At 41.3% G+C, this 125,524-nt stretch overlaps 5 protein-coding genes across 7 annotated transcripts; 3 read left to right on the top strand and 2 right to left on the bottom strand.

The window, feature by feature from the left end:
* The first annotated feature begins 20,887 nt into the window (after window positions 1-20,887).
* LOC106904514 (endothelin receptor type B) lies at window positions 20,888-32,851 on the top strand. Its single transcript, XM_014968882.2, has 8 exons — window positions 20,888-21,525; window positions 22,806-23,296; window positions 25,171-25,283; window positions 26,635-26,839; window positions 27,374-27,523; window positions 28,599-28,732; window positions 28,833-28,941; window positions 30,029-32,851. Exons 2-8 carry the CDS (start codon window positions 22,892-22,894, stop codon window positions 30,161-30,163), a joined length of 1,251 nt encoding a protein of 416 aa, XP_014824368.1. The 5' UTR covers window positions 20,888-21,525; window positions 22,806-22,891; the 3' UTR covers window positions 30,164-32,851.
* Window positions 32,852-42,259: 9,408 nt separating this feature from the next.
* LOC106924085 (ETS-related transcription factor Elf-1-like) lies at window positions 42,260-62,270 on the top strand. 2 transcript variants are annotated; one of them, XM_014997607.2, is made up of 9 exons: window positions 42,260-42,416; window positions 42,539-42,618; window positions 50,872-51,229; window positions 51,311-51,434; window positions 55,850-55,957; window positions 56,078-56,233; window positions 56,323-56,397; window positions 59,139-59,334; window positions 60,368-62,270. In XM_014997607.2, the coding sequence occupies exons 3-9, from the start codon at window positions 51,170-51,172 to the stop codon at window positions 60,984-60,986; spliced, it is 1,338 nt and encodes a 445-aa protein (XP_014853093.1). In that variant the 5' UTR covers window positions 42,260-42,416; window positions 42,539-42,618; window positions 50,872-51,169; the 3' UTR covers window positions 60,987-62,270. The 2 variants fall into 2 exon arrangements, with proteins under 2 accessions (XP_014853093.1, XP_014853096.1); XM_014997610.2 differs by lacking the exons at window positions 42,260-42,416; window positions 42,539-42,618; window positions 50,872-51,229; window positions 51,311-51,434 and adding an exon at window positions 51,532-52,539.
* Window positions 62,271-64,884: 2,614 nt separating this feature from the next.
* sugt1 (SGT1 homolog, MIS12 kinetochore complex assembly cochaperone) lies at window positions 64,885-96,501 on the top strand. 2 transcript variants are annotated; one of them, XM_014997611.2, is made up of 13 exons: window positions 64,885-65,023; window positions 65,120-65,168; window positions 66,321-66,411; window positions 67,244-67,313; window positions 68,192-68,262; window positions 72,174-72,227; window positions 73,316-73,344; window positions 73,526-73,548; window positions 76,159-76,255; window positions 78,011-78,118; window positions 89,023-89,113; window positions 91,100-91,272; window positions 95,876-96,501. In XM_014997611.2, exons 1-13 carry the CDS (start codon window positions 65,010-65,012, stop codon window positions 95,975-95,977), a joined length of 972 nt encoding a protein of 323 aa, XP_014853097.1. In that variant the 5' UTR covers window positions 64,885-65,009; the 3' UTR covers window positions 95,978-96,501. The 2 variants fall into 2 exon arrangements, with proteins under 2 accessions (XP_014853097.1, XP_014853098.1); XM_014997612.2 differs by having other exon boundaries at window positions 64,896-65,023; window positions 65,123-65,168.
* Window positions 96,502-98,219: 1,718 nt separating this feature from the next.
* LOC106924087 (chondromodulin) lies at window positions 98,220-112,216 on the bottom strand. Its single transcript, XM_014997613.2, has 7 exons — window positions 112,069-112,216; window positions 111,798-111,938; window positions 107,747-107,887; window positions 107,187-107,300; window positions 102,103-102,253; window positions 101,548-101,660; window positions 98,220-99,893 (listed from the first exon to the last, which is right to left on the bottom strand). Exons 1-7 carry the CDS (start codon window positions 112,138-112,140, stop codon window positions 99,669-99,671), a joined length of 957 nt encoding a protein of 318 aa, XP_014853099.1. The 5' UTR covers window positions 112,141-112,216; the 3' UTR covers window positions 98,220-99,668.
* A 1,879-nt stretch (window positions 112,217-114,095) lies between these two features.
* On the bottom strand, window positions 114,096-118,836 carry LOC106924084 (protocadherin-8). The gene is made up of 4 exons (XM_088014835.1): window positions 116,108-118,836; window positions 116,000-116,041; window positions 115,816-115,931; window positions 114,096-115,750 (listed from the first exon to the last, which is right to left on the bottom strand). Exons 1-4 carry the CDS (start codon window positions 118,627-118,629, stop codon window positions 115,377-115,379), a joined length of 3,054 nt encoding a protein of 1,017 aa, XP_087870961.1. The 5' UTR covers window positions 118,630-118,836; the 3' UTR covers window positions 114,096-115,376.
* Window positions 118,837-125,524: the final 6,688 nt, after the last annotated feature.

The raw sequence follows: 125,524 nt of genomic DNA, 5'->3' as shown, positions 1-125,524 counted from the left end.
CCCTAGCCTAGCGGTATTTATTTTCCGCGATGCTGATTGGCTAAACTATGAGCAGAGATAAGAACCACTATGTATGTTAGCTTCTGTAGTTGAGCCGTGATGATTTACCTTAATATAACTAGATTAAGGTAAACTGGTCTTTGAACTACTAAAACAAGCAGCTACAAACGTTTTTTAGAGGAAACCTTAAGGATTTGTGGATTTTAACTAACAATGGCTGTGGGGGTCCATTATTAATTCACATTTTTTGGTGTATCGTGGAATTGCTTAGTTTGGCAAATCAGCACTTAAAGGCTCAAGATGGACAATTCAGATGAATCTTGCTTTTGATACAGTGGCACTGTGGACAACTGAACAATTGTGGAGACCCTTGAAATTCTTGCAAAAGAAAAAAATATGACTCATAATGCTGTTCATAAAATGTTTCTAAACAGACAATTAAGAAACTGCAGCTATAGGACAATGTTCCTGTCATATTGATCGGAGACGGTACAAGCCTTGAGTTTCCACGGCCAAACAAAGTTGCAGAAACAATTGTACCTCTTGATGTTTCTATGACTGAACTCAGTCCCACATTGTTTGTTTGATGAATCCACCATAAAAGCTAGAAGCATATACCCTGAGTTGCGTCTGTTGTTGCGTCTCTTTTAACTGCACTAACTATTTGAGAAAGGTCAACTAGGTTTTTGAATCGCACAACCCTTTGACTGTTCTTGGGAGCCTAATCTCGGCCAACAACCCCCCCTCTTCCAAACAAACAGCCAGCAGCCCCCTTATTCACAGAACAGTCGACCTACATTTTGCACACCAGTGGCAGAGGACGGGGGCCCCTGGGAGACAGGATCACAAGGATGAGCCGCTGGTAATGCCTCTCCATTGTTTCATTAAGATGACAGCAGGCCAACACAGTGCATGCTGAAGAAGATAAAGTAAGGGGAGATTATTTGTTGTGCAGTCTGGCATTCTGCATTTTTCCTTTGCTCCCGTGATCAAAGAAGTTCCTGTTATGTTGTGTCAGATCCAGATAAAAGTGAAGGTGGTTGATGTTTCCCTTTCTCCCTTTCCTGAAGATGCTCTCCACCTTCAAGGACTCGTGGTAAGATGTGTTGAGAAAATGTAATTCCAGCAAATGAACACTAGGCAGAGCCCATGCGCTTTCTTCTTGCTCGGTCGGGCAAACAGAGACATAAAAACTCCCCCGACCTCCATACACCGGCTCACTGTGCGCAACCCAACCCAGTCAAAGCTTCCTCATCAATGTCCCACCCTCTGATAGGAATCAAGCATTTAAATATTCACCGGTATTAGTTTTCATGGACTCCTGATTTAAAATTCCCTTCCCTCAGGCACGGCACGCCAAGACTTCCTGCTCAAACCGCACAATAACACACACACACACACCCACACACACACACACACACACACACACACACACGCAGAGGGGCCGTGTGATGTGAGTTGGTTCTCTGCAGCTGGAGAGGTGAAAGGCTTGTTCGGGGGATACAAATGTGCTGATGGCGCGTCACGCCAGACGGAGTCAGCAGGGAGATCAGGAGAGAAAACTTTATAAGAACTCAGCCGACGTGAAAGCTGTGATGTGTGCGAAGAAAGAGAATAGTAGATGACAGGAGGAGCAGGGATTGGTGGGAAAGACGGGAGCATGCAACACATGTCCTGATTCTCTGTTATATCATCAGTACAACGCCTAGCAGACAGTAGCAGAAAACGTTGCACTAAGGACTCCATATGGGGCCATCTGATTCTGTATCACTGAATTGTGTTGTGTAAAATTTTGGTCTTCATCAATTTAATGAAACAGCGTTTCAGCTGATGCGCATTTCAAGATACGTGTGAGCTGTTCTTTTTTTCCCCCACAGAATGCTGATTGTCTGTTAAATAACTTAACCAATTGATCGTTAATAATTGTTTTTGGCCATCCAAAAGCTTCTGGCAAAAAGTTCTGGCTGGATATTTGACCACTTGTCTTGGCAGAAATGGTATAGTTACAGTTAAACCGGATGGTCTCCTGGCACCGTCTGTACAATTCCAATAGGGTTTACATGGGGGCCATTCCAGAAGCTTGATGTTAGCCTGATTTATTCATTCAGAACCTGTGTTTTGCACATGTGTTTTGGATCTTTTTGAGTAAGGACACTCAAATGTATCCAAGTATAACCCATATTTTTGGTGTAAGATGAAAGGTCAGTTGATTAGGGTGTCCAAGAAAAGCTCTGGAACCATCATGCCAATCATAAACTGGAAAATGCCAGAGCAAAAGTGTCATCCTTTGCATCGAAGAGAGCTTTACACCGTCACAGTCTATGAGGAGGCTGACCGAGAAAGAAGCTCCTGCTCCAAAAAGCTAAGGGGCAAAATTCAAATTCTTTCTGGAGAAAAGTTTCTGGTCAGACAAGAAAGAGACGGAGTTGTTTACCCTTCCCCCATCCTTCAGCACATTTGGAGCGCTTGCTTCAAATCACAGCTATGCAGATGATATTCCATTGTAGATCTATTTCACCTCGTAAGGTATTGAAACCTCATGCTACAAATTAGTGCTTAAACTGTGTAAAAAATCTGATCTAGAGTCAGCACACAGCTTCAGTTATTACAGCTGCCAACTAACAATCTGTCTCCAGATCGGAGTGTAGTGATGAACTCGTGAACCTTCAGAGTCACATAAAGACACTTACAAAGTCAGCCTTTTGTCACCTGAAGAACATTTCTGGGATTAAAGAACTAAATTTCCCGAAACTCATCCATGCGATTATCTTTAGTCGCATTAATTACTGCAACAGTGTCCTCACAGGTCTGCCTAAAAATAAAAAAAAATCCATCTTCCAGATGCATCTGATCCAGACGCTGCTGCTGGAGTTCTGACTAAAACCAGGAGGATAGAGCACATCACCCAGTTCTAAAACCCTTCCACTGTGGCTCAGAGAACAGACTTTAAATTAATATTGCTAGTTTTTAAGTCACTGAAGGGTTTAGTACCAACATACTGTAAAGATCTGCTGTTGTTGTATCAACCTTTGACCTCTCAGGTCTTCTGGTTCTGGTCTTGTTGCTGAATTGTGCCACACAAATAAACTTGTTAATTGACTAATTGATACCTGTTTAAATGGGTGCATGATGTCACTGATTGTATCATAGGGTTCTACCAAACGGAGGGTTTTCTTTTTGGCATTATATTGTTTGTTTTCTTTAGCGTAACCATTTTAGTTGCCCTGTAGTAAATGATTTATTTTGCAGACCATTTAGTTATGTGGATGAGTTTGTAAATTAGATTAATAATCTAAATATTCCAGTTTCATTGTTGTTTGGTTTCACCTGTTTTATCATGGTATGGTCTAACGAAGTGCAGGTGTGTTGCCAGTTTGGTATAAAACCAGAAAGACTCAGAACGGATGTCAGGAAACAAAGACGTTAAACGATAAAATCCACCAAAAGAACTTGGAACTTGCTGCTGATGCTGCTTCGTTTTTTAATTTCCCATTTTGATGTATCGATGTTTAATGTGTTAAGTTTTCCTCTTTGTGATCCATGTCTTGAAAGGTGCTGCCAAGAAGGAAAAATGTTTCTAGTCAAGATGAGGCTTTCAAATCAGACATCGCAATAGCAACTAAAATACAGTGAAGGAAGTTTATTGGTGAATGACGCAAAGTGAGTGGAGAAATCAAGAACTGTCTCTAAAGTCTTCTACTTAATTTCAAATAAACATGTTGACGTCTCGACGTTTGGACACAGCAGGGAGCTCCAACCAGGCAATGATCCCAAACACATCAAAACTGGGAAGAAAGCTTCTGGAATGACCCCTAACAACCTTGATGGAAATGTATTTGCTGCGCGTAAAAGCCAGATCAGTAGCAGTAAACCGACTACTTTTAATGAGCTCCACCATTTCTGATGAGTGGACTGACATGCTGGCAGAAATATGCCAAAAAATGCGTTAATGAAGACAAAAAAAGTATGTGGTTTCTCAGCAAGTTGCTGTAGATGCTAGTGGGATGTTTGTACGGTTGAGCCAAAAGGGATTCATTATTATTATTTATCTGTTTCTGGGAGAAAATGAGACAGACATCTCTTAAAAATCAAAACAGTGTAAAAGGAGTATCAGCTTTAGAATGTCAAAAAATATTGATACCCTCCTTAAAAATGAATCAATGGGGGAAAATAACCTTCATTGGCAACCCCTCATTAATAACCAAGCAGCTTTTTGCATGTTTTTGTTGTTCTAACGATCAATCTTGGGTGATGAGCTCCAGGTCTTTGAGGTTGGAACGTATCTTTGCTGTCACCCTCATTTTTACAGATTCTGTGTTATATTCATGTAAGGACTTTGACTTATCCAATTCAAATAGGGAAATATTAATACCAAAGAAAGACGTAGGTGGAAAAAAATCATGATGGTAAATCTAAATCTTGTCAGAGTATGAATAATTTTTGGTTTAACTATTGACCCCTTGCACGTGACATGATGATCTCCAGAAAGCTGTTCAATCCTCCATGATGGACGTCAAAACAACCAACGAGCACACTAACTTGTAGCCTAATGTCGCTTTTATTTTAGCGAATGATCGACTGCACAAACCATCGTCTTCTCTTTTAATGAGGACAGAAGACGACAATCACGAGAACTGGCAGGCCTTGGTGTATTTGTGAATTCAGAATGAACATTTTTTACAAGGTAGGAAGATTAATGTTCAAGAAAAACCCAATCGAATATCGCGTTATGGAGAAGCTACACGTCTAATTAGTAGCCATGGAGAAAATGCCCCACGTAATGTAGCCTAGCTTGTACGACAAAAACCGGTTAGCGTCTAGACTTTTCTCTGCTCCGGTGTACGGGAAAACACCTTTTGTGAAATATTGGTATAAACCATGTGGAGTGTAGGCGATCAATGTGATGATGGACGAGGTATGGGTCAGTTGCTAAGCTAGTTTCTTCCAACTTTTGTGAACACTATGAGCCCCAACTAGTTCAGCTACCTCCACGGACAAATTAGGTCGACTTGAACAAGTGGAAACCACAGCCATACTGGAAGCTTCCACTCAGTATTCTCATCCCTCATTTTTGACTCCGTCGTGGCGCCTCGACAATGTAAAGTCAACGTAAATGTTGTAGGATATGAATCTAACATTTATGTCTCATCTGTGTGCATGAGGGCAAAATCCACAATACGTTTAAAACACACGCAACAAAGTTTGGACTTAATATCTCAGCTTTTGCTCCTATAACCCAGGAAGTGCTGTTGCCATGGCGGCAGTCCAAGTGATGTTTTCACAGCAAAGAGATTCTTCATGCTCTTTACGCTTTGCCGCGTGTCTTCTCTAAATGCTCGTCCGACTCAACTGTGACCAACATTGAAATTTCAGTCAGGGGCTCCATGACTCAGAGAGATGCACAAAAATGTATCTCTTACGACTTTCCCATGGCAGCTGGCATGCAGGAAAATCTTTGCAATTTGTCATTTGGCTGCAGTGTGTTCTGCATTTCTATTCTCCATTATGTAAAAAGAAAAATCCAGTCGAAATGCTCATCTCTTTCCCTGCAACAAAAGAGAGAGAGAGAGAGCTATAAGCCCTTCTGTATCCGGCAGGAATCACTGCAGTTCTCCTCTTATCTTGGCGACCCAAAGAAATGAACGATCAGTCAGGAGTGTTCAGAACTCAGCTGCTCGGGGGTAAGGAAGGGGTCGACTTGGACCGTAAGGAGGGGGGGGAAAGACACGGCTTCTGTTTTAAGTCGTCTCACTGGTGTCTGTCAGCCTCCGTACAGATCTTTTAGAAGTCCCTGAAGCTTCTCTTCGCTTGAATAACAAGTTTTTCCCCCTCCGTTCCTCCAAAGGACACGGCGGAAGCTCAGAGCAAGACAGGAAGGCATGGAAAACAGTTTCTATAAACCTTTTGATAAATCCAGATTTTGGTTTATTTCAATACACTTTCGCATGTTGGCAACAGTTAAAAGTTTTATTATTATTTAACAGTGTCTCAGTGTCAGGAACCAAACACAAGCTCATGATCCAAATGGTTTTGGCGGCCTGAGGCACAGGAAAGTCCACCGATTAAATAAGCAGACCGACATGCACCATGAATATGCAACAGCTACAGGCATCCACAGACGCATTTGAAAACCAGGGAGTATAAAAACTGGGCGACTTTTACGAGGAAACAGGCGAGGTGACGGGGAATAAAAGCGCAACTTTGGTGAAACAACACAAAGAATAAATTGATCCTTGTGATGTGTTCGAGCTGTTATTAGGGCTTGGAACCCTAAAGAAAGGAGTATAAGTGGAGCTGTTCTTTGTTAACAGAATATTATTGGAGAAAACATCATGGAAGCCAGCAGAAAGGGCAGAGAGAAAGCGGTGAAGAGGTTTACGTTATAAAACACAGAGCAAAGCAGGGCAGAGAGGAGACTGAAGTGGGAACATCTGTTGGTACGACAACTATTGCATGTGCAGCCCATAAATCCATGAAAGAATGGTAAAAACTATTGTTTAAAAAGACAACCTTCATCAAGATTGAAGCAATGTAAGAGACGCATCCTTAAACATGCAGTCGGAACGACAGCGGAAAAGTTTAAGAATGTGTTCTTATAGGAAATTAAAGATTTAAAGACATAAAAAATGTCTTCTGAAGGCTCAGAGAGAAGGGGGTTGAATACTTTTGCACACTGTTCAGTTTTATTTTGTTGTAAAAAAAATTTTTTTGAATCATGTACAATTTTCTTTCTACTTCACAATTGTGAACCACTTTGTGTTGGAATTTCACACCAAATTCCAATGAAATACATTCATGTTTGTGGTTGAAATGAGATAAAATATGGAAAAAGGTCTAGAGCAGTGGTTCTTAACCTGGGTTCGATCGAACCCCAGGGGTTTGGTGAGTCGGTCTCAGGAGTTCGGCGGAGCCTCTGCCGCGGAGGTGAAGACACACTGTGTAAAGTCGTGATGACGCCCCGCTTTGCCATCACTTGCTCCAAAGGATCACGTTACATTGCTTAGCCAATCAGTGCTGCGGGAAGGAGTTCCACTCTCAGCATGGATTTGAACTTGTGTCTTTAATTACTTCAGTAAAGCTCACCGTTTTTACCAAATTCTATAGTCTAAATCTGCTCCTTAGTCACATCTTTTCGGGGTTGGTACTGCCTCTAGTGGCGTGGGGGAGGTAATACAACTAATATAATTACATTAAAAAATCAGAATACCGCAAATTATTTTCTGTGTGTGTGGTTGGGGCGGGGGGCGGGGGGGGGGGGGGGGTTAGTACCTCAAAAAAGGTTAAGGACCACTGGTTTAGAGGTATAAATACTTTTGCAAGCCACTGTAAGAAAAAAAATACATATATATGCACAAGATTTCTCTCAGTGTATTATAAGCCTGGCGGGCCACCAGGCTTTACTTGTGCCCCCAACAGGCTTAGAATTGTTAATTTATCTTAGGTTTTTTTTATTATTGCCTTTTTTAAAGACTTTATAGTTGGTGTTCAGGTATTAATCTTCCAGTCTTCCAAAATTGCCTAACTGTCAAGTGATATTTAAAAATTTTCTGTCAACTTTAAACATTTTTTAAGGCCTCGCTAAAGCCCCGAGGCCCGGGCTTTTCAAGTTTTCTGGGGGAATCCTTGTATTCATTAGAATGTATATATTTTTTATATTTGTCTAATATAAAAACAAAAAAAAAACTGTCCTAGTCAAGGTCCAGATCAAAAATGCAATGAGGAAATCCATCTTGAAATTGTGAAATGCTGTTCACAAATCCTAACCACCCAGTGTAGAAGTTTGTGGTTGTGGAAAAGATCCAGAACAATCTGCAGTGGAATCCTTCAGCACGTCTCCAACCTGCTGCTGAAAAACTGAACCGAAATGAAATTAGGAACTAATTTTAGTTGTAAGAGGACTTAGTGCAAGCCTCCTCGCACCTCCTGGAGTTCTTCCATACAGTTAGGAACCAGGAGTTCATTTGGGTGTACGAGATGAGAGCTCTGTAAGTGTGACAACAAGCTGAAATTAAAGCACAAGAGAGGCAGTATAAGTCTCATCTAAACCATTATAAGAGTCACATGTTCTCTGAAGGCATGAGGCTCCACATCACCCTGTAATCTGCTGAAGGAACAATCGCTGCACTGTTACGAGCGTCGGGCTCGTCACACCTTCTTCTCCTCTGCCTACACAACCTGGGCTCGGACCGACATCTTCCGGAGGTGACCTCCTGCGGCGACGTCGGTCCCATCCGCCTCCAGATGACCTCTTCTTCTTCCTCCCGTGGCAACTGCGCTCGGTTCGCAGGCGTCACTTTGTAAATAACCAGCAGTCATGTGAAGCTAAAAAAAAAAACAAAAAAAACAGCCGTGTCACAAGGGGAGAGGAGTTTAGAGTTGCGCTGCCTTTTAAGTGGCTTTAAAGAAAAAAAAAAAAAAAGATAAGTAAGACGACAAAAAGAAAGGGCCTCCTTTTTAGTCCGATAAACATAAACAAACCCTGACAGCGACTGGATTTATGGAAAACGGCCAATGAGGTCGCAACACCAATAAACTTTTACACTATATTGCCTCAACCGCCTGACCTCTGGGTACGCAGAGCGAAGGGTGATATTTAGGAGTTTGAGTTGCTTTTTTAAAATATATATATTTTTTTTTTTTTTTATTGTGACCAGCAAGTGGAGATCTTTTTAAAAGATACCAGATGCACCCGAACACAGACTGAGCAGTGCATAATATTTTATTAAACAATTTCCTTAAAACATTTCTTTTTGTAAAAACGAGGCTTCAGGCCTACTACTCGGTCCCTGGAACAGAAGGGAACACACAAAGGACGGACGAGTTCAATTATTCCAAAAGAAACAAAACATGCAATGCAAAAGAAATTAGTAAAAATCTAAACAAAAAGAAAATTAGTAACTTCAATAACACACAACATATACAAACTGTAAAAGGAAACACTCCAAAGAATGGAAGAAATCGTTGCCATCATCCAGTTCCAAATGCCCTTCGATGGGGCCAGAGGAGTAATGCCCCGCCCACTCAGCCTGCCCAACCAGCAACAGGTTTAGTCGAGAGCGGCCCAAATAAACAATGGCAAGACAGGACAGCAGAGCGTCCAAAGCTCTGCAGCTCCAAACACAATCAGGTGCCTGAAACAGAAAACACATTAACGGTGGATCCAGATAAAAGAAATCAAAAGCTAAATAGCAGATAGCTTACCCAGGGGAGGAAACACAGCCTAACCCGGGAGGAAGCGGGTCAGCAGGTGAGGACCAGATGGAAGCCGCACGCCACAGCAACCTCCAGCATCAGAGCAACACTGCAGAAACGCACGATAGGTGTAGCACCCAAAAACCAACCATCATCCCAGCCACGGATAGCAAAACGGGCACTTACGATCGCAGACGAGCCGATCAAACACACAAGCCAACATGTAGCCGTCGACTGTAGCAACAGTAGGAGAAACAAAGACACGCGCACCTTGCAGCGGCCTGTCCAACTATAAAGGCTGCAGCCGGTGCGCAGAGTGGGGGAGGGTGGAACACCATCCCACCACATTATGATGAACACACTCACATACACGCACTTGGGAGTATAAAGCTCAGTCTGTTCGTCTCATATCTGCTGCAACGTCGTAATGTTTCATCGGGTTTTACGGGCAAACGGAGGCGACGGAGAAGTTTGGCTTCAATGTGAAAGTTTAAAGGGGGATTCACCTTTAACCCTTGTGTCCAGAAATGGGGTCCAACTGACCCCACACACACGTCCTCTACGTTTGCCTCAGTCCTCGCACGCACAAGGGTTAAGGATTTTGTAACCATATAATTATCACATTACAACCCCACTTAATATGTCAACGTTTGCACTATTAGCTACGTGGAAGGAGCATCAGACGGTTAATTGAAGTCAGCTGTCAAATCCAACTTTATTGCTCCTTTGGGAGGGGTGAACGTCTATTAAAGTAATTGTTGCCGTAACGCAAATGCCAAAGTTACAGGAAGGATGCTAGGAGGCTTGTAAAAGGTAGAAGGTTGAATTAATCCAATGTGGACATTTTATTTAATCTGGAAGAGAACTACGGATTTGGAAAACATTTATTTTCCATCAGCACAACGACGCTGAAGCATCTAAAGATGCATTGAAGTGGTTTGAAGGCAAAAGGGTGGATGTTCTAGTCAAAGCCCAGATTTCAGTTTGATAATGAATTCGTGGAAGGACTTGAAAAGGGCCGTGAACAGCTGATCCCCTTACAACATGACACGCCAGAACAAAAACAGCAAAGTCCACACGTGTCCATGCTGCAACTGCAGCCAAAGGCGCATCAACTGAATATTGAGTTGAAGTCTGAGTATTCACTTATTTTATGTTGAATTTATTCAACTGTCATTATTTTTGTAGGAATCTGTTTTCACTGTGACTTTGCTTTATTGTTAATAAAAAAAATATAAAAAATTGTTGATCTTAATGGAGCTGTGAACGCAATAAAAAGAGTAAAACATCCAAGCGGATGAGTTAATTTTTATTGACACTCTAGAAATGTAGTCTTGTTTTGGGCAAATTGTATTTAAAAATGTTGTGTCTTGCCGTCTGTTTACTAAAATATGAAAATATGTAAATGTTTTCAGAGTTCTGCTATGTGAAATTACAGTTTGTGAGTAAAGAGAAGATGCAATGACATCAGTATGTTGTTGGACACTTTATTTTATAAAAGGTTTGATAACAGAAACTAGGCACTGAACTGTATGATATGAATTCATTCAGTTTTAACATCATGGAGTGAACTTAGAGCAAGTTCTTGAAAACTGTGTACTGGCACAAGAGACAGAAAGCTTCAAAGCTACATTAGCATCATTAGCAGCTAACAGTTAGCTATAGCCAAACGAATATATCATAAATTCAGCTACAAATAATGAACATTTTTTTATGTCAAGGATTTCTAAGTGGACAACGCAAGAACTGCTTCCTTTCTTACCTTAAAGGAATTATTACTTTGAGAAAATGCGGGGAGTCGGCTGTAACAACAGCTAACACTTAGCCTAACGTTATGCGCAAATCAGCAGCATGTTTCCAAAAATGAGGACAGTTCCTAGCTTTTATTATCACTATTACAAATGCATCGATATTGAACCAAAATATAAAGAAATATATCAGCAAATTTGTTACTGAACTTTATAAAGCGAGTTATCAGTATGTTCAAAACATTTTTCTGTACTGAATCACCAGGTGTTAAATTTCTCTGACATATGCAGTCACATTTAGGAAATTAAAATATTAAAGGCTTGATAATATCAGCATGTGTTTGGTTTGAAGGTTTTTTTCAGTCGAGAAATGAAAAGAACCCTTTGATAATATGCCGATTTATTGACTATAAATTGTATTGAAAGCTGCAGTTATAAACTACTTTTACGCTCTCCCGCTAGTATGTATCTAATTAAATCTGGGTCGGCGCTTGTACTGCACAACCTTTATTTTACTTTATCTTATTTGTAGAGTCGCACTGTTAAAGGAAAAGAAATACAATACTGTCATCTTTTATTGTTATAGTAGTTTGCATCAATTAGGAAACCCCCAGCGGTTTTCACAACTTGCAACCAGAAGCTCAACTCGTGTGTGACTTTATTTTCCACTCCAAAGCGCCGGGTGGGTTCGAGCGAACCAATTTATTTCTGTGGATTCTTTCCGCAATTGTCCACATTTTTCCGAACCGCTTCAAAGGCAAGCCCTACAAATTTAAATCAACACACCTGCTGTCTCAGGCAAACTCTGCAAACCAAACTGGATGCCCCTGATGACCGACTGTGCCGAATGTGTGAGAAACCGAGAGCCGGGGACTCCTCGGTGCTGCTCCACACCATGTGAAGGCCATTATGCGTTAAGTTTCTCTGCAAGGAGGATAATTAGTGTAATAACTTCTTTTTAAACGGTTTAGTTCCCGTGAAGGTTTCACTAAAGGACAAGAGGCCGAGATGGAGACTGAGGGAGGAATTTAATTAGCAAAAAAATCACATTTTTGCGCAGAGATTTTTCTACGCTGCAACCCCAACCCCTTCACAGGCCTTAAGGTCTGGAAAACAACTCAACAGCGGGAGAAGAATCACTCTTCTGCTGCTCTTCCCCAGCCGGATCAGAGTACTTTGTTATCTCCAGAATGACATTGGCGGTGGTCTTGACCTCGGTCAAGGTGCAGATTTGTCATACACCAGCTGATAAAAATGCTGGAGGGCCTCTTGTTTGTGTTATGACTGTCAGGGTTTTGCATCAAGTGAGTCCAGCAGCTTTTCGCCAGGGAGGAAAAAGAGAAACAGAGAAGAAAAGATCCTTAAAGTCAACTGAGGATAGATTATACACACACAGACAGGTGGATTCACTAAGCTGGTGAACAAAGAAAGACAAAGTAGCTTGACCGTAAAATTACGCAAATTGGAGTTCTGAAAATAAATTCACTAAGTGGAAACGCGTCAACTTTGAAAAAACTCACATTTTTCAATAAGAGGTTTGTTGGTTCAATAGGTTGGTTGGTTGTTCGGCTGTGTCAAAATTAGTGCACTACGCAATGGAGACACTTTTTTTTTTCGCATCACACGAGTCACATAATCAACAGCCGGACGTTACTTCTGGCAGAAATGATGATGAAGAAGAAGATGACAGGAAGTGGTTGGAGGATGATGGCGCAGCTTGATTTTTAAAGACTCGGCACGTCAACAAACTTTCTCATCTGTGATTTTAATTGCGTTTATTATTTAATTGAATGGAATTGCGAAGTGGTGGTTTTTCGACAAAGCTTTGCACACATTTGTGTCGGGAACGCAGCTTTGACTCGGGCGTGTAGGAGAAGGGATGCATCCAAAAGCGGCGTGATTGAACCAGACGTGGGCTCTGCTGGTCGAGGAGGATACGTCGAGATTTGAGGTTGTACCAGAGAAACAATGGATTCTATGTAAACAAAGGTTGATAAAGTAGACCACAATTTGGTTTTGGTCTCAGTTTCCATGTGTTTTCTTGCCTGACGGCGTACTCATGCTCAGCAGTCGTAGATTCACAAAAGTAGCACTCAGTGGTTTCCATCTCAGCACCCCATCATCGATGAGTAGCGACCACAACCTAGCAACAGAGAAATATTGTTCCGTGATCGTTGAACTTCACGTGCTCTTCATGGTGAAATCTTTATTTGCAATGCTTTTTGAGACATCAGCAGCCTTCCTCGCCGTGCGCTCTGCTGTTCCCACCTTCAGCTTCAGACAGCAGAGAAGCTCATAGGAGTACGCTGTGCTGATGTCAAGTGGGGGGATGAAGAAAGGGGGAAAAGACAACGAGGAAGATGGCTTGAGGGGGCTCAAACAAAGCAACACGCACACACCTCATGCAGCGGAAAATGGCACAATGACACAGACAAGCACATCTGCTGCAAACCAGGATTGCTGGAGGGTCGCAGTTTAGTCGTTTCATCTCAGTCCCTTGTTGAAGATATTAGTTTCAAAAGCCCACAGCCTCTGTATCTGTCACCAAGAAGGGGGAAGAATCAACCCCTGGAGAAGGTTTGAGGGAATAAAGACATGGGGTAGAGAAAAGACAGGAAGATGCTATGGAAAGATAACATGTGACAAGCAAAAGGAGGTTGAGGAGATGCACTAAGAAAGAAAACGTAGCGCCCAGTGGCAGCCAGCCTCTGTCGGCCATGTGTCCATATGTGTATGATTGCATTGTATTATAGGCACTTGATGCCACTTGATTGATATCAACTTGATACAAAACCCACTCGATACAATTGGGTAATTACCCACTCGTATCATCAGTGTGGATAATTACCCCTCTCATCAGCGTAAGCTACCTTCATCACAAGGTCTTTGGCTTTTGTTTTGGGGTTTGACGTTACGCACCAAAACATGACCTCTGATCACCGGACATCCTCATGGTGTTCAAATTTTAATTTGAACAGGTGAATGTGACGATGACTTCTCAAAGATGAAGCAGACATGTTACAACAACTCTATGATACGGCTTTCTTCTGGTAATACTGCGTTTTTATTCTGTGAATATTACGACTTTATTGTTGTTATTAATATAAGTTATTCTTGTAATTAAAAACATATATATATATATATATATATATATATATATATATATATATATATATATATATATATATATATATATATATATATATGAGTCTGGCCATAATACGTCACCATAAAGAACTGAATATTTCATAAAGATCCCAATTTCTTTGCATGACTGCATGGACGGATCTAGTTTCAGCTGTGTGTTACTTTGTGTTGGGAAATAACATCAATTGCAATGTGGTTTATTAAAGTTTATTGCTATATAACGACAACTTGTGAAATGTTTTAAGGGACAGAAAGGTGTTGAAGTTGGTGCTATTCATAGCAATATATTCATCTCATTTCAGCCAGGTTTCAGCAAGACGATAAAGTAGAAATTTAATATTCAATTGCCTTTTCCTTTAGGAAAGTGGGAAAACTATAAGTCTGTGTTTTCAAAAGCTTTAAAGGATGTAAAAGTAGATTAAGCTGAAGCTCATTAGTTACTGATCTAAAGAAGGTCAACACTGAAAACCTATTGAAGTACAAGTAAAAAACCAAAAGTTACAACAATCATTCATCTGTCGTGGAGCATCCCTTGACCATTGGTGGAAACAAAAAGCACACAGTGAACTCAAGACTATGAAGACAGAATAATAAAAAAGCGAGAATGCTTCAGGAGAAAACCAGAAGACATTTTTCTACAGCTGAACTAAAGAGGCAGTTAATTACCTCCTATTAACCTTCCACTCAATTCACAAGGCTGCGGGGCGCAGGCCGCTCAACTTTTACTGACCCACAAGAACAGAAGACGACACACAAATACATTGCATCTAAAACACTTATAGTGCGGCCGTAAATTAACATGACCTGCTTCCAACAGAGCCGAGCTCTGTGGGTCCATTGTGCCTTACTTTTTAGTCTGCAAGATGTCCTCACGTCGACACTGATGGCTGTGAATCCCTGCTTGTTCGAAACAATTCGCCTCTTTGTGCTCACATGGACTGAGGGTGATTTTCTGCCTTTGGAGCAGCAAGCTGAGAGGTGTTATAAGAGATGCGGGAAGATCTGTGAAGATTAACGGGGACAAGTCAAACGTCCCAGTTTAAAGAACAAGGCGACGACTTTGAAGTAGAAGCGTTCTTGGCTTTCTGTTGTTAACACTTTTTTTTTAAATTATGGCATTAAGGAAGCACTTGTAAGGGATTGATGATGGAAGTTAATATAAAAAGGCAGTAAAACAGGAGTGACAAAAGTACCTCAGGTAATCGAGACCATGTCTGATTTACATCTCAGCATTTCATCAAGGTTCTCAAATGCTCCTGGATTGGCTTTTGAGGTGCTCAAAAAATTTTTTTGGAATCAACCATTTATAAGGTCAATACAGAGTTAATTGACTTGGGCGTAGAGGTAATTAGTCGCAGCAAAAATCAAGAACAAGAAAGGATCTTTGCTTAAGCGGAACATCAGAAGAGCAGTCAGGAACATTTAAGTAACTCCCAGTTTAATTTAAAGTAGATAACACTGAACCAGGAACAACAGCTGCTAGCAAAGATCAAGGAACAACATCAAGCCTAGCTTAAGTGTACTCCAGTTGCAAAACATGAGACAAGAGGGAAATGCTAACTGTTGTTATGCTAACTGAGCCCAGTTGCTTTTAGCAACATAACCTTAAATGGAGAGAAAAATCTAACAAAGTACTCCGCCATCCTAAAAAGACTAGACAGTTTTGTTTGTCCATCCTCTCCCAGTTACTGAAGCTGGTATAAATCTCTTATCTTAAGACCAACTCCTTGTCATTAAGTTGACAAGGGTGTGACTGAGTCAATCCACAAAGTCACAATAATGTCCTTGTACTCTGTTTCACATTATCCTCTTTGTAAACTGTCCCAACAATTAGTAAATCATCCAAAATTTTCTGAAAGTAGAGTCTCTTTGAGTGGCATTGGAAATCAGGCGTGGGTCTGTACCTTGTGGGGCCCTGCAGACGGACGTACTGTGGTTTGTCGAAGTGAGTTGACGTACATTATCGTCTTCACTATGTCTCACAGGATCCCGCTCGATCTGAATCTCTCTCCACTTCTCCATCAGGGGTTTCTCCCATTGATCTAATGTTCTTCGGTAGATTTTCTACCAGGCCAATGAGCAAACAGAGGAAGTTGCGATCTTTGAATTGTAGTCTGTAGTTTTAGCGATGGCAACGGATGAAGTGAACAAAGCCTTTTAGTCCGTGTTGGTCACGACTCTAAATACTGAATTAACATTAACAGTCTTGACAGCGATAGCGATCGGGAAACTTCAACACTGTGCATGCCTCCAGGAGTCAATCACTGATCAATAGCTGAGGGCCCAGACTCTCTGTACGAAGCAAAGTGAAGAACAAGAGACAGTTTTTTACCCGGCTTGGTGTGTTTGTGTGTGTGTGTGTACTCCTTGGAGAATGTAAATCAGGGTATCATCCACACACCAATGTGCTGCTGGTAGGCAAACTGTACGATCCATTTATGCACTCAGCATAAGTCCGATGTGAGTAAAGATCAGTCTTTCTGGGTTCTTTATGATTCTTCGGGCAAGAAGTCACATTTCCACATGAATACCAGGAAGCAGTGGTGGCTGAAGGCTCTGACTGTAGGACAACGCAGTCTCTGATGTGCAGAGGAAAAACAGAAAGCTCACACTGAAGGAATTTCTGGAAGCTTCCTTAAATCCAGGCAGGCGGACGAGGAAACACGGCCCAGGTGTGTCAACTAGCGAGCGCTCAGCAGCGTCCTCCTTGGTGGGTCAGCAGCTAAAGAGGATAAAAACACAGCAAATCCTAAAATCATGACATTCAGAGAGATGTTCTCTAAGCTATTTTGTCCCTTTTTGCATTGTTGGCTTTTTTTTTTTTTAGTTGTGGTGTGTTTTATCATCTCAAAGTGATAAAGCTAAAGTGGATACTTTGTCCTCTCGGCTCAAACGCTGTCTCGGATGTTTCAGTGTTTTAAGCTTGTTGCCTTGGGCAGCTTGAACAGGAGCCAGAGGACTGACTCCTTTCTTACTGTCTCTGATCTCTGGCATGACATTGTGAGGACCTCAGGGTCACATGGTGGGAGCAAGAAAGGTAGAGCACATGTGTGAATGGAAATCTGCGAGCAGATTTCAATTTAAAGTTCATTAACGAATATGACATTGAAATGAAACAAAAGACAAGGCCTGGTAAAAATGTCCAAATCATGTTGAAAAAGTTCCACACGTTTCCAGTTTTGCATTTTAACTCGGCTCACAGAGATACCTTAATGCTCCTGGATCCGACTTGATCTCTCATCAAACCAAAATTCCTTCTCTGACCTTTACTGGAGGGGTGAGGAGACCCAGTTGTTTCGATTTAGTTCTTTTTAAGCCCACTCGTTTGAAGCCCAGCCTGGTTTCGATTCTGTTACAAGAGGCATTTGACTGGACTGTAACGGATCACAGTGCAGGACATGGTGCTTTCCTTAGACGAACGATGTTTTATTAACTTATGATTTCTATGACTGATGTTTTAAACTTTATGATTATATAACTACCCTGAAACGATCATGTAACACGATAATAGGTCATTTGGTTCATATTGTAGTTTTGGTCTGTTGGACTTCACCAAAGAAAGTAAACATCTCCTGCAGGACGTTTTGTTACCTAACGTAATTTTTCATAATTTACTCTAGAAACGTGAAACTAAACATTAGAATATGTTGCTGTAACTCGAATAAATAACCAAGCTATGCTATATTTCTTTTGATTTGATCCGAGTAATAATCTTATCATATTTCCTAAGAATATTTGGTCCTGACAGGAATCCAAACTAAACACAATGTAATATAAAAAAAATGTAAACAAGTAATATACAGGCAAGCTAAAATAAAAGTAAGAGTTTTTGTGTATTTATAGAATTCATTTCTGTCATATCTTAGGAACGTAAGGAGTTCCTAAAATAACTTCTACGTCATTTTTGGGGGGAGGGGGGGGTCAACAGTTATTTTGGCAAGAAAATAACAAATTTCCCAGTCAAGATGATCTATCTATCTGTCTGTCTGTCTGTCTGTCTGTCTGTCTGTCTGTCTGTCTGTCTGTCTGTCTATCTATCTATCTATCTATCTATCGGTTATTCAGTGGATTATTTTAAATAATAGAAATGAACAAATTTCCATTAGCTTTAAGTACAAAATGCAAAATGTTGTTTTTTTTAATGCTGGGTTGAAATGTGTTGGCTTAAAATGTAGGTAAGAGTTAAAGTGGTTAACTGTTTTGGGAATTTTATGATCCCCTAAAAAAATGGCGTTTCCGTGCAACAGCGGTTGTAAACATTTCCGCTTTAGACGGCGACTTAAAACGTAATTTAAAATCTGCACAGAACTCCCTGGCTTTGATAAAAATCCTCCTGCGTGTTAAGTGTCCATTATACACAGTCCAAGTCCTGAGAGCTAAATTCTGCTTCTACGTCACTACTTAGCTGACCATTATTACATCCAGTAATTTTTATTGGGCGAGTGAAAGCAGGGACACAGCTGCATAACCTCTGCTGCATCGTGACTCGCTGTCCCAGCCAAATCCTGGCAGCGACAAACCCACCCAGCGTTAGAGGGCTGAGTTATGTCGTTTTTATTCAGTCTCTTTTAAGATAAGCAAATTGGAAAGCTGCTTCATTATTTGGACAAATTTGTCGAGGTTTCTCTGGACAATGGATCTTCTTAAAATGTGTCTGTACTCATCAAATTATTTTTCAGAAAACTTTGCAATGCAGGCATAAATCCCTGCGAGGTCAGTGCTCGGATGTCACAGATACGTGTTTTAACACCTGGCAACGTTATACAGTCTGTGCTGGAGGTTTATTTCCCCCAAAAGTTATCAGGTGCTTTCTGGAACTTACCGGAATTTCCTGGTTCTTTCCAGGAACTTTAAAATCACTTCTTCCGGGTTCTTTACAAGATATTCACATGTACGTTTCTTGCAACTTTCACAAAACTTTAAAGCTACTTTCTTGTAGTTTCATAAACTTCACAAAGTAGTTTCCGGTAGACTTCCAAAAACGTACTAGACACCTTCCTAAAATTTACCAAGTACTTCCCCTTGAACTTTAATTGAACTTTTAACATGTATTCCTGAAGATTTGAAGGTTCTTTCATATAATTTACCCTCAGGGTTGCAGCTAAGTACTTCCTGAGGTATATGCAGACATATCACTGTGTGTTTTTAGAGGGCAAATAGGTGTTAAATGCAGAAAATGTCACTAGTAATAAAGTTGTCTGCCATCGTTCTGGCGCCCTCCACTAGCGTTGCACCCCTCTGCGTTGGATATAAAGCAGAACCACTTTTTGTGCCACCGTTTACGTCGTACTAAACTTGAAACTTCCATGAACGTTACAAGAAAGTAATCTCTATGATCCAGGAAAGTAAGTTCAAGGAAAGTACAAGTTGTATCTGTATTTATTCTCATCCAAATATCCAAAACTACGAAATATACGTGATGTTTCAAGAATTCACCTTGCAGAATCAATGGTTGGCCGACCTGCCCTTTACTATGACATCCGTGATCAATTATGTATCTAGCTACCATCAAAACAGCAAGTTATTATTTGCAGATTTGAAACTTTTGGTTTTTGCAATATTTTTGTCAGAGTTTACTTTTTTTTGTTTGTTTTAGAGATGGAGGTTACTGCATCCGGAAAGGAAGAAACCAAGGAAGCTGCTGAGATGTTGTGTCCCAGGGCAAAAAAAAAAGAAACTGTATTGACTTAGACTTTCATAACAGTGCTTCAGGTCAATAAAAAAAAAAAAAGAGTCACAGACATTTTTCAGACCAGCATCGAGTGACTGTATATATCCGTGTGTGTCTGTACATCTGCAACAGCTCCAGGCCCGACAGTGGATTTCTCCCACATAACTCCGCCAATTCAAGCAGTAACAGAGACCAGTTTCAGTCGATAAAACAAATCAATAAAAGTATAGAAATCTTGTTTTATTAATCTTTTACTTGCAACAAATATTTGCCCAAAATAAAAAAAAAAATAACACAAGGTTTTCCAGATAAATGCATCTCTGTCAACAGGAGAACACATCTGGGGATCGTCAACATCTGGCAGACGAATAATCCTTCACGAAGGCCGAGATCCTCCCAGGCCGGAGAGCACAGCAACGCGGAGAGACGAGAAACGTAGGCTACGTCTACATGCAGTGATTTTGCAAATGTCAACAGTCAGAAAGGTTGAAAAGGTAAAAGAGTGACTGAAAAAGAAAAAGAAGCCACGCTCCTCCTTGTCATCGAGTTCAAAAACACAAAGACAAGTGAACCTGGGGTGACGGTGAGGATAAAAAGACAGTTGACAGGAAGTGAGTGTCACGCTAAAATGTGCTTTGAGTTTTTATCTTTAAGAGACGAGCCACCGCAAACGCTTTAGGCGGGAAGTGTATTTCTGGAAAACGGAACGATCCTAAACATAATTTTACTCCATACCATCTGAGAAGACAAAAAAAACAAAAAAAAAAACGTGATGCTGGTGTCATTATGACTGCATGTGCAGGACGATGATGGGCTGACCTACTGTTCGATAAAATGATCAGACTAAAGAATTTCATTGTGACGGTGCAGCAGTGAACATTTTGTTTCACATTTTCTCCCATTACAACCTCAAGCTTTACTGCATTTTGGAGGGATTTAAGACTGAACTGTTTAACATTTACTTTTATACATATAAAATAAATATTTGTTACTTAATTTGTTAAAACTGTCCACATGTTGTGACAGTACAGCTTGAGACAGATAACCTGTGAAAAGATGGAGCTCCTCCACTTTCTCCCAGTGCCACTATTGTGATCTGTAGAAATGCACCGCTCCAGTCAAAAACAACCAATCAGAGGCAGGAGGCGGGTCTTAGCGCTGTCAGTCAACCTTGTCTACTTGCTCCTAAACGTGTTCTAGGCGGAGAAACAACTTAACGTTACAGGAAAACTGTGTGTCCGCCGTCATAGGTGGCTATGCTAACAACCCTGACGAAAAGAGGGATGAAGATGAATACGGGGTCGTGAATGTGAAACGCCTTTCAAAAGTCGGAAAGGCTTTTGTCAGGGGGGAAAACTGTGACATCCTGAACCCCAAATGCCACTGGTCAGTATTTTAAGCCACCTCTTCCATGAAAACACACCAACTAACTCATGAACATCCCTCCTGCCTCCGTGGTCCTCCGCCCACCTCCTCTGCATAAGAATGGGAGGGCAGGGATCAAGTGAGGCTCATGAGACTCCGCACTCTGAGACTCAGCGGCCAGAAGCAGAGAGGAGCGACTCAAGGAGCCGCTGGAGCTCGTTACGTTGACACGGCTCAAAAGGGAGGGCGGCTTCTGTTGGAGATGAACGGAGTGTCGCGCTGCTGGAACCGCAGCGTACCTTTGATTTGGGAATCTTTCTCGGCCCTGAGACTGGGAGCTGGGATAGTCTGATTTGAGAAGGGGAAAGCTTTCGGAGAGCTCCTGCCTCAGTCTGAGGTTAGGTAAGTACAGGCTGAAACAGCAGTGACTGGAAAACACTAGGGAATTTTGCCTTATAAAGAAAAGTGTCTGCATTTTGACTTTATCTCGTTTTGTTAAAATCAACTTCTGGGTTCTCTCCTTTTTAAACCACGTAGATTCCCTCTGGGCAATTTGCTCTGCTAAGATCAGGGTGAACTCTTTAACGAACACAAACCAACCAGAATTAGGAGCTGAAGAGATAAATCAGTGTTAAAAACTTTTCTCTCTCTAAAATAACTTTTTGTGCAACAAGGGACTCCCCACTGCAGACTGACAGGGAACTTCTATATATGTATATAAAAGAGTTTAATTTATTAGTAGTTATCAAGTATTTAAAGATTTTCAAAAACATTTTTGTTTGACAAATATATTGCCCAAAAGTTTCATCTGAACTGAGTAAGAGGTCTTTTCTCATCATCGTTGTTTCATAAGATACAAAAAAAAAAAAAAAATAGAAGTCGAAAAAAAATGACACAATGAGTTGCTCCTAATAAAACATAACTTCTTTAGAAAGAAAATAATAAAAGTTATTGTCATTAATTTTATTTTTTCAACAATCAGTCTCAGTGTACGGTACAGGTTTTTCCAATTCAGTTTTTTTCTTTTTCCTTCACTTTGTATTTTTATGTCAAAAACAATTTAGGCTGTGATAAAAACTGTTCTAATGAATCAGTGGAAAAATGTTTAATGTCACTGTTTGTCTTTGGTCATGTGCCAACTCTTTGAGGTCGGAAGGCCTCCCTGCCATCACCCTCATCTCTAAAACCCCCACATATATTCTCTAATCTTGGCAAAATTAATAGACCAGGAACATAACTAAATCTGCCAGAGGTATGAATCATTTTGAGCAAAACTGTACGCATACACGTTTGGCAACAAATATTCATGAAAACAAGTTTCACATACCGGGTAAAGTGTTACAAATGTAATCCTCATGATGCATCGGTGTTCCAGACATTTATTTTCTTATTCGTGCCCAAATTGTTTTGGGCGTCTACAGAGAGACTAAAAAGTTCAAAGAGTCTAAATAAATCAATAAACTGTTTTGTTATTCCACGGTTGGTTTGGCTTCGCTCGTTTTGGGCGAGTTTCACAATCCTCGAGAAATTCCAGCCTTGCCTCAAAATATTCCACCTCTCCCTGACATTTTACCAAACGCAGATTGGGATTCCTTCTCTGACATGCAATCGATTCCTCTGCCTTCCGGAACGTTCTGGCGAATCGCCACGCAACATTTTCTTCTTCTACTTTGTGTTTCCAGGTGGACCACAAAGGAGGACATTAACTGGGAGTGTTTCCCGGACAAAAAACCATTCCTAAAACGCCCCAAAAAATAATTTAAAAAAAATGACCACTCGCCTCTGCTTTCTCTTACTGGCCGCTCACGTGATGGTTGCGAGCGCGCAGCCGGAGCCAAAGAACCAAATCCCCCAGGCCTCGCTGTCCGTCACACAGAGACTCGGGCTGGTCCAGAGGAAAGCCCAGGACCCGGCCAGGCCCAACATCACCATGCCGCGCCGCCGCCAGCCGCCCATGTGCACGGGGCCCACGGAAATCCGGGACACGTTCAAGCACATCAACACGGTGGTGTCCTGCCTGGTGTTTGTGGTCGGCATCATCGGCAACTCGACTCTCCTGAGGATCATCTACAAGAACAAGTGCATGCGGAACGGGCCGAACATCTTGATCGGCAGCCTGGCGCTCGGAGACCTGCTGCACATCATCATCGGCATCCCCATCAACGTCTACAAGGTCAGAGACGCTGCACGTCGTTAACCAAGCAGGTTTAATGTGTCCATTATAAATGTGAAGCGAAGACTTTTCAATATTTTGAAAGCTGAAAATTTTCAATTAAAAAAAAACAAAAAACAAACAAGCAGAAAAAACAAACAATTTTTAAAAGTTACGGTAGGCTACTTCCATTAGTTAAGAAATCCGGTTGTTGATCACGTGACTCGAGAAAAGTGTTTCCAATGCAGTTTTGTGAAATACGCTCACCTCAACCACCAAAAACATTTTATACAAAAACTTGAGTGTTTTTTTTTTTTTTTAATTGTCGTGTTTCCATTAATCAAATTTATTCTTCTTATTTACGTAATTGTATGGTCAATGGAAACACAGCTATTGAGGTGACAAACTCCATATACGTGATAATGGCTACCCATGCGGCACTTTGGGGAAATTTGTCATTGACATTTTTACAGAAGAGTTGATTCCGGAGCAGTTTCTTATTCATGGGCAACCACCCAGGGCGACATATTGAGGGAGGACGGCCACCCTTGCTGCCCCGCTCTCTCAACCAGGGGACCTAATGCAAAGCACCCATCCCAGCCACTGATCAACAGCCTCGTTGAAGAGCGGGGGCGCTGGAAGGGTGGTTCGCCCAGGGCACCAAACAGGCCAGATACAACACCACTGAATGACAAACTCAACGTTTGATGTACTTTGCATGCTGTGAGAGCTCTGGCGGAGCAAATAGCTGCTTTTAAATGTGTATAAAACTTTGTCAATATCCCCCTAACATAAAAAACAAAACATAAACAATTTCGCAATTGCGTTGTTTTTATCAAATTAGCACAATTGAAATCACACGTGAATAAGTTTATTCACACAAGTCGTTAAAAAAACATGCAGCGCCATCATCCTCCTCCAACCACTTCCTGCCGTCTTCTTCTTCTTTTCCCCCAGTAGTAACATCCGATCGTTGATCACATGACTCCTGTGATTTGAAAAAAAGTGTTTCCGTTGCAGTTTTGCGAAATACCCTCATTTCGATACAGCCACAAAAAACCCCCACCTCATCCTTAAACAAAAACTTTTTATCCCCCAAAAATTAAGCACATTTATTTTTTCTAATTCCAATTTGTGCAATCATATGGTCAAAGAAACCGCAGCTGCAGATAGATTAGTATCCTTCTGCACTTTAAACCCCCCAGCCACACCTATTCCTCCTTATGTCCACATAATGAAGCGCACACCAGTGAAAGTGGAGACGTAGTGCATGTAGAAAGGTGTGTGTGTGTGTGTGTGCGTGCGTGTGTGTGTGTGCTCCTGAAATGTAATTACTTCTCTGGACTCTGAGCCTCTTCATATCCCCCCATGTCTCTCGGCATGTTATTGTGCGTCAGGCTCACTTTGCGAGAGCGAGGGCCAGAGAGAGCCGGAGTGTCCATATATTTGGGTAAGCGGGCAGGCGTGTTAAAACAACTGGTGGTCGCAGTTACATACCAGAGCGGAGACGTGGACCAGACAGGGTGGTAAGGGGAGAGAGAGAGAGAGAGACGTGGGGGTCACATATGATTTCAATTGATTTCCACTCACATTCCTGTCCCCCATCCAAGAAAAGCTTTAAAGGCTTTGTGTTGTACATGATTCTCGAACTCCAGGAGCTCAAACTTCTCATTCGGTTGGAAAGCTGACGGGTCAAAAGTGAGGCGTGCGGGGCTTCGCTGTGTGTTTCTTTCTTTTCTTTTTTTTTTTTTTTTAAAGACAAGGCTGCGATGTTTTACCTGACAAAAACTGAGTTCAGGTTCGTGCGCTGTCCTGGAGAAGACAGGCTCTTTGCATCACTCCCTGCCTCGGCTTTCACTCGCTGACCTTCTGCTCGTGTTGCAATCTGTCTGCAGCTCCTGGCAGAGGACTGGCCGTTCGGGGTGACTCTGTGCAAGGTCGTGCCATTTGTTCAGAAGGCGTCCGTGGGGATCACCGTGTTGAGCCTGTGCGCTTTGAGCATCGACAGGTACTCTTGCTCAAAACCCACGCATCACGCAAACACACACTTCCCTCTTGTCACGTTAGCTTCTTTTTCTCTCCATCTCTTTTAATTTTTTACGTAAGCAGTTGGAAACTTCACATTACGAAATACAGAGCTGGGGATTGTTGGACTTTTTTGCATTTCGACACACATTTGGACATTTCTCCGATTGACCAAACACATAATATACAATGGCGAAATCAGTGATTATTTATTCAATGTTCTGTAGTCTGATACCTCTAAACAAAACTCCCAGCAAACAACTGCAGTTAGCAGATGTTAGCATCCTTCTGTGTGTAATTCAATCTCAGTATCCAGACGTTGTGGGAAGGCTTGGAAGTTTCGTTAAGTCAAGTAAAGTCAAGTTTATTTGTATAACACATGGTTAAAGCCACGCCCGGGGAGAAGGGGCTTTGAGAACCAAGCAACTTCACAAAGACCAAGGAACATGGCAGACATGAAGTCCAAAGCGGGGTTAATCCATGTGAAGGTGCACACACCTGCAGACCTACTGAGACACAGCCATCTGCCTACACTTACAGGTCATGTGAGGAGAGAACCCGAACGTCTAGAGGAGCTTCAGAGACTCAAAGCAAATATGGCCGTTATGAATGAGTGGCAGAAGAGACTCAAATTGAGGGTTTTAGCCTACGTACAAAATGTCTAGTGGCAAACTAACACACGATCATCCCCCCGCAGAGAAACCTGGTGGAGGCAGTGTTGTGTTGTAGGGATGTTTGGAAAGCTGAACCTGCAGAGAGACTGGTGCAGCGGAATAGTTGAGATCACAACGTCGTCTATCGGAGTGGTCTGATCAAACTTTACATCTAACTCTAACTGAGGATGAGTCTTGTTTGAATTTGAGATGCATCAGACCCGAGATTAATATTTGTGTTGGCTCTGATATTGAAAAATGTTTGATCGGGTATTGGTAGCAATGTGCCCGATCCATAATATTCAGTCTAATTCTATGCTTTGTGCTCTGAGTGACGTCATGCTTTATTAAAATAAAAGGAGTTTTGAGTCAGTTCATCTGATTTTCTATATCGGATCTGTATCGGCCGATACTAAGCCTCAGATATCTGTATCGTATCAGAAGTGAAAAAAGTGGATCGGTCCATTCCTGGCTGTACTGTATGACAAAAGCGGGGAAAAGTTAAAAGTTGAAGGAGTGCAAATGCTTTCACAAGGCGTTGTATTGGAAGCGAACTGCATGCCGTATCCAAACCAAACACTAAATCACATTGTGTTTTTTTCCCCCCCTAAAAAAGGATCCAACCATTTATTTGTCTAAATCTGACTTGTTGAAGGATCGCATGCCGTTTCGGTTTTCCAGGTATCGTGCCGTGGTCTCCTGGAGCCGCATCAAAGGCATCGGCGTTCCGAAGTGGATGGCCATCGAGATCGCCCTCATCTGGATCTTATCCGTTATCCTGGCCGTTCCAGAGGCTATAGCCTTCGACATGATCACCATGGACTACAAAGGGGAGCAGCTGAGGATCTGCCTGCTGCACCCCATGCAGAAGACAGACTTCATGAGGGTGAGCGGAGACACGCCGACTCTGAGAGGCCTTTTTCTTCTTCTTCTTTCTGTCTAAAATGAGAAACTGTGCGTGTTGACTCAGCCGCGCATGCTGCAAAAACGCAAATGTGCGAGGGTGCAGATCTGCATGCTGTGTGCAAATACGAAAGCTTTCTTAGCAAAGCGCCGCACTTAGAGTCACAGCGTGACGCCTGGACGAGGGAGGCTGGAAAGAGCTCATGGATGATGAAATAATATATATCACAGATTGAGATTGCTTGTTTTTACTTTGCATGACATTCCTCTTGCTAAAAAGTAACAACTGGACCTCCGCGTATTGCCACTGATAAATCAGCATTTGGTAAAAGGACGTCCTGCATGATGCCAAACCCACCCCTGAGTTTCCCCCTCCACTCCTGTGAAGGTTCAGGCGGCGGCTACGCTCCAGTAAATCAGCTTCTTACATGCTTTATCTCCAGCTCAGAGTGCTCCCACACAGATGTTTGAACGGAATCCAAAGCGGTCCCTTTGTTCTCTGTCTTTTTTTGGGCAGTTTTATAAATCAGCAAAGGACTGGTGGCTGTTCAGCGCGTATTTCTGCTTGCCGTTGACCTGCACGGCCATCTTCTACACCCTGATGACCTGCGAGATGCTGAGGAAGAAGAACGGGGTGCAGATCGCCCTTAGCGACCACATCAAACAGGTCAGAGAAACACGGGGTGAAAATTCACAGCAACATTCACTTAGCCTTTCATAGAGAAACAAAAATGTGGGTGCCATATTTTCACCGTGTTATTCATGCATTTATAAACATATCACTCAAGCTAAATATTTAGTTTACAAACTATACATTTAGATCTCAAATTAAATATTTAGTCAGGGAGATAATTATTTATTTTGCAAATTAATATTTAGTTCCAAACTAAATGTTTAAGTCAGAACTAAATATTTAGTTTTTAAACTAAAGTTTGGTTTGAAGTTTCAAACTAAATATTTGAAACTGGACATTTAGTTTGAAAACCCAGCTTTTATTTTGCTATATATTTCCGCTTAGTTGCAAGCTAATTTGCATACTAGCTACATATTTAGCTTGGACCTAAACATTTAGTTGCAAGCTAAATATTTAGTTAGCAACCTAAATGGTTAGTTGGCAAGTTCAATATTTAGTTTTAAAATTAAATACTTTGTTAGATAAATAAATCTAATAAAGTTAGCAAAATAAATATTTAGTTTGAAAGCTAAATATTTAGCTCACACCCAAACTTAAGACCCTTAAACACTGAATTGGGAACAAAATGTTTAGTCTTCACACTAAATATTTATCTTCCTCACTAAATATTTAGTTTGTGAATAATTTTTTAAATTTGGAACTCTGATATTTATAAATGAAAATATAACTTTGAAAATTGAACTCACACATTTTATTCTCTGTGATCGACTAAATAAACTTAAATTTGCCATTAATTTTTTTTAACTGTGTAACTTTATAAACGGCACATCAGATACCTACAGTCCTGCTGTCAAATTCAATTGGTGTCGATAACGAAGCGACTAAACCTTCTGTACTAAATGTAAACAACGCCTTAAAAAGCTTCAGAATAACTGTTTCTTTTTTTGTTTTTTGTTTTTTTTTTGTAATCAACTTGATCTGAAATGACGACAAATTTAGGGGAGAGCACCATGTGTTTCTGTGCTGTATATCTCCACAGAGGCGCAGTCATGTCCAGGCCAAGTCATGATGGATGTGTGTGTGGTTGTGTGTGTGTTTTTGTAACCAGCGGAGGGAGGTGGCCAAGACGGTGTTCTGTCTGGTTCTGGTGTTCGCTCTCTGCTGGCTTCCTCTCCACCTCAGCCGCATCCTGAAGCTCACCATCTACGACGAGAAGGACCCCAACCGCTGCGAGCTGCTCAGGTGCGGATCAGGGAAAACACACGCGCCATTTACTCAGGCCACAGCTTGCCAAAGAAAATACTATGAGACACTGAGGCATGTGCTCTGTTCTTTTTAACAGTTTCTTTTTGGTGCTGGACTACATCGGCATCAACATGGCTTCTGTCAACTCCTGCATTAACCCCATTGCCCTGTACATGGTTAGCAAGCGCTTCAAGAACTGCTTCAGGGTAAGACCAAACTCTGTCATGCAAAATCCACATTTTACGCTTTTCTGTGCATCCTTTTTGAGTTCTACTGCTTCCTAAAAAAAAAAAAAAAAAAAAAAAAAAAACAGCCCATGCGCTTAAGAAAAACCCACCCAGTTGTTTTCTGGCAGTAAGTTCATGTTTTTGGTGTCTGGAGAACGACATAATTCAAAAACCTGAGGAAACCTCCAGATGCTCCTGCACAGAAACTCACATTTTATCCAAAGAGACAGTGAATTGCAAAATCTGCGCTCTGAACCCTAAAGTCACAAATCAGCAGGCACTGCATGTTGCCTAGCAACCCCAGCAAATGCCAGTCCATCACCTGGCAACCCAAACCGAGTTCCAGCACAACTGGTCAACTGGTTTTTCCCACTGTACAATGGCTGCTGGAAAATTCAAGTGTTTTTGTTGTCGGCTTACTATTCAGAAACAAGTTGCTGCGTTCTTGTTGGTTTTGCAGGAGGCTCCACTTCTACTTTTCAAAGGAGCTCAAAATAGACAGAACTGACCGGTCTAAACATTATCCAAGAATGAATTTGTACAAAAAAAAATTTTATGAAGTTGTTTTGTATCATCCACAGACCTGTTCTAAGCTGTTTAAGGGAAATGTAATGGTCCACCTTTAACAAACAAGCATATACATTTTCACCCTGTCAATTTGATTCAAGTCAATTTGGTTTATTTGTGTAACTAATTCACCACATGTCATGTCAAGACACTTTACAGAAAAGTAAATCTAATCATGCACACATTCCAACTGATCCTTGTTATGAAACAATGCAGCTAAGCTTAGTTTATTACTTAAATTGGTTTAAAAAAGGGTTTCCCTCTCTAATGACGCATAGCAGATTTAGCTTTCGGGTTGAGTCGAGTTGCTATACTTTGTGTTCTTCTGTCATGTTAAAGTTTGTGGTTTTAACATGACAAAATGTCAACAAGTCAAAGGGCTGTTTGTTGCAAGGTAAAATGTATGTTTGGTAAAAACATAACGTGCATAAAATAGCTGAAAATGTGACATTCTTTTACATTCTTTTCCTTTAAATTCACCTCTTTTCTCCCGTTCCAGTCCTGTCTGTGCTGCTGGTGCCTGCCTGCCGAAATGCTGATGGACGAGAAGCAGTCATGTATGAAGCTCAAAGTCACAGAGCGATCCTCCGAGCAGAGCCACTCCCGCATCACCAACAAGTCCAGCAGCGCCTGAGGAGCGAGGAGGGTGCAGCTAGAGGCGGGGGGATGAGGAAGACGAGAAAGCAAGAAAAACAAATTTGACGTACGACCGAGTGAACGAGGCCGAATTCTTTTCTCCTGGAAGATGCCATACGAGCGCTCCAGATGTGCCTGCACAGAAACTCACTCTTTATCCGGAGAGAGACGGGAGCGGAGCGTCGCGAACTCCAAAAAACTCCAGTCCGGGTTTTGTGTTTCATTTTCTTCTTTTTTTTTTTAAAGCTGGAGCCACATAAATATGAGCCAATGTTGGAAAGAAGAAGAAAAAAAGAAAAATGGTAAAACTGAAGAGTGTTGCTCTGAAAAGGGTTAAAGGTCATTCCCCTGCGACAGCAAATCAAACCTGCAATCTGGAACGAGACTGTAACTTTGACTCAGTGAATCTCATCGTATGGACGGTTGCACAATGCAGACGATCATGAATGCGGTTCTACGGTGGCTCTGAGGCTGCTGTTGTTCATGTGATGTATATCCAGTTAAGTGAATGTATGTGTTAATCATCTTGCATGCTTTGCATACTTACTGCAAGGGGTGTAACGAGATCGCAGCACGAGCCCTTGCAATATCGAAACGCCATCTGGTTGCTGTTTGTCTCTGATTATGTCTGCTGAAGTAAGAGTAAGCTGCTCTGACTTTTAACCTGGCGCTTTGTTTCTCTTATTCTTTGAGTCTCTTATTTTGAAGTAAGTAAGGAAGTAGTTGAGTTCTGTTGACAGAGTCAAATAATAAATACCGCTCGTCAGCCTGACTGGCAACATTCGGTTACATTGGGTTTGAAGACGCCTGTGTCACTCTTAAAGGTTTGATTTGTGTGATGTGAAAAGTGTTTCTGATGCAATTTTGTGAAATACTCAAATTTTGTTTACTGAAAAAACACCTCATCTTAGGACAAAAATCTTTTACCGAAAATGTGCTTTAAAAAAACAAAAAACAAAAACTTGGTGCAATTTCATTCAGCAAATTTATTTTTGTAATTCCAATTTGCACTCTTCGGTGTAGAGGCCGTTAAAGAGTAACATATTCTCAAACAGTTATTTTCAGTACCAGCAAATATGTTCCCATTTCAAATATGTGCAAAACTTTGTCAATATTCAGCTAATGTTGAAAAAACACAATTTCGCAATTGTGACATTTTCATTTAATAAGCAACATGATCAAAATCATACATGAATAAATTTGTTCACACGAGAAGTCATTAAAAAAACATGCCGCGTCATGATCCTCCAGCTACTTCCTGTCGTCTTCTTCTTCGTGGTTTTCATCAGTAGTAAAGTCCGATTGTTGATCATGTGATTTGTGCGATGCAAAAAAGTGTTTCCATTGCAGTTTTGCAAAAATAACACAATGTTGATACGGCCACAAAAAAAGAGAGAAGAAAAAGCACCTCATCCTGGTGGCAAAACTTTGTATTTAAAAAAATAGTTTTTTGTTTTTTTAATTGGCTTGTTTTCTTTTTCGATACATCAAATTGCACAATTAGAAAAAAAATGGGAACGCAGCTAATAAGGAGAAAAAAATGAGCATTAATTTTCTATATGTCTAGACAGAGCTGTAGTTCATTCAGGCAGTGAGAGAGAGCAAGTATTCTAGCAAACACCAGGAAGGCTGGACACACTGCAGAAAACTTGCTCTGTTTTAATCGCAGAGGTTTCAGGCTGTTCTTGTCATGTTTTGTAAACCTCAGATCTAATATAACAGTCACACGCTATACCTAAGAAAGCAGTAAAACCTTATTTTACAGGAACTCTTTGATGCACACAGTGTGACATCACCACAGCCTCTATTACAAACCTCTCAAAGCAGGATCGGCAGATTCAATTGTGTTTAAATTTTATTTTAAAAGTCTTTCTTGCATTTCTAAATCAAACATGCTTTGATTGGTTGAACCTGAAGTGGATATTTCTACCCTGAACAGAAATTCTTTGACAGATTCATGAAACCTTTGCGGTATTGTCTTTGGCTTCAGCTTCCACCAAGCTTTGACATTGTGCATTATGTGTAAACAAACCAAAACTCGACTGAGTTATTTCACAAACGTTTCCAGATTCCTTGTTGCCGAAACTCCCCATAGATTGAACGGATCGCTGGACTCCAGATGTGGACAATTACAGTGAAAGCGTCAGCGCTTCAGAATCAAATGGGTCGGAGAAGGATCTCTGAGCACCACGATTCTGGAACGTGCGCGCGGGTTGTTTGGTACTAAATACTACGCACATCTATAATTACACGCATCTAGCACCACTGAGATCTCTTCCCTTTTATTATGTGTGTTAATCAAAAACTGTGCTTTCTTGGTTTACCCAAGAACATGAAAAAAAAAATGCATCCACATATACACTGTTGGAGCTAGCTTGTAGCTTTACCACGCTACAAAAGATTTGTTCTTTGTTCTTTTCTTGCTCGATATTTTAAACTGAAAGTGTTGCTTGTTTTAGCGACGGTCATGTTGGTTTGCATGTTGTGCCATGGTTGAAAGACTTTGTCACTTTAATTTTTTTATTCACTTATAATTCTAAGTTTTGACCAAATGAGTTGTTTACAAATGGATCCAGCTGATTAGCATCTCTGAAGCTGACACGTGACTCAGACTGCAACCAAAAATGCAAAAACCTAAGGTCTTTTTCAGAATAAAGTCATTCTGAAATGGAAAAAAAAATTAAAATCTCATATCGTTTGCCACATTAGTGCTTTAAGCCTGTATTTCCTCACTGATTCCTAAACTACTGAAGTCATGTTGTCCTGTACAGTGGTCGGGCTGTTCGTGTGACTTTAATTGATGGCTGGCCTCACTTTTTCTATAATCCTGTCTGACTCATTACCTTCGCTGGTATGCGGTGACATACAGATTTTCTTCCAACACACAAAATAATAACAATAATAATAATAATAATAATAATAATAATAATAATAAAAGATGTTATGAAAAAGAGACCCTGTGATTTTTATTTTATTTTATTTAATCAATATGTGATGAGATGGATGGTAATTATTGCTTGCAGCATTATGTACATTTGTCTGTCTTTGACTGTGTTCTTTATGGATACTGGTGTGTGTGTGTGTGTGTGTGTGTGTGTGTGTGTGCGTGTGTGTGTGTGTGTGTGTGTGTGTGTGTGTGGGGGTGTGTGTGCGTGTGTGTGTGTTATAAGGTTTTGTGCTTGTTGGCTTGACTAAAATGTGACAGCAGGCGGCATCATGTGATGATGGACGCCAGCACAGAACATTACTGTGATCTTTCAATTTGTTTTTTACCCAACTCTTCGTCTCCAACTACACACACACACGTTTGCATGGCTATCTCTGAGGGGACTTTCCACTGATTTATATTCATTTCTACAACCTAACAATAACCAAACTCAATTCACACCTTAGTCCTAAATCTGACCCCTGACCCAAAACGGTGTTTCCCCTTGTGGGGACCAGGCTTCGGTTTCCACAAGGAGCAGGGGTCCCCAGAATCTCGTATGTGTCAGGAAAATGGTCCTCACAAGGTATTACAAACACACACGCACGCACGCACGCACGCACACACACACACACACTTGCAAAAAGAATGAATTCTGACCTGGAATCTGGCTCCGAGCTAACCAGTGTCACGCATGTCACATTAGCTGTCATAGAAGCTCTTTGTCCGCCGATCTCTCACCACCCCTCATCTTATTTCTTCACTCTGCCTTCTTTTTTTTCCTCCTCTTTTTTTCTCTGTTTTCTTTCTCTTTGCATTCCTGCCTCAGCCCCTCTCCCTGTAACCTCTCTCTCTCTCTGCTGCTGCTCTTCCAACATGCCTTCAATCACCGAGCTGTGGTTCCATGTTAAATCAGACCCAACGGTGCTCTGAGCAGGTCTAATTGAAGAGAATCGCATTCAGAACATTTGTCTCTGAAATGTTTTTGGCTCCCAACAGAGGCTGAAATAATATATCTGGCTGCAGTTCCTGTTGGCTCTCAAAAGACTTGATGGATCGTCTGCGAGAAAACAAAAAAGGAGCAGCGTGTGAAGTGAAAGTCGTCCAGGAGGACGTCTGCTTAGCGGTCTTTGAATTGGTTTTTAGCGGGCTCCGGGCCGATTGGTAATTGGGAATTTTTTTTATCAACATAACTAAATCAGGGTAGAAAACTGTTTTTTTAAATACATTTTTATATAATTTTACCGACTAAATCCATTTAATTGAGGATAATTTCTGTTCTGTGAAGGTCTACGAGGTTTTTAAGACATTAGCGAACAAAACGAACAAGGAACACACCAAACAAAAGATCTAATATCTAGATTTATCAAAGCCATGTTCCCAGGGTCTTATACATCTGATTTTCTTTTTTCTGTGCCGCAAGTTTCAGAACTTTTAGCCTGAAACAAAACAATCTTCTATGCACCGGAGCCATTCCCACTTAGAAACGTGGTGGTGGCAGGATCATGCTACGGGAATCTTTTTCTACAGCAGAGACAGGGAAGCTGGTGATAGTTTACAGACACCTGCAAATGAATGTAAGTAGTTTGTCACATGGCTGGCAACAAGACAGACCCACAGCATGACACTACCACAACCGTGCTGGACTCTTCACCCAACATTCTGAGGTTTAAAAAGCTCAACTTTGGCTCAAACAAAGTGAAAATAGGTACATTTTTGTCATGTCTGACAAAGAAAAAAGCAATTCTGGAGGGCGTTTGGTTTTAATTTACTATTAGGTTAAGTAAACCTGAGCTGAAGAAGGAAAAAAAAAAAACACTTTTCTTAGGAAACGTGATTTGCTCTCGGAGGCATCAAATCATGTTCAGTTTATCGTGAAGAATTTCAGTAAAAAAAATACATTAGTGATTCTCATCTTTATTTGTCAAGAACAACACACCTCATGTGGCAGATGTATGAAGACAATGTTTGTTAAAACTAAACAAAACTTCAGGAGGAGCGGTGTCGAAGCGGTTCCGTTACCTTTGAGCATTTCTGACAAAACCCTCAGTTGTTTACTCGACACTAAAAGCCAAGGAAAACCTCTGAGGATTACTCAAAGCTTGACATTTGAGGTCTGTTGCTGTGGCTCCTGCGGTCTGAAGGGCCCTCGGCACAGAAAATGGGCCATCAGAGAGGAACAGGGTGAACACCAGGGCTTTCCAAATCAGCCCTTCACAGTTTTTCAAACCAAACCTTTCTGTGGGTACTCCGTGTACTGGAGAGCAGCCAAAAACAAACTTTTATCCTCTGTTAGCATCGCAAATTAGAAGACTCGAGTAACAACAAGCAAAATCGTGTTAAACAAAGGAAAATAACGGGACGGCTCTCATGCATGCCCCTGTAAACTAACCAATATTTGCAATGGTTTTTTTCAAGTTTGCCACTCTGTGTTTAGGGTTTTTTTTCCCCCCCTATGTTTTTTATTGTAACTGCAGATTTTATTTTATTTTACTTTATTATTTTACTTATTTATTTTTCTGCTGTTTGGACTTTCAATCAGATCACAAGATTCTTATTCCAGCACGGTTTTTAAATTTAAAATTCAATTTAAAAATACTTCAGTGAAGTTTCTGTGAGGAAACCTCCTTACACTCAGATGTCTGCTTGTGTGAAAGTCAACTTACTGTGGATGTTAAATTATTATTTTTTCTTTTTTAATGGAAAATTTAACACAGGATGTTCTGAAAATACATTGACAAATTTTTTTAAAACTTGCATTTTCTCCTTTTTTAGAGCATTCGAAAGAGCGCTGTAAATCTATTAGGCTTCTCCTTGCTATTCAGACAGCAATACTGAGTTTTAAACGTTATATAAATGTTTAAAAAATATAGAAAACTTGCATTTGGCCCAGTAATTTAAATTAATTCTGGATTTTCACTAATCCGAACAGGACCCAAACCAACTAAAATCCTTTGTAACAAATTACTGCATTCTTTATAGCTTTCTTATTTATGCAGCAGACCCATGATGCTGCCACCACCTTGTTAGTTGCTACACAGTTCATCTGGGCACGTGCAAATTTCAGTCAAGTTTGAAAGTGTTGATTTTGATTTGGGGGTGGGGTTCCCTCTCCATCTCGGCTATGCGTATGATGGGCTGAAATGTAGCAACATCTCCATGTGTTTTTGTGTTTTTCCTTCCAGATTTACGTCGATTGAAAACATTTAATACAGCTGGGATGGGGTGAGGGGTTGAGGGGAGCCGAGTGACTCATAACTGCTAGAAAAAGAGCAGTAAATTTGGGATGAAAGGCGGACTGCCACGCTTTGACTCTGAGGGGTTTTTTTGCTCAAAGGACGTCAAAAGAACCATTGTAAACATGTCAATGAGGGGAACTTCACAGCAAAAGGGCAACATCTTACCAAATAGTTTTGTTCTAATTTCTAATGCAAACACATTTAGTACACTTGAAATAAAACAAAACTAGCTTATAATAATGTTTTGGCAAGATGTGGAAGCTTGTTTTAAGTGAACAATTCCTTTACATTGATGAAAAGTGCTAGTTCCACTGGCAGATTATTTGATTTTTCACACGGAGAAAATGTCTTTTATTTGTCGATTAAATGTTGATTTTTTTTATATCGATATTCAGGAACTACTTACTGAAAACTAGCTACACCGAAAATATTGGATAAGGTTTTGTGTTTTTGCAGTGTATGAAAATAATATCCTCCAAACTTACCAATAAAATAAGACATTTGGGTTGAGACTGTGGACCTCCAGCTTCCTCCACATGCCTCAGCAGAAGAAGAAATATGTTACTGAAAAAAACAAAACAAAACGCCAGATGCAGGAATAATTCTGCGTCCAACACAAACATACCTGACATAAACAGTTTGTCCTCTTCTGTCCTCTGACAGGTAGGGGTCTTAAAGTTCAGGTTGGAGGTTTAGCCAATCTGACTTTTTTCCCCAAAAAAACTTTCCTCTCAATATAATATTTTGCATTTTTTGTGCTTAACAGCAGCCTGTGCCAGCATTAAAAATAAAATGTGAACATGATAGCAGCTGCTTTCCACAAGTTCAAAAGGTGACAGCGCAGCAATCTAGACATTTTTAATAGTTGAAAGGCAACATTCACAAATTTTCTTCATATCACATTTTAAGTAAAATCTGCATCTGATAAGCCTGCAATAATTTAAAGTGCAGGCGGGAGCGCTTGATGTTTTCTGATTCCATCTGAGTTTTTAGCATATCTGTAGTGGATTGATAACAGAAGGAGGCGAGTTTTCGGTCTCTGCCACGGCATCTGCTAGCATTTGAAAAGAACAAAGGAAAATATGCTTCTTTTTTAATAGAGCGAACGTGTGTGTTGCTTTGTGTTAGAGGGAAATAACGTCAAGGAAAGAACACACCGGTGATTTTCACACTTCAAGGAATGCTTGATAAACGAAACACACACACACACGCACACGAATGCAGCTCATCCCTCCACAGATACACGAATGTCGCACTTTGTGCATCGAAAACACACCCTCTCGCGCGTGTGCGCGTGCGTTAGCAGCGGCAGAAGGTGAGCAGACGCGGCTAGCAGGAGGAATTCATCAGCTTGACGAAGCGTCGACTCTGGAGTATTTCTCCCATCTATCTCCTCCCTCAGATCTCCTCTCCATCAGGGGGACGGTGAATTTTGCGTCTCTGTCCCTTCCTGTTAGCGCACGTGGCCTTTTACTGCTTGTCTGAACGATAAGACGACAACCCCGTCGGGGCAGGACGACAAGATAAAGAGTCACTTCGAGGCCAGGAGCGCACATATGGAGAGCATGTGTGTTTGAAAGAAAATCCCACAAGGCAAGTGTGACAGTCCTCCTTGAAAACTTCGACCACTTTTGTCCCGAATGACGTCAGAAAAATGTTAACATTTAGCACGAAAACAGCCGAACCCCCAATTACAGTACCTTGAAAAGGATTTTGAAGACTTTTTTTTTACCACTTTAAAGCTGCAGCATGTAATTTTATTTAAAAAAAAATTAAAAAACATTTAGCATATTTGTTCAAACTGTCACCATGGACAGTATGGTATGAGGCACATAATCTGTGAAACAAATTGAGTTCCTCTGTCTGCTAGAAACAACCAATCAGAACCCGGAGGTGTGTCTTAGCGCTGTCAATCACTATCAACCCCAACCCTACCTCTCTTTCTCTTTCTTTCTGCTATCGCTACAGTTTTCCCCCTTCAGTAGACGCTGTTGTGAATGTTCAGGCTAGTTAGCATAGCCACCAGTGATGGCGGATAAACGGCTTTCCTGTACTGATAAATTGTTTCTCTGTCATTAGCACATTTAGCAGCGCGTACCCAAGGATCAGTGACAGCTAAGACCTTCCTCCTGGCCCTGATTGGTTGTTTCTAGCAGGCAGAGGAACTCAATTTGTTTCACAGATTATCTGCCTCATACCATACTGTCGTGGCATGGTGACAGTTTAAACAAATATGCTAAATATTTTTTTATTCTTTTTTATTTCTTTAGATGGCATTAGCAGGTCAGGGAGGATTTGGAGGAGATTGATGTTTTCACAGACTAACAAATATGTAAAAAAAAACATGTTCTTTATAAAAGTTACATACTGCATCTTTAAAGCAACAAACATCCGTAATTTATTGCTATTTAGAGCATCACAACAAGATGCGTCATTTTCAACCGGAAGGGACTCCTTGATTGATTTTAAATTTAAAAAAAAAGTGATTGACTTATCCATCCAGAAATTTTGGTATATCCATGTAGGACAGGGGCGTCCTAACTTTTCGCCATTAGCAGTAGAGTCACATAAAATTTTGACAATCCAGTGAGGAGCATTTGTAGACTGTAACCAGCCTAAGGAGGCTTTCGATATACGGAAACGCACTGCAATAATCCAGACGAAACTAAGCAAAAGCATGAATTAAGAATTCAATTTCAAGACCAAAGATGATGGGTCTAAGTTTGGCAATGTTTCACAAATGGTAAAAACAGGATTGCACCAGAGATGGGACATGATTTTCAAGCGTAAGACCTGAGTTGAAGGTTATCCCAAGGTTTCTACGTGAAGCCAAATAACCCAAAGATCTGCTTTATCTTTACAGTTTTTTTTTTTTTTGTGGCGCAAATCTATTTCCGTCTGTTTTTTCTCTTCATTTAATCGAAGAAAACGCATTGTAATGAAGCTGTTAATTAAATCCAACCACTTTAGTGAAATGTGCAATTTTAAGACTTGATTTGGAGGAAAAGAAAAGCAAAAGCAACAGTGGCTCCAATACAGAGCCATGTGGAACACCGAATCAAACAGGACAGGAATGAACCACCAGTGTTACTCAACAGATGGAGAAACACGAGCTTAGGTGAAAGCACATTTGTGTGCTAGAATGGCCTAGTCAGAGTCCAGACCTGCAACAGACACTTTTTTTTATCCAGATTGACTAAACGTGAGCTATGCTACAAAAAAACAAACAAACAAAAAATTCATAGGGTATCGACTCTATGCTGAACAGTTTGTGTTGGCCTGTATGTATGGAGAATGCAAACATGTCTGTCAATAGTTTCTTTTTTTGTATTATACTTTTTAAATATCCCATTACTTAAAAAATGTTTGCATGAATAAAACCCTGAAAACAGATAGAAGGTTTGGCAAACCAGTGCACACAGAAACAAGCAGCTTAATCAAACATGGCGAGCGTAAAAGTCTAAAACCGAAACAAAAATATTAATGACGCCCATATTTATTTCCTGTTTTTCCCCGTAAACATTACAGCTTCGCATTGTGTCTGTACATTACCTCCAGAATTAAGCAACTATCTTTCATGTTTCTTCGTCTTGACTGAAAACACAACGTGGAGGACCGTGTTTTTTCTTTTCTTTTTTTTTCTAAAACATGTGTTCTGCCTCTCAGTGACAGAGGAGCAAATGTAAACTCATGTTGCAGTAATCCAGTCCTGTTCACAGCTGCCTTTATGAGAGCCGTCATGGGAGGAAGCCATGTTTGTTTCAGGCCAAACCGGCACATTCTTGAATCTGCTGCTGCAGGAGGCTTGATTCATTCGGATTTATCAGCCTCGCTACAAAACCGATGAGGATATTCGTCATGCTAGAGGTGCAAATGTTTGACATGGAAATGTTCAAACAATATTTTGGGAAATATTTATCCTGCTCCATCTAAGTGTTTCTGTTTAACAGATTGGTTTGTTATTCACTGACTTTTAGACAGGTTAAAAAAAACTTCTGGAAAGATTTATTTTGGTCACACCTCATAAAGTCAGTGTTTTAACAAGGATGTATGAACTTTTTTCTATCCGCTGAATATACTGTATGTTGTGTAGAAATCAATACATTCCCCCAGCTCCACTCTTTCAGTCAGACTCTAACGTTCGCAGCTTCTTTTTTTTTTGTTTTGTTTGTTTGCACAATCATCTTGAAGCTGAAAATACTTCTTTGTCACATGTACCTTATGAAAACTTTTATATCTCAAGAGATTTACGATTCACTTTGTTGTCATTCAGCGTCGCCTCAAAGACCCAGAGCGGAACGAAGTGACGTTGCTCAAGCTCACACAAAAACATGTAAAAAAAAAAAAAAAAAGTTGGTACAGTTTGAAAAACAACCACACATGTGTGGCTTTACTGTTTGTTGTTAGAGTTTTTTTTTTTCTTTAAGATGTGGTTGATGTCAGGACAGGAAAATATTCAAATTAATTCCAGAAATACAATTGTTTATTTGAGATTTATTTTCTTAAAGCTGCAGTCTCTAAGTTTTGTTAAAAATATATATATGGTTTTTAAAATATTTGTCAAAATGGTCATTATGTCATGACAGTAGAGCAAGAGACAGACAATTTTTGAAAAATATCAAGCTCCAATCAGAGCCAGGAGGAGGGTCTTAGCGCTATCAATCACTCTCATGTACACCTTGCTCCAGCTTGCTTTATGCTACGCCACAGCTTCTGATGTCGTGAATGCTAAAGCTAGTTAGCATGGCCACTGATGATGGCGGATAATCGTTTTGTACTGTGGCGGTAAGTTGTTTCTCTGTTAGCACAAATGTTAGACCACTTCCTGTTGATCTCATTCTTTCAGCAGCCGACCCCAGGCTTGTTTTTCTAGGTAAAGGGGTTTAGAGGTCACAACATATTTTCTCTGATGTTTGGATGTTCATTGTTTCACACATCTGAGTAGTCATGACTTCAACAGTAGAAGGCTCAGTTGTACAGTCATCGCCACGGTGATGGTTTCAGAGAGAGAGATGGCGAGAGGCTGTTTACATGGCTAAGCTAAACACTTAAAAATAAGCACTTGCATCCCTCTAAGCCTTTAAAGATCTCCAAACCAGATTCTGGACAGACAGACTTATAAAGCAGAGCTCAGTGAATTAGAACATGTGTTCCGACGAGGCTTGTTTTGTAAGATTTAAATATATATATATATATTGAAAACAGCAACCTCTAAGCTGTTATTAAAGCCCACATTTCCATGTTAAGAATGTTTTTATTGCTCTGGTGTAAGATTCTAATCTCAAATTGTGTGTCTTCATTAATCGTGAGCAGGAAATCACCATAATTAACGAAAACAAAACATCAGTCTGCTTAACAGAGTGGAATACGTAAGTGAAATAAATCAACTTTTAATTTTAACTCTGCCTTCTTTTGTTTGTGCAGCACTTTGCCCAACGTTGTGTTGTTTTTTTTTAAGGGCTTTATGAATAAATAAATATTATGTAACTTTTCAATAATGTGCTAGTTTACTGAGAGGCACCTGTAATGTCAGCTGTTTCTGCTCTTTAGAAAACACTCAAATAGATTTCTTTTTTAAAAAAGCAAGTTCAAGGTGTTGCCACTAGGGGGCGTGAGGGTCTTATGTAAAATGCAAACTTATTTAAGAGTTTTGGAGGGTTTTTTTTATTATTATTATTATTAAAAAGAAAAAAAAAACCTGTCAGTATATACATTCTTATTAAGGTGTGAAAAATTATAGATGTTTTTTTTTTTGTGTGCTAAATATAGTATTTAGGGAGTGTGTTTTCGTATAAGCTCCACATTTGTTTGCAGAAGGGCCTGCTCGCTGCTTTACATTGCAAATAAGGCTGTGTTTACATTGCCTCACACCGACAATGGTCTCTATGGGTTACCTTCGCTAACAACACAGGTAACCAATCAGATCTCACAGGCTGGGGGAAGAGGTGTGACCGAGTGTGTGTGTTCAACTAGTTCTCTGGAATAAAAAAAAAAAAGAGGAAGCAACAACTGACAACTCTGATATTGACTGTGCGTCACTCCCTCCCTGGTTCCTGGGAATTCACAGTAAGAGAAGCAGATCCCAGGTCTGTGAGCAGATGAGGGCTCTCTCTCTCTCTCTCTCTCTCTCTCTCTCTCTCTCTCTCTCTCTCTCTCTCTCTCTCAGTTTGTCAGATGTAATGAGAACAATTTCCGCTCCTCTCCTCAGATCCTCCAGGCGACTGCGGCTGGGTCACACACACAGACACACACACACACACACTCAGAAACGAGCCCAGCACAGATAAGGTAAGCATGCCTCTTCCTCTGTTTACCAGCCCTTACGGCGATTTTTTGTTCTGTAAAAGAAGGTGGGGGGAAAAAAGAAGAAGAAGCCTGACATGGGGTCTGACATGTGCCGAAGAGAAAGTGAAAGTACTTTCCAGGGAGCAAAAGGTTTCCAAGCGTGGTTGTTTGTGGTGTATCTTTTTAAAGCTTTCTACCTGAGAATGCTAACAAAACAAAACAAAACACAATTTTTCTTTCAGACACAGCTCTGCCGTTTGCACAAATTGCTTGTAAAAAAAAAAAAAAAGGAAAAAAAAATGTGCTGCAAACACCTCCACTGTGCTCCAATTCCCCATCTCCAGCAAACACACACACACCATATTTCACTGTGCTCACTTAACAAGGCCCGGTTACCCAAAGCAACAAGAGGGGCTTATCATCTGCTCCCTTTCTTGCCATGCTGTTATCACATTGGCCTAGTTCACACACACACACACACACACTCGTAGGCACATGCATACTCTGTCCTATTCTGTCAAAAACAGTCGCGCTCTTTTCTATCTCACTTTCTGACTTGCTCTCGCTTACACGCACACGCGCACACACACATGCTGGCACAAACTGGGGAATGAATGTTATGGGGAGTGGGGGGGCTTATCAGTGTCCTTGGGGGCCTGGCAGTCTCTTCACAGACTCGGATCCCAGCGCTGGGGCCACAGGGACCAACCTATGTGACCAGACTGCTGATGAACAAAGGGCTCTACAGTTGGAGTGTCCTCTACGGAGGCAGCAGGCTGCAGGCCTCGCTAACGATCAACATATAGGAGCCAGGGACAGGTCTCTGTTAACGGCAGGAAAGATGATACTGTTCTGCTGCCGGGTGGGGAAAAAAACCAGTTCTGTCTGTTTCCTATTATACAAAATGGTTGATTTTTACACCAAAACCCGATTGTGCTTTGACTAGAACCGTTCTGTCTTCAGAAATGTTTCAGGAACAAAGCAATTAGCTATTAAGCTACGGTAACTGTTTAAAATGGTTAGGGACAACCAACCAAAGGTTTAATTTTACCAGAAGTATTCATACCTCTCAAAATGTTTCTCATTTTGTCCCATTTAAAGTTGCTGCAATTATGTAAAATCGACTTTTTTTCTTTTTTTTTTTTTTAGCTTTGCATCATGTTACGATGTTGTTTCGTCAACAAAAACATACCTGGAGTGTTGCTTTGATTCTGTTTGAGAAGTCCTTTTAGTCTCTAGTGGCAACCATTCACGGGATGCCTTAACGCTTGTTCTCACTGAACGCTGCATTTTTCTCTCAGCTCCTTCAGACTAGCCAGCGGCATTTAGCAAACACCTGGTGGAACTGCGCTTCTTCTGAGCTCGTCATACGAGCTACTTCTCAGTGCAGCGCTGGTAAAAACGTTAAAGGCTTAATGGAGAAACGTTGCTGTGATGACGTGCTGCAGGTCGGAAATAGCAGGAGCTTCTTAAAGAGACAGACGCCCGATTTCAAGGTGTTAAATTGCGAAGTCAAATTTCTTTTAAATCATGTTTGATATACCATTTTTATAACAAATGAAGTTAACATGATTGTGCTATAAAAATGTCCCCATAAAGCATAACACTATTCCTTTAAAGCGCAACTTTAATGTAAGTTCTTGATATTATTTGTAATAGAATGGCACAAAAATCTAGAAAATTAGGCTCTTTTTGACCTAATATGGATAATTAAAATTCAGTGCAACTAATTGTCATGCAAAGTCACAAATAGTAAATGACAGTTCAACAGGGTGACATTTAATCTGAGTGCAAATCCAGAAGGTGTCAGAGCTTTGTTAGAGAATATTAATGAACAAACATTGTTTGTCAATGAACAAACGATGCCAGGCGACTCAGCAGACAGGACAGGTTATAAAATTATAGCTCAACTTGCCCATTTTCATCAGTGGAAAACAGAAATCTACCAACCTACTTATTTTGTGACTTAGACTGACAGGCCAGACTATAGTAAAATAATTTTAGGATTTACAAGGATGTGGTCACATGGGCTGGAAACTGTTTTGGTGATCTGTTCACTAAAGTAAAGAATAGGGCTGATGTTAATGCAAATTACACCATATTAATAGGTAGTCCTTTGCATAATCGAATATGAACTGATGATACAAACTGATAATTGTAGGTTTAATACATCTATTGGCCAGTAGCTTCATGTTGTTCCCCCCAAATATTACTATAACCTCTCAATTTTTAAATACTTGAGTATTGTTTATATTCATACCGGTCCCAAAATAGTATTACAACTTCCCTGATATAGGCCCATGACTCTTATATAAAGTACAATGTTTGCAAAACACACATTTGTAAAATAAAAATAACAATAAATAAAACAAATTACATTCCTGCGGTCCCCCGCACCTTTTCGAAAAAAACAGCTGGTGCCCTGTTTCCTCATCAATTACAAAAATCATAAATGTTTTTTTCTAATTCAGACTCCAAACCACGTGAACACACTCCACTGGCAAAGCCCTAGTGCCCCGGACCCAGGTCAGAGGTTAAACTTGTAAAAGGTCAGAAGAGACCAAAACTGAATATTTTGACCCACGTTCAAAATGCAACATGCTTAGAAAAACTACCTCTGCACATCATCCTCAGCATACATTCCCAAAGTGGCAGAAGTTGGTGGCAGCATTATGCTGAGGGGAGGCTTTAATTTAGAAGGGCTATTAAGTCAGTGGTTCAGGCGAAGCGATCTTGGAGACTGGAGTGGAAACTTAATGCCACATTTCTACTGCCTTTCAGTGTTACATTCTATCCTGTGTATGTCTATAGCATAAACCTCTTTAGAACATTGTAGTTTTTCGTAGCTGTGTAACAAAATTATATAGCTACTTAATGATAAGGTAAGCGGGCTTGTTTATCCTCCACAACAATTTTTTAAACAATCCATTAATTGTTATGGGACTGAGAGGAAAAACGGTTTAAATCATAAATGGTTTTTTTTCTAATTCAGACTTCAAACCACATGAACTTACTTCACTGGCAAAGGCCTGAAAAGCCTCCACTCATTTATTTCTGTTAAACCACAAGTCACTATGCATAAAAATATAATTCTGCAGAAAAAAACCCCGTCATCATGTTTCTTCATGTAACTTATCAAAACTCCCAAGAACAAGTTGTTTTCTTTCTGGTCTTGTGGTTAAAAGTAGATGATGTAATATCAAAGAGTTTCAGTGCTCTAAACTAAATTAGTGACAGTGACATTTGACGATAGTGCTGACATGTCTCCACAAGTGCTGCTTGATTTAGAAAAGACCGGTTCAGTTTAGGCTTTGTTTTTGTACCTTCAAAACTGTGCTCATTTAGCCTCAGGTGCTTCTCAAAAACTTCTCTGTTGTTCAGAAATAATGCTATATTCACTACATTAATCCACTTCTATTAGCATGCTGTTTCAGTACTGATTCCGCATTTCTACCTAAGACTGACCTGCTCTTGTTGGAGTGAGCAGGTGTGCCACAAAGAGTAGAGATACAGGGTGCAGCGGTGGCTAGCATTGTTGGTTCTCAGAGCAGGATCCTGCTAGCTACACACTTTAAACTGCTCTTAAATGTGAGAAGCCATGGGCCAGAGTTACTGTGGCAAAACCGCAAATACTTTCCATCACTCCGGCTTCAGAGTTTGAAGTGCTTTTAACAGAATGCTAAAGTTCAGTGTGAGCAGATTCACCGCCTGCTGACCCTAGCTTGTATGTTTCAGGTCACTATTATTACATGTTTTGCTGGCTTGGAAGTCATTTGGGCGTTCAGGAAGTGATGGCATGGAAACTAAAGTCACATCACCCTTTAGTGATATTAATAATTTTTTAAAAAGCACAGTTCGCATGTTTAGAGGCCAACTCAGCAAGTGTAAGCAGAATGCAGGTTAGCTATTTGAGCTATAGTAGCCTGCCATACTAACTAATGTTAGCTTGTAAATATCTCAGGGTTACTCTGTAGCGAGTAGAATTACAAGAATTGATCATTTTGGGTATAATAAGCATGTTTATTCCAAAACATCTGCTAAACTCAGCAGCATATTTTAGTATTCGACTGCTGTGTACATAATTTGTTGGCCATATGATGAACAGTTCCTCTTTCGCATCTTTTTATGACTGATTTATTTACTTGTTTCATTGAGTCAAATCAGAAAATGCGTTTTCTAGGAACTTTGTCATTTACATATTTAAAACAGTTCAGAGAGATAACAGCTCTCGGTTTGTGTTTCTAACATTACAGATTTACTTTCTTGGTATACGTGAAAGGCTAAAGTCCCAGTCAAAAATAAATACAGTCATAACGTTATAACTGAATTGTTTTATTTGTTATGCTTATTGCACTTCCTTTTGTAGACATGACATTTCTCTTATGATTTCATTTTTTTAAAGACAGACAATATATAGTCAATTCTGCACTTTCCACCCAGTAAAATAGATATTAAAAAGCCAATGCAATAAATTTTTCACTTTCAATACTTGATTAACTTTCATATTGAGATGAAATAGCTTTATTTGCCTTAAATTCGCTTGATTTATTTCAACAGAATATTTTTATTATTATCAGACAAGGTTTGAAAGCAGCAACAAAAACTGCAGTCTATCAGTTTCCTAAATGGTTTGCGGCTGCTGGCTCGTGATTCAAACTCTATGTTCAACAGAACAGATTGAACAGATAACAGATAACAGACCATCCATTTCCCTCATATCTTTAAGAAAAGGAGCATTTGAAACTATACTTATTTAATACTTATTGTCAAAAAAAAAATGCAGCATCACAATATTAACAAGAATTTATTTTTGCAATTTTTAATTCCCAAAGCCTAAATGATCTGGTCAAATGTCTCCTTTGACCTCCTTTCTGTGAAGATAACGAGGTGCATCCCCTAATTATGACAATATGTTAATTTTAGCTCTTGTCGTCTCCATTTTCGTTTTCGAAAATGTCCTAAACTGGACAAACATTTCAACACGATCCACCTTGAGCAGCTTGTTTTGGTTACTGTGAAATGCAAACTTTATGTAGACATGTTGTCTATGCAAAAACATGATTTCAGAAATGTAATGCTTTGTTTATAGCTTATCAAAAGGCTTAAAATGTACTATGAATTGAGTCTTGCATCTAGAGTGAAACATGCAGGCTTTGGAAAGAAGCTGTTTTGTAATTCTGTTGAAAAAAAAAAAAACACATACACCTCAACTAAACATTTCCATTTTGAATAAAATGTAAATGATCTGATTTGATCTACAGGGCAGACTTATATGAAAACAAGTTATTAACTTAACACCTGCAGAAAAAGTTTTTTTCTTCCTGTTTTATAGTTTTGATGTAAAATGTTCTTTATTCAAAATTAAAATTCCGCCTCACAAAAAGAATGTGCACAACCCGAGTGACATCACATACGGCATGTGGCAACCGAACCAAGTTTGTTCCCTCTTTTTTGTGTGTTTTAATCTAAATTTGCTGAGTTTACTGAATGGATGTAGCACAAAATGTGACTGTGTGCGAAAACACTGCATGGATCTAACCCTGAATTTGGAGAGAAGAACGAGAGCGGACTGGAATGTAACTCGACTGCTTCAGAATCAAAGACCAAAGTTCATCACAGTTACTCGTCTCCAAGCTGATTTTTCAACTAAATGCCTTTTGTGATGGACACCTAACGAAAACACAAAAAGTAGAAGTTCTTCACTTCAAATAGCTTTAAAAAGTTAGCATTTCAAGAAGTGGAAAGTTAAAGACAAACATCAAACTTTACTACCCAGCTGCGTTTTTATATCCAGTTTACGTCTGTTGCAGGGAGGAGAAAAAAACATTAAAAAAATCCCCCACAAGATGATATCTTTAAAGCTAACTAACTCAGTTTGCTAGTTTTGGAGGCGTCTGTCTTTTCTAAAATAATGCTTTGCACCTGGTATTCTATCAGATAAAAAATACATCCACATGCTGACCTGTCATTTCTCAGGTCATATTAATATCACGAAGGCTAAAAACAACTGGGAGCATCAGAAGCTGAGAGAGAAAAGGCCGCTGCTGGCAGAGGTAATGGCAGCGGTTTGGCCCAGAAACTCAGGAAGTGGTTCCATCTAACTGAGCTGTGCTTCCTGTGTGATAACTGACCCAAACACGCTGCGCCTCTATCTCACACGTACACACCAAAGGAGAGTTTAAAAAACAAAAAAAACATCCCTTCTCACGTTAGGAAAAAAAAAAAAAAAAAAAGAAAAGTACTTTTTAACCACAAATGACGATTAATTGGATTTAAAATGTAGGAGCAGTTTAAAAGAGACTGGAATTACATCCTTGGACGTGAATTGTTCACAGAGCGAGATCCAACACAAACAAAACCGAAATGTGGGTGTAAAGCTTGTAAAAGAAAAAAAAAAGAAGGTTGAAGGTAGGAGCAGGTGTGGTAGCAATGTTTACACCTTAAATTTGACACTGGTGAGGGGGAGGTAGGCTAAACGGCGCCGTGGCAACAGCGTTTATTCCCCCTTTTTTCACATTCTGTCACATTAAAACCACAAACCTCTGTGAATTTTACTGGGATTCTACGTGATAAAGCAACACAGTTTTCATTTTATGTGTCACCAGTAAAAAAAAGAAAGTCTGACGAAACGTGGCCTCTAATCGTTTTATTAGCCTCACTGAGGCACGTCTGAAGGGTAAAACTTTCACCCACTTGTCTTTGCCAAATAGCTCAAGGTCAGTCTTCTTTTTTATTATTTATTTTGGATATTCAAAATGAATATCAGGTCCAGCGTTAAACGCCGTTTAGAAATGAAAGCTTATTGATCTATGAGAGGGTCCACCTGGATTATTATTCCACTGCTGTGATGTCACTTGAAAATAATCGCCACACAACAGTATTATTGTTTTATCACAATAACTTCTGCGACAATTGCAGCAAAATTTATTGGGACAGGCCTAGTTCTACATTGTGGGTATAATTACAAAAGAATTCTCAAGATTAAAAAGAACCAGTAGACTTTTGTAGATTTGAAGAACGCTGTTTTGCAAACAAAATAATAGCCCGCTAGTGGAATAATATACAAAGACCAGAACTAAACAGATGGCTTTCTACAGAACTTCCATTAGAGAAAATTAACATCAACAAATTTACTTTTGTAATTTTGTTTCCCTATGAGATGTACTGAAAGAGAATGTAATTCCTTAACTTGACCCCGAGTCAAGAATTGCATTATACAGGTTGTGTAGGGGAAACTTGGTTTACTTTGTTTATTCCAGGCAAGTAATTATTAAGTTGTTACTGGTGTCATTTTTTATGCAGTGAAAAGAATTTAAAAAAACAATGGGTGAAAAAAAAAGAAGCTCTTGCACAATCTTCCCTCTGATCTCTCCACTACGGCAGGTTGTTTCAGTCGAGTTTTTGAAAAAGGAGGTATAAATGAGGTAAAGACACACCACACTTTTAAGATTTTATTTGTCAAAAAATCTAAAATGTTTTATGCACATGCATAACTTTCCTTCCATTTCACAGTTATACACTACTGGGGGTTGGTCTACCATTCCAACCTGATTAGACAGGAATAAGTTTGAAGGGACTGAACAAGAGATATTTTCAGAAGCACATGGAGAATAATTTCCCTCAGAGAACATTGGGTTCTGGTTGGTGGACTCAGGAATTTACCAGCGGCGCATGTATGCTGGGCAGAAGGCGGAAAAAGGGAGGGAAAAAGAAAACAAGAAACGAGAAGTGAAAGAAGGAGTAGCAGAGAGGAGCCGGGCCCCGTCGGTGTTGTTCTTAATATGTTCTCCTTCACGGCCATGTTGTGGGGAATGCGCGGCCCTGAGGCCACGAACGTTGTGCAAAGATGTGATCTTGCAAGTTCAAACCCAGCTGCCTCCCCTCGACCCAAAACACCCACCCACCCCATAGCTACCGACTCACACACACACTTACACACACACACACTTACACACACACACTGCAGTGCAAAAGCTTCCTTCCTGTTGCTGGTTTAGCCCAGTTTAGAAGCGTGATAAGAGCGAAAGAATTAAGATATGTAAAACAGAGAGACTTGAGCTCAGATACCGATGCTGTCTTCTTTTTCCACTCTAGGCAAAGTATTCTAATTTTTTTTTTTATATGATACTTGGATAAATATTTGAGAATGTCTTGAAGAAATGAGGCTTGATCCCTTTCTGCAGGTGTAGCTGTGCCTCTAACGGCTCCCTTCACTCACATTTTGTTTCCCGGTGCCTCTCTGTTGTTCTGTGGCAGGTTCAGTCAGACCACAGGACAGTTCACCGCCCCCCGCCCACCACCCCTCCACTTCCTCATCAAGAATCGAAGCAGAGCAACATGAGTTTCCTGTGACGCCACTCTGTCTCTGGTCAATTATTGTAGCTGTTCACATCACTCCTCCACAAGACGGGCTTCTGAGCGCATCTGCAGCTCAGCGGAGAGTTCCTCCGCAGGAAAGATCCAGCAACACCTTTCTGCTGGTTCGGATCCTCCTCGCCGGAGGGGCCTGTGATGTTGTTTCCATGACGTTGGAGTTGCTTCGGGACACGCAGCCATGCTTCAGCAGCCGGAGCTCATCTTTGACTTTGCCAGTGACCACTTCAGCTCATCGCAGGTGAGATCTAGTTTTGTTTTTTTTTTTTTAATAACTAAAGCTTGTTTTTGATTTAAAACCTTTAAAACCGTCCGGTTTCAGATGGGGATGTTTTCAGATTACCCTGCAGTGGTGGTGGAGGAGGTCCCCCATCAACACCTGCTGACATACACCGGTCTGATGGGTGAACAGTCACAGACAGAGGATCACCACGAGCTGCTTAAAGGTCAGCACACACACACACACACACACACACACACACACACACACACACACACACACACACACACACACACACACATGCTGTCTGCCACTCGGCCGGTTGCATCTCAGTCACAAAGTTGTCGAAAAATGTCATTTAAGTCAGTATTTTTTTTTTAAGATGTCACCGACACACTGACAGAGTTCAAGTGTTTATTGCTGTTAACTGTGACTTACTGTGCTGCAAATTCAGTTTCCTGAAATGTAATGTGGAACAATACATATATAGAGCTGAAACAGGTATTCTCAAGTGGCATAGTTTTAGCTTCACCTGGTTCAGATTTACTGAAAAAATGTCGTTTTATTGCATTTTAGGCAACAACATTTTTATTTTTTATTTCAAAAAAGAAGTTGTATTGTTTTTTATTCACATATTTTAATGCATTTTTAATGCCGTGTGAAAAATCCATAGAACATGCTTTTTTAAAAAATCTGATTAATTGTAAGAATAATCGCTGGATTAATAAATTAATAAAATAATTGTAATAATCTGGTGTTGAACCTTGCTGCAGAGGCTGCCAGTGACTGCTGGGTAACTACATTGAAAAAAGAAAAATTATTTATTACAAGTTATAAAATTAAGTTTATCCAAGTAAATATATTAAGTTTATTAAGTTCTCATGTTAAGCAAACGCGAATGAATGAAGTTTAACAAACTTAATTTGATTACATGTCACAAGTTAACTCTTTTTTTTTTAAATTGGAGCTCTATTCTCTTTTTGCAGTGTCTCAAGCGAGCACTCTTCCCCCTTATTTTTACTTTTTACCAATTTTTTTTATAATTGATCATATCTAATGTTAATTTTTTGTCTGTGTAGCTGAATTGTGGGTTTTGGTTTGCTGTATAAACCATAGCACTTAATTAAAAACTAAAAAAAACAGCGCCTTATCTGTGCGCATGCGCACTGGGATTCACAGCACATGGACCACCCTCCGCAGAAAAAAAAAGTTCAGGAAGTGAAACAAAACATTCCTAGCGTGCTCCTGTTAGTGAAGGAGTCCCAACAGGATGCTGAGGACGCGGTGAAAGCAGGCTGCAGCTCTCCTCGTGCTCTCGTCGGAATGAAACAGTAAGGCATGTCGCCGGGGTCGTGTTTTTCCGTGGGAGCAACAGCTGTTAAAATCTCGCAGAGGTTCTCGGCTGTATTAGCCCACGGTAACAGCTGGGTTAGAGAAGGACTCAGAGACAGCTGAGGAGAGTGCCCTTTAAAGTTCCTACAACATGGAGGTCAGAACCGTGAACCTAGTGGGTGGTTTATTTTGGTTTGTTTTTTACTGTGGGTTTAGTGGAGCTTTGTCCCTAGCAGAAGACAGGTAGCTGCTAGCTAGCAGATGGTCTGTTGAGCTGCTTCACAACCTCATCACCTCATGAATAAATGCGCGCAAAACAATAGACCCCGTTTTTTGCTGAGGGCTACATTCAACGTCGTGAACCATATATACCGTACATTATGTATCATAAACATGGTTGCGTGTGATGAGTAAAAAAGTAGCGAGTTGTAACAGAATGTTCCTTGTTGAGAGAACAGTATGAAGACAGTTTAACTCAGTCTGTTACTTATTAACAGATTGTTGAGGCGTACTGTAAATTAATCTCAAAACTTTTGCGCAAGTATTATTTGCTGGTTTAAGGAAAACGCCATACATACTTTGATAACATTACAATAGCGTGTGATATGGTGAGAAACAATATTAAAGATAAAAAGAATAAACCTGTAATGCCATAGTATTGAGTTTTTATTATTAGTAGTATTTTGTTTCCAAGGGAAATAACTTCTTTGCTATTTTTAGATCGTTTTTGGTCAATGTTTAGACACCTATAATAGTCCCTTTAGTATTAGCTGCTTGTTACTTTGTAATTTGTTAGTAATTTAAGGCCATTGCAACAATTTAATTGTAAAGTTCTTTTTAATGACGCACAGTAGGGCAGAACACTTTTTAGACAACATTTAGGTTTTACCTGTCCTGCATTTTTTCCGAATATCAAACATTTTAGTCTTATGTCAAACATGCTTTATTAATCCCAAAGGGAAATTAAATGTAATATTGCACAAGTTTCTTTAAATAGCTGTTGTAGATGCTGATGGCTTAGGGCAGGAAGGACCTCCTGTTGCAGTCAGTATTACACCAAGCCTGAAGAAGCCTCTGACTGAAGTAGGGCTGTGTAATAATATTGATATTTTCTTTCCTAGAAAAAAATCGATATTCTTCTGCAAGTATTGTAACATCCAACTGTCACCTTGCTCACTCACTACTTGCTTCACCATGAGAGTGATTAGGTCATCAGGCTTAGAGGGATTCCTTCAGATGTTAAGTGTCAAGGTTAAAAAGGTATCAAACTATTCGGAGCAGGGTACTTGGTGCACTTTATTTACTTTACAAATGCACATAAGCTACAGTTTGTACTGTTTCAATTAAAAGGAACATGTTTTCTCACCACTTTGATTCATTTTGTCCAGCTGTCAACTTTAAGTCTGTGTCCATGTCCAACCAGAGCCAGGTATTGTGTAGTTGTTGCTTTTAATCAGTTTTCAGTTAAATTAATTCAATCCAACTCTATAACAGTCACAAAATGTCACCAAAATCACTCTGTCCCTCTAAAATCTTTCAGAAAATCTCAAAAGTGTATTGAATTGTATCGTTTGCTGAATAGCGCAATATATATTGTATCGTGAGAAGAATATCGTGTATCGTATCGTATTGTGACATTATTGTATCGCTACAGCCCTAGACTGAAGACACTTTGTTGATGTCTCATCAAGACGATGCGTAAGGTTGTCCATAATTTTCTATGTCTTTAGGACATTTCTTGTTTTTTCCAAAAACAAAACTGCCAATTGTGTCGTCATGGTCAGATTTAAGAACCAGACGGAAAAAGTAAAAAAAAAAAAAGAAACGAAAGTAAAACACGCACTATTATTTAAGAAAGTTCAAAAGGCCTTGAGAAACATTGACCACAACCACTTTACAGGTTTCCAAGAAGAGCTGTTTGTAAGCAAAGTATGTAGGAATGAAGGTGGTTGTATGTAAAAAATTTTAAAAAATCACATTCTCTTGTATGTCAGGTAAGGTAGCATGATTCCAGTTGACTCTGGCTTCATGCAGCTGCAGTGTTTTCATTATAGGTGTGATATGAAATCAGACCAATTAAAACTATCTACATTTATATTGTCTGTCTAATCAGACGTTGGAAACGGTAAAGTTTTGGCAAAATTTGCTTTGAAAAAATTGACTCCCTAACTCATGTTGATGTAGGGTGGGGCAATATGGAGGAAAAAATCCTATCACCATAAAATCACTCTCAATCTTTATTTCAATTTTTATAATTATTTAATGTTTTCTGGTATCATTAACATATGAATTGCTACTTAGTTTTTTTTATCTGACTTTGAATAGCCAGAATATCTCCACATGACGAAACCGTTTGGACCCTTCTCAGCAATGATGTAATTCGCTGTCTCTTCTTCCTTAAGAACGATTATTTTTTTTCTCTGTTTTTATGTTTCCACTCATCTCCCATCTGTTACCTGAAGTAAAACGCTACATCTGCACAGTCATTAGTCTGTCTGGCTGCTAGTGAGCAGTCTGCATCAACAAACATGGTGTCAGCGCAACTTTAAAAAGTCTTACATTCATGCTTCTAAAATTAAGGACTTAAATTAGTTAAATTCATTTGAAAAATGCAAGTTGGCCTGAAATATGTCAATCAAAAGTCGTAAATTTTGTCGTTGCAGAACTGTTTAATTCCTTATATTCTACATAGTTTTATTTTTCTCTTGTGGGACGTTTCTGTCAGGCAGAAGTACGAGTCACCTGCAGACATCTTTATGGCGTTCTGTGATTCGAAGCGGTTGACTACCAGTAACCAGCTGCTAATATTACGCTTTATAGCTAGCTTTTTTTATTTTTTACATCTATTGTGGATGAGTACTAATTTATCGGAAACATATTGTTTCTTGTACATCTCTGTCATGACACAGGTCTTAAACTCCATTTAAATTTGAGTTGGTGAAACCTGAAGAAACCCTGATCCACTCAGTTGGTCCGGCATGGAGCGACTTTTTTTTATCATTGGCTATTCATAATTTCTGTATATTGTAGGTCTATATCAACCCTTTCTTGTACGTCTATTGAGCAAAACCTATTTTGCGATATTATACATCGCTCTCTTTTTACCGCTCAGCTCTGTGGCGTCTATGGAGATCTACTCTCAGCTTCGATGAACCTGTTTTACTTTAGTGAAGTTCTCTTCTGAGTTTGTGGGGGAGTCGGCATCACAGGAAGTGAAGGGTTTTTTTTGTGACCTCTCCGTCTGAATCCCATCCTCCCGTATCTCAGTGTGGTTTTTTTTTTTGCCTTCGCTCCTCTTTTGATCCTCAGTGGAGCCATGTGAGAGCGGCGAGGAGGAGACCATGGAGACGCTTGTTGCTGCTGACTCGCTCCTTGACATGGACTGCGTTGACACGCTCTCACTGGAGCAGCACTACTGTAAGCCCACACACACTTTCTGATACACAAGTGGTTTGTGCTCGGAGACGTTATTTTTAGATACGATGTTCTCTTTCATTAAATCTGTTTATGTCCCCCCCTAACCCACCCCACCCACAGCCCAGGCTTTCCTCCCGTCACTGAGCGATGTCATCACCGCTCCCGTTACCCAGGTAACCGTGTCCGCCGAGGGCGTTGTGGGAGCCGTTGACCAGTCGCAGTGGCACTCGTTGCACAAAGAGAGACCTGCGGCGCAGCTGCAGTCTAGAAAGAGGAGTGAGTTATCTTTCTGAGCGGAGGCGGAGGGGTGAGGTCACCTGGGAACGTGGGGATTAAAAAGATTTGATTTGTTTTTGTGTGAGCAGGTAAGAAACCTCGACATCGGAGGGCAGAGTCTCCTACACCGGATATCAAAGTAAAGAAGGACAAATATAACAAAGGTATTTGAAAACATCAGTAGTTTTCATATGTCACCTGGTGCTAGATCTGGACTTCAAAATAAAACCATTTAAAGATAAATTTATGATTCAAAGGGGCATTATTATGTGTTTTCCAGGTACATTGTGCTGTAAAATGGAACTATCAAGTAACTATGCTACCCTCAGTTGTTATAAAAGTGCTACATTGATCAAATATGACGTAAAAGAAATTTTACTTCTCGATTTAACGCCTTGAAATTGAGCATCTTACTCTTTAAAAACTCCTGCTCTTTATGAAACAGGAAGTTGTCACAACACTCTGGATGGAGCAAAGAAAGAGCCACAAAAGACTCTAAGCATGTAGTTTACCCAGAGCTGTGAGGGTCTAGTTTAGATCAGAGTGCATTAAGTGGCTCAGTCAAAGTCTAGACCAGTGGTGTCAAAATGTTTTGCCACGAAACCCAAAGTCGTTGAGTTGGAAATAGTTGGGGCCACAAAAATTGTAGATATTTTTTTAGGACATTTTAAAAATATCCTCAAAAACAATTACATTTATTAAAATTAACCAAATAGTGAGGTTTTTGTAGAAAACTGATCTGTAAATCATTATAGATTTAAAACATAAAAAAGGTCTTGTGAACCTAAGATGCCAGCAGTTTTGACATTATTTGGGTCAGTTTTCTTATTTGGGAAGTAATATTTCCTTTTGAGAAAAACTAAATCAATGTTTGTGGTTCTGGTTGCTCCAAAATTGAGAAAAAGTCAATAATTAGAAATCTGTATTTTGCACCATCATATGATTTTTTTAATTAAAGGAGATGTTGCTTATCTGTAAAAGGTGTTGCCCTAAAAGAAAAAAAAAGTGTCCATCTGGACCAACCACCATGATTGCAGGTCAGCCTTAAGTGGCCCCCGAGCCGCAAACTCATCTGCAGCGAGACTTTCGAAGTGCTGTTTTTCTTCCAGTCTGACTGAAATTTTCACTGCAAAGAGCTTTTTGAATTCAGATTTTCTCATTTCAAAACATAACATGTTCTGGATCATCAAAGGTCTGGGCTTGGTGATTAAATGCACAAACCACTGGAGGTACGCACATTTCTTCTGTTTCTTTTTGATATTTCAGTACAAACACAATTAGTGATGCAACACAGGCTGCGGGAAATAAAACAAACAACAAAAAAGAATAAACGACTCACCGTCTTTGCAAAAGCAATAAACTCATGTTTTTGATTCGAAGCGCATACCTTTGGCCTCACATCATTCACTTCCAACAATGAAACAACCAGCAGTTGCGTGGCCACAAATCATGTACTTAAGTGGCAAAAGAGCCGAAGAGTATTGAAGTGTGTCTGGATTATGACTAGAGAATAAACAGCGGGAGGATATTCTGTTTACTCTGCAGAGAAGATGATTCATTTTACTGCTTTGCTCTTTCTGCAGTAGCAGTAACATAAGTTGCTATCAGCCGGTTAATTAGGCAGGCCGTCTGACATGTTACCATGCCAACTGTCGTTTCAAAACGCTCTCGCCTTATTAGGAGCGATGGTTGGTGCTCATTCAGTTTCCACATCATGACTCTGCTTTTTGCGACCTAAAATGTTTCCAAACAATCAGAATGAGTCATTTTTATAAGTGATAGAAATATGGAGGAGCCTCGGGTGTAATTTGAATATGCAGTACTTATCAAAGGTTGCATAAAGGAGAGCTGATGCATCAGCTTTCTTAAATGTGATTCTTTGTTAAAGAATTATTTACAAAAAAAAATTGCAAACAAGCAGCCATTTTTTATTGTTTAAAGAACTTTTGGTTGTTGCTGAACAGTTCAAACATGCAAATAGAGATTTGTCTTCTTCAGACCCTCCATCTAAACAATCTCAAAAGCCTGCAACAAAATAAAAAGGTTCTAGAAAGAGTTTTACAGTGCAGCTCTATATTTAACCCCAATCCCTTTTATGTTGGTTCTGATCCCCATGTAGACCAGGTGGCTCTTATGAAACATGACAGATCACGACTCCTTATCAAACCAACGTAACTCTGAGTCACATCCTACCTGGTCGATACTTTTTTTTTTACTTGAGTCATTTAACCACATTTTCTTACACAAGTCTGATGTCAAAGCAGGTCCGAAATGGCAGCTATGCAGTGGGACATACCGGAGAACTACCCATTTTGTAGTTCCCCTTTTCATATGCCAGTTGTTGTTGAGAGAAAATGAGTTCCTGTAGATTAGCAGATAATTAGCTACTTTTATTTTAAAGCTGAAGTATGAAACTTTTATAAACAATATGTTTCACACGTATTTGTTTAAACTGTCATTATGTCGTGAGAGGATGACGTAAGACAGACATAATCTGTGAGAAAAAAAATCAAACTCCTCTGCCTCCACCCTGTGGTCCTACTGCAATCTGCTCAGTTAAAAACAACCAATTAGAGTCAGGAGGAGGGTCCTAGTGGTGTCAGTCATGCTTATGTCATTGTTGTTTAATGTGCTAATAGTGGTGAAGCAACTTACCATTTCCCACAGACTTATGTTTTACAGAATATGTAAAAAAAAACAAAAAAAAAACATCCTTTATAAAAGTTACATAATGAATGAGGGCAGCTTTTTAATCTGTCAGATTGTTTCCATTTGAGCCAAATACGTGTTTCCTTACTACTTCTACTAAGTCTTCACCAAAGTTATTTTCCTCGGGTTATTTTTCTTTGTCTCTTCATTTATTGTTCTGTTTTGTGTGTGTATGTGTGTTTTTTTCCTCCTTTAGGAGGGAACACCCTCTACCTGTGGCAGTTTCTGATGGAGCTGCTGCAGGACAGACAAGTCTGTCCTCGCTACATCAAATGGACTGATCCGCAGGCGGGCATCTTCAAGCTGGTCAACTCCAAAGCCGTGGCCAGGCTGTGGGGCAAACACAAGAACAAACCAGACATGAACTATGAGACCATGGGAAGAGCACTCAGGTACGGCGTCTTTAGGAGGGTTTCGGTGGAGGTTTGGACTTCGGTCCTGTTTTAATGGTGCAGCTTAACCTAAAAAATTTAAGCAACAGCGCATCGCAAAGTCGTGCGTACTTGTGAAGTGGAAAAATACCACTTTTTAATTCTTTTAAAAAAAAATTTGCTCCATCTTTGAGACCCCTCTCACGCCCTCTTGTGCCCCCTCACCCCCACCCCACTTTGAAAAACAGTGGTCCAAAAAATAAAATCCCACTAAAACAAAGTTTAGCTTTGTGACCAAATTTGGAGCAAGAACGTTCTGGGTTAAAATCCCGACCTTGGGGTCGTTCCGCATGGAGTTTGCATGTTCTCCCTGAGTATGACTGGGTTTTCTCTGGGTACTCCAGCTTCCTCCCACAGTCTAAAAATAGGCCTCTCTAAATTGCCAATACGTATGAGACTGTTTGTCCTGTGTGTCTCAAGATGGCTGGACAAAATATGAAAAAGTTAAATAAAAATGCTGAATTTTTACCTCCAAAACTGTATATATTTTGAAAATTAATCTTCCAAGGCAATGACATCTGTGGGGAAAAAAAATAAAGATTTTTTTTGACATCAGTCTGCTCAATATTTTGGGGGCGATTCTTGAAGCTTAGATTGCTTTTTCTTCCTCCATTTACATCATTGAAATGACATAATGGTGATAAATCTTAAACAAGTTTTCAATTGAACAAAACATAATTGACTAACAAACCAAACAAAACATATTAACAATGGAAAAGGCAGATGCAGCTAAATTAGTCAAATCTACATTAAAAGTTGTACATTTGCCGTTGTTGTTGTTGGGACTCAATCTGATCACGTTACCAGCCGCTCTTTGACATGGATTCTGGATGTGTATTGCATGTATTAACCAGTACAGAGGAAAAACTACAAATGGGTACAGCTCTAAAAAACAAAACATCTCCATTCTCTTAAAATCAGCTTTAAGACCCAACTTCCTCTTCAAGCTTAAACTGAGACCTGATTGGCTGTATATTCCCCTGTGTTTGTGAAGGTACTACTACCAGCGGGGCATCCTGAACAAGGTGGAGGGCCAGCGCCTCGTTTACCAGTTCACCTCTCTTCCCGTGAACATGGTGTACATCACAGATGGAGATTGCGGCAAAGAAGAAGAGGACGACGATATTGACAAAAGCGGAAACGACGAGGGGCTGAGCGACGGTACCATCTCCAGCGACCAGTCTGCGGAGTACGAAGAAGCGGACGAGGCGGAGGAAGAAGAGGACGAGGAGGACTTCCAGCCGCCGCTGAAGAAAACCTCGTTGGTCTCTCCACGAGCCGCAGTGGCGCAGCGGCCCAGACCGACCGCCAAGCAGCCGGCTCAGCGCGACACTGTCCTGCGGCCCACCGGCGCCAGCCTGATCCAGGAGCAGCACCTGCCCATCGTGTCGGCCGAGATGCTGAGGACGCTGCAGAACCTGCAGAAGGTCCGATCGCTGCAGCCGGCCGGGCAAGCGTCTGTCTTCAAGACGGCCCAGCTGCTGGGGAGCCTGTGCGAGAGGCAGGCTGCGTCTGAGACGGCGACGGACGCCGGCAAAGGGGCGCAACACAAGTCGCACGCAGAACGCCGAAACGCCCCGTATTTGGTGTCTCCCACGACCTCCGACCAATAAACACATCCAGCCTCTGCTTCGTACCAAACACGTTCACTCCACTGACTCAGGAACTCTTCCACAGCTGTACTTTGCTGCATCGACGTCTGAACGCCAGGTAAAGCCGTCAATCATTTAAGTGAGGCACCAATTAGACGACTCGCTGCGTCTTTATTCAGACTACAATCACGGCAAACCAAAACCAACTCAATCATCCCTTAGAAGACGTTACACCCTGTTGTATTTTCTATCAACAAGCTACTCAAGAAACCAAAGACAGACATGCACTGGAACCCACAGCCTCTCTGCACCTTCTGCAGATCCTTTTTGCTTGCACTTCCACTTCAGGCTTTCCTGGAGTCATTTATCATGCCATCACTTCTTCGTCAACCTTTTTATTTTTAATTTAATGTACAATCACACGCTGAATCATTCCTTGGCCTTCAAAGCGTCTTGTTTGCACTATGATCTTCACTCTGCTGTACGTTTTCTTCTCTAAGTGCCTAAAAGTCTCGATCCTGGCCCTGCTTTCTCTCTGTCTTTTGCTGATAATCATGAAAATTGTGAGGGAAAAACATTCCATATTATTATTATTATTATTATTAAGAGTACTGTTGCTTTTTTAAAGATATGTTTGTATTGTGATATGTTAAAATAAGGGATGGCTTTTTGCTGCTGTTAAATGTTTGGCCTTTCTTTTCTTGACAATCACAAGTGAAGTGCTTCTTATAAATTTCCATTGTAACTGTAAGGTCTTTCTGTTTGGACACTGTGCATATATAAGCCTCGGATGTTATATACTGTAAGTTTGAATGTGCTCCTGCTCTGTTGCCATCACCCCCCCTCCCAAACCCCCCCTCAGGTTCACTTATTTTTCTACTCTACAGAGACCGTGTACTCCATGTAAGGAGCGTAATGGCCGACTGTTAATAATGAAGTAATTAGTCAAGCGTTTCCTCCTGCCCCGGCCTTAATGGAGCCTCGCGTAGCCAGCTCGCAACGTTCACCTCACTCCGCAGGAGCGAGGCTGCCGTTTCGTCAGGCTAAACTTAGGAGATGCTTACTCAGTGACTGTGCCTTTTGCCTGTAGGGAGCCGCTATGCAAAACTGCTTCTCACTTTATTAAGCCATTTGTCTCAGATTCCCCCTCACCTGCGCTACCCGGGTGTCTCCTGGTGCTGTTTGTTCAGCGTAGGGCGAGCTTTAGCCAGAGGATGAGGGAGGATTTCTGTTGCCTTATTTCTTTTACGCATTTTCCTTTTTGTCCAGAGATGGTAAATGGAATAAAGGAATATAGGTGTGAAATTTGTCCTTGTCTTATTTTTTTCTTTTCATGTTGTTCAATGAAACTAAATGTGAAAATCTGCGGTTTGTTTTAGAGGTTTATATTCACTCATCTTTGACTTGAAAGCAAGAGTTCAGGATTGCCAAATGATTATTCTGTTGGAACAACTAGTTGGTTCCCAAGCTCTAACCAAACCGGTACTGGTGGATAAAACAAAAATGTTTCATTTTTAGAAACGGTATTTATTTTTACGTTTTTGTTAAAAACTGTCACTAGTTTGAGATAGATGTGTAGAAAAAATTAACCTCCTCCTTGTGCTACTATTGCCCTCTTCAGAAATTCACCACTCCAATCAGAAACAAACGGAACCAGTAGGAGGAGCTTAGTGCTGTCAATAAAGCTCATGTACATGGTGCTAAATGTGTAAAGTATTTGAAACTAGGATTTATGAGCCATAACATTCTCTCTTTCAGCATAAACCTTCTATAAATGCTTGCTTCTATAAAATTGCCCTGACACATCCCAGACTTTCTGAGAAAGAACATGGAAGTTGTAGCATTGTTTTTTTTTTTCAGTCTTATGAGGTATTTTATTCTCTTTATTCCCAACACTTAGATTTTAATCCTGGAACTGAATTTCAGGTTCTCTTTTTTTAACATCTGAACTTCTTTTTAATTCAGATTTCAACTTTTTTTTTTTTTTTTACCTCCAAGTGACCCTAATTTTTTTTTTTTTTTTTTTGTAGAAGTGCTCCAACCCTAAACTACAGAAGATGATTAGGGCCACTGAGAAAAAAATATATATATTTTTTTCTTTAAATCTTTTTTTTCCTCAGAATTTTGACTTTTTATTTCACAAGATTAATATCCGAGAAAAAAAGTCAGATTATCATCTTTTTTTCCAGTGGTCCTAATCCTCTTCCGTACCAATCCTATTAATAGCATATGGATTCTAAATAAAAGTGAGATTCAGACCAGGAAACCAACTATGCTGCCATACCTGGTATAACATTGTGAAGTGGTCTATCATACAGAAATTATTCCAAAAGCACATTAATGGCTGCAAAAAGTATATTATTTCTCTGCCACAAGCTGTCTCCTCTCCAACCTCTACTGTATCGAACACACACACCTGCTTGAGTGTGACACCTGGCTGGGTGAAAACACTGAGGAAAAGAAGCAGGTCCTGATCACATACATTGGTCTTCAAGTCTGGAGCATCCCAGCTCTCCTGGCATCTTAAGGGTCGACAATCAGGACTCTAGAAAACATCTTACCAAACTCCAAGTCTCTCAGACTTCAAGACTGATCCTGCTTGTCATGAAGGTTCCAGATAAACTAGTCTTGACCCATCTCAGTTCATGAGTGAAAATTTCTCCTGACCCTCTTCAGTTAGCCCACCAGCTGCATGCAGGGGTGGATGATGCTGTCATCTACTTACCGAGTTTCACCTGGGAAGTGGCGGAGGCACAGAGAGACAGGATCACGGTGTGTGACAAGCTCCTCGGGACGGGTGACGGTGCTGCCACTGACTGCTGGGTTGCTGATTACCTGTCAGACAGGGCTCAGTGTGTTTGGCTGAGGAACACCGTGTCTGATGTAACGAGTGCCACAGGGAACTGCTCTCTTCCTGTTTCTGTTCTGTCTTTACACCTCTGTACAGACTCGGTTGTACTTTAAGTACAACCGAGTCTGAGTCAGACCACCTGCAAATGTCCTCCGGAGACTCTGCAGACAGTGGGGTGTACTGATGGACATGAGTCATTGTAGAGATAGATGGGTGGGACACAATCTGCAGTAGTCTTCCTCTCCTTACTGTGGACAAGACTTGGAAGATGGCAGTCCGTTTGGCAGAGTAAAACATCTTCTAACTTCATCACTTCCTCGACTAGAGAGGTCATGGATGTTGGATTGGAGGACCAGCGCTCATCTTATGTTATTCACAATGACTTTACTCCCTGAAATCACAAGTTTTTGTGATTTGTTGATGCTACAGACTGATAGCATCAGTCTGTAGCATCAGCATTCATCTCCAGTGTAGTGGTCTGTATGGGAGTGAGAGCAGCTGTGCCCTGTTTGCTAGCAGATGCTACAAACTCAAGCAGGAAGTCTTTGGACTGAGCCTGGAGACATTTGAGTGAATCGGGGACAAAATGGCGTGGCAGGAAATTGCTTAAAAAAACAGCTAACGAAGAGTAATTCTCCAAAGAATTAGTACAGACAAAGGTTTCCCTGCCCATAGACATTAGCATACACATTTTTGAAAAAATAAAAAATAAATTATGTAGGTTACAATGTACTTTCAAACTAGGGTTAATAAAGTATTGTTGAATTGAATTAAATTACCTTTCATGACATTACTCTTAATAATTTATAGTGATTGAAAAATTTCCCACTTCTGTTATTTTAAAACCTCAACTCAAATTGTGCTATATTATTCAGATTGAAAACCTTCTACTTGGTTGGTGTTTTAACCTTTAATTTACACCTCTTATCTCTTTCTTAGTAATAAATTACTTACTCGGGTACAACAACAGATTAAAACACCACAGCGAGATGTTTTTTTTCTTCTTCTGTAAATTCATGTTTTGTTGTCCAGACCAATGGGAGGAGCAGCGTCAGCGTCAGAGCTCAACGTAACCGGATGTTGTCGAGCCTTCTGTTGCGTTCACTGACAGTCGCCGCTAACACGTTTTCTAGTACTCTCCACGTCTAGAACTTTCCTGTCAGAAACACAGTACAGGTCTGCGGGCGAAACCCATGGCAGCCGAACGGTAAATTAAACCCGCTTATTTATTTCTCTTTGACTCGGTTTAATGCAACATTTCCCATTCATTTAACCAAGTCCGGGCGTGTGATGTTTCCTTTAGCAGCTTCTCCGATAGCTTCATTGACGAAGATCCACAGAAAGCTCTGGAGGTAAACATTAGCATTTGTTTCCATCTATGGTTTAATTCTGCTGGTGAAGGTTGTTGGTTTAAAGTTAAAGTGATATGACTTGCTAGTCTGTACAGCTATCCGAGACACTGCATGATAATGCACATTATGTTAGCTTTGGTTTAACTTTGCTAAGTTAGCTAATGTTTCCTGCTAGCACTACTTTGGAAAGCAGTAGAGAGCTGACAGAGATTTAAGAATAATTGTTGCATTTTATTTCGCCTCCAGTTTGCGTAATAACTTTGTATTCATTATTTGCAGCTAAATACTTAAAGTAAGCATGCTAGTTAGCTGTACAGTCGTTTAGTATTGAGTTTAACTGAAAGTGAAAGCCAGGAGACGTGTTTCTGGTTGTTTCTGTAGCTACAGCATTTACTGACGCTTTCAGAGCTTAAAGCGATATTAATCTCCTAACGAAAGGCATGTTGGCAACATTTTCAAAACAAACAATTACTTATTACCACGGTGATATTTCATATGATGTCAAAATCATTCGTGGACGCAGATATGTCGTTAGCTACAACCAAACATTTGAGCAATTTATGTCCCTCAATTCAGAGTAAAACCTGTAAAATGTTGTGACCCAATCACAAAAATGTTTAATTTTATTTTTTCAGACCTTTCTATGAATTGTTTAATATGTTTTTTTTGTTGTTTTTTAAAGATATTTGCCTTTAAATGGTTTTTGCCTTTTCCAACCAGTTAAAGGCAATTATCTAGAAAAGTATTGTGGCTTTCATTTAGCCAAATCACGAGTTTTCTTACAGTAAAATGTGTTTTCACAATAACCATCAGCAACTGGGAAATGAAAAAGCTGTATTGCGTACAATATTTGTTGATGTAAACGTTATAGTTAAGATCTCAAAAATTCTTCATCTCTTCAGGTAAGTTGAACGGTTTTGTTTGACCAAAGCGAAGAACAAGTAGCTTTACAATCTAAACTAAAATGACTGTCACGAATTTAGTCAGGAAATTTTCTAAGGCTTTGCTTTTAAAAGAGTTTATAAGTTAACTCAGCAGGAGTTGAGGATTTTTCTTGCCCTTTTTTGCGTTTATAGTTTTTATTTCTGTACTCCGTCTCAAATGGAAACCACGTTAAAATAAATTGTCTAATGGCTGCGTTGCTCCTTTCAGGCTCTTAATGAGGCTCTGCAAGGAGATTGTGACAATGCTGAGTGGTTCTGCCAGCGTGCCTATGCCCACATACTTCTGAAAAACTACAGCAGTAAGTCAAGTTCACCTTCACACGGGTGGAAACGAAATTACTCCACAGTCATAGTTAGCCACAAAATATGGTAAGCTACATTCTCGCATATATACACTGCTCAGAAAAATAAAGGGAACACTCAAATAACACATCCTAGATCTGAATGAATGAAATATTCTCATTGAATACTTTGTTCTGTACAAAGTTGAATGTGCTGACAACACACAAAAATCATCAATGGAAATCAAATTTATTAACCAATGGAGGCCTGGATTTGGAGCCACACACAAAATTAAAGTGAAATGTTCCCTTTATTTTTTGAGCAGTATATTTACAAAATAAAGTCACACACCATTTAGTATATTGAATATCATTAGCTTTTGCTTGTTTTAGTGATTTTATTATAAAGTGTAAAATTTACAATTTCATTGAACAGTTTTTAAGTCAGCCAAATTTTTTTTTCTTTAATTTTACTGCTATGAGACCTTAAAAAGCACAAAACTTTGATTCTGTTGCACAAATTTCTGTAAATATATCGAATGAGCTCTTTATACCAATTTCTGATGAAATTTAAAAAGTCAGGTTAGTGTTGTAGCACACTGAGAAACTTAATATTCAGCAATGTAGCGTCTGATATCATTGACAAAATATTTTTAGTTTGATTTCTAGCATAGTATCTCTGATTAGCCGTTAGCTATCTACCGCTAGTCCTGGACTTCTCTACCAACTCAGATGTAGGTCCCCAAATTCTGCCATGTAATTGGCTAAAAAAGTGACTGGTTACTGTTGAATAACTGCTTGACCTCAATGATTAACCTTTTTTTTTTTTTTTTTTTTTTTCCCCTTTTAGGTGCCATTGATGATGCAAAGAAAGCCCAGCAGCTAAAACCCAGCTTACCTTTAGCCTTCATGCGAACAGGGTGCGTCAAATAAAACAACTGATGTTTGTGTAATTCACTTTAAAGATAGAAATGAAACCAATCTCTTGCTCAGCTGTCAAAGAAACGACAATGCTTAATTCCTTTAAGTCTCTGGAAGCATTGAGGGTGAGCAATGATGATTTAAGCCTTTTTAAAAAAACCCAAAAAAAACCCCAAAAAAACCCAGCTCTTTAGTAATAGGTTCTCAAATTTAGTTTGTCTTAATCCATGCCACTGAGTCTTCAGGTACATCTCAAAAAGTAGAATAATGATAAAGTTCAACATTTTTATCACTCATTTCAGGAAGCAAAACTCATAAAACATATTAATTGCACATAAGGTGAAGTATTTCAGGCCTGTGTTTCTTGTCATTTTGTCATTTTGGTGATTATGGCTAACCGATAACAAAAACTCCAAATTCAGTGTATGAGAAAATTGGAACATCATGAAAAAGTTAAATACTGGGACTTCCTGGTGTCAGTGTAATCAACTAATTAAGTTTCTTTAGCCTATAAATGGTGTCTGAGTACATAGAAATGAGTTTTCAGTAGCCTGACTTTTCATAATTTACATATTATTTATATTTTGTCCGACGCAAAATTCAGAGATTTTATGATCTATAAAACACGATCAGCAAAATTTCAGAAATAAAGGCTTAAAATTTCAATCCATATTAGATTTTCACTTTCTAAAATGAAGGACAACAAATACAAAACATTAAGCTATTTAAACTTAAAGTTTGAGCCAATCAAACTTGTCATGTAGCTAAGAAGCTTCTTTTGTTAAAGAAGACGTCCACGCAGATTTTACAGGAGACGGCACGCTCTCAGTTATTATTGAGAATTTATTTTATTTTATTTTTTCCTGTTTTCATCCAGAATTGGAGAGTACCACCTGAAAAACTACGAGTCGGCACATTCGGCTTTCACTCAGGGTCAGCAGCTGGACGGTGAGTTCAGTCCACTTCTGCTTTCTGTTTATGCAGACTCCACTTAAAGCCACCCGCTGTCTTTCATTGCCTCTGCGAATATTTATGGTTGTTTTGGATGTATAAATATTTGTTGCTGTGTCAGGGCACAGAAATCCTACTGGCTTGCTCTTTCTGAGTGTTTTGTATACATGCTGCTGGATTCTCCAAACACGTGAGAATGTGAATCTGTTGTTGCGGAGATTTGGTAATTTACTGCTGCTTATGGGTAGATGTGGAAAATCTCAAAAGTGCCGGTACCCAGTTTGTCTTTCGAACTGTGTCCTTGAGTCCAGACTGTTGTGGCTGATTTCATCACAATTTTTAATGCAGATTAATGCATTTTTATTTAAATGTGTTGAAACTGAAGGGTAATATTATTACAGGTTGAACTTGCTGCACTAAGAATGAAGACTGCGACATAAATACCACGATAAAAATCATTATTACTTTCATAAGAAGTGAGGCTATTAAATAAGTTGATTTGACAACTGCCTATAAATAATTTGTGAGAGAAACTACAGTCTGTACCCTGAACACACCATCACTCAGAATACACACTGAGGATACTGTAAGCTTTTTTTAAAAATTATTATTAACTTGATCAGTGTTTATGCTTGAGGCTCTTATTGTGAAGGTCTGTGAAAGGTTGTCTCATTTCATCTGACTTGAACAATTGAGATGTTTTGCCGACTCCTCCTTTATTAATCAAAGCAAATGTCCCCAAGCTTTTTTATATTAAATTTAACAAAATGGCCTCAGTGCTCTGTTGGTTTATCCATTTATAATCTGAAAATAGTTTGAGTTGGTTTGATTAATTTAATGAATAGCAGGAAAAAAAATCAGATATGACCCAGAAGCTGAGCTAATTTTTCTTTTAACTCTATAGCTAACTTTGAAAACATTTAGCGCACTTAGCTTCCCCCTTTATGAATTTTTCCAGATCTATTCTAAAGTGCTAATTTACTTGGTTGTTTTGTCCACTTCCAGTTGAAAAAAGCTTGACATCTGTGTTGAAGTTTTGGTTTTAAAATTCTCCAAGTAGTTAGACGTTTATGTTCATGCTCTTATTTTTATGCGGTGTGGCAAACGACGTTTATTTTGAACCCACAATGCATTGCAAAAATCTACCAATGTTCTGCGTGCATTCTGACCCGAAGCCCTGCAGCGGTCAATAAAGCTAAAATGGTAACAGAGTTAGCAACAAACCTGAAACCATGAGGGGAAGTGATGTGTTAAAGAATCACTTCCTGAAGCACAACTGTACAGGAGACCAGTAGCACATTTACCCTGTTACCCACCATGTGGCAGTGACAATATATTACCTCAGGGTAATGGATTGTGTATTACCTTGTGATAATATATATAGTCAAAGTAATACATGTTGTCATTGCCACATGGTGGGTATCAACATGGTTAACAAATTAGCATTACCTTCTACTAAATGCTGTGTTGGTACAGCATTTAGCATTAGCTTCCACTAAATAGTATGTTGGTATAGTGCTTTAGCACTAGCTTCCACTAAATACCACGCTGGTATAGCGCTTTAGCATTAGTGGATCTAATGTTTATGGTTAGTGCTTTAAGGTAAGGCTAACTTTTTAGTTAGCAGTATCCACCAACACTACATGTATGGTAGTGTTGGTGGAATATAGGAATGAAAGATAAATAATTATTGGTATCGGCATTGGCTAAGATGAGCATGTTTAGATAATTATCTTCCATAACAGCAATATTAATATTGGCTCAAATGTTCATACTGATGCATCCCCAGATGAAACGCATTCGCTTTCAAAGACTATGAGAGAGACTGCTCAGTCTGGTTTTCTGTTCTTCACCAGAAACCTCAGCAGCCTGATTTCCTCAGTTTTGTCCAGATTTGGCTTATATAATTGATAAGCTTAGTGTAACTTACTAAAGGTTTGCACAGTTGAAGATGATCCGTTTCATATTTCATAACGGCTTAGTGCAGCAATAGCTCTGATACCATTAATTCTGACAATGTTCTAACTCTCTGTTTGTATTTGGATTTGATAACTAAAAGGTTACGAGGAAGAATGAAATGTAGTCTTAGTTTTAAACCTTTTTTTTATTATTCAACTGCATTGTTTTATATTCCAAATTTAATTGAAACAGATATTGTAAAAGTTGTCCAAAATACAGTTTTTTTTAAAAAATTATTTTAATGAAAAAGATTAGAGTTGAGGCTTATGATTAAAAAGAAAACTAAGTAGATCACACAGAAAAAAAATAGATTTCTAAAGTTAGATCCTAACTTTGACATAAAATCATTCCGTTTGATTTCTCAGTGTTTACATATTACTAGTTCATAAAGACTAAATTTAAATCTGATGAGTTGCACATTGAAGTTTACATATGAGAGTCACTTTAATGAGCTGCCCACACATCGTTGCTTAGTCAAGCTTTCTCTTACAGTGTCTTTATTTAACTCATAAATGCAGTTAACGTGAACTCTTTCTTCTTCGTGTGTTTAGACGCTTCACATTTACTTTACTCCTGTTTGATTTCAGTCATGTTCTTCTGCTTCCCCTGAATGTTTCCCTGTGAACGTCGGACCACACTGAGACCAGCGTTCAGTGGGTTCGCCATGTGAAAATAACAGATGTTCATTGGATGAATCTTCTTGCTTGTTAAAAGCTGAATTATTGTTATGTTGCTTTAGGAGTTTGTATCCGAGACAAGAACTGTTGTCTCTTTCAAAATGAAAATGGAGAAGAAAAAAAAAACAGCTTTCAGAATTTATAAAACTTGCTAATGAGACAGATGGAGCGCGAGACAGTCAGGGTCTTACCAGGGTGCAGACAGCAGGAGACCCAGCAGCGTTGGGAAGGAAGGAAGCACAACCAAAGTTGCAACGAGCTGTAGAATCTCTAATATCACAAAAAAGAGACAAACACATTGATTCTGACTTTCTTCAAAAGATAAGTAAAGAGAGAAAAGTGACTATATTAAGTACCTGTACTCCATAACACACCTCTGAGCACTAAGGGTGCATTCACACCAGCCTTGTTTAGTCCACTTTACCAGAAAATAAAGCTTGTTGTTCTTGGTGCAGCGTCGCCACTAGTTAGAGGGTTTTACTAACTAAGGATTTGATTCTGTTGACACAGTCAGTGTGAGAGAATTGTACCCAGCTGAAAATGTAACAAATGTTACAAATTGTGGTCCCCGACTGAGGATACTGGAGGTGCTTTAGACTGGAAAACACCCACATCTCTAACACTGACAGAGGGGAAACTTAATGACTGAGCCTGCGTTATATGGGATGATAAAAGGTGGACCAAGGTGGTCAATAGTCTCTGGATGTTGGGATAATATAAGTCACATTACTACCAAAAATACTCGTGCTGCTGTCGGACACTTGCCTTTTCTTTTGTGTCCTGTTGCAAATTTTAGGTTCACCTTAGAATTAGAAAAGCATAGAAGTCAGCAATTTATGGAGCGGTCAGATCTAGATTTTGTGATTTATGAAGATGTAAAATGGAACTTTTAAGTTTCTCTCAAAGTATAGCTCAGATCTTTGCATTTTTAGCCATCAATCTTATCTACCTCAGCAAAGGTGTAAAACTCAGCCTCTGTCCTCTTCTGCTGATATTTGACTGACAGACCGGCCCACCAGGTCATGTCTGCACATTTGCAGTTAACAATAGTCACCCCACTGTTACCAACTCAGGGACTTTCTTGTCATATTTAGCAAAATTGAAGACAAAAAAAATAAATCAGTATCGGCCAAAATCAGAATTGCAGATTGTCGATTTTTCTTAAGAATTGGTATTCAGCGATTGGGCAGAAAACTGCAATCGATGCCCCTACTAAGAAATGTATAAGGAGGGAAAACATTTCAAACTATGCTTTCTTTGTTTTGTTTGCAGATTCTGACAAATCATTTGAAGTCTGGATAAAACGATGCGAGGAGATGATGGGGAGTAAGTAGCTCTCACTTATCAGTAAAATTTACATTGTGCTTACATCTGACATTTTATTAGTGTCCACTTTAACTGCACTTGGCAGCGATGAAATGTAAAATGCCCCGCCACATCGGGGGTTTGTAAGCAGGATTCAGCCAAGGTTTACTCCCTGTAAATTAGGCCGCGTGTTGTGTTCGCCGCTGCCGTCGAACACGGAACTAAACGGTGCAGTCGGGGAGCGGATCAGCTTATCTGATCAAACAAACAAGCGCGCACATATGCAGGGGATCCGCTCCGTGTGCTCCCCCCATGTTGGAGGCAGCGCCACTCTGTCCAATGAAAGATGCATGCCTCGTCGGGGCTGCCGTCGATGTTGCAGCCCTCCGGATTATCTCCAGTAAACAGGAGCACGGCTTCACACCCGCGTGCGCATGTACACTCCCCCCCCGCACCTCCCAAGAGCGCCGTGATTTATCAGAGTTCACGTTACTGATGTTCGAAAGCCCCCGGTGAGACACAAGCCCTTTATACAAACCCGCGCACACAGAGAGCGAGAAAGGCAAGCAGAGCCGAAGTTACTCACGCACACACCGTAAGCAGGTGTTTCTCCAAGCGACGGCGTGTTTACCACAAGCTAGCACATATGGCACGTGGTTATTCTGTCACATGTGGCACAGAGAGTGTCAAGAGTTCACACAAGTTCTGCCTCCCATCTAAAAGCCCCCCCACAGGCCCCGCTTTGCCTCCCATTTCAAGCTCGACCTCATTAAGGCGACGTTACCGCACCGCCTATCATCTCATCCCGCTCTCTCCACCCGCACGCGCCCGCTACGCGGTGAAGCCGGTGAATAATGCATGACGGCCCGCTGTGTAAACGGCACGCGCGACCTCGCTTTGGCTCACGGGACTTTTAATGGGCGTAGATGGACCAGTAAACAAAACTGGTGGAGAGGATGGGTGAGGGTGGAGGCGCCTCTGTTTGCCGCCACTCACCCACGGTGTCGGAGCCGAGTACTTAAATATGTTTTTAGAGGCTGTGTCGTATTAAAACACTTAAAGGGGATTTAGTTGTTTATATTGTTGTTTTTTTTCTCTCCTTTCCACAGCTCAGACACAAAACGGCAGCGATGCCACGGTGAGTTTCTCTGTGGAGCCACTTGGGGGCAGTGTTGCTCTCAGCATCAGATGGGTTGTTTGGGCTTTGAAAAAGGAGTAAAAGAAAGAAGCTTGTTGTTCTTTTTTGTGTGTTGTTATTGTTTCATGATTGTGTTTTTGTCGTTTCTTCCTCTCTAATTATCCTCCCGACTCGGGGCCAGACATCAGCTGCTCCACCTGTGAAGTAAGTGTGCTGTCACTATACCTTACCTCGGCCTCTTTTGATGCGTTTTTGCTGTTTATCTCCCCATTGTGCAAACCCTCTGCTCTCCATTACATACTTGTCGTGTCACAACGACGTAGGCATGTGGAACATCTTGTATTATGGATGGTGTTTAATATCAAAATGGCAAAGACAGAATGATGAGAATCAAATTAATCCCTTGCAGTGATGGGTGATTGTGTTGGCACTGTTGCTTGCTACCCTCTTTTATTGCAGAAGCTGAGCTGAAAGTTTGAGAAAAATCCAACGTCTGAGTAAATGTTTCATGAAATAACAGCTTGTAGCAAAACCACTGGTGGCAGAATTATTGGCACCCCTGCTGGTGGTACGATGCACAACCCTCTTGTGTCCGCAGGACAGATCTTTGACCAGTTTTCCTTTTCACAGCAGATTTTTATTTTATTTTATTTATTTATTTATTACTAAATTCTTATCAATTCAGTCGTTTTAGTCAAAGTTTTTAACGACTAATTTCTACTAGTTCTGAGATCTTAATATAATTTAATGCAAATTTAGTCGACTACTATTTGATATCTCTGATGAATTAATCTCTTGGGTTCTCTGTTACATTTCCGGGGGGGGGATTTTTTCTCTTTTTAGCTCAATGTAAACATTTTCTTATTATGGAGCTGAATTAAAGTTTTAATTTGCAACATGCAGACATGGACTAACTTTTATTTGAAATGGCTTTCTTTGGATTTAGTTCAGAAACTAGAAATCCTGAACTCATGTGCTTTTTAGGCACAGATCACATCTATCTTTGTTTCACGAGTTCCCACTGAAGAACAGACTGAATTTCATCACCTTCCGATGTTCTGCTCTCTTTTTTCTTTAAGGAAATATGAGTCGTTTTGGTCATTCCCCATAAATCTTTACTTGCCGTCTGTCTGGTTTTCATCAGGGCAGCTGACACAAAATGTTCATCAAGAAGTGAGCTGCTTGTTTGCAGCTCACTTAACAGGTTTTCCTTAGGATTTACAGCGATGTCGATGAACAATTGTTGTTTATCGACATCAAGTGATTTTGCGTCACTTTAAGTCATTACCGTCTTGATTTGACACGTCAGCCATTTTTCAGCATCCTGGTGGTCAGAGTCCACCAGGTATTTATTTGAAATCTCTTGGGATTTCAGAGACGTCATGATGATTCAGCTAACCCCGCCTAACTTAGTGGAGGCTAAAGGTTGCTTCTCCAAGTCTTCATTGTTTGTTCCACTTGGAACATGTGTTGAAAAATTTGCCTGCCAAACATCCAGTTGGTATTTAGATGGTGTGTGATGGTTGCTATGGCGACTTGGTAACCTCCAACGTTGCCACTTCTTTGCTGTTGTTTTCCAACAGTGAGCTTTGGAGTCTCTGTTTAATCTAATTTACCATCCTGCTCACTGTGTCTGGTGTTGAGATAAATATTAGTCCTCCTACAGGCTCTGCTGCAAAGACACAAAATCTCACCAAGTATTTTTCATCTAGTTTCCACTGCAAATATTTTAGTACACTTGAAATGAGACAAAACTAACAAGCAACTTTTCAGCAAGATACAGAAGCTTGATTTAATTCAACAATTCCTTGAAATTGATGGGAAAGGTACGAGCTGCACTTAAGAAGGCATCAATACACTTTTTTTTGTCTTCTGATATCTGTGGTTTAGTATAGGCAGATAACAAATTTAGAGAAACGGTGGTGGATTGACTTAAAACGTTTCTTTAAAAAAAAAAAAAAAAAAAACGTAGACAAATAAATGTACCAAATTATAAATTAATCTGATAACTTTGCACCAGCAAACGTAAGTACACCAAAAGCTTCACAATCTTGGTCAAACGTGTAAAACAACACAACTTTAATTGGTTCAGTCGGTGTAAATAATAAAGAAACTGAAGTTGATAAAAACAATACGTTGGCTACTTTGGTCAAGCACGCAAAAAATAAACTGCAACAAACCTTCTGCCTTTATGGATGGGTCACATTGTAACCAATACCTAATCTAGATTCTTCAACACTGGGAGCAATAATATCGGATCGGGGAACCTCTAGTTCAACTGACAGATCATTTCACTTTTAACATGGGAAAATGTCTTGTGTAAGTGAAATAATCTTCTAGTGGATTCAGCACTTCTTATCAATACCAAGGAAATATTGACTTAAAACGAGCTCCAATATTTTGCTGAAAAGTTACTTGTAAGTTAGTTTTCCCTTATTTCGAGTGCACTTAAGCTTTTGTGTTTTTGCAGTTCAGTAGCAGTCAGAGGGTTAAATTTGGGCTTCTTAGTCACATTTAAACCCATGGAAACCAGAAGATTGGATTATACACCGAAGGTTTAAAGTAAAATATGAACAATGCTTTTCTTGCATTTATTCTGCCACTTGTGGTTTCGTTGAACTCCATAATTCCTTAAAGTATGTCCACTGAATCGATGCACTCAAATGAAAGATTGGATTTTTCGACATTTATCAGCCTAAGATGAAGCTTCTGCCATAAACACTGAATTTATTTCAGGTTTTTATTTTATTTTATTTTATTTATGTGATACAGATTTGTACCGGTACTAGTCTTGGTGTCGTCCATCTCTTCCAGGCACGACTGGTACCAAACAGACTCACAAGTCATCGTCACGGTGATGGCCAAGAACGTTCCCAAGGACGGCGTGCGCGTCAGCTTCACGGAAAGAGAGGTACGGAAGCTCACCGGCGCGGAGGCCGACACAGTCTGCCTTTCTCTCTGCGTGCGCGGAACAAAGACAGGTTATCTTCTGGAGTGTTTCCTCAGGGGGGCCCATTAGATGGGTCTCACATACACACACACACAGATGCAGACACCCACGTACACATGCACTCCTCCCCACAGACCCAAACATGCCTCCAGTGGTGCCTTGTTAACATTGCCCCCAAAGTACAGATCTAAGAACAATTTACCCTCCCTAGCTTCTCCAGCCCTCCTAATTGTCTATAGATGGGAGGCATAACTGATCTCGGATCAGCTGCGGAGCCCTTCAGGGACAAGCGCTCCTTTCTTTGACTTTTTCTCTTTTCGTTTCAGTCTTTCCAGCCGTCTCTCCGAGGGGTAACTGCAGGGCACCCCAGGGAGCGGCTTTGTCTTTCCTAATAGAATAACAAACCCAGTGTACCCCGTTTCAAAAGAGAGAGTTCACTTCCCCCCACCCCCGAATAACAGTCACTCGTTAAGCTCCCTTTGTGGCGCCGAGTGAAGATAAGTTCATATATTTTTTACTAGGTCAGTATATACAAAAGAAATTAAAGATGAAAGGAGGTGGTTCCACTTATTTTCCCCTCGCGACCGAGCGCGCGGCGGCTGTGTACCTACAGACGGCACGGAAATTCAGCTAGAAATGAATATTAAAGCTGTGATTTCTATTTTTTTTTACTGGAATTACCCAGAAGCAACTTTTATCTCACTTTCTAAGCTCTTATTCCCATTGAAGTTCTTATGTTCATTGGTTCCAGATAAGAAGTAGGGACTTTTAGGAAAACATTAGTTGTGGACCTGAGACTTGGGCACATATTGACGTAACGTGATATTAATGCAGAGTCTGTAACAAAGCAGCTCGCTTTTCTAAGCGTTTAGCAACGAAGTTGTGTCCCTTTGAACAGGCAACGCAGCCACAGTGTTGGTGAATGACAGGCCGGCCCTCCATCGCCCCCTCCGCCCACTCGCTGGTCATCAGAGTGTAGCTGAAGGGGACAGGACGAGGTCTCCAGACGATCACAGCAGCCACATCACATGAAAATTCTCACAGCCTCGCTGACGCCTTCGCTCCCGCCGTCTTTGTTGTTTTACACGTTCTCTGAGAGCTGCAGTCAAATCAAATCACAATGTTTGTCCAACAGTTTCATCACGGGGGAATATTTATTTGTTTAATTTAGGGCTGCATCGATTAATCGTGATTAATTGAATTAATTGTGATTAATCGTGACGAGTCGACTATTGAAATAATTGTCAATTGATTTAGTAATCGATTAATCGACACCTGGAGTCTTCAGAATCAAAAAAGGCAATTTGCTGAAAACCCGCCCAACATATTCGGAGCACTAATTAAGCCAAAACTGTACAAGAAAATTTGGCAGCGTTAGCTTCACCTAGTTCAAATTCAGTAAAGGAATGTTACGTCAACAAGATATTTACGTTTTTATTTATTTTCTTGTTAATTTGCATCTTTCAATGTGTTTTTAATAATATGTAAAACTGCTGAAGGAGTTAAATGGAAAAATCTGTAGTTTTTTTTTTTATTTTTTTAATCCAGTTAATCAATTAATCGTCGAATTAATCCATTACTAAAACAGTGGTTAGTTGCAGCCTTGGTTTCATTTAATAGTAGCTCTTGTTGCAGCATCTCCTCACTCACACTTGTAGAGTTTACTAGTCGGTTGCTGATGATATAATGTCTAAAATCAGTTTTTCTTTTCTGCAGCTTTCTGCACAGATACAGGTGGCGTCGGGCGAGGATTGTGACCTCCACTTCCACCTCCTGCACCCGATAGTACCGCAGCAGAGCACCTTCAAGATCCTCTCCACCAAGGTAGCGCTTCCAGGGTACCTTGGTACCAGGGCACCTGCCACGAGACACTCTCATACAAAAATCACGGTTTCATAACGCAGTCTGCTCGCATGGAAGTAATTGTGATCTAATTCATTTTTGTTTGTTGGAGTTGTAATCCTTTACTGTACTTATTACCTGTTGTGCCAAACTGTCGCTTGCCAACCCAAAGACACATGGAGGTTTTGTAGTGTGCCAGAGAACAAAGAGGAAAATAACAGCCCACTTTTGTTATTTATTTAATTTTTTTCTGGGTCAGAGTGACCACAGCCAGGCGACATTCATACACGACATGATGAAAAGGCTTCTGACTGAGCAAAGTGCAAATCTGACGCGTTGCTGGATCAGAACGGTGGCGTCGCTTTGGCAGTATTTAGAAAAGCAAATAAAAGTTCCAAAAAAAAACCCCAACAACAAATGAGGTTCGCACCGATTCACACAAAAGTGAGGAATTCCTCCAATTAATCGGATCTTTCATTTCTTTTTCCTGTGGCCTTTCATTTTGTTTTATTTTTCTGTGAGGTGCTTTAATTCCTTTGTCGGGTAAAACAACGTTAAAGCGGGAAAAGAGCATGCTGATTTGAGTTTAAGCTGCTTACTGGGACCAGGGCTGATAATTACTGGGGCTGCTGCGCTGAGATCAGCTTCTTAATCTCTTCAAAAAATTAAAGCAGAATAAAGTAGGCTTTCCCTACCTTTAATTCCTTAATGCTGCTGAAGCTTTCTGAAGCTAGAGTGGAAACGGGGAAATCCACTCTCACTATATACAGTGCTACTCCTGTGCAGACACCAGCGAAGGTGCAAATCCATCCTCCCTCACACCCTTACACACACAAACACACACACTAGTATAATTTACCCGCTGAAAGTTCCTCTGCTCTCTTTAAGGTGATTACTGACCTAATGAGGAGGATGGCTACTGTTTTTTTCTTTAACTGTGCGCTAATTAGTGTGTGTTACAGATGTGGGCTAATGAATGTGCTGATTCAGGATTTATACCACTGTCAGGTTTTAGCCCCACAGATCAAGAAGCAGATTTTATCCAGCTTTTTTTCTTTAATCATCAAGGCTGTGAATGTTGGATCCCCTCCACCCCCTCCTCTCCTCTACCATGGCATTGATCTGCCCAACCCAGCAACATGGAGCTCTACTCTCTACTACAGAATCTTCCCCTCCCACATACAGATTTGCTTCTTTGGGTGTTTTCATACATGGTAATCCGGTAGACTTAGTTTCATTCGAGACCAGAATTTGCTAATTTTTCAGATGGTTCGGTTCTCTTTCACACTGTCAAACAAGCCAAACCTTTTGAAAAACCTGCTCACCTCCTCACCTGTGGTGGCGCTGCACCAAAATCCACTGAAGGAATCGACACCAAAACCTCTGAAGAAGACACTGACCGAAACTTTAACGGTTGTGGGATTTCTCATTTGTGGATAGTAGTGGACTACAGGCTATTTCTCCTGCTAGCGCTGGGCTCTCGCGTTTGTTTTGTTTCCGTTGGTTGCCCTGTTTTGTCTGCTGTAATCGAAGTTTGTTTGCCTATTAAGTCCTGTTTGTTTGGGGAGGTGTTGATGTGTAACTGAACTTTGGTGTGGACAAAAAAAGTGAACAAACCTAAGTGTCTCTGGTGCAGTTTGAATGCAGTATGAATGGAAGCGAACCGGAGACCGCTCCAAAAGTGTGAAGCGGACTATAATGTAACCAAACAAACCCTTGAGCCTATTGCTAGCAGCGAAAAAACGGTCATAGTCTTTTTGCCAAAGACAATAAAGAAGTCCTACAACCACTAAAATCTGACGCTACACCATTTTTATGTTTACATTTCGCGAAGACGGAAGTTGCGGTCGTGTTCTGAAGGTTTTCGTGTTGTTTCTTTCAGTGGTTCTTGGTGCAGCGCCACCACAGGTGAGGAGGTGAGCAGGTTTTCAAAGGGGTTTGGATCGTTTGACAGAGTGCAGCGTGAAAGAGAACTGCATCAGCTGAAAATTTATCAAATGTTGCAACTTTGACCCCCAAACAAACATAGTGTACTGGACTATTAGGAGGGAAAACACCCTAAAAATGGCCTCAGTGGGAGAGTTAAAAGGAGAAAACTACTTCTGACTTAAGACAAAACAAAGACTTGTCTCACATTTACCCCCAAAAATACTTTGAAGACGCTTCCAGACTTTTAGGAAAACATTATTTGGAGTCATTAAACTAAAGTGAAACATTTGGTAAGATGTGTCTCATTCCATTAGATTGAAGAAATAACCTTAAGCAAGCAGAGTTAGCAACCTTCCAATACGATTGAATTAGAGCAGTTCTGCACAGGAGAGTGGACCACAGTTTCTCTGGAAAGACTTTAAAGATCCTTTGCCAGTTTTTGTAAACGCTCAATATCAGCTGCTGCTGCCAATAGCAGCGCAGCTGATATTGACTTTGGGAGGTAATTGGTTCTTAACAAACTCCTCATTTGTAAGCTAAATTTTTACAAAAGCTCTTTAAACTGTTAATGACGTGAAAGATCTGATTAAAAAAAGAAAGAGCTAAAAGCAGGATCCTGAAAGGAGCCAAATGTGTGTGTGTGTGTGTGTGTGGGTGTGTGTGTGTGTGTGTATGTATATATATATACTTTAAAATGGTGGTGCTTTAAAATATATATATTTTAAAGCACCACCGTGAAACTACTGGAAAACTTCAGCTAAAACTTCACCAGAATATTCTACTCATTTTGACACAATTATCAAACTTAAATCCCACACCAAGTCATACGGAGGAGAGGAAAAAGCAAATTTCTCGTGAAAGCATAATGTTACGGACTATATTAAGACAGGCGACCTTTATGAGAAATGAAAAGGGGATTTGTCTGAGATACACAAACCACCTACATAAAGGAAAGTGAGTGCATCAGAACCTCCTTTTGATTATGATGAGAAAACGGGTAAATCAAGTCGTGTTTTTTTTTTAAAATTTTTATATAATTGTCAAAGCAGTGACGAAGCTTTGTGTGACTTATCGACTTTAGCGTCGTTCTCCATCCGAGCAGCATGAGCATCAGCTTTAGAGGCGTTTTGTTTTGCAGATCACAAGCCTTTGAAGCCTTTTTTGCTTCACAGTGAATTTGCAGCAACTCATCACTGACGCAATAAGACAGAAAACCCCTGTCCTAATTTGTCCATAAAATGGACTCGGAGACGTCAGAGATGTGTTCAAGTCCATATATATTAGTTTTTTTACTGTTGTTATTCGTCAAGTCAGTTTCTCACAGAAACTGTGGTGGTGGAGGGGAGAGAAAATGGGAGAACTAGGAGCGAGCCTTAAAGATGCGGGGCGGCTTGCACTAATGCGACGCTTTGTGTGGTTAAACACGCCAGGTCTGCCTCTAACTCGTCTCGTGCTCGATTGGAGCGGCGCTGCCCAGCAGACGGGAAATGGGTGACTAAGACTCTGTGAACGCCCGCGGGCCACGCCGCTGACCTGTAAACATCAAATCACTTCCCAGCGAACAGATTCCTGCCCCCCGGCGTAACGCCGCCAGGCAGTCACACGCCGGACGGCACGACGCGACTGCAGACGTCAGGGGGGAAATCAATCGCTGCTTGTTTAGCGCTTTCTGAAACTTCTCCTCGTTAGAGAGAGAACCTCACTTGATGTGGTCACGTGTTCCTCGAAGCCCGCAAGCCCAGCCGAGGATTGAGAATTACACTTGGATGCACCGTGCCGAGGGAAAATCTTTTAGCTGATTTCTATGCAGTTTGCTTCAAAGATATCAGATTTTTCGTTGCAGCAATCTTGATCTTTACTTCTCCGAGGCTTCAAAAGTTTTTTTTTTTTTTTTCTTCCTTTATTTTCCGTTCCACACACTTTCCCTCCAGTCCTATTACCACAACCATCACAATGCGTAACACAGTAGTTCAGAGGATGACTCTACAAATAACAAAAAAAAAAATCAAGGAGAGTTGAAAGGTATCTGAAAGTCGTGGTTTAAGAAATAGGAAAACTTTTTGCTGAGTCAGTCGAAACAAATATACGTTGTTTTTTTTTAATTATTTTTTCTCTTCTTGCCTCAGATTCTATTTTCTCATCTCATGTTTGAAGAGGGTAAAACTCCCGAGTATCTAAAGCTGAGGATACATCATTTCACGTTTCAACGGTGTTCAAAAAGTTCATGGTTTCATCAGATTTTTGTGTGACGACTAAAAATTAAATTTAGTTTATTTATGTAGCACCAATTCACAACAACAACAACAAAAATCATCACTTTACTTACGTCACACATACATTCCAGTTGATCCCAGTTATCAATCAGCGCATTCAGCTCAGTTGATTGGTCAAATTTAATGAACTCATCGACTTGCAACATTCATGTAGCGACATTCGCTTGAGAGGACAGAACGGATACACAGAAAGAAACGGATGAACCGCGATTATCAGTCATTTTTCAAGTTTGTGGAAAGTGAAACGGTTAAAAGGAGAAGAGGCAGAACGATTAGTTGTTCCCTCATCCAGGAAGTCAAACAGGGGCACCTTCTATGGAGAGGCAAAAACATGACGTTAGCAGTCAAAGTGACAGCAAGTGATGCACGTTGGAGAGTAGTAGGAGAACATGATGCAGAAGATGTTAAGGGAATCACACACTCGTAAAAATGTCACACCACTGACGACTGATTCCTCTCCGGACGATACGGCAGAACCGTATGAAATGTCAAACCGGTTGAAGCCGACTGAATTCAACCAACTCTTGCACAAATTCTCGTGAGGACGGTTTACACACCAGTTGGTGGCGTGAGAGCGCCAAATTATTTGTTTTACTTCTGCCAGCAAAAAACAAAAAAAGTCTTAAGGAGAAGAACAGAGGGAAAAAGAAAACAAACATGGCCGATAAATGGGCTCTGTTTTCCACGTGTTTGGTTTGGTTTGCTCGGCTGCGACGGAGGTCTGGTCAGGGCTGTACCGCTCTCACTCTAACTGCACCATTTTTGTGCCAACTTGTCTGTCAAAAAATATATATTTAGTGTAGAGCAGACCGCTGGATGGATGATGGTTTAAAGCGTTCTGTGAGGAGCAGAGTCAGAAAGAAGAAAGGAGATTCTGCTTTCTTTCTCACAGAATTATTAAGAAGAATTGTCCATAATTTGTGTTGTGCTTCCTCAGCTCTTGATGCACCACAAGAGATGTAAAAGAAAGCATGCCCTCACAGAGGAATTATTACTGAAAATCTGTTTTTTTACCCTACAAGTCAAAACCCAGGGATGATGCAAGTCCTACAGCTTGGTTCTGTTGCAATCAGTCCATTGATCTGACTCTGGATTCAGGTCAGAGCACATTTCCATCTTTGTCAGTAGAATTTTATATCTGTTATGAGAAATTAGAGTAAATTAAGTCATCTGCTAGATGTAGGAATCACACTGTCACTTCTTGAGCTGATATGATTATTAAGTCAGTTATGTACAATTGTTACTTCTTTTTTTTTTGTTTACTTTAAAGAAAATGCATAATCTGATCAAGTCAATAATGAGCAAAACAACCAATCATTTAGGGTTTTGGCTGCTCAGTCAGCTCAGTCCTCTCATACATCAATGGCTGCTGTCTAGACAGCAATATTAATATTTTTATATATATTTTCTTTATTTCTTCCAATTTGTCTTTGGTGGAAAAAATCCCTTCCTGAATCCTGGTTGTACTTTTCTTCAATTCTATGTTTATAGCAGAAAGTTATTTCTATTTCTGTGTCATACTTTATTATTTTCAAAACCAGTGCATTGTGTGTTTTTTTTTTTTATTATTTTGTTCTTTTTTTTACCGGTGTCAAAATCTTGTTCTTGGTTCAGAAATGCACAAAATACCAAAAAGCAGGAACGCAGATAAAAACTCCAACTCTTTACCACCCTGGTGTGCCGGCATTCATCGCCATGGCTACCCTATACTTCCTATGAAGATATATTGTTTCATATTGACAGCTTGTAAAATCTCACTTATAGATGTTTGATCGGGTTATACACTTTGATGTTGGAAATTATGCACATGGGTGAAGTGAACGCTACACCGCTGTGTCTGCGGTGCAGTTCTAGTCCTAACATACAGGCTGAAAGCATTTCTGATAGTTCAGTCTGACAGCAACCCCACCGGAGGAACGAAAGGGCGAGGCGGGGCCCTACGAACTCGAAAGCACACGCTGTATGTGCGGACGTAGCAAATAATAATAATATATATAAAAAAAGTAGAAGCTGTAAAGAAATTCGAAGCAGAGCGTTGCATAACCCGACGTCTCTATACCATGTGCTCTCTATCGGCTGTGGCTGACCTGCACAGGAGCTGGCCCTTCTCAAAAAAAAACAAACAAAAAAAAACACTTCCTTTTCACTCATTTCCTCACTTTTCCATGGCAACAGCAGACACTGCATACCAGAGGTGCACGTGGGTTGCAGCTTAAACAAGGGCTCAGTCTTAGAGAGGCTGCAGCTGAGGATGGACTTAGACTCCTTCTATTTAGTTTGCTCCCTCGCCCGTCTTTCTATATTTTGTCAATTCCCTGCACGCCCACGGTCATGGCAGCACAGCTCCGGTCACTCCTTATGTTTCTGGCTTATTTCAACACCTACAGACTCTGCGTCGAAGCCGGTTTTATTTTTTTTTATTTCTTCCCTCCCTGGACTGTTTGTTCACAGGTCCAGTGGGCTCCTCAGGCGCCCCCCCTCACACTCACCCAAACACATAGAATACCACTTGCAGGTAATTGCAGCATTCAAACTCCTCAAACTTCCCCCTCACCTCGTACAGGTGGAGCGCCGGCGACCCCGACTAACCGCGGAGCTTTCTTCATGCGTGTCTCATTTAACATTTTTGGTGCCCCGTGCGAAGCAGCTGGGGGGTGGGGGAGGGGATAAAAACACTGAAATGAACAACGGCATCAGCAAGTCGAGTTTCCCTAGATTGGCATGCATCCCTAATGAGCCCTTTAAAAAAATAAATAAAAGAAGAAGAAGAAAAAAAATAGAAAGCATCGCCCTCGGAGCTGTTGAGTCTCAACCAGTGTCTGACTGTAACAGGCTGCCCTGCACTGTGTTCACGCTTCATCTCCTTGCTGTCTTTAAAGACAACTTAGCAGGGGGAAGCTAAGCTGGGCTTCAGAGTACACACACACACACACACACACACACATTCATGAATGAATGCAGAAGCAGAGCTGTAATCTTTCAACACACTTGTGCTATTTAAACTATTTTTTTTCCTTCTTTCTTTCTGTGTGTGTGTGTGTGTGTGTCTCTCGGTGTTGTCTATGGCACATTATCGTCAGTGCGACCTCCTCCCGTCCTCCCATCACAACAAACATCCCAACCGCAGGGGTCACCGCGACAACGGGGAGCCAATTACACACCAGTGTGTTTGATCAGAACAGACGGCTGATGCGCTCACACACGCACACACACACACACACGGATATAAAAACGCACGTTCACTCGTTCTACTCCGAAATCATCTCTTTCCTGCAAATAACTAAAGTGCCGTCTCCCTGCTTTAATTTGCACGCCTGTCAGTGTCTAAGAATGTTGATGGTTTTTTTTTCAGGGAGATTGTTTGAAATCTTCCAACATCTGGGGGGAAAATGAGGTTAAAGATGTTGGATGAAGAGTTATGTTAGAAACTCGGTGGGGAAGATGCTTATAAACACATGTGACAAATGACACGGGTCCCTTCTGTAAATAGCCTGTGTGTGTGTGTGTGTGTGTGTGTGTGTGTGTGTGTGTGTGTGTGTGTGTGTGTGTGTGTGTGTGTGTGTGTGTTGCATAGTCCAGCCCCTGGGGTCCTGTGGGTGGTGGCCCCCCGATTGTGGCTGTGCTGTCGCATCCCTTTAAGGACTGTCACCTCGCCTGTCACACACACACACACACACACACACGTGTGCACGCTGCTCGGCCTGCCACGTCCCTTGAAAGGCAGGAAACTCGGATGTGGCAGGAGATTAATGTTGTATGGCCCAGGAGCACGCATGGCGGCGCACACGCCTCCACGCAGCCGGAGCCGCGGCTTGACTCCTGCCAAACTTAAAGCATTTTAAATATTTAGGGAAGAGAAACGGCACCAGCTAGTTTATTCTTTGTTTTTTTTAGACGACAAAAGACGACCAAAAAAAAAAAAAAAATCTCTTTATGTTGTTGCTAGTGCAAGAATTTCGAGCACTGCTTGAAATGTCTATCACGCCACGTCGGTATGTGAGGAATGAAATCCGGATTCGTAAAGTTCTTAAAACAAAGTAAGATGAGACGGGAACCAAAGTGCCTTCTCAGGCGGATGCTGCGTCTGTCGAAAGCTTTAATCAATGTTTGATTTCCTTTGTGAAGCTGCTTCAAAACCCCAAGATTAGCTTGAGTTAGCTTCTCAAACACATATTGCTTTCAACAGAGATGGCTCCTGTCAGATTACTCTTTGGATTGATTACAAGTTGTTGCTTAATTGGTTTTGATTCTTTTTCTTTTCATTGTAGAAACAGCAATGTTGAATTCAAACAGTTAAAAAATAAATCACAGTACTTATTTTTAATGGGAAATTAATCAAAGTTCAGTTTGTGCAGTCAGTGACCAATCACGGCAGCTCGGCTGAATTTCTACCAATCTCCTTAGCCGCATTCTGATGCACCTTCCTGACTCGCATAGTTTCTTGAAAGCTAAACTTTTAAGATAAAAGCATAGACATTACAGGGTTCCCCAGAGTGTATTATAAACCTGGCAGACCACCAGGCTGTACCTACACCCCCACCAGGCTAAGCATCGTTTGGTTGTTTATTACATACACCACTAACAGTGATGGCAAAGACGGGTTACAGAGTCTCTTTGATAATTTTTTTAACTCACCCATAACCACTGCCTGTCTTTACTGGTCTGCATGGTAACGACTTCAGCAAATAAAATCAACAAGTCAAAGAAATATATATTTATTTTAATGGTATATTTTTATCTTTGCCTTTTTTAGGGCTTTGTAGTTTGTGTTTACGTATTAACAATGTCTTCCATATCGCTCTGTAGATTTGAACACAGTTCATGTTAAGTTGAATTACCAACTTTGACGACTCCTCAGGACATGATTGTGTTTTATTTAAGGTGAGTATTTCAAGAAGGCTCTTGAAATGGTTATTTGCACTACAAGAGTTAATATTAGGAAGGTTATTTGCAACGTTTTGAAAAAGGTGTTGCAAACATAAGTAGTTTTAGGCCACAACAATAAAAAAAAATAAAAAAAGCATAGCAACAACCCGGAACTGATCTACTGCGACAAGCAGCTCTGAAACGCAACCAACGAATGAGACGGCAACCTCGGCTATTCAAATTTTAATCTGAATATATATGAAAGTTGAAGCTCAATGTTTAATTTTTTAGTTCTAAATTGGTCTCTCTAGAACTAGCAACCCTTGCTCCTCAGTAAAAGGTTGATAATGAAATAACGCCTCATTAAAAACCAGATTTAGCTCTGTAGCCTAAACGCTACATGAATGCATATTTAATACCTAAACTTACAGGCCTCCACTGCCCTGCCCTCAAGTTTTTTTTTTGTGTTTTTTTTTCCCCACATCAGCAATTAAAGTTGTGGATCTGTCATTTATTGGTTAAAAAAAAAAAAGCAGCCGATGTTGATTTGGAGATTTTGACGCTGCTGTGTCGCTAGCTGGGCCCACTGCTAAAAATACTTATTGCTGAGCTCAAAGGTTTCCAACCAAGTCGTTCCAAAGCTCAGTGTGTTTGCCAGAGTTATGAACAATATTTCGATGCATTAGAGTTGTGTGGGATGACAGCAGTCATTTTATGTACCAGTCAAGCCCTCCAGTGTTACCAGGGAAACCAGGATATATATGACTTGTGAAGAAGTTGAGGCATTAATTGAGAAACTTGAAGCTAAAAATGTTACTCTGAACGATTTTCCACGTCTATATCACTGTTTTTGTTTTTAAGCTGAATATGAGGTTCTATTTGCATTAAACCTGTTAGATCAAATATCCCATTTAACAATTTCACAAACCAAATTCCCTGTAAAGTGATGACTTGAGCGGATCCGGGGGTCCGTCGCTGTGGATGTTCCGTTTTTAGCCCCTGCGTGGAGCAGAAAGTGATGACGCGTACCAAAGCAGTCTTTCGGCGTACAGCCACCTCGCGCACGCTAGCTCATCACCTCTAACAGCGATCGCACCGCCCGGTTCCCCTCGATCTGCTCGCCCCCAGCCCCCCAGCAACCGTCTGCCTCCACCCTCATAAATGAATCATCATGTCGCCCAGCAGAGCAGAAATGTTCCTTAATTGCATCGACATCACTGGATCTGTCTTTCGTGTGTCAAAACGCACACGGCATTAATAGGAGGGGAGAGGGGTCTCTCTCTCTCTCTCTCTCTCTCTCTCTTCCCCCCCCCCCCCCTGCCATGTCAGTGCGACTCAGTGTCCGTGTCCTTTTCTTTGCTGCATTGTTTTCCTCCTCTACTATGTTCTCCGTGTGTAACGATTCAGATCAAATGCTGCTGTGTGGAATTAGGATCCGCCGCCTCTCCCCCTCCTCTCTCTTCCTCTCTCTCTCCCCCATGCCCCGTCTCTCACACCGGCCCTCTGGCTGACAGGCGTCTCGTTAGCGCGGTGTGTCTGTCAGTGAGGTTGGAGATTGAGCTGTGCCCCCGCATACCCCCGATGTCTCTCTCCAACTGTCTCTCTCTCTCTCTCTTTCTTTTTTCTTTCTTTCTTTCTTTCTTTCTTTCTTTCCTTTCACTCATTCACAGGCTAAGTCGTTCCGCGGCTCCCCCGAAACAAGCGGCTCTTTCAGGCCTCAGTAATGATCCGATGTGTTGTGCTTATTTTCATCCACTTTTGGTCAAACGTTGTTGTGTGTTTCTCTCTCTCTCTCTCTCTCTCTTTGTTTTCTGTTAGGTGGAAATCAAGATGAAGAAGATGGACGCCATCAGATGGGAGAAGCTGGAGGGAGAAGGACAGGAGTCCAACATCAAACACTTCAATCCGAGTCAGTCCTCACCTTCGCTGTTTACGCTCTGTTTTTTTTTTTTTTTTCTTTTTTTACTTCACTAATCTGTCTGTATCTGGTCTCCTGTCTCCACTGCCGTCAGTCCGTCTCACTATCTTCCTCCTGAACCACTTCTTCTTGTTTCTTTCTGTCTCTGTGCGAAGATCAATATAAGCTCCTGTTTGTCTGTTCTTCACTAAAATGAGAGTGGGCAGTCGGGCCCTGCTAGAGTCTTTCATTAGCGTGACGGCGAGGGAAAGGAAAGGTAGCGGCGGCAGCGCAACTCGGTATTTCAGCCCACGCTTTCCTGCTACGGATGGGATTAAATACGCACGTAGTTGTGTCGGTGGGGAAGGCAAAGTCATCGTTAAGTGGGCATCCTAACTATTTTTCCACTGCCCAGATTTTTTAATTTTTTTTTTTTTAACCAGGGCATGCTTTTAACTTGTGATGCGTTCGAACATATTTGGGAATTTTTTATGAAACGTGTCCACACTTGGCCTGAATCTGTCTGCTGCCGCATTTTTGTAAATCTGCATCTGGATTACTCGTCCTGCTCTGCCTCTCCATCTCTTTCTGGGATTATAAGATGATCTTTTTACAACCCGGAGAAAACAGAAATCAAATCTCGGGGTGATTGTTTGCCAAATGAGTTTATTCGTTCAGCCTTGCTGGGTGTGTTCTAATGAAACCATTAATGGTGAACTCCAGTAAAGATTGACATTTTGGTTCAAATGGTTGCATACCATTTGAACTTTATCACAGAACTACAAGCTTCAGTGTAATTTGTTGAGTTTGTAGGTGATGGACCAACAAAATAATGCATAATTGAGAAGAGGAAGGAAAGTGATGCTTCTGTTTTTAACATTTCAAATTAGAATCTACTTGTTTCATCAACAGGGAAGTTTCCAAACCTGGGCTTTATGGAAGAAAGGCAAGAAGAAACATTTTCTGGGGGGATTAAAAGAAACATTTCAAATGTCATAAAGTTTGCCACAAGCAGGCCCGGCATAATCGGGTGGGCGTGTGGAGGGCCGAGCCCAGGATGGGTAATTGAAATTCAATTCAGTTTCAAAAAGTTTTTATTGATTCTAAGGGGAAATTAAATAACCTAAACATGTGCGCCTTCAAGATGATCTCATTTGACATTTCTCTTAAAAAACAAAAACAAACAAAAACAACAACAATTTTTCATTTTCATAATATCAAAACAGATCCCGGCTACAAAAATTGGTAAAATTGGAGTGAAGCATCATGTTTCACTCACAAACAGATTATTTCTCACACGACTTTCTAACTTTTCATTAAAGAAATGGACAAAAGATACTGGAAACACAAATTTCTAAGGTTTTTGCGACGTGAGCTAAAGTTTATGCTGATCATAATTCCTCTGCATTTCACAGTTTAAGTCTTGGATTTATTTTAACAAACAACCTGGTTATTTAATTTGAAAAGTTGCATAGATGTTTCGTCATACAAATGAAAAAAAAAAAACAAAACAAAAAAACATGCTTACTGGCAAACATTTCAAAGAAGGCGCTACGATCAGATTAAACCAAAATTATACTTTTGGCTCTACATGAAAAAGGTGCTGATTGGTGGAAAAACTAACACTGCAGTTACAAATACGAAAGCATATTTTTGTGTGATTTGAAATGTAAAGAGAAATGAAGTGGTAGAGTCTTAGCTTATAAAACAAATTTGATTATATTCAGAGACTGAATGCAAAATGAACGCCACACTTTTCAGATTTTTACGATGAAAGCAAAGCGTTATTTTTTGCTCCCTCTTCAAAATGAAGGCCTACTTATTGTTGGTCTGCCTCGTAAAAACCCAGTAAAACGCACTGAGGTTTCCACTCACAACCAAGCGTGAAAAAGTTAAACCGTTCTGCTCTTTCTGTCTCCTACCTTCTCAGATTTTCCCCACCTTAACATTTTTCATCTTCAGTAAACTAACATTTCAAGTTCTTCTCTTCTTTTTCAGATCAGTACCCGACGTCTTCCCACTACACCCACAAGTGGGACAAGATGGTGATGGACATAAGCGAGGAGGAGAAGAACGAGAAGCTGGAGGGAGACGCGGCGCTCAACAAGCTCTTCCAGCAGATCTACTCGGACGGCTCGGACGACGTCAAGCGGGCTATGAACAAATCCTTCGTGAGTACTCACTCCTGCGGTGACGCGGCTTCACGTTCGCTCATAGTGTAAACTGCAAAAACCTAAGCGATGCTACGCGTTGCTCTTTACAGGTCAGTTTTTTCCCCCAGGTGTGCAGAAAGGAAGCACTTTTGTCATCAGTCACTCTTGTATTGATCTTTCTGAGAACTTAAAATAAATGAAATAGAGTTTCAGGTCCACTCTACATAAAAATGTAATAAATCTCGTGGCTGCGAATGTTTCCTCGATGAAGGTCTTATTGTAGTTCAGAGGCGGGAAGAGCTCGATAAGTGTCTGAGGGGGCGGGAAAATCAAAGAATCACGACGAAATCCTCTAAAAGTCTGCCTTCCCTCCTCTTCTGTTTATAGCGAGCAGCTATGTAGATGTTTGTGGAGACCGTGAGGAGAAATGGAGAAATGTCTTCTAAAATAAAGGTGGCTTAGATATTAAAAATGATGGGTTTGACTGAATCACTAGGAGTTTTTGTCAACATCCCAAAATTGTTTAGACCTGTTGCAATAAGCAGTAAATCAATTAATCGCATGATAAATTAAAACAAACTCCTTTTGCATAATTTATCCTTTTTGTCTTTTCTCTCTCTTTCTTCCAAAAACTGATAAGTCTTCAGACTGCACGTTTTTTGAACATCAATTTTGTTTATAGATATTTCCTAACTCATTTTATTTTTTGTTTCTGTTGTTTTGTGTATTTATTTTGGACATTTGAAATGTCTTCCAGTGTTAAATGTTCATTAGAATTTAAAGTTTTAAACTTTCGAGAACGTGTTCTTTCATTATTATCACCCTCGCCACGATATTCCTTTAAAATGCTCTCAAAACAGCAGCATTGTCGTTTATCTCTGTGACTTCTCTGAGAATTTATCGTCCGGCAAAATCTGTCACTGACAGACTTTGTCGTTTGGAGTAGAAAAAGGAAAATCAAACCAAAATCAAAAAGTCGCAAACATCAATAAACTATTAACGTCATGTTTTATTGGACCACATTTCTCTGCATTTCTCTGTGCAAGTGCATTTAAATTCCTTTAAGATTAAACTGCTACTGGAAACAAAACAACCGCCCAGTCACAACTGGATGACATTGACGGTACACATGATGAACTGCTGGTTTTCCTTTTCATTTAGGTAATTGAATATCTTGAGTTTGCCTTTTTTATCCAGTCTATATAATTTACCTGCGTTAAGCAGACCTAGAGAAGCTGTTTGGCATTGAACGGAACTAAAGGTCAATTCATTGCACAACCTGAGGAACAAATGCAGAGAAAACCTAACTACTGCATTTATTAGGGCGCCAAGGTTCTTGACCCAGCCATCAACAAAAGTGGTGTGTGCCTCCGTAGGCAGTTGCCATATCAACGGCCTTTACTGCAGACAAATACTTTGGTTCGCTTTAAAAGAAAAGCCCGTGCAGGTGTTGAGATCCGTCTCTGCTGCAGCCACGTTTGAGTCGGTCTGTTTCTAACCAGGTCTATTGTCATGTGCACAATCCGCAAAACTGACTCTTATAGGACGCTTGTGGTATGCCGTCGACAGAAGGCATTGTAATTTTTTCCCCCACAAAATATTTTAGGGGTTTTCATGATTTATAATGAAAGGCTGCAGCATCTCCCTGTCTGTGATGTTACTTCTTGTGTACATGTAGACCTCAGATAGCGGAAGATGGCTGTGCAGAAAGCTCTGCAAGTTTTGTTCACATGGGATTAAGTGGAACCACATGGAAATGTCTTACTCTCAGAATGATCAACAAGTCCCATCAAAACAGAGAGGAAACATGCTATCTGTTAGCCTAGCACTTCAGCAAACTGCTTTGTGTGCTACACTCTGTCAGCAGGAGCAAAGACATGAGTTTATTAAAACCTGCTAATGTCTCAGAAATAGGCTTTTTTACCTCCAGAGAGATCCGGGGCTTAATCAGAACCCGTCTAGAGCTGGTTCTGAGTCGGTTCTAAAAAAGGGAACTGATGGGTTTAACATCCAAAGTTATTCAGAGGATTTGGAGAAGATCGTATAGTGCAAGGACACTTAGCCACACAAATCATATTATTTACCTCAGTATCCATGAAAACAGATGTTGTATCCTTATAGATAGATAGCTGGGTAGACCAAATGTATTTCTTTGTCTTTTTTCTGTCTGTCTTTAATTTTCTCTTTCTTTTTTCTGTCTCTTTCCTTCAGTTTGTCATTCCTTCTGTCTTTATTAGCACCCACAGGAGAAATTCGTGTTAACCCTGTTTTTGAAGTGTTTTTTTATGAAGCCCTCATATTCCCTATCAGCCGGTCTCTAAGCCGATCGGAACCAGCAGCTCGGTTTATCACCACCACCTGGCAATAATAAAAGACGGGCGGCAATCGGGACACGAGTCTCGAAATAACATTAATGGATTTTGCTGAAATTGTCAGTTTTAAGCTCAGATCTGTGTTAACGTATTGATCTGCACAAACGCTGCAGCATCAAAAGAAACATGGGAAGCATAAGAGAGGCTGATGCTTACCCAACGTTTCTCAGTGTTTAGATCTTTGTCTTTTTGTCTCGTCTTAAATTAGACAACACAAATTATTTAGCTGTTGGTAGGACAGGTTTCTAACCCTTGTCCCTTGTTTTAAAACCATGTAAAAGAAACTGATTCTGGAGTTTTAAATATGGTCGGAGTTTTGTTGAGTGGGCGTTGGCCTGCATAAGCCGTCACTAGCTCCTATAAAAAAATGGTTCTTTCAACTGACCTAAAAACCAAGCGTAGAAATGGCATTGATTTGATGACTGAGACTTATCAACAAATCCCTAATTGGATCCTGATTATTATATCCTGATCATTCCTAATTAAAAAAAAGACTTACGTTTTTCCCTCTTAGTCCACTTAGCTCACCATGTTCTGCCTTTTTAGCTCTCATTTGTACATCAGTAGTCACTTCTTACAGGTAATCTACAGATACACACAAGACAAACCCAGATACCTACAGCCTCATTTTATTGGTAATTGCAGCTGCACAAGCAGTCGTCTGTCTGCTGTTTGGGCTCAAGGTTGGTTTTCCTGCTGAAAACCCAGCAGATCGATGTGAGTTTTAACAATTTAAAGGACCCGAGGAATTCCAAACGCACTCCGAGCGTGTGCAGAAAATAACCCGTTGTAGTCCTTTGAAATAAAACGAAGAAGAAACCTCTAATGTCAGTCTCTGTGCGTTTTGTGGAGAGCTGACCTTTTGATAGAGGCAGCTCTGGTCTTTTCACTCTGTAATAATCTTAAGTAATGTTGATGCCGGCCGCAGATTGACCATCGCCAAATGCACGTTAATGACAGAGACTCGGGCTAATTTGGATTCTGAACTCAGACTAAAAAAAAAAAAAACAGGCTTTCTTCTCGGTGGATGTGTAACACGCTCACACTCCTGAACCGACAGCGACCCAGAGTCTCTTAAAGAAGACATCCATCTGCACTTATCTACAGGGATTGATTTATCACCGGCTGTAAGAGAGGAGCTGAGTGCAAAGTTCACACGACCCAAAGTCAAAATGACACAAAAAATGGAAAATGGGGGGGAAAACTCCGTTTATAGAAGATTATTTTATTTGAGGGAAGCTGCACACGTCATAAGGTTTCAGCCTTAAGAGAATCATTCACCGTCGTTCCCAGCAGAATTAACCTGCGACTCTTTTTAACATTCATGCCAAGTAGGTGTTTTACTCCAACATTCACCAGCGCTAGAGCGGTGTAAGCATCTGTTTACATTGCAACGCCGGCGCTCAATTAAAAAACAAAACAGCCAGGAAAGGGAAGGGTGGTGGAAATAAAGATGTAGCAGTGGAGAGTGTTTCTCTAGTCGCATTGATTACTGCGAGAGCGTCTTCACACGTCTGCCCAGAAAGACCCAGAACACGTCCTTCCATCGACTCAGAGAGCAGACTTTAAAATACTGGTAGTGGATAAATCACTGAACGGCTTGGCACCGCAATACATTAAAGATGTGCTGTTGTCATACTGACCTTCCAAACCACTCAGGTCTTCTGGTTCTGCAATCATTTCATTTGCTCCTCAAATCTGGAACAAACTTCAAGAAACCCGCAAAACTGCTGAAACTCTGAGCTACTTTAAATCAACTCTAAACCCTCCTGATTAGAGTTGCCTTTGATCTGGTCACAATATTTTCAACTTCTCTTTATTTCGCCCTTGAATTGTATTTTTGTTTGTATCACTTTGTAAAGCACTTTGAACTGCATTGTTGCTGAATTGTGTTAAACAAATAAACTTGCCTTATGATTTAACATCATTTTCACATAGAGCCAAGTTGGTGTGGATTGTCAATGAATTATCAATTAAATTCTCAATTAAAACAGTTTGTTTATATATGCGTTTTCTCTGGTTACTATTAAAATCTGTTTGGTGCACTTAAACATTACATTGTGACAAAAAAAAGTAAAAACAGGAGAAATCTACCACAACTGATAGCAATATTATATTTATGTAGCCAGCTCCACTTTTACTGGAGTAGAATGAACCTTTATTTTTTGCATTTTTGGCACATTATAACAAAACTGAAATAATAACTTTAAAAACAAACTTATAGTTATCTGTTTCTCCTCCCTGTGCAGATGGAGTCTGGTGGTACGGTCCTGAGCACCAACTGGGGCGATGTTGGCACGAGGAAGGTGGACGTGAAGCCACCAGATGACGTGGAGTTCAAGAAATACTGAATGTTCCCCTGTGTCCCTTTTTTCTTTCTTTTTTTAATTTTTTTTTTTATAAACATCGTCTGTCTACACATTTGCCCACCTGAGCTCCTTCGGGATCCCTCGTTGCACAACGGTGCTGCATTCCCATTATCTCTCCACCGAAAACAAGCTTATCAACTGATTGGGTTTGAAATGTGAATGATCTGGGTTTTTTTTATTTTATTTTAAGAGGCCGATGGACTTAAAAAGGGAATCGGTAGACCTGAAATGCAGCAATTCAGCCTTCAGATTTGTTTTCTCTGAACAGCCACAGCCTTTCTGTTTAGAAGCCTTTTCTCAATTTGCCGTCTTCAGCAGAGTGTAAAAAAATGCACAATTGCTTAGGATAAGAACTACAAGTGAATTATTATTTTTTTCTTCTTGTGAAGAGTCTGCACCAGTGCTCTGTTTCTTGACTCGTCTGCCAATGGCTCAGCACATGGCGTTCCATCAGTGTGACTCAAGCCTCATTGTAAATAAAAAAGATTTCTTGTTTGGGCTGTAAATCCGTGTACTGTGTTGTTACTGTCTGGAGTCTGTTGCGAACCGGACGGGAAGTCCCTGAACGCATCACTCAGACTCGAAGATGGCAGCGTATTGGGACGGGGAGGGGGAGCCGCGTGCTGCGATTATACGCCGGCAGCGGTGAAATGTGGTCTCACTGATACGAGAGCAGGCGGTTGAGATACGGCTGACGCCTTGAGGACAGGGTTTACTTACTGCAGCGTGATCGGTATCGAGACGGAAGAAGCTCCCCCTCACCTCAGGTTGTTTGTCCAAGGACGAGGATGCAGCCGAAGACGAGGGAAGCGTTCGTGCTGTAAATGCACAGGGTGTCGATGTATTTTTTTAAGAAGTCTTAAATTGAGGCTTGTCTTAAATTGATTTAAAAAAATTAAGTTGGCCTTTAGCATGTTGATTGCAGCTCTTAAATTTTGTCTGGACAGGACTGTTTCATCTTGTATATTAGAGGCCACCAAATCAATACAAAATATTGATAATATCGATACCAAGACCTTATCGGCTCGATATTAGAGTGGTAAGATCAATGCTTTTGTTCCAGTTTCCCTCTTCAAATTTAGTTTTATTTTTGCATTGCAGTTTCTAAACTGTTCTACCTGAAAGATTCTGTAGTGATTTGCTAGAATTATCTTTTTTTTTTTTTGCACTTTATTTAGGAAAAATGCACACAAATCAAGTTAATATTATTCAAGTATTTCATAGATACTTTAATCCAAATTGTGTCAAACCAGAAAACCACCAGAAAGTCAGATGTTTGATATCAAACATAAAAAGTATCGGTATTGTTTTCGCCACTATGGGCGATACCAATATGCAGTATCGCACACCTCTGTTGTATATTCCATGTAATTTTTTTGTTGCAGGTTTGAGTCAGACATCTTCATTGTGTTCTGTGATTTGAAACGGTTGAGGCTGCTGCTAGCTAGCTGCTAATACTCCCTTGCTAGCTAGCTAGCTACCTTTTGTGTCCATCATGGGTAAGTTCAAATTTATTGCCCGTTATATAAATGAAGTTTGGATATTTCTGTGGAAATACAGGTATTACATTTTATTCACAATGCTCTTAAAAAGGTCTTCATTGTGAGTTGGTGAAACGGGCAGAGACCCGGTATGCAGCAGCTGCAGCTGTGAGGGGGGGCGTCCTACCAAGCCAGGAGAGCATTAATATGGATCAGCCTCCCTAACCACATCATCAAGCCTCTCACACTGAGTTAAGTGTTAAATTCATCACACATCGTTTCATCTCTCCTGATGATCAAACAGCCATTTGTGACTCTGGATGGAACTCTTAGCTCCGTGACACTTTACTTTTCTCTCTCTCTCTCACTCACGCACTCGCGCACACACACTCCTCTAGTATCCTTCACACACAAAAAAAACACACACCGCCCCCATCCTTACCCCCTACCCCTGCCCGAGGCGGCTCTGCAACATCAAAAGGAGCTAAGCGCTTTGCATCGTGGGTAAGATCTGGGAGCGTGACGGGCTGCAGAGTCTTTAGTCTCATTAAAGAGTTCTAGATCTTCGACTCTCACATTAAAGAACTCTGGAAAAACTTTCTGCTGGGGCCTTTGGAGCAGGGACCAGATGAGACGCTTCTCAGAGAACACTGAAGGAACCCGGCGACACACGCAAGACGTGTGATCAGATAACATATATTCTTTTGATCTATAACAGAATAAAGACGCTTGAAACCTAGAAGTTTACTTAAAAAAAAAAAAAAGTTTTATTTCATGATATTGCACTTTGAAAAGTTTGGAGTGGAGGTACAGCTACATTTAGATGGAAATTTGGAGGGAAAAAAGCACATCGTTTTGTTAAAGGTAACTCGTGAAAAGAGTTGAAGCTAATTTTATCTGAAATGTCAACAGGCATAAGTATTCACCTCTTCCAATGGATTTTATTTGGGTTTTCATTCAACAAAAAGGCGCACGGCTGTAAAGTGAAACGTGTTTTTTTTTTTTTTTTAACAATCTTAAAAGTGTGATGTGTCTTTACTCTGAAACACCCTATTACAAGTACAATCAGTCACCTTCAATTTACCTGACATGGTGGTGGAAGCGTCATGCTGTGGGGATACTACAGACATCTCATATTTTTACATCTATTTGCTTTATCTGTTGGGCGTTCTGGCTTGAAAGTGCATCTGTGAATCTGACCAATAGTGAGAAACAGTGACATTGTAATGACTGCTTTGATTACGATAGAGCCATAAATGACTTCTTTTCCTGATTGTTAGCATTTTGGTCACCAAGATGTAGAAAAGGTTGATCCCTTTTAATCTTTTATTGCTATATCAGAGCCACCTGGAAAGTTGTAGCCAATCTAATATCACCTCTGTTTTTATTGTTTGTGATTAAAACCGATTGAACTTCAGCTTGTTTTAAATTTCTAAACCAAATCCTTCCATATGCAGCTCTGGCTTCCAGTGGAAGGATTTCATAAGGGCAGTGACGCAGGGCGGCTTTAGAAAGGGGCGGTCCACCCAAAGACAGGTTTTCTTCCACCATCCTGTATTTAACCTTTCCCTCCAACTCTGCCCATGTACCCTGTTCATGCCGAGTTATCACATAAAATCATAAAATCCCAATAAAATGCATCGAAGTTTCTCTTATTCAACATCGGAAACCTCCGGATGTACGGTTCTGCAAATCCACCGACTTCTTCTGGAGTCCTTTGTAGATATTTATGTACAGAATTTTAGGCAACGTAAATCACAGGCTCTATTAATGCAAGCTTTTCCTACGCGTCTACATGAAGTAATGTCACCATCTCTGTTTTCTAGGTAGCATGTTGCGCTCTAGCTCAGAAGACCCCAGATTAGTAGCTGCAGTGTGTGCGTGTGTGTGTGTGTGTGTGTGTGTTTTAACAGCATGAAAGGATGTGCCGCCACTGCGTTTGCCTTTCAGTGTCAGATCAGCTTTATATGCATCTAGAATTCATAAACACAGCTACTAATGCAAGTTGCTTTTGAACAAATCTGCTTAGACTTAGCTACCTACAGTAGATGTTATTAAGTAACTCCCCCCCCCCTCCTTCTTTTCTTCTTCTTTTTTTTTTTTTATAATTTTTCCCTTCATCTCACCTCCCTTTGAACCCCGTCCCTCCCTCCTGGGCTCTGCTACATCTCGGGCGAGTACTGGTGGCTTTCTTACACCAGCCCCATGATGCGCGCCACCCACCATTTGCAGGGCATGATAACTCTGCAGGCCACCCTGCAGTTTCGGAAGTGGTACGGCCAGGACTGGTGGCCACCGAGCGGCTCGCAGATCCTCTGACAGTGGGTGTAGCCGCGGCGACACTCATTGCAGCACACGCCCTGGTGGTCCAGCATGGGGTCGATGTCCGGGGCGCCCTGCTCGCCCTCCAGTCCTCGCTGCAGGGAGAGGAGGGAGGGGAAGAGAGGGGGAAGCAGTCAGACTTGAGTGGCTCGTTTTCCTCGTGGGCATGTTTAGCAGTGAAAAGATCTCATTTCAGCCCTGTTAAATATGGATTTTTCAGCTGGCAGGATTGGGAGGCAGGGAGGTCACATGTGTTTTTTTTTTTTTTTTACCCCCTGTTAGTTTTCAGTTTAACCCTGCTTGCAGTTGTCAGGGCTGTGATGAAAGGAGAGGAGGCTGGAAGGGAAGGGAGGATGTGTAAGTAGGCAGAGGTTGGTAGTAACTAGCTACATTTACTCACTTACTTTTACTTGAGTAATATTACTCTGAAGTATCGCTACTCTCACTCGAGTAAAATTTCTGGATGTTCTACCCACTGTGAGTAACTTTACTGAATGAAGAACAAACACGTTTCAACCAAACATCCATCGGACACATGCCTGAAGTTTTTGTTAATGTTTCCAAAGAAATTGATTTGGAATAATAATTTTGCCTGATTTAATTATGTTATTTACATGAATTATTTTCATTTTGGTCTTTAAACGGGGCAGTATTACATAAAATCTACTTTTTTTTTAGCTGTTGGATGTTGTTCCATAATCAAAAACATACCTGGAGTGTTGTCTTGATTCTTTCATGCATGTTTGAGAAATCCTTTAATCTCCATGACAACCATTCAATTGTGCAAAACGCCTGCGGCGGGGGACCTAGCCCCGCCTTCAACAACAAAGTTCCTCCTCAGAGCTGCAGTTCCAAGCTCTCCTCCATAACGCCCACTCAGCTCCTTAAGACTAGCCAACAGACATTAGCAAACACCTGGTGGCACTGCACATCTGAGCTCAATATAGGAGCTACTTCTTAGTGAAATGGTAAAAATGTTAAAGGATTAATAGAGGAGCAATTAACCTGAAGATGGAGTTTCAGAAAGAGGAGTTTCTTAAAGAGACAGCTGCACCATCTTAAAGCATTAAATTACTAAGGCATATTTGATATTTACAGCATTTTTATGGCAACTCAAGTTAACATTACACTATAAAATGGCGCTATGCAACTAGGAAACACATAACATTGCCCCTTTAAAATACCAAAATTTCCACGTAACATATTTTACTCAGATACTTTTAGTCTGGGTTAGGCCCAGGGTTAGGGTAACGATTCGTACTTTGATCAGTTACTACAAACTATGCTCTTTTACAAAACACTCCTTTTTACTCTTGAGTACTTTCTTGGACAGGTACTTTGTACTTTTACTTAAGTAAAAACACGCTGAAGTAGCACTACAACTCTTGAGTACAATTTTTGGCTATACTCAAAAACCTCTGTATCAGTATGGGGGCTGTTTAAACAGGGCAGCGGGGGCCACGGAGAAGAAATGCAGGGGGGTTGAGGGCGATGAAATTATTCATACAGCCTCATTCCTGAAAAGGAAAGCTTTAGACAGCCGCGCGGAGAAAATACATACACTAAAAGATGTGCAGTGACGTGCCGAGCCCCTCCACCGTGACCCCAGCATCTGCTGCGGCTCCCGTAGATGTGAGAAACTCTCCACGGGGAAAAGGCCTTCTCAGGTAGCGCCCCTCGTATCCGAACGGACAGCTCGGAGCGCTCCGGCCGGATGTAAACACCGCGGAGGGAGCGCGTGTGACTCACCTGATAGGGGTTCTCCGGGTTGAACTGCGCCTCCCCGTCCTCGTCCTCGTGCTCCACCGGAACAGCTGCCTGCCGGCGCTCGCGAGGAGCGGCTCTGCTCTTCCTCTGGCCGCCTGCAACACATCACAGCGTCACTATCTGACAGCGGGCCAAATTTAGGAGCGGAGTGGCACTAATGTCGCACGGCCGCTTCCCGGGCAGCGGACTTCAAGATCATCAGATGATGTGGGAAGATAAACAAATGCTTTTTTTAATATATATATATATATATATATATATATATATATATATATATATATATATATATATATATATATATATATATATATATATATATAGCTTTTGACCTCAGTGTATGCTAAAAATTCTCCATTCACGCTCTCTGGGAATCTTCAAAACACAATTCAGATCAAACGGCAGCGATGTTAAATAGAAAGATACTTCAACCCATTTGACCCATGTTATCTTTCTTCTGTGTAAGCACTCTGTTTGACTGTTCAAATGCTTTCTGTGTCAGATCTGAAATGTTTTTTCGTCTTTTGTTGTTTTGCATACCGGGTGAGTGTGTGGGACGGAGCCAGAAGATGGGCAGATCTTCACACAGGTCCATGATCTTGCTGCTGAGGAAGGAGGAGTCGGACAGAGGCGGTCCTGCTGCCACCAGGATCAGATCGTCCTCGAATTTGGCAGGCATCACCTCGTCGCCCTGCAGGGATGAATAAAAATGAAACGCACTCAGAGCCACAGCCAGTCGTCTCTGTATACTTGTATGTTCTTCCTCGTCTTTGGATAACCTGCTCTACACGACGGAAGCTTCAATTTCTTGCCATAAATATGGCGTCGAATTTACGCCAAAACGTCATTAGCTGCACTGAACGTCCCATGTGCGGACCATTCAGGGGCCAGTAGCGATGCTGGTTTTTGGGGTGGGGATGATTAACACCTGTAGCTGTCTGTGATCTCAAAATATCAATCTGTCAAGTATCAACTCATTATGTCGTGTTTAATAATGAACAAAGTGTAGAAAAAGAAACAATAGCTCGTCTGTGATTGGCCAATTTTCCGCTATCGCGGACTCCGGTTGTTATGGCTTCCATAGCTAAAATATGGATGCATTATGCTAAGGCGGCTGAGTCGAAGCTTGTTTAGTAAGAGTTTCATGAATTTTTCATAGAAGCATGCATGTTTCATAGCTACAGAGATGTTGTGTATACATTACAAATTCACAATATTACTTGGTCTGGAAATAGACATATTTGTAGTTTAACAGGTTTAGATATTTCGATAGTTTTAGCCAACATTTAGCTCCCCTTATCTGGGGAAAATAAAAGCTGTAACCTGCCTTAGATCAAGGTCACACTGGGTAACAAATATAGAGACCATTCAAATAATTTACAGCACAAGAAATAAAGTGAAACGTTTATGCATTTATTTACTTAAGATGAACTTACTATATTACTTGCTACGGAATATGTTTATGTGAGAATCCGTATTAAGCTTAAGGTTTCAGTATATGTTTCTGTTTGTCTTTCAGCCTATACTTCTCAGACCTGGTAGCTGCCAACACTTTGCAGAGGCAGCCGCCTCCAGGATGCCAGAAGGTCCCACAGGTAATAACATCTATTGTTAATTATCTGGAGTGGCAATCACAAATAGTTCAGGCAATTAAAAACTCCAGCCGCACATTTACTTAAACATCTAAAATAGAGCTGAACTTGGAAAGAAACACGCAGAAAGGTCAACAGAATGTATCTGTGGAAACACAAAGAATTAGACCCAGTCCTTCAGTACGATCACAGTGGACATACTGCAGCCTAATTAACTAATTAACTATGAAGCCTTTTTTTTTTTTGCTTTTTGCACAGAGTTTTATTTACGCTTCAAAAACCCAAAATCCTACCCAGTGCAAATATCTTAGTAGATTTGAAATAATACTAAACTAACTTAAAATAAGTTTTTCAGTCAGATGTAGGAGTTTCTTGTAAGTCAACTATTTAATGTTGATGACAAACTATTAAAGCCAGTACTTTTTCATCAATATTAAGGAATCGTTGACTTAAAACAAGCACCTGTTCTTGCTGAAAAGTTAATCTTAATTCAAGTGTACTAATATATTTGCTCTAGAAACCAGACCAGAACTACTTGGTAAGATTTTTGTGTTTTTTTGCAGTGTCATCCTTCACATACTTTCAAAACCACGTTTCATTTTCCTTCCATAATTATGAACTGGCTTTGTGTCGGTCTATAGCAAATATCCCATTAAAAACAACGAGTACATATTTTAAGGTGTATCACTGCTAAAGTCATTCCCAAGCAGACATTACAAGAACAAAACAATAGTTTGCTGCCGGGGTTTTTCTGTATCTTGTCACTCCCCTTTAAATAACCCACACTCTCCGCATCATGTCCAAGTCTAATCCTCATTATCGGCGCCCCGTTAACGCTCCGTTTTGGGATTATAAAGTCAAGCCCGAAGGCACTCCAGGCTGCAATATGTAGATTTTTGCTTTCGCGCTGACATTTGGCCGCACACACGTTAATGTCGGCTCTCGTCAGCATCCGACGGAGGGGGGAGGGGGGCAGCGGTGAAGAGATTTGACGTCCTGCATGGACGGGAGTCTGCTTAAGATCCGAATGAGGTCTCGCCCCATAAACATACGTGTTGTGTGTGTCCACGGCCCGCAGCAGAGGAAGAGGGGAAAGTCTGCTGGGATGATCTCGCCCACAGGCTGCACTGCACCAACCAAAGTCACGTTTAGGGAACCGTTCAGAAATGACTTCTTTTTTTTTTCTTTTTTTTCTTCCCCAGCTCAAAATAATTTGCTGGAGGGACAAATAAAAGCAGGGGGTCCTTCTTCACTGCTCGTCTGACTGATAAGAGTTTATCTGACCCGCTCCCACTGGATCAAGGAGGGGGGTTTGTGTGCGTGTGTGTGTGTGTGTGTGTGTGTGTGTGTGTGTGTGTGTGTGTGTGTGTGCGCTTATCTAACCCATATTTCCCATCATTCTAAATTATAGCAAATGACCAGCCTGCAGCAACCATTATAACGACATCTCCATGTCTTCCAAACACACGCGGGCTTCACACGTGGCGTACACACACACACAAACACACGCGCGCGGCGCACCCACGATCATTTATGAGGCAATAACGCAAACACACACCCGAGCGCAAATGTGAAATAAATGATCGTTTATGGGGCAGACAGAGGCAATAAGAGCAGCCTTGCGTGATAATTAATTGTGTTGTTGTTGCGTTCACGTGGGAGTGTTTGTGCGCGTATGCGTCGACGGGGGAAGCGGCTGGTGCTGATGCGGATTTATGCGGATGCGAGGCTTACCCAGAACTAAATGATTTTAATTATCACGCGGCCTCAATTGAGCAATCACACGCTGTGGTGTGTTTTTGTGATAACAATCCTCACACACGACGTGCAAGTCCTCCTGTGTGTGTGTGTGTGTGTGTGTGTGTGTGTGCGCGCGTGTGTGTGTGTGTGTGTGTGTGTGTGTGTGTGTGTGTGTGTGTTACCCTCGCAAGCTGTCACTACTCACCTGTGTGGTCCTGATAGGTGACTTGCTTAAATTTCTGAGCTCGCATTAGCGGTAATTAAAAAGTGGCAGCTGTTTAGAGCAGTGATGTTAAGTATAGAGAATTAGTTTTCATAAATACCTGTGAGGAGCTTTAGGATTTGTAATTGCGAGCGTGCGACACGGGCTACATTTATTAATCCCTTAAACTTCAACAACGCTCCACATAAACACGCGCTAAGGGTTAGAAATAGGGCTGCACGATCGCCGATTACCGATCTTTTAAAAAGCTTAATCTGTCGATTCCAATACTTTTTTTTTTTTTTTCTGAAATGTTGCTCAATATAGCAAGAAAGTTGTTGTGGGGTCACTATTGTTAATTGTGAACGTGCAGACATGATTTGGAGGGCCGATCTGTCAGTCCAAACCTTTCTCACCAGAGAGTAAAAGAGGACAGTGTTTGATTTTTACACATTTGCCAAGCTAGATAAGATCGGCTTCATATGTAAAAATCGGCTAATTACCGATCTCCCAAAATGAAGGGAATCGGCTGGACGATAAATCGGCTGGATGATAAATCGGTGCACCCCTGGTTAAAAACCTTGTAGCTGACCAAACTGTCATTCACGTTTCAGTAAGAAGGAGAGCTAATGCTAACAGCTAATGCTATTCAGAAGTCATAAATACATAGATTTTACCTCTCATTTTCCACAGTGTTTTTAAGGTGCAGTAGCTATGTTAGATGCTAAACTCAGGACCGCTGGGCAGCCTTTCACTTTTCTGTTTGGATTGTTTTGTTGTTTCCAATTGGGAAATCAGAAAAGGTTAGATAAGCACAGTATGTCGGAAAACTTGCTGGTCATCAGGACGACACTGTTAGACCCACGCAAAGAAAATAAAAATAATAAACTTAAGAGAATGAAGTCATACAATTACAATAGTAAAGTTGTAAAATCACCAGAATAAAGTCATAATGATTCTCGCACAACTTTATTCTCAAAATATAACTTCATTCTTAAATTATTGCGACTTTATTCTCATATTATTTCAACTTTACTTTCTTAATATTACAGCTTTATTCTCATGATATTATGGTTTTATTCTTGTAATATTAATGACGTATTTTCATAATTTACACTTTATTCTTGTAATTACATTTTTTAAATCTTTCGTAAGTACAGCCCTCACGCTCCATTGCACACCAGGACTTGTGCAGGGCTAGCTGCTAACATCTCTGCAGACCCCACACATCCTGGACGCAAACTGTGAAGACTTTTTCCGTCAGGTCGATGCCACAGAGGCAGTTTCTCCTCCCAACTCATGCATGCGTTTCGAGGGAGGAGGGACTGTATCTCAATTCTTGCTGCTCTGATCAACAAAACAGAAAACATTCAAACCTAAAAAAAAATCAGGAAACTGCATGATGGGAAAATTTTTCTGTTTTGGAGCTACTATGATTTCTACATCCCCTTTCTACAAAAAAAAATAGTACTTTATTCAATTAAAGTGTAGGTGAAATTAATTAAAATTTGAATCTGAATCACAGTTTTTAATTGGGGGGGGGGGGGTGAAAAAAAAAATTATAAGTACTTTTAAGTTGGCCCCTGTAGCAAAACGTTTGAACATCACCACTGCAGAGGAACCATTAGCTTCCAAACTGAGCGGCACAGAGAACTGAATACATTTTAGACGATTGTGCTGCCGGCTGGGTTGGTTTTAACCAAAGCACGATTCATAATTAGGCTGAGGAGTTACAGATATAATTTTCCGTCTCTTGAATAAATGGAACAAAGGCTGAAAAAGCATTTCGAACAAAGACAAAGCCGATCACGCACAAGCTGGGCACACATCTGACTAAATACTTCTTGTCAGATGGGTTTCCGTCTCTTCACAACGGATGAAACATGTTGGTTACACAGTATAACCAGCAGATGTGTTTGCAACAGAGGAAATTCAAGCTAAAATGTTAACAATCAGTTATAAATGATTTATCGTCTGTTTTTTGACAAAGCAAAAGAAATTCACAGTTCATCAGATTTTAGCTCATTGCAGGGATAAAGAGCAGCAAGTACGCAAATGAAAAAAAAACCCCACAAAGAAATTCATCTCACCAGTTCAAATGTGGTCGGGTCCTTGATCAGAGGCTCCACGTCTGGGAGCTGAGCTTTAACCTGGGTCCTGATGAAGCACTTGTCTCCCCCCGAAAACCGGATGCCTGTAATTCCCTGAAAAAGTTTTTGAAAGCGCGAGTTTATATCTGTTCACCTCACCAATAATGTCACACTCCAGATCTGAGGCATTTGTGCACAACTTCAAATATATATGAGAAAAAAAAGGATCAAAGGGACTGTGATTAAAGGTCAAAATTTTAATATTCAGCGCCGTCAACCGCCGCCGCACTTCTCTGATTAGCTTGATTGGGGCTCTTTAATTAAAGGTCAAAAACCACCAGTCTGAATGCGCCGGAAATCAGAGGGCCGACGCATCTTGACACTGATTTTTTCCCGAGGGGATCCGATGTCTACTTGTTCTTCATTCCTCCACCGGGTTAATGAGCCAATCTTCCCCCGACCCCCGAGAGGAGCCGCCGTCGTTCCGACCAATCTCACTGATTCCTCCGACGCGGCCAACGGTGCCGCGATGTTCTCCAATCGCTTCGCATGAAACTCACTATCTCGAAGTCGTGGACCTCCAGAGCCTCGTCGGCGCCGCTGCCCGTGCTGAACGTCTCCATGTTGTTGGCGGAGTCGATCTCCATGGAGCCCTTCTCCACCTTGCCGTTGATGCTCATGGTGTAGTGGACATTGTAGACCTGTGGACACACACACACACACACACACACGCGTGCGCGCGCAAACGATGAGCCACAAGGAACGCGCTCCACACACTTTGTCATGTTTTGTTACGTTACCACAAACTTCGGTGAGGTTTTATTTATTTATTTATTTATTTATTTTTGAGGATTTAATGTGACCGAGCAGCACAAATTAATGCATAATTTAAACCGCTTCTCGTTATCGGAATGATAAACTATGACTTTGGAGAATCTCAAGAACAAAGTCCATGTAATAGAAGATTATTCCACTGCAAAAACGCAAAATCTTACAGAGTATTTTTGGTCTAGTTTCTAGTGCAAATATCTTAGTGAACTTGACAAAAGTTGATTTCTAGTGACTTTTTAATGAGATATAGATACTTGTTTTAAGTAAGTAATTCCTTAATATTGCTAAAAAAAACAAAAAACTTTTTTCCATTTTGCAGATTATTTGTCTTATAACTTGACATTTTCTCTTTGTTATGAGTTAATTTATCTGCCTATGGATCAAATAGTTTTTCATCAATATTAAGGAATTATTTACTCAAACAAGCTTCTATGTCTTGCTAAATTGTTACTAGTAAGTTTGTTTAGTCTTATTTCAAGTTTACTAAGATATTTTCACAAAACAATTAGACCAAAAAAATTCTTGGTAAGATTTTGTAATTTCAACAGTTTTGGTCAGTATCTGTGAATGCTATGCTCTTGCATTCATTGTTTCTTAAAGGGGCACTATTATGTATTTTCCATCTGCACAGTGCCATTTCATAGCACTATCAAGTAAGTATGTATGTAACCTCCAGGTCTAAAAATGCTGTATCTATCAAACATGACTTAGAAGAAATTTGACTTTGCAATTTGACCCCTTGAAATTGGGCTTCTGTCTCTTTAAGATGCTGCTACTCTTTCCGACCCGCCGCCTTCTACATGCCATCACATCAGTGCTTCTCATTATGCCGTCTATAACCGTTCATTGGACTGAGAAGTTCTTCTTATGATGAGTGGCAGATCCACCAGGTGAAACCCTGGAAACGGCACCATTCATTTCTGAAGAACAAAGAAACTAATTTCTTTATTTTTCCGCAGTATATCATACAATCAATCTCTTTTTCACCAGACCTGTCACTACGTACTTTGTGTCTTAAACGGATAATTAGCACAAATGTTGCACCATGGTAGTGCAAGGTCACACACACACACACACACACACACACACACACACACACACACACACACACACACACACACACACACACACACACACACACACACACACACACACACACACACACACACAGTGACTGTTCCCTATACGTGTCTCAGTTCATTAGACAGCCAGTTATTACGGGTTCATTTCTTCGTCAGAGAAATGCTGCTTAGACTCTAGGAGCAAAAGTTTCCTCCCGTTGCTACAGCAACCGTGGAGCTGAGCTGACACCCGCATCCCTGGAAGCTTCATTATGCCGATCCGAAGTGTTTTATAAATAATCAAAAAAATTTACTTTTTTTTTTTTTTTAATTACCATTAATTCTAAAATCAAGTATATACCCAGAGAACCGGTACTCAAGCCCTTCATTATGTCGTTATGTTACTTCTAGTCTACGTTGCTGTCATATAAGTATTCAGTTTCTAGATGTGCGAAGTCAGTAAACCTTCAGTCGGCCATGCTTCGCTTCATTTTGGTATAACATATTTGAAAATCTTCTTTCCCTCACTGTAACGCACATTTTTCAGTTGATCTACTGCATAAAATATTTACAAATTCATACTGAACTGTGTCGTTGTATCGTAAAACGTGGGAAAGGCCAGAAGGTGTGGGGATATTTAGAGGCTCTGTGGCCGACATGCATAGTTTCAGACCGGCAGGTAAGATATGAGGGTCCTGAGAGTGAACCCACCCACAAGTTAAAAAAAGTCCTTCAACAAACAAAATAAATACACAAAACAAATTATACTGGTGTCGGAGGAAGGGAGTTGGAGCCACAGGAGAGGAACCTCTGTCTGCTTTAGTATTTAGGCTTGAATGGGGGGACAATCGGCAAGACTTCACGGGACCTCAAGGCCCTGATGGAGGTGCAGGGATGCAAAAGTTTGTGGTGTAGATCAGTGTGTGTCCATGTAGAGCTCCACAGTTCAGAACCAATGTCTTGAAATGCACCAGAGAATCAGCAGGGAGTCGATGGAGACACATTAGAAGTGGAGTTACATGAAGACCAGTCAGGGGCCCAGCAGGAACAAACTTGCAAACTGCAATTTTTGTCTTTTTTAATGACTTTTAGTGTGATTAAATGTATTCATGGGTAATGTTAATTGCGTTTCTTATATAATGGAAACACCACAATGGCGAAATTTTGTTTTCTTGACATCAGCAGAATGCCAACATAGTTTTGTGCTCTTTTGTAACAACTCGTCTAGTGATGGGAAATATTCTTAAAAAGTGACCGTATCGGATCGAGAGGGAGCAGGTAGAGCAGGAAAAGACCTAAAGCAGAGTCTTGTGGAACGCCGAAATTAAAGGGACAGGAACATTTTCTGTACATGGATGTAGCCAAGGACAGGAAGTGGTACGAGGATGAGGGCATGGGATTTATTTAATAACTTATCTTGAGGCAAACTGTGATTTCAATTGGGTTTCTTATTTAATGGAAACATCGCAATTACTAAATTGTGTTGTTGTTGTTTTTTTTATATTAGTGGATTATTAACAAAGGTTTGCACACTAATGTAATGGAAACACAGCTAGTGATTGGAAATATCCTTAAAAGATATCAGTATCAAACCAAGAGGGAGCAGAAACAGCGACTGCCCTAAAGCAGAACCCAGTGGAACGCCAAAACGGACGAGACACGAATGAGATCTGTACGCAAATGTTTAAAGAAGAACCCAAAATACCAACCCAACTCCTCAGTCTGCCTGGCAAGGTTGGACGGTCAACAGTGTCTTTTTGTTCTCTCACATTCACCTCTGCCCTTCTCTGAGTTAAACCTGACACTTTTCCACAAAAGTCCCACATTACCTTCCTCGCATCCTCTTTCTGAGACACGCATTCCGCACTCGGTTTAGTCTGGCCGTCCGTCTATCTCGTCTCGTCTCATTTCCTCGCCACAGACCCTTCCAGTCTCTCAGGAGCAGAGAGCGCGCTCGCCGCCGACCACGTTTTGCCGCTCCTGTTTTCCACCTCTTGCCCCCAGAGCTTCGGCGGGACCAGAGAGAGAGAGAGAGAGAGAGAGAGGGGCCCCTCGCCCCACTCCTCTCCCCCTGTTGCACCAGTTCAGGATCCCACAGCACAATGGCTCCATTCATTTGCCTCACACTGTACCACGGATGATTTACACTTCTCCGTTTGCCTAAATACCAACAATTTAAAAAAAAATAAAATAAAAAATTGAGCTCCTCCATCTGTTTTGATCTGCTGGGACTTTAATTCAAACAAGTTGGACATCCTAACACCGATGACTAATAAGCTTTTTTTTTCCCTCCTCCATTTTGAACATATTCAACAGACGTCTTTCTAGACTGCCATTTTCTCCAAAGAGAGTCGTTTTTATTTTATTTTTCTAAGTGGATATAGAGAAGGAGAGAGGAGTTTGGGGGTATTTGAGCTCTACTGGTACAAACTGATTAGTCACATCCCTCCCTTTTTTAAATCTGTGCTTTAATGGACCTGCAGCAACCAAAGAACCACTGGATACAACCCTGTAAACAAAGACACGAAGCATAAGATAAAGAGTCTGTGTCCTTTAATGCTAACGAACACATTTCAATATGCATACAATAATAAACCAGAACCTCTCATCAGACTGCACTATCTTCTCTATCGTCTTTCTCATCGACCCACGTTACGTCTCAGGCGGGCTGAGAGTTTCTCCCGCACACAGAGCCGCAGGTGTGAAACGTCACTCTTACGTGTTTCTCGTTGTTGTTCCAGAAGTAGAAAGCGCCGGCGGCTCCCAGCAGCAGCAGAACGGCTCCGGTCACCAGCACGGCGATCCCGGCCTTCAGCAGGCGTCCGGTGGAGGCCGGTTTCACCGCCACGGCAGAGTAGGCCTGGACGGGTTCGACACGAGCAACAAAAAACAAAACGACACATGAGACTTTTGTGGTTTGACTGAGCTGGTCACCCTTAGGGGGATGCACAGCAGGGTGCCACGGCTTCGTCTTGCACCAAGCAACTCACCGGAGGCATGAAGTGATGCTGGTCCTCTGGTTCCGCTGTCGCGATGGGTATTTTCTCTGAGCTCCCGGCCATGACTGGAGCCAAACAGACAAATACCTTTTTAAGCCCCAGTTCACTCAATCCCCCCCATCCTCTCTCTCTCTCTCTCTCTCTCTCTCTTAGAAAAGGAGGAGGGCACTTCTTGGCCAAACTTTACTCCTTAGCCCAAGCTGAGCATTTTCAGCTCTTAGAACTTTTAATAAAAAAGGTAAAGTTCAGGTTGTAACTTCAAGCTGATTAGCAGCCAGAGAAGACATTAATGTAACTCAGAGGGTTTTTTTATGCTTTCTTCCAGAAAAATCATTAACCATTTTTTCCCCTTTGAAGCTTCCATAGGCTTTTGCTCATGCAACTTACATGAGTCTGATCCGCAGGATTTCATATCATTAGGTCTTATGACAACCTCAGCGCTGCCGACTTGGACCTGTTCACAGTAATCGTGATGATAGCGGAGGAGGGGTGTTTTCTTTCTTTCTTTCTTTCTTTCTTTCTTTCTTTCTTTCTTTCTTTCTTTCTTTCTTTCTTTCTTTCTTTCTTTCTTTCTTTCTTTCTTTCTTTCTTTCTTTCTTTCTTTCTTTCTTTCTTTCTTTCTTTCTTTCTTTCTTTCTCTCTCCGTTTTCATAACTTTGCACAGCTCTACCCCAGAGTAGTTACTGTTTCAGGTCAAAGGTTACTCCTGCGGAATGTCGCAGTTTTTTTTTTCCCTCCTCCTCCTTGATGGACATGGCGACGAGCCAAAGCTGTCCTCTCTCTCTCTCTCTCTCTCTCTCTCTCTCTCTCTCTCTCTCTCTCTCTCTCTCTCTCTCTCTCTCTCTCTCGCTGAGCCACATTCCTACACCGCCTCCTGCGTCCGCAGCGTTTGCTGTTAATAAAACATGCCCTGAATCCATGAATGATAATGATGGGATTATGTGTGCGTTTGGCATGTGGACAAAAATAAATAAATAAATAAAAAATGGGGTTCTGTTGAAGTAATGAGAAGATCTGGAAGCTCACAGTGTTTTAGAAAAGTATTTCTACCCTAAATATGGTGAAAATATTCTTTCCCCTCCTCACAATGTCGCATTCATCTGGTCATATGCAAGTGTAAACACATTGATCTGGGCCAGATCAAAGTGATTTGGCCCAAAATTAGTAAAACTGAACCCAGAACAAAAACCAAAGACCTGGAGAAGATGCTAGCCGAAGCTGGTAAGACGGCGTGCGTCATCATTCACACTGAAACATGTCCAGTTAGGCTTGAATGCCACTCAGTAAGGAGGAAACTATTACTCCAAAAGTAACACAATAATCAGGTTGCAGTTTGAAGATCCAAAGACGTTCATGTTTGGAGACCTGTAGTCTGACAAAACTAAAGTGGAACTGTTTGGTCTGTTGCTACATTTGGAGATAAAACCTGGGAACAGCATCCCATCTGTTTTAGTATGGGGGTGGCAAGCATCGTGTTGTGTTGGCTATAATAGATGACATCATTATTAAAGAATATTATGTGGAAATATTAAGGCAACATCATCCAGGAAGTTGATGATTTGGGTCCAACATCATCCAGAAAGTTGGACCCATTAGGTCCAAATGGGTCTCACAAATGGACAGTGACCCTTAGCATACAGTCAAAATAGTTGCAAAGTGGCTTACGGACAACAAAGTCAATGTTTATTGGTGTGGCCGTTGCCAAAAGCCCTGATCTCAGTCCAGTAGAGATATTAGATATGAAACGGCAAATGTGACAAAGTCGCCTTACAAACCTGACTCAGTTACACCGTTTCTGAACTCCAAATAAAAAACTACTGAGAAGCTTGTGGAAGGAAACCCAAAAGGTTTGACCCAAATTATGCAGGTCAAACGTTGAATTTAACATTTTTTTTTAGCTCTAATGAGGAAATTTATGGAAACATCTAATTTTGAAGACACCGATACATAAATCTCCAATATACTCTATTATTATTGTGATTCTGGGCATAAAACTGACCTAAAACATGAGACGTTTGGTCTGATTTAACTTCAGACGGTGAGAAAACAAAGGTGCATGTTTTTGTTCGGTGTATGTAAACTTCTGGTGTCGACTGTAAATGCAAGAAAGTCAGTGATGAAGAGCAGGATCACTAAGGCGGGTTTTGGCTGACTTGTGTGTGAAATGGTGGGAGCCAGAGGAGGTGGGGGGGATGGATTGCTGAAAAGCGCCTCAGTCTGTTTTTGGCATCTCACCAGCAAAATCATGTATTCACAGAGGGGGGGAAAAAAAAAAAAAAAACTTAAGTGACCTTCCTTGGCGGGCTGCAAGGACGCTCAGGCTCAGTCATGCTGCAATAACAGCGACGCCTGTTGGCTCCCGCTACTGACTGACTGGTCTGACTGACTGACGCGCCGTCGTCTTCTGGAACAAACTCCAATGCGCGGGTTCACAAGAGTATCTCAAAGTTTATTTCTTTTCATAATGTGACGATTTAAAAAAAATTCTGTACATTGAATTATTGCATTCAAATATTTCATTACATGGTTATCAACTTGATACGTTTTGGGTCACCAGCCCCTCAAATGGAACATTTTCTGAGGGTGTTTTAAATAAGAGGCATGCTTAAAGATCTGTATTTACATATATATCTACATTTTTTTTTTTTGATTTTTTTTTAATATATATAAAAATAAAAATCTCTCCATGTACAAGTCTTGCATATGATACACTTCATGTCCAACAAATGCCCCAAAGTGATTGACTGGACCTCAGAGGCGGCTCTCGGCACAGAGACAGACATACCCAAGAGCCGACCCAAGGCATAAGAAAACTGAATAGCTGCTCAGGGCCTCCAGAGCCAACAGGGGGCAGCAAAGAGCTCTACAACTGTTGCACAAGTCAAATTTTAGATTTTTTTTTCTTGTACAAGTGATACATCTGCAGTTTATTGTGCAAAATAAAACTTGTGATCATATTATACATCATATTTGAAATCATTTAGTATTTATATGGTTTTTACAGTTTATGCTATACAATCATGGTAACGTTTCTGTTATATGAATGATGCGTTAACTTTTGAACATGACTGATATAAAAAGGAATTATTTGAATGATACCAGATGATGAGGACCCCAAATCAGATTCTGCTTTGGGCCCCATTCAGTCTTGGACCGGCTCTGTATGCCAGGACTGGATTCTGTGAGCTCACTCAGCAAGACAGCCACATCTGTCTCAGCTTCAAAGCATCATAAATTAAAACTCTGGAAAGTCTGTGCATTTCATCGAGAGCGTGAGAGTTTTTTTGCGGCGCTCTGCCCTAGACGTCGTTGTTGGGGCAGTGCGTCGGAGTCGGCGTGTAAACGGGAATGGTGACTTCGCTGATCTCCTGCACCCTCACTGGTCTGGGCGGGGTGACCAGGACGTAGTCGTATTCACTGTGCAGGACCTTCTCATAGACGCTCTGCAGCCCCACCGTTTTGGGGATGTGGGCCTGGTAGTAGTTGTCCCTGCGGTTGGGGTCCCGGGGCAGCGAGGCCGTCTTGGGCAGGCTGCTGAAGGAGGAGAGGGTTGGGGCCGGAGAGGGGGCCGCGTTGGCTCTGGTGGCCGTGGGGCTCCAGCATCGGTCCGAGTGGCCCAGGACTTTACACTCACTGGTGCATGCCCACAGAGCTAATAGAGGAACAAGGTTAGGTTAGATATGTGGACTGGCACAACTCATCTCTTTAATCTATTGTTTTGGAGTCTTCACTCCTTACCGTTTTGGCCCCCCATTGGAGGAACCATGGCCCCATCCTTCTTCAGGCCAGTGTCTCCGCTGACATCACTGTCACTGTCATTGAAGTCACTATCCCCCTTGCCACTGTCTTTTCCACTGAAGGCGGGGTCCCGGGCAGAGATGGTGGTGTAAGAGTTGCCCTTCCAGATGGTGATGGGCCTCACCGCCTCTTTACCGTTCCCATAGCCAGGCAGAGTGGAGTATCCCTGAAGGAGAGAAGAAGAAAGCACGTTAGTGTCTGCTTAGTAAACACATTTCTCCCCCCTCCTCACAACCCCTCTGTCCCAAAGGAGCATCTCACCTCGTGTTTATTCCCTCGGAGTTTGCTGTTGTTGTCTGAGTCATACACACAGGGCACCTCGCTGCCGTCCTCAGAGGCCGAGCACATGTCGCTGCCCCCGGGGTGAGCCGGAGTGAAAGCACCGGGCTGGCTGCTGTACGAGTGTCCGTCAAAGACCTCCGCTCCCCCTCCTCCTCCTGCACCCGCGCCTACTCCTCCCCCCGCGGCTCCGTGGAGGGGCAGAAGCGGGTTGTCCCCCGCGTGGTTCCTGCCCCGCTCCAGCGTGCCCTTCTCCCCGTAGGAGTCGCTGTCCTCCCCGCTTTTGTCCCGCCGGCGCCGGTTGCAGGTGGTCGCGATGAGGATGATGGCGAGCAGCAGGAGCGTGCAGCTTCCCGCGAGCACGACGATGATCACCACCGACAGGTCCCACTGCGCGCGCGCCTCGTCCCCGCCGCCCGCCTGGTACACCGTCCTGTCGCTCGGCGGGGAGCCCGCGATGATGAGGAAGTGGAGCGTGGCGGTGGAGGTGAGCGCGGGCCTCCCGTTATCGCTCACCGTCACGGTCACGCTCAGGGTCTCGTCCACGTCGTGGCTGAGCACCTGGTTCAGGTAGATATCACCCGTGACTTTGTTGACGGAGAACACGGAGGGCTCTCCGGTGGCGAGCCCGTACGACAGCTCCGAGTTCATGCCCTCGTCAGCGTCCCGCGCCTCCACTCGGGTCACGATGTAGCCCGTGGGCGCGTCCCGGGGCAGAAGGACCTCAGCCGAGCCGTTGTTGAGCGGCGGCTGTAAAATGAGCGGCGCGTTGTCGTTCTGGTCGATGATCCGGACGTAGACGCTGGCGCTGCCGGACAGAGGCGGGGAGCCGCCGTCGCTGGCTGTAATTCGGAGCTCCAGCTGCTTCATCACCTCGTAATTGAAGCTCCTGAGGGCGTAAAGAGAGCCGCTGGCGGGATCCAGAGACACGAAGGTGGAGATTGGGGAGCCCATGAAATAGGTGTCCGCTAGTTTGTAAGTGACCTTCCCGTTTGACCCCATGTCCATGTCCCGCGCCACCACCGTGGTGATGTAGGCGCCGGGTGCATTGTTCTCCACCACCGCCACTTCGTACACGGGCTTGCTGAACACCGGCGCGTTGTCGTTCTCATCCGTCAGTCTGATGGTGTACTGTGTGATGGTCCTGAAAGGAGGGGAGCCCAGATCCTCCGCCACCACCGTTAAGTTGTATTCGGGGATCTTCTCCCGGTCCAGCGGGCTGGTGCTCACTATCATGAAGCTGTCCTCGTACGCCTGCTGCAGTCTGAAGTGGTCGTGTCCGTAAAGCGTGCAGTGCACCTGCCCGTTTGCGCCAGAGTCTCTGTCCGAGGTGCTGACCAGAGCCACGAAGCTCTCTCTGGCTGCAGCCTCTGTGATGTACGCTATCCCCGCTGTGATAGAGGTCATCGGGGTGATGGAGATCTCCGGCGCGTTGTCGTTCACGTCCTGCACCTGAACTACGATTTTACAAATGGCCGGGCTCGGGTTCGGACCCAGGTCGGTGGCCTGGACATCAAACTCGTACGTGTTCTTGCTCTCAAAGTCAACGGGGCTCTCCAGAGTGAGCCGCCCGGTCTTCCTGTCCACCCTGAAGAGTTGCCGTATCTCGGAGGGCACCTGGTTTCCGAACCCGTAAACCACCTCACCGTTCAGCCCTTCGTCCGGGTCCTCGGCGTTCAGGTCCAGCAGCAGGGAGCCCACCGGCGCGTCCTCGGGCAGGTCCACGGAGAAGCTGCTCCTGTCGAACACCGGGCTGTTGTCATTGTAGTCTTTCACCTTGACATTTATGCGCGTCGTCCCGCTGCGGGACGGGTTGCCGCCGTCCATGGCGACCAGCTCCAGCGCGTAAGAGGCTTGCGTCTCCCTGTCCAGCTCCTTCATGAGCACCAGCTCCGCATATTTAACCCCGTCGGCCCTGCTGAGCACATCGATGGAAAAGTGACTGTTGACGGAGATCTGGTAGCTCTGGATGTAGTTCACCCCGACGTCCTCGTCCACGGCGAAGTCCAGCGGGATGCGGGTGCCGACCGCCGTGTTCTCGGAGATCTCCAGACTCGACTCCTTTCGGGGGAACTCGGGGGAGTTGTCGTTGATGTCCTTGACCTCCACCTCTACGTGGATGAGCTTGAACTGCTCTTTGGAGAAGCTGACCACGTCGAAGGCGATGAGACAGTGCAGGGTGTGTTTGCAGATCCGCTCCCTGTCCACCCTCTCGCCTATCGTCAGCTGCCCGTCGCTCTCCCTGAGACGGATGAAAGAGGAGTTGAACTGTTTCATCATCCTGAAACTGTTCCTGGAGCCTCCCGATAAGGGCGAAGTAGAGTAAACGTCCTTGGCTAAGTTTCCAATCACTGTCCCCGGCGCGTCCTCCTCAAACGTCTGATATTTCATCGTTTTTCCTTGCGTAAAAGCAGCCAAGACCAGGACGGAGGCGCACGTAAACACCAGCAGCCCGTTCCACCCTCTTTCTCCCATCTTGATATTCTGAAATTCAGCAAAACTGTCCTCACTGAGTCTAACTTAGGAGTTCAAACAAAAACGCACCTGGTCTAATAATAATAATAATAATAATAATAATAAAAAGTGTCCTCCTCTCCCTTCAGTCCACTCTCCTGGGTTGTTGGTCAGAACAAAGCCCGTGATAAATATTCCATATGTCTGATTATGCGCACTCAGGATGCGCTCCGCTCCCTCACTCACTCACTCACTACTGGAGGTGTGCTGCTCTGTCAGCGCAAGCGGGCTGCAGTGTTTGCGGGAGGGTTTATATGGCGAGGCATGCAAATGAGCCGCACTGTGACCAATCCGTGCTTTGAGATGGGGAAGACAGAGAGAGAGGGAGGGAAGGAGGAGAAGGGGAAGGGGGGGGGGGGGTCTTCTGCGAGACCTCTAAACCCTGTTTAGAGATTCCTGGGCTGTCCGGAGCAAGTTGGCACCCAATTTGTGGGCTAAATGCAGAGCTTGATTTAATACAGCCATAGTTTCCGTTGCTTGTTTATGTTCCTCGGGGCTGTTAAATGAGTCTGCGCACCGACACATGGGTGGAGGGGGAGGCACGGAGATGCGCAGTGTCCCTGAGCTAGAGGACAAAGCATTTGAATAGGAGTGTCTGACTGGGACTGCTTTTACCTCTGAAAAGAGCTTTCAGGCTGTGCGAAGAGATTTACACCGAAACACCGTTTAGATTCCCGCACACGCTTGTCCCGTGTAACCCACTAAGAGAAAACACGAGGCTGAGATCCGCCACTGACCTCTCCACCTCTAAAGCAGGAGGAGACCTTAAACTCGAAGCACGCACGACACAATTTATCATTTTCACCTCATCCTCGGAGCGCCCTCATCCCTCCGGCCGGACAAATATGCTGAATAATGGAAATGGCCACAGTGCTTTGGAAGCGTATTCGGACCCTTGACCCGTTTTGTTCCACAGTTTTTTACATTATGACACACCACCTGCAACGGTACTGTTTTTGGGGATTTTTGCGTCATTGCAAACTCAGAAGTAAAATAATATGGAATTTTTAAACGCAGATGAATCTGAAAAGTGTGGCGTGCCGCTGGAAGTCTTCAGAGGCGCGTCTCAGTAGCTTTGGACATGACAGGCGGACAATTTTTGTACGTTTTTCTTTGCTCGGCAGCCCGAGTTCAGTCAGACCGGATGGAACATCAGTTTTCCAAACTTCCCGCACTTGCTGGAAAGTCATCTGCGGTCTCTTAACGGGTTTCCTTCCAGGATTCCCAACCGTCTCATTAAGTCAAAACAGCCACCTTTTCCCTGCATCCCCATGGCACAGTGCTGCCACCATCATGTTTCACAAAGGGCCTGGCGTACTTTGAGGGTCTGCTCTGCTGCGTTAGTTTTAGTTGGACAGTCTGTGTGTGTATTCTGATTGAACAGACCTCAGTTATCCTCACAGTTTGGGATACAAACTTCTCCACAACTTTCCCAGTGACCTGCTCTGTTTTTTACCCATCGTGATGTTCTCTAATAATAATCTCTAACAATAAATCATATTCTGAAGCGCACTTCTAACTTTACAGGGTTGGTTTTTATAAGACGTTTGTCACACTGGAGTTTGTTTAGGGGTAACATAGTAAATGGGGTTGAATGAGGTCCATCTTTCATATTTTTATTGGTGAAAAATAAAAAAAATCTCCATTATTTTACTTTAACCTCACAAAGCTGTGTTGATAAGACACTTCCAAGAAATTAATTTCCGCATATGCTCAGAAAAATGTGGTGCTAATGCCGTGATTTCATAAATTCCAATAAATTCTAATAAATTCCCTCTTCCTCCCGTTCACTCATCGCCCCTGCTGTGCTCTAATCTTGTAATTGTTTGTCTTTCAGATCATATCTCCAGCTACACGGGGACTATATGCACTTCAACATTGATTTTACTCTAATTCGGTCTTAGCTCAGATCGGCTCACGAGATGTCTTGTGCAGAAAAGAGGGAGACATAGAGGCCATTTCTTTTCTTTCTTTAAATTAAAGCCTATGTAACGGCGCTGTTTAACGCGCGGCTCCCAGTGGCCTCGGCTGCTGGAACAGAGAGGCGCAGGTGAAGACGGACAAATACTCCCAGCTTTTACCCGTTACAAATGGGATTTAGCTGTAAATGCAGAGGGTGAGGGGGTTGGGGGGGTTTATCAGGATTTCAATGGTGAGATTATATCAAAGGCCTATGAAGCCCTCGTTAGCAGCAGCGGGATAATGGCATGACGGGGTCTCCCTTTGCAGCCGTCCTCGCCTGCATTGTGGCCCCTCTGAATCTGTCTGCGCGGGCCCTCGTCCTTTCTGAACCCCTTGCAGCCCCTCCAAGCCCCACTACCTCCCTCTCAGCCTAACTGTGGCATAATGAAGCAAAGCCACATGTAGCCTTTGTAGCACCATGCCCTTCCACCCCTCCCTCGTCCTCTCCAGATCCAGAAACAGTCCCCGGCTATGACTCCTTTCATTACTCGGAGATGGGAGATGAATTGCCCCGGACACCAGGGTCCCCCCCATTAAAATACATTTAGAGACAGACCGGGGCCCCGTCACGGCTCTTTAAGAGATTTTCTCATTCTTCCTATAGGGCTCGCTCGCTTGCTCTTTCCCGACCCCTCCTCAAGCTGCACCCCCTCCCCCAGCCCTTTTTCCAGGGGCAACACTTGCCTTGCAGTGGAAGCTAATACAGGTTGGCATGTTCTATAAAGAACCCATCTGCCACTGAAAGTCAAATAGAAGGCACCTGAATGAACAAGCCCAGCTTAGTTGGGCCTGTCCCAAAGAAGCAGACATGAGACTTTGATTGATTAATGACATCACTTTCCAATTACCCCAGAAGAATGAGATCACCTCATGACTTTATGCTTTAAATGAGCCAGACTTGAGGTCCTGGGGCTTTTTGAAGGATTTTCAACGTTTTTTTCTTCTTTCTTTGCAATTTGCCTACTTATTCACTCATTTTCTGTTCAGAGCTCATAGAACAGGATATCAGATTGTGTAGCATGTGTGTGCACTGCAACTGGTTGGTGAAATGAAGAAATATTAATTGGTATTGCATCATTGGTTGGGCCCCCCCACCCCCCATATTTAACAGGAAAACTTCTAAGTTTAAAGTCAAAAATGTATCTGATTCCATATCTTAAAATCCAGCATGCCTGCCTTTCAGTAAAACAGTGAACTCAAACCACATGTGAGTTACTGTAATCTACAAATACTTGAGTCCTCCATAACTGCCTTTTTTAATGGTTCAAACACTAAATATACCTTAATATGCATTAATATGCGCAGCGGAAACCGTTTAAGCTCTTCCACAGAAGCTAACATCCACGGTCAGCCAATCAGGAAAATAAATGCCGCTCCTGGATTGGCTGCTTTGAAAACACCAGCCAACAGCGTGTCAAGTAGCATTTTAGCTAGCTGTTTCAATTTCCCGTGCTATATTTCCTTTAAAATACTTTAGATGTAATCTAAGAAATCTAAGAAAAAAAAACTGAATAGGTTTTTACCCTAACGTAACACCAATGATTTGGTGTTACGTTCCACAGAAAATTCCGCAAATATCGAACCATTAATAGCGGAGGTTCGTGTAGAGGGCACTTTGCATGACAACTGAGAGGACATATAATTTGTAAAGCAGAAATTATGGAAAACAGGACTTATAGCGCCCCTACAGGCCATGTCACCCAGTGCAACCAGCTCAATTAACCATATCAAAACCACCTGTAGAATTACTGCTGTGTTCATTCATTTCGTTTATTTAACCCGGTTTTTCTGATTTATATTACGGATCTCCACAGTAACAGGCATCTGACCGAGACTGTAAGAAATTCAAAGACCTCACAACGTAGGAGTGAAATACTTAAAAAGATACCTAGAAACAATGTCACACTCTTTAGTTTTCACCAGGATTTTACTTCATTGAGGGATGCCAAGTCTTTCAGAAACAGGTCAGACTGAAGATTACAGTTTGCATCAAGTTCCTGGCATTAAGCATTAAAACACATAAGCTTTGTTTCCCTGTTCAATGTTTACTGCTGGTACAATCATTTTTTTTTTACAATGAGGATTATAATTTCCTTGCTTCCACATTAAAAAGGAAGATAGTTGAAGGGAAGAATGGCTTTGTATATGAACACATTCCAGTCACTGAAGTGATAATTATGTTAGGGACGACCTGCTTACATTAGTCTTGAGCAGACAATGCCGGATGGAAAAGCATAGTTATTAATAATACTCAGTACCCCATCATATCCAGCATGAAAATTCATTAAGAAATGTATTCATGTAGATTACATTTTTATAGTCAAAGAAAGGCAACAAATATAGATACACCAATTTCAATCGTACATTAGAAGAAAATCAACTTTTTATATATAAAAAATGACCCCTAATGACGAATGTGCTACTTATGAAAGTTGTTGTCATTTAAACGTCTTGAATATTGTAGACACCAGCTTTTTGATGACCATTCATCTTGAAAATTGCCTCAGCAGCACTAACCTTGATTTTTATGAATAAGTGAAACTCATAAAATGTCCTGTTTTTTCTCTGAACTTAAAACAAGATGTGGGCGGCAGAGCTGTTCTTGTACTCTGCCAAAGGCATATTAGAGATGCTTACATTTTTTATTTTTAGTTTTTTGCAGTTGTGGGTGTGGAGCAGTGAACTGCAGAGTGATGAGCATGGAAGACAAAAGTTGAGTTTTGTAGTGCAAAAATATAGGGCCGAGTATGGAACCCGGTGGAACTCCTTTATTTTATTGTATTCATTGGCGTAACAGGAATGTTGTGCTGTAATAAGCAACTCTATTAAGAGATCTATTAACAAAATAAAATACAATAAAAGTACTGATAGCCATCAATGGGCCGTGTTTGATTTATGAAGCCAATCAAACCATTTGCTTGGAAAACAATATCTGCAAGATGTGATCAGTGGTGTTAAAGCCTTTAAAGGGATCTTAAACATTGCTGCTGGTCAGGATGGTTTGATATGTTATTGATTACCTTCATAAGGGCTATGGTATTTTACTTTATTTTATTTTCATTTGTTTTGAAAAGCACAAATTTTTCTCCTCTAAAAACTAATTAAATGCAGATTAACAGTAGCGAAGAATAATAATAAAAAAAACTTCTACAAGGGCAACAAAAACAGCAATGATATTCATAGTAGTAATTTGCTTTGCAGCTGCAACATTAACCTCGGTGCAAAAAAAACAAAGAAAAAAAAAAGATCTTTCATTCAGGCGACATGGTGAAGAGCTCTTTCAGATGAAGACAGAGAGGCTTTTTTTTTTTTTTCTGAGCCCACAGCAACAACATACTCAAAGTGTACACCGGATTCCCGCGTATTCCAACACCGCTCAGCGTTTTCTCACACCCAGAGGTACAGAGCAATCAAAAGCAAATAACGCTGCTGTATGTCGCGTCTCGCCTGGCGGATTAAAAAAAAAAAATCGCTGCACGTGCACACGCGCGCGCACTACACAGACAATTTTCCTCCCCCTTTAAAACAGTTGTTGGACAGACTCTTGCATCCACACACACACACACACACACACACACACGTCGCGTTGTTGAAAGAGTGCGCTGAGTCAAACTGTATCATCGTGATTAGTTTATTCAGGATCACCAAACTCCCAGCATGGGCATCAACATAGCAATCAGCGTCACCTGGACTACCTGAGCCTGATGCTCTTTTATGATGTCATCACAGGTGGCCATTTGTAGTTTTTAACCATGCATAACACTAACACCACAACACACACATCTACCCTGACAAGAAAATCTCTGATTTGAAGACTCAAAAAAAAAACTTCTGTCACGTGATCACCGTGTCAATCGCGCCCGTCTGCACGCGAGCGCAACAAAAGCAGAATTAAGGAGAGTCTCTGAAATCCTCTCCATTCTTCACGAGACGTATTAGCATTTTCTTTAACATATATAAATATGTCTTTAGAGCGCCCTCACCCCCCCACCTCCCATTCTTGCTCTCATCTCCCCCTTCTTTTCTTCCATTCTTCCGCATTGTGGCTCCATTTGCTCAAGTGATCGCAGAGGGTATTTGGGGGTCTGAAGCTGCTCGGCCGATCCGTGCCTTTTGTTGGGGTTTAACTCTTTCACATGGAAATGGGCGATTTGGTCGCTTTTGTGTCCAGCAGATAAGCGCTTGGAAGTGGGGGTGAGGGGGAGGTGGGGGGAGCAGGAAGGGTGAGAAAGGAGGACTTTGGGAAGGAGGGGTGTCTGTTTAGGATAATCGATCAGAGTTGGTGACCCCCGCACCTAACCCCACGCACACACACCACCCCTAAATCTCACTTGCTCACGCGGCCATCCTTTGGCCGAACTCGCGTGCCATCACAAGCCCTGATCTCTAATTGGTTTCCAGCAGTAATTATCCAATTACCGCCTCTCCAGCGGAGAGCCGCTCTCAACGCTGAGCTGACCCGGATAATGGCCTCACCCTTCTGCACTATTGATGGAAATCATTAGGAGTGAACGCGCCCCGTCGGCCCCGGGAGTGCAACACTTGAGAAAGTTGCATCGCTGCTCCCGGCGATATAGAGGCCTTTATGGCGAGGACACCACTTCACATGCAGAGACCATTCAGGCAGCATTATTCCCAAACTCTTATCGAAATTGAATTCATGAAAAAGTGGTCGGTGGGTTAATTTGGCCCCTTTGTGTGGCCATTAAGAAGTAAATGTTGTGAGCCTGACATTAGAGGGCAGCTTCTCATGGGAATACTGGGGACGTAAAACGTCAAAATTTCTGGCTGGAAGATTAATTTAAAATGTTTTTGGTGTTTTTTTTTTTTTTTTTTTACTAAAACACAAACAAAACTGTCAGCAATTTTCACTCGACTCTACGAACTTGTCAAT

Source organism: Poecilia mexicana, unplaced genomic scaffold, assembly GCF_051168715.1.
Source record: "Poecilia mexicana isolate PSO_F unplaced genomic scaffold, ASM5116871v1 scaffold_17, whole genome shotgun sequence".
In the NCBI taxonomy this organism is placed as follows: domain Eukaryota; kingdom Metazoa; phylum Chordata; class Actinopteri; order Cyprinodontiformes; family Poeciliidae; genus Poecilia; species Poecilia mexicana.
This window is presented reverse-complemented; position numbering and strand designations above follow the sequence as displayed.

Coding starts and splice junctions, on each gene's coding strand:
- LOC106904514 (XM_014968882.2), top strand. CDS start 22,892: ATGACCACTCGCCTCTGCTTTCTCTTACTGGCCGCTCACGTGATGGTT. Junction 23,297..25,170: donor TCCCCATCAACGTCTACAAG/GTCAGAGACGCT, acceptor ATCTGTCTGCAG/CTCCTGGCAGAGGACTGGCC. Junction 28,942..30,028: donor GCTTCAAGAACTGCTTCAGG/GTAAGACCAAAC, acceptor CTCCCGTTCCAG/TCCTGTCTGTGCTGCTGGTG.
- LOC106924085 (XM_014997607.2), top strand. CDS start 51,170: ATGCTTCAGCAGCCGGAGCTCATCTTTGACTTTGCCAGTGACCACTTC. Junction 51,230..51,310: donor ACCACTTCAGCTCATCGCAG/GTGAGATCTAGT, acceptor GTCCGGTTTCAG/ATGGGGATGTTTTCAGATTA. Junction 55,958..56,077: donor CTCACTGGAGCAGCACTACT/GTAAGCCCACAC, acceptor CCCCACCCACAG/CCCAGGCTTTCCTCCCGTCA.
- sugt1 (XM_014997611.2), top strand. Junction 65,169..66,320: donor ATCCACAGAAAGCTCTGGAG/GTAAACATTAGC, acceptor TGCTCCTTTCAG/GCTCTTAATGAGGCTCTGCA. Junction 73,345..73,525: donor AAAACGGCAGCGATGCCACG/GTGAGTTTCTCT, acceptor ACTCGGGGCCAG/ACATCAGCTGCTCCACCTGT.
- LOC106924087 (XM_014997613.2), bottom strand. CDS start 112,140: ATGGCCGGGAGCTCAGAGAAAATACCCATCGCGACAGCGGAACCAGAG. Junction 111,939..112,068: donor AGCATCACTTCATGCCTCCG/GTGAGTTGCTTG, acceptor GAACCCGTCCAG/GCCTACTCTGCCGTGGCGGT. Junction 99,894..101,547: donor ACCCGGAGAACCCCTATCAG/GTGAGTCACACG, acceptor CTCTCCCTGCAG/CGAGGACTGGAGGGCGAGCA.
- LOC106924084 (XM_088014835.1), bottom strand. CDS start 118,629: ATGGGAGAAAGAGGGTGGAACGGGCTGCTGGTGTTTACGTGCGCCTCC. Junction 116,042..116,107: donor TCCTTTGGGACAGAGGGGTT/GTGAGGAGGGGG, acceptor TCTCTCCTTCAG/GGATACTCCACTCTGCCTGG. Junction 115,932..115,999: donor ATGGGAACGGTAAAGAGGCG/GTGAGGCCCATC, acceptor CCCCGCCTTCAG/TGGAAAAGACAGTGGCAAGG.